Source organism: Phyllostomus discolor, chromosome 11 (genome assembly GCF_004126475.2).
Source record: "Phyllostomus discolor isolate MPI-MPIP mPhyDis1 chromosome 11, mPhyDis1.pri.v3, whole genome shotgun sequence".
In the NCBI taxonomy this organism is placed as follows: domain Eukaryota; kingdom Metazoa; phylum Chordata; class Mammalia; order Chiroptera; family Phyllostomidae; genus Phyllostomus; species Phyllostomus discolor.
The window spans coordinates 46,206,583-46,350,761 of NC_040913.2; the positions used below are offsets into that span (position 1 = coordinate 46,206,583).

General features: G+C 38.0%; 2 protein-coding genes across 3 annotated transcripts; one reads left to right on the plus strand and one right to left on the minus strand.

Moving 5' to 3' along the window:
* Window positions 1-6,864: 6,864 nt before the first annotated feature.
* On the minus strand, window positions 6,865-58,833 carry NUFIP1 (nuclear FMR1 interacting protein 1). Its single transcript, XM_028527038.2, has 10 exons — window positions 58,394-58,833; window positions 56,309-56,391; window positions 55,120-55,218; window positions 54,140-54,202; window positions 53,430-53,506; window positions 45,724-45,816; window positions 33,804-33,997; window positions 23,165-23,281; window positions 9,166-9,398; window positions 6,865-7,637 (listed from the first exon to the last, which is right to left on the minus strand). Exons 1-10 carry the CDS (start codon window positions 58,803-58,805, stop codon window positions 7,521-7,523), a joined length of 1,488 nt encoding a protein of 495 aa, XP_028382839.1. The 5' UTR covers window positions 58,806-58,833; the 3' UTR covers window positions 6,865-7,520.
* An 88-nt stretch (window positions 58,834-58,921) lies between these two features.
* On the plus strand, window positions 58,922-98,871 carry GPALPP1 (GPALPP motifs containing 1). 2 transcript variants are annotated; one of them, XM_028526520.2, is made up of 9 exons: window positions 58,922-59,109; window positions 61,305-61,437; window positions 62,212-62,310; window positions 65,134-65,242; window positions 81,795-81,926; window positions 82,463-82,627; window positions 85,861-85,959; window positions 95,578-95,796; window positions 96,435-98,871. In XM_028526520.2, exons 1-8 carry the CDS (start codon window positions 59,022-59,024, stop codon window positions 95,794-95,796), a joined length of 1,044 nt encoding a protein of 347 aa, XP_028382321.1. In that variant the 5' UTR covers window positions 58,922-59,021; the 3' UTR covers window positions 96,435-98,871. The 2 variants fall into 2 exon arrangements, with proteins under 2 accessions (XP_028382321.1, XP_035867234.1); XM_036011341.1 differs by having other exon boundaries at window positions 81,792-81,926; window positions 96,435-98,434.
* Window positions 98,872-144,179: the final 45,308 nt, after the last annotated feature.

Sequence of the window (144,179 nt, forward strand, 5' to 3'; positions counted from 1 at the left end):
GTTCCCATCAGACTGTCAGCTGATTTCTCAAAAGAGACCTTACAGGCAAGGGGCTGGAGAGAAGTATTCCAAGTCACAAAAGGCAAGGACCTACATCCCAGATTGCTCTATCCAGCAAAGCTACCATTTAGCATGGAAGGGCAGATAAAGTGCTTCTCAGATAAGGGCAAGTTCAAGGAGTTCATCATCACCAAGCCCTTACTTATTTTATGAAATGTTAAAGGGATTTATCTAAGAAAAAGAAGATAAAAAACATGTATAGTAAAATGACAGCAAGCTCACAAGTATTAACCACCACACCTAAAACAAAAACAAACTAAGCAAACAACTAGAACAGGAACAGAACCACAGAAATGGAGATCACATGGAGGGGTAGCAACAGGGGAGTGGGAGGCGGAGAGAGTGGGGAAAAGGTACAGAGAGTAAGTACCATAGATGGTAGGTAGGAAATAAACAGGGGGAGGGTAAGAATAGTATGGGAAGTGTAGAAGCTAAAGAACTTATATGACACATGGACATGAACTAAAGCAGGGGGAATGTGGGTGGGAGAGGGTGTGCAGGGTGGAGGGGAATGAGGGGGGTAATGGGACTACTGTAATAGCATAATCAATAAAAGATATTTTAAAAATTCATATGAACATTTTTAGATACTGTAAATATATGCACTTAGAAAATCTGGAAATACATGCCAAACTGTTAACAGTGGGTCTTTGGAGAATATGGTGAGAAAGGAAGAGAACAAAACAAACCTCATGTTTTTATTTTACATACTACTGGATTATTTGAAATTTTTACAATAAGCATACATTACTTTTGTCACTAAAAATAAAAAACTAAAAACAAGGTAATTAGGAGATGCAGTGACTAAATGCAATGTGGTATCCTGGATTTCATGAATCATCAAAAATGACATTTGTAAAAAAAACAGGTGAAATCCAAATAAAGCCTATAGTTTAGATTTACAAATTAAATAAAAACATACAAATAATCAGAAAAATATATAGACACAAAACTGCAAATCCTTAGCCCTGGAAATGGTGACATCACTCTAGTAACCAGAAATGAAGACTTCCAGAAACTGGAATGTGGAAACTTCACAGAACCTTAGAAAGATCTTGAAGTGATGACACAGTTTTTACTAGGTGTGCAGACTTCTTTAAGCCTCCTGGATGCAGAAGATTGATAGAAGACATCTGTCATTCTCATTATGAGAAGACCCAGAAGGTGTTCCAAGCAGCCACAACTGGTGTCTCAGAGTATGTGCTGCACTGCAGGGCACGAACTGTGGTAACAACTACAATGAACAGAACTTTAATTTGGGGTCTTCTGTGTACATGCTGAATATGTCTTCTTTATTACACCATGCATTCAACTTACTTTCTCCTAGTTTTGAGGAAGAAATAATCATTTGTTTCCAATGCCACTCCTAAGAAGCTTCCAGTTGGCCATGCCAATAGGAGCCTGTTCTGGAGCAACTCTGCCCTCTGAAGCTTCTGTTTCCACCACAGTTGAAATGGCTCAACCCCTCCATGCAACCATTCAATCAACTTTAGTCTGGACAAATAGTTACTGGACAAAGGACATGAATAAAGCAACTTCCAAATGCTAGCTCAGAATGTGGGCTGTGAAGGTTAAAAACCATCACTAGAGAAACTGCTGGGCCCTGCTCCATCAACAGGGCTCTCTCCCCTCCCCTGAGAATGCTCTAAACACCTAGCAGCAGCAGCAGTGAGCTCCACAGCACTTATCAGCACCATCTTCACATTTAAATTAAAATACATTGTCCATTTCATAATTCAAATGTCTATTTTTAAAAAGTTTTATTTATATATTTATTTTTAAAAAGAGAGTGAGGGAGAAAGACAGAAAGAAAAAGATACATCAATGTGCAAGGGAAACACCGACTGGCTGCCTCCTCTGGACCCCCAACCCTGGGGACCTGGCCCACAACCCAGGCATGTGCCCTTGATTGAACCGCAACATTTTGATTTGCAGGATGACATCCAGCCAACTGCGTCACACCAATCAAGGCTTAAATGTTTACTTTTAATGGGAAAAATTATAACTATAGTAAATAAAATAAATAGGTTGATCTTTTAAAGATATCCAAAATGTAATTTTGCAATATGGTAATTTTGATACACAAAACAAGGCACAGATGGAATACGCAGAATGATCTTATTATTACGTTATCTTAAAAAGTTGTAGAAACTGTGTCTTATTGGATATTTGATTGTTTTAAAAAAAAGAGTCCTTACCTTCTAGAGATAAGTAATGGAACATATAGGGATAAAACAATGACTGGATATTTGCTTCAAAATAACCTCAGGTGGGTGGGGGAGGGTGAAGAGCAATGGGTAATATATGAAAACAAGACTGGCCACAAATTGATAAATTATTGAAGCTGTATGATGCTCAGAATTATTACATTACACTAGGGAGTGTTATTTCATTACCCTCTAAACTTTGGCATATGTTTGAAATTTTCCAAAATAAAATGCTTTTTAAAAAGTCAGAAAAAAAATTAAAGAATCTTACTTTAAAAACTAAGGAATGTTATGAGTCCAGACTACTTCTGACCTCTGCTCCAAATTCCTTGAAATGCTATATTTTAAAAGAACTGAAGAATTACAACATTGAAGGAATACAAAATTAAGGGTGATATTACGATATCAGGGGTTCTGACAAACTCCTCTTAAGTTCCTCAAAGTGGTCCTCAAAATGTGGTCCCTCAGACATACTGCATGAATATTACCTGGAAACTCAGTAGAAAGGCAAATTCTCAGGCCACATCCGAACCTCCTTTGGAGGTAGGGTCATGCGATCTTACAAGAAACAATAGAGGAATTCCATTGTGTAAATGTACCATAGTTTTTTGATCCACTCATTTACTGATGGGCATCTAGGTTGCTTCCAACACTTGGCTATTGTAAATTGTGTTGCTCTGAACATTGGGGTGCATAGGTTCTATGCAGCAGAAAGAAAGAAGGAGCTCCTACCCTTTGTAACAGGATGGATGCAACTGGAAAGCATTATGCTAAGCGAAATAAGCCAGGCGGTGAAAGACAAATACCATATGATCTCCCCTTTAATAGGAACCTAAACAACAAAACAAAGAAGCAAAATATAACGAAAGACAATAAAATAGAGAACAGACTGACAGTGTTCAGAGAGGAGATAAGAGGGAATTTCAGGGTAATTTCAGGGGAAAAGGGGAAGGGTTTACAGGAACAAGTATAAAGGACACATGGACAAAAACTAGGGGCGAGTGGAAATGGGAGGGAGGAAGGGAGGGTTTGGTGGGTGGGTTGGGATGGGAGTAAAAGATAGAAAACTGTACTGCAACAATTAAAAAAAAAAAGAAAGAAAAGAAAAGAAATATTCCTATGAAGCCCAGAAGCCAGATTTCTGGGCTGACTCTGCCCAGTAAAGGATCAAAATTGTGCCCAACTGTCCACCAACAGTAGAATCAATAAATAAATAGAAGTATATTTGAAAATAGAGTATTATACAGCAATGAGTGAATTAAAACTATGCAACAAGAACGAACCTCACAAATATAAAAGTATACATCATATGTTTCTGTTTATATAAGTTTCAAATACAGACAAATAATGTATGGTGTTAGAAGTAAGGTGGTATTTATGGGGGAGTAATGTCAAGGAGGTTTCAGGATTCTACTATTTTGTTTCTTGTTCTGGGCACTATTCTTTTTCTTCAAGCTATAGACTTACAATTTGTATATTTTTATTATGCATGCTAAATTCAATAGAATAAAATAAATATGCCTCAAAAAAAAAAAGAAAAGAAACAATAGAGGAAAGCCTTAGCTCAAACCAGCCCCAGAGACAACAATCAGAGAGGTAAAACCAATTGCAGGGATACTCCAAGCTCAGAGTCAGCAGCCATGGAAAGCTGGAGGCCTCCCAGTTGCGATAGTCAGTCCTAACCTTGCTCACTCCCAAAACCATGTGGTTGGTGGGAGTAGGAGACAGTTCTACCCAGGGATGAAGGGCTCCACCCTCAGAATGCATCACTTTGGCAAAGAGGATGGAGTGAGGATGGGACAAGCACCTAGCTCTTCCGCCCACTGCCCATCTGTGTATTATAAAAGATTTGTGTGAACAAGCTTTCTTTTCTCAAAGTAAATGTCTTTTGGAGGAAGCAAGGCTCATGCAAATGTGGGAAAATCCACATCAACTACCAATACATCAATCAAGTGAATTTCTTTCACATGTAAGAGTGATCTTTTATGAGCAACAAATAACACTACAGGTATTTAGTAAATTGAACAAACAGAAGACTCACAATCAATGGGAAAAAAACAAGTAATTCAAGGACTAGAAAAGAATGTGAAAATTCTGATCAGTATCCTCAGAAATGCATAATAAATCAGAACAAGACAGCAATCTCGACTATTTAAAAGCAAATTACTAACCTTAAAAGCGAAATAACATCATTATGGACACACCTGAGAGGGATTAATGATCTGGAAGACAAAGAAATCTTTCAGAACAGAGAAAAAAGATCAAGACAAAAGATAAAAAATAAAGTGAACTGTCAGAGGATCAAGTCAGGAGGTCCCATATTCACTTGATAAAGTGTCAGAAAAACAAAGTAGATAAAATGGTAAGAAAATAATTTTAAAAATCATTTTAAAACGGCCCTTAATCCAAGAATGGTAGATTCTTCATAGTAAAAAACTATGGGGTCAGTAGAACAAATGACAAATGTCCCACATACCCAGCCACATACTGATGAAATTTTAGGACTCCAAGCACAAAAAAGTCCTAAAAGTTTTTCATAAGAAAAAAAAAAAGGTTTTTTACCAATAAACAAAGAGAATCAGATTAGTGTCTGACTTTTAATCAGAAATACTCGATGCTAGCAAACAATCATGTTACAATTCAAAATCTGAGGGGAAATTATTTTGAACCTAAGACCCTAAACTAAAAAAAAATTTTTAAAGGAGTAAACATTTACTTGAAGATATGCTGCAGTAAACCAAAAAACTAACTGTGGGATGAAAGAAAAAGAGGTGAGAAGGAAATGGTAACTGTACCCACAACGTTAAAACACACAAATCAAGATAATAGCGAACAATCTGAAACAAATTCCACAAGAGTACCCAAGCAGAAGAAGAGGCCCAGGTGGGAAAGTGAAAGGATGTTAAGGCTGATGATTTAACTGGGAGACTAAACAGAGAAAAAGGATGACCACTATAGGATAAGCAGTAAGTTTAACCAGTTCCAAAGCACTAAGGAAAAAAAAGAAATAAAAACACCAATCATACCAATAAAATGCTAGCTAAAAACAAGCACAATATGGAGAAAATACAAAACAAGATCGCAGAAATAGTCCAAACAACTGAACAATTTCAATGAATATGAATGGATTAAATTCCCCAGACTCTAAAATTGAACTCCCTGAGCTGTTTTCACTACATTAATATGGGAAAATAAAAGTCAATGTAGAATGTATTGAGGACAAAAAAGAACATTTCAGTTATAAAACACACAAGTCACCAACAGTTACATATGCTTCCATATCTCAGAAATCAACTTACTAAATGGACACTTAGATAAGAATGTGGAAGGTTTGAATAATTAAGATAAGTTCAAAAAACTTTGTAGTGAAGAATACGTGACTACAAAAAACTCACAGAATATTTACAAATATTGAGTATATATTCCATACAGTAAATACCACACAAGTTATATTCTATCTGCTTGGAAATTTTAAACCCATTTAAGTAAATTATGAGTTAAATATAAAGGCAACTGAATCTGAAATTATCTACTAGAAATAAATAACAACTATTACCCCAGCTAAAGACTGTCAGACAGCCAAACCAGTCCTTCATTTATTAGAAAACAAAAATGCTGAAAATAGAATTTTGCACAATGCATCCTACAGTGATAACTGTCAGTATCTCTGGAGATACAGTGGTCCCTTAAAGTGGTCTAGGAGTCTGAATCCATTTATGAAGATGAGGCCTCTGCAATTTGCATGCTAGCCAGTGATAAATTGCAGACTACTACTGGTAAGTCGTATTTTAGAATATCAATTTATAATACTGGTTACTTCATCCTGATGACATGAATTGAGCTAGGAATCACATCTTTGAATAATATAGAGTTAAACTTAATTTCTGAGGTCAGGCAAGGCCTTATTAATTTTTATATCTTTATAATCTATGCACAATGGTAGCACATGAGTAAGCACTCAACAGCATTATAGGAAATGAATTAATACACCAAATGTAAATACATCATTTTCCAGAATATGAGTCTCACTGAAGAAACAGAGTGAAACACAATAAAAAGGCCTATATGTGGTTACAAGGTTGGGAAACGCTGACCTAAACATGAATTTTCACCTCAGGTCTATAATGCAGTGCTGCACAACAGGTGTTCCAAGGTTCAGAATAGGTAGGATCTTACAGACGTAGAAAAGCAACAAGAGGGCTGAGAGCTGTGATCAGCTTTCTTGTCTCCCTTCTTGCAGACAAGATATCCATGGACTCTGATAATCACAATGTCAGATAAAATTAACTTTTCAACTACAAACACAGGCTAATTTTTAAAAACCTAGCCCCTTTTAGCTGTATGTCAAAAGGGTGGGGCTCCACCTCTAGCAAGCACAGGTGACTAGAACATAAAATTAAAGTCTCTGTATTATAAAAGACAAAAAAGGTCTCAGTAGCTTTTATTTAAAACATTTAAAAAGGATTCAATTATTATCATCATAAGATGAATTTTAACTAAGCCTAGAACTAAGGTAACTATTTCACAAACTGTTTCTGCTATGAGAAATCAGCTGAACCTCATCAAGTACTGTATTTCATGTACTTTTTCACAAGGAAATAAAAAAAGTCCAATTCTGAACCATACCAAAAACAAGCATTTTAATTGTATCTAAGCACACACAGAGGCTGTATCACTATTAGTATTTCAAATGTTCAATATCTGAGCTACTAAGGCAATAGCAATAGGTGAATTTCAAAATGTTCTTCAAAACAAAGAAAACATACATTTCAATACCTTCTAATTATATTCATTTAAACTGGTTTACTTTTAAAATATTTCCTGAAGAATGATTCTTCCTTTCCTGCATTAAAAACAAAATAACTGTATTTCTCTCTAATCTATAGCTTTGCTCAGCTGAATTAAACATTTTTAAAGCTTTTTTCTTTACTACTAAACCAATATCTTCAATTCGTAACTGGTTCAAGAGCCAATTTCCTTACATGACAGCAATACATACAAACGCATACAAACAAAAAGAAGAATTCTGCCAGTAAATATTATGTTCAATCCCAATAATACAGATACATTCTTAAAAATCAGTTATGTATTTATTTGCATAGATTCAAAAGAAAGGCTTGAAAAATCCAACATAATATCGTATGAAGCTTACAATTTAATTACTAATCCAGTTTAAAAATAAGTTTTCCTCCACTAACTCAAGGATGGCACTATTTTACATGCTTCAGTTATGAGTGCTGAAACATTACACACCTACACCTCTTCAGTTTTTGTAGAATTATCATTAAGTCCAAAAAAGTCTTTTTTGATGATGTACCGAACACACTGCAAAATCACATTTCTTTCATGTCGAATGTCTGGAGCTAAAAGCTAAAAAACAATAAATACAAAGATTAGGTAGTAAATAAAACATATCCAATAAATACAATCTAAAATATTATGTATGCCTTCCTCATATGAAAACACAGAACAATAAAGATATAAATATATTTACTAATTATTTTGCTAAAAATATGCAAGAGTATTTCCTTTTAATTTAACACTTGGAGTCCTCTCTAGGAGTACTTAACAAGGGACAAGAAAAATAGGATGAAAAGTCTGCCATCCTTTAATCTAAAAATCATGTCAAAGAGGACCCTACCAAACCCAAATCTATAAACAGTATAGAAACTGATAAGTAGATACAATAATGATAGTACTGAAACTAGCAGTTAAAAATCTCAATATTCCTGGACTTTTATAACTTCCTATTGTTGTGCTTGTTGTAATAAAAAAAAAAAGGCTAAAAATCCCTAGTACTTAGAATAAGTATATAACCAAGGAGTCACATGTGCAATACTTTTTTAAAAAAAGATCTTTATTTTTTAGAGAGAGGGGAAGGGAGGGAGAGAGGGAAACATCGATTGGTTGCCTCTCACACGCCCCACAACCAGGAACCTGGCCCACAGCCCAGGCATATGCCCTGACTAGGAGTCCAACTGGAGACCTTTTGGTTTGTGAGACCATGCCCAACTGAGCCACACCAGTTAGGCCATCATTTGTCATTTGTCAAAAAGATAAACTGACCTCAGTTTATTTTCTATGTTATTAATGTGGTCTGGAAACATCATATAAGAACTTTCAATGGAAAGATGATTTAATTTGCCCTTATATAAGGTACATATTTTTAAAATGCAATGTATTTTATAAAGCATTGAAATTTACAAAGCAGAAAAGCACATTTCAGATCAATTTTAATCAGAAGCAACTGTGTCTACATGTAACTCCCATGCAGTGTAGCCATAAACACTTTAGTTACAGCACAATCACGTACCTGACAAGGCAAAACCAGACTTTTCATAGAACATCAGTAGTTTTACAACCCCACTAAAAAATCTGGAATGTTTTTATTTCTATCACTGGTAGACATGAAAACCTTGGATTTTTGAATAGCTTCATGTCCATTACTTAGAATCAAAAGATGCATTGCTTCCTTTTTATAATTTAAAGATAACAAATTTTTTTAGCATGCCACACTGAGAATAAAGCCAATAATGCACAAAACAAACACACAAAAACCCTTTTCTCCTTTGAGTCTGCCAATTGTATTTTGCTGTGCTTTCAATGAAAACTTTAGGTGTCGTTATACCTAAATACATACTTTGTAACAAATCTGTTAAACCAAGATTCTTTTAAGTGGTTTTGAAAATTGTAATTCTGTATTTACTGAACATAAACTAGAGGCCAAATGCAGCCTCAGAATTAAGAGACACAGATGACTTTTCAAAGACCTTTTTGTCTGTTGTTACCTTAAAATACACACACACACACACACACACACACACACAAGCTCAGTGGCTCTATCTCCACGATGTGAAAAGAACACAAATTATTAGAATGTAAAGAAAAAATCATTTACCATTTCCAGGAGATATGGATGATGTGTTCTTGGTTCAAATAATGGATGATAGTTGTGATAATCTTTTTTCCTGTTAGGATTTGTCTTTTTGAAACTTTTCTTTTGACTCTTATATTTGGCTTCTGAGAAATTTCCAAAAGTTGCTTTAACATCTTGACTTCTTCTTTTAGGAGAATCACTGTGCAGAATCTGGTCTTCCGCCAGAACATCTGCTTCAGTTTTAATGGGAGCTTCTACATATGTATAAGAAACACAAAAATTGAAAACAAAAAAACCGGTTACCCTTCTAAAAAAATAACAACAACAAAAAACAACCCCATAATAATTTCCCCCAGCCATAATACTGGCTTCTTATTAATGAAAACTAGGCATTTACAATGTATTACAGTATTTTTTAAAACTGTGAATTATTATGCCAAGTCTTGAAGAGATTACCACAAAGAGCTACAGAAAGTGAGTGATCCCTATGAAGGATATAATACCAGAGGGAAACTTGGATCTACACAAATGAAGAATGAAGAGTGTCAGAAACAGTCAATATGTGCAGACACACAAAAGACATTTTTTCTTGCTTATAATTTTTTAAACAGGTATAACTCATAAATCAGTATTTGCATTGCCCTAAAAAAACGGATTCAATCCAAAGGCAGTAAAAGGAAAATAGGACAAAAACAAATGAGACAAAAAGAAACAAACTATTACCAATAATATATATAAATAGTTTAAACACCCTAGTTGAGATCAGATTTGGGGGAAAAGAGTAACAAGTACATGATGTCTACAAAAAATAAATAAATAAAAAGAAAACCAACCTTCAAATGATAGGTAGTCCTTGCTTTACACAATTTGAACTGAGATTAAATCGTAGTTACCAAGGAAGAGTGCAAAGCAAAGACTGCCCATATCAAGTCACAGGTTAAAAGTAAAGGATGAAGAAGATACTAAGCATACACCAATCATAAGAAAATTGGATGGCTATATCAGTGTCAATGGCTATAACAAAGAAGAGTTCAGAACAGGGACTATTACCAGGGATAAAGGGGGACAGTTCATAATGATACAGAAATCAATTTCTCAAGAATATAGAACAGTAACAGCTAATAACAGAGTATCAATATACATGCAGCACCTCAGCCTGTGTGGCTCAGTTGGTTGGAGCATCTTTCCAGAAACAGAATGGTCATGCAGCTCGATTCCCAGTCAGGTCACATGCTGAATTAGCCCCTAGTCAAGGTGCTTAGGGGAGGGAACAGATGGCTGTTCCTCTCACTTATCTCTCCCTCTCTCTTCCCCAATTCCCTTGCTGGAATCAATGGATATATCCTTGAATGAGGATTAAAAAATATATACATATGCAACAAAATCTCACAAAACTGAAGGAGAAGTCTATTATTAAGGTTGGAAACTTGAATACTGTACTCTCAGTGATTGAAAAACAATTAGAAAATGAACAGGAATAGCCCTGGCTGGCGTAGCTCAGTGGATTGAGCTCGGGCTGCAAACCAAAGTGTCGCAGGTTCGATTCCCAGTCAGGGTACATGCCAGGGTTGCAGGCCATGACCCCCCGCAACCGCACATTGATGTTTCTCTCTCTCTTTATTTCCCTCCCTTCCCTCTCTAAAAATAATAAATAAAATCTTAAAAAAAAAAAAAAAGGAAAATGAACAGGAATATAGAAGACCTGAGTGCAACTAACAACTCAAACTAACAAAGGATGTTTGCATCATCAAATTCACGCGAACATTCACCTTGTATTGGGCTATAAAACAAGTCTCAATTAAACAGAAAAAACTGAAAGCATATAGAGGATGTTCTCTGAACATAACAGAGTTAAAATAAAATCATTAACAGAAACCTACCTAGAAAACCTCCAAATATATGGAAACTAAACAGCATACTTCTAAATAGCTCACAAATTAAAGAACAAATCACAAGAGAAATTAGAAAGATATTTTGAAATAATGATAAAACCATAATGTGTCAAATTTATGCAATACAGCTAAAGCAATGCATGAAAGCAAATTTATAGCTAAGTATTCATATTAGAAATGAAGAAAAATCTAAACTCAATGATATAAGCTTCCACTATAATGAGGTAGACAGTGAGAAGGTAAGAAATAACAAAGACTGAAAATCAATGAATTAGAAATACACAATAGAGAAAAATCAACAAAGCCAGAAGTTATTTCCTTCAAAAGATTAATTAAATTAATAGATACTTAGCAAGACTGATCAAGATTAAAAACATACCAATTAATAATGATGAATCAAAGAAGGAACATCACTATTTATCCTACAGATGCTGTAAGAAAATATTATAAATAACTTTATGCCAATAAAATAGACAACTTAGATAAAACAAAAAAAATTCTTTTGAAAGACACCATTCACAAAAAATGACTCAAGGCCTGGCTGGTGTTGCTCAGTGGATTGAGTGCCAGCCTGTGAATCAGAAGATTGTCAGTTTGATTCCCAGTCTGGGGCACATGCCTGGGTTGTGGGCCACATCCTCAGTAGGGGGCACACGAGAGGCAACCACACGTTGATGTTTCTCTCCCTCTCTTTCTCCCTCCCGTCCCCTCTCCAAAATAAATGAAATCTTTAAAAATAATGACTCAAGAAAAAATAGAAAATCTGAAGAGAGTTCCAGCCAAGATGGAGGCGTACAGAGAAATGCTTCACTTCCTCTTACAACCAAAAGAAGTATAACAACCAATCTAAAAGCAAAAAACAATCAAAACTGCCAGAAAACTGAACTGCATGGAAGTCTGACAACCAAAGAGGTAAAGAAGAAACATCCATCCAGACCAGTAGGAGGGGCAGAGCAAGGCAGAGAGGATGCATGCATGGGAAGGCGATGGACCAGGTGGTAGAGGTAGGGGCTGTTGGACCAGGTGGTCCCACATTTGCATGTGGATAAGCTGTGATGAACAACCAGAGAGCGAGACAGACCAGGAAACCCAGGCTTTCAGAGCAGGAAAATAAAGACTGAAAACCTCTGGCTGTAAAATGCTGTGGTGGCTGTGAGGGTTGCAAAGGTGGAAGAAACTCCCAGCCTCACAGGAGAGTCTGTTGGAAAAGCCCACAAGATCCTACAATGTACATAAACCCACCCACCTGGGAATCAGCACCTGAAAGGGCACAATCCACCTGTGGGAAATGTGAGAAGTGAGGCAATTGATGGAAAGTAAGGTGAGAGCCAAACAAGTGGCACTGTTTCCTCTCTCACCCCTCCCCCACATACAGCACCACAATGGAGCAAAGAGAGCTGCCCTGCTATGGTAAATACCCAAGTTTCCACCCATTACAACATAATAGGTGTGCTGAGACAAAGAAATATGGCCCAAATGAAAGGACAGATCAAAACTCCAGAAAAAGAACTAAGCAATGAGGAGACAGACAACCTATCAGATGCAGAATACAAACTGATAATCAGGATGCTCACAGAAATGGTTGAGTTCAGTCACAAAATAGAGGAAAAAGTGAAAGTTGTACAAAGTGAAGTAAAGAAAAATATACAGGGAAGCAACACCGAAGAGAAGGAAACTGGGACCCAAATCAACAGTTTGGACCAGAAGGAAGAAATAAACATTCAACCAGAACACAATGAAGAAACAAGAAATCAAAAATATGAGGAAAGGCTTAGGAACCTGTGGGACTACTTCAAAGGTTCCAACATTCAATTCATTGGGGTGCCAGAAGGAGGAGAAGAAGAGCAAGAAATTGAACACTTATCTGAAAAAATAATGAAGGAGAACTTCCCCAATCTGGCAAAGGAAATAGATCTTCAGGGAGTCCAGGAAGCTCAGAGAGTCCCACAGAAGTTGGACCCAAGGAGGAACACACTAAGGCACATCATAATTACATTACCCAAAGTTAAAGATAAGGAGAAAATCTTAAAAGCAGCCAGAGAAAAGGAGAGTTACCTACAAAGGAGTTCCCCCAAGACTGTTAGCTGATTTCTCAAAAGAAATCTTGCAGACAAGAAGGGGCTGGAAAGAAGTATTCAGTAATGAAAGGCAAGGACCTACATCCAAGATTACTCTATCCAGCAAAGCTATCATTTACATGGAAGGGCAGAAAAGTGCTTCCCAGATAAGGTCAAGCTCATGGAGCTCATCATCACCAAGCCCTTATTATATGAAATGCTAAAGGAACTTACCGAAGAAAAAGAAGATGAAGAAAAATATAAACAGTAAAATGACAACAAACTCACAACTATCAACAACTGAACCTAAAGAAGAAAAACAAAAACAAACTAAGCAAACAACCAGGACAAAACAGAACCATAGAAATGGAGATCACATGGAGTGTTATCAGTGGGAAGGAGGGGAGGGATAATGGAGGAAAATGTACACGGAATAAGCAGCACAAATGTAGGTACAAAGTAGACAGAGGGAGGTTAAGAATAGTATGGAAAATGGAGGAGCCAAAGAACTTATATGTATGATCCATGGACATGAACTAGGTGGGAAGGGGAATGATGGTGGAGGGTGGGGTGCAGGGCAGAGAGGAATAAGAGGGAGAACAAATGGGACAACTGGAATAGCATAATCAATAAAATACATTTAAAAAAGAAAATGCTACTCATTGATATTTGCTTTGCTTTGCTTTGTGCAGGGTGGGACCAAAGGAGGTTTACAGTTGTATGGAAAACAATACAGTAAGTAATGAAGTAGTAATACCAGAATAAACTGTTTGCATACTCACAATTGTAAACCTACCTTTGCCCACCCCTATGTATCTTAATGTTTGTGACAGCCCCAAAGCCAGGCATAGTCTCTTCTTTTACTTCTTTCTTGAGGGACCCTTTCCTTGTTTAAAACTCTTTCCAGAAAATCACTACTGATGTTTAAGATCCACTATACACTTTTGTGTTAATCCCTAAATTGAGATAGATCTTAACTGTAAAGATACAATTGTTAACATCTGTGAGAGTTAGACTGCTCCTCTCCATTTAGAATATAACTAAATAGCAGCCTTCTAAATGCTGTTTAATGTTTCAGAGAAGGCCCACTTTATTTCCTTCATTTATTTATTCCAAAGTCCCTATGTGTCAATACCCTATTCCATAGCCCAGAATTAATATTGAAAGCTACAAATTTTCTAGTGACCTACAGCCATACTTATATCTTACAAAGTAGATTTTAAGACAACAAAGATAACAAGAGACAAAGAATGACATTCTATAATGATAAAGAGACACTTCATCAAGAAGACATTAGCACTTCTCAGTAAATATGCACCTAATCAGGGGGTATCAAAGTATATAAAGCAACTACTAACAGAACTAAAGGAAGAAAAGACAAGAACACAACGACAGTTGGGGACCTAAATACTTAATTGACAGCTGTAGGCAGATCCTCCAAACTGAAAATCAATAAAGAAATATCAGTCTTAAACCCTGACTGGTGTGGCTCACTTGATTGGGCATCACCCTGCAAGGCAAAAAGATCACCAGTTCAATTCCTGGTCAGGGCACATGCCTGGGTTATAGGTTTGGTCCCCAGTAGGGTATGTATGAGAGATGGCTAGCAATGTTTTTCTCCCTCTCTTTCTCCCTCCCTTCCCCCTTCTCTATAAATAAATAAATAAAATCTTAAAAAAGAAATGTATCAGCCTTAAATGAAATAGTAGACCAAATGGACCTAACTGACACTTAGGAGCCTTTCATCCCTAAACATCAGCTTATACATTCTTTCCAGGGTATACAGAACATTCTCAAGGCTAGACCATATATGCTGGGTCACAAAAAAAGGCTCAACAAATTCAAGCATATTCTCTGACCACAGTGCTTTGAAATTAGAAATCAACTCCAAAAAGAAAGTAAAGAAATTCACAAATATGTGGAGATGAGACAATATACTAATAAAAAAAACTGGATCAAAGAAAAAATAAAAGGTGATGTCAAAAGATCTATAGAGATGAATGAGAATGATGATACAATGTATCAAAACTTCTGGGATGCAGCAAAAGCAGTAATAAGAGGGAAGTTTATTATCACTGTAGGTCTATATCAAGAAGCAATAGAAATCCTAGATAAGCAACCTAACATTACATTTTTTAAAAAAGGTTTATTTATTTTTTAGAGAGAGGGAAGGGAGGAAGGAAGGAAGAGAGGGAGAGAAACATCAATGTGAAAGAGAAACACTGATTAGTTGCCTCCTACACATACCCCGACTGGGGGCTGAACCTGCAACACAGGCATGTGCCCTGACCAGGAATTGAACTGGTGACCCATTGGTTTACAGAAGGGCATTCAACCAACTAAGCCACATGAATCAGGGTTAACATTACATCTTAAAGAACTAGAAACAGAAGAATAAAAGCAATCCAAAGTTAGCAGAAGAAATAATAAAAATTAGAACAGCCCTGACTGGTGTGGCTCAGTGGGATGGGCATCATTTCGAAAACCAAAATGTTGCCTATTTGGTTTCAAGTCAGGGCACATGCCTGGGTTGCAGGCCAGGTCCCCAGCTGGGGGTGTGCGAGAAATAACCAGTTGATATTTCTCTCCTACACTGATGTTTCTCTCCTCTTTCTCCCTTCCTTCCCCTCTCTCTAAATATAAATAAATAAAATCTTTAAAAACAATTAGAATAGAACAGAATGAAATAGAGAACAAAAAGACTACACAAAAAAAATACAACAAAGAGCTGGTTCTTTCAGAAGATTAATAAAACTAAGCCCTGGCAGGCGTAGCTCAGTGGATTGAGCACGGGCTGCGAACCAAAGTGTTGCAGGTTCAATTCCCAGCCAGAGTACACGCCTGGGTTGCAACCTACAACCCCCAGCAACCACACATTGATGTTTCTCTCTCTCTATCTCCCTCCCTTCTCTCTCTAAAAATAAATAAATACAATCTTCCGGGGGAAAAAAAAGAAGATTAATAAAACTGACAAACCCCTGGAGAGACTGACTAAAAAAAAAGAGAGAAGACTACATAAACAAAGCCAGAAACGAAAGCACCACAGACATTGCAGATTGATACAAAGTATCATACTAGAACTCTATGAAAGACTATATGCCACAAAATTCAATAACCTAGAAGAAATGGGTAAGTTCCTGAAAATATATAACCTTCCCAGACTGAATCATGAAGAACTGGAAAATCTAAATAGATCAACAGTGAGGACACTGAAACAGCCATCTTTTGGAAGGACATTGAAACCTCCCCCAAAATAAAATTCCAGGACTAGATGGTTTCACTAGTGAATTCTACCAAACGTTTAAAGAAGATGTAATACCTATTCTTCTTAAACCCTTCCAAAAAATTAAAGAAGTAGTAATACCTTCTAAAACATTTCATAAGGCCAGCAACCCTGATATCAAAATCTGGCACGGATAACACACACACACACACACACACACGCAACACCTCTACAGACTGATAGTTCTGATAAATACAAAAATCTGAAACAAAATACTAGCAAATCAAGTACAACAGTAATGAAAAAAAATAATACATCACAATCAAGTGGAGTTCATTCCAGGGGCACAAGGGTGGTCCAAAATAAGCAAATCAATCAATATAATACACCACATTAACAAAACAAAGGGAAGACTAAAGGTCAAGATAGTAGCAGAGGTAAACACAGTTTGCCTCCTGACACAACCACATCAAAACTGCAACTCAACTACAGAAAAATCATCACTCAGAGCCATCAGAAATTGAGTTGAATAGAAGACCAACAACTACAGAACTAAAGAAACCACATCCATCCACAATGGTAGGAGATGCAGAGATGTGGAGACCTGGAATGAGCTGGTCTCACACCCACGTGTGGTGAATAAAAACTTGGTAGGGATATCTTAGGAGTGAGGGGTCTCAACCCAACAGGCCCCTTAGCTCGGGGATCTAGTACCAAGAAGATAAACCCCCATAACTTCTGGCTATAAAAACCAGCAGGGTCTGAGGTGGTGAAGGAACCACTGTATTCCCAAGTGGCTCCTCATAAAGGCCCTGCACCCAGACTTAGATTCACTCCCTCTGAGATCCAGCACCGGGGTAGCAGTTTGAAAGGTACCAGTGGCATAAAAGGAGGAGCTGAAGTGTTTGGCATCAGGGCAAGAGCTGGGGAACAGCCTTCTCCCAGACAGAAAGGCAGGCAGAGGCCACTGTTCTTTTTCTGAGCCCTCCCTCACAGAGCCACAGAGCCACAGAGCTGACAGAAGGGGACATATCTGAGACTCCATCAACCTGGCTCACACAATTTGCTTTATCCTGGTGAATCCCTAAGGTTCTGCACCACCCAACTTACAGCCCACCCAAGCTGTTAAAAGGGGTCTTTTCATATGAATGGGTAGTCTCAGCTCAGGCTTCACGTCTTCCTAAATTTTCTCAAGCAAAAGCCAGCCTCAGTGAGGTCCCAGCCCCATGGGCTGGCACCAGCAGCCCCCAGCTTTGAACCAGTCTGGCTTCACATGGGAACCTCCAAGCCCAGCACAGGTAGCAGCCATCTACAGACTGCTTTGTAGCTCATGCTGGATGGCCCTGGGCAGAATACAAGTGGTGGTTGACCCTGGCCTATACCACCTGGGAAACCCCAGAGCCTGTGCACCCAGTCAACAGGTACAGACCACACTGGAACATGACTACCCTGCCCCTGCAGAGCTGATCCTCCACAGATGGCAGAGGTTAGTGATCAGTAGTCACAGCCAGTCCTCAAAGCTGACTGGCCTGGTTAAATCCCTCCCACTGACTTGCCAAGAGCAATCAAGGCTCACCTACAAGAGGAGGGTGTACTCAGCCCACACAGAGGGCACAACTTAAGTTCCCAGCTTGGGTGATAGGGGAGGCTGTTTCACTGTATCCTACACTACAGGACAGCTACTACATAGGCCACACTACCAAGACATGGAGTCAAAGCAGCTCTACCTAATACATAGAAACAAACACAGGGAGGCTGCCAAAATAAGAAGACAAAGAAACATGGCCCAAATGAAAGAACAGATCAAAACTCCAGAAAAAGAACTAAACAAAAAGGAGATGAGCAATCCATCGGATGAAGAATTCAAAACACTGGTTATAAGGATGCTCAAGGAACTTAGTGAGTACCTCAACAACATAAAAAAGACTCAGGCAGAAATAAAGGGTATGCTAATAGAAATAAAGAACAATTTACAGGGAATCAACAGTAGAATGGATGAAGCTTAGAATCAAAGCAATGATATGGAACATAAAGAAACAAAAAACAACCAACAGAAAAACAAGAAAAAAGAATCCAGAATTATGAGGATAGTGTAAGAAGCCTCTGGGACAATTTTAAGCATTCCAACATTTGCATCATAGGGGTGCCAGAAGGAAAAGAGAAAGAACAAGGAACTGGAAATCTATTTGAAAAAATTATGAAAGAAAACGTCCCTAAATTGGTGAAGGAAATAGACATGCAAGTCCAGGAAGCACAGAAAGTCCCAAACAAGATGGATGCAAAGAGGCCTACTCCAAGACACAACATAATTAAAATGCCAAAGGTTAAAGATAAGAGAGAACTTTAAAGGCAGCAAGGGAAAAGCAGTTAATTACCTACAGGTGAGTTCTTCTAAGATTGGCATCTGATTTCTCCAAAAGAAACTTTGCAAGCTAGAGGGGATTGGCAAGACATACTCAAAATCATAATAACCAGGGACCTACAGCCAATATGATTCTATCCAGCAAAGTTATCATTTAGGATCAAAGGGCAGGTAAAGAGCCTCCCAGACAAGAAAATACTAAAGGAGTTCAGAATCACCAAACCATTATTGTATGAAATATTAAAGGGACTTATTTGAGAAAAAGAAGATCGAAACTATGAACAATAAAATGGCAACAAACATATACCTATCAACAACTGAATCTAAAAATAAACTAAGCAAACAAGAACTGAGACAGAATTGTGGATATTGAGATTGTTTTGATGGCGGCCAGATGGGAGGCGGTTGGGGAGAATGAAGAGGTGAGCAGATTAAGAACAAATAGGTAGTTTACCTAATAGCCATGGGGATGTAAAGTACAGTATAGGAAATGGAGTAGCCAAAGAACCTACAAACACATGACCCATGGACATGAACAATGGTGTGGGTTGCCTGAGGGAATGTCAGGTGCTTAATGGAGGGTGGCAAAAGGGGGAAAAATTGGCACAATTTTAATAGTATAATCAATAAAATATAATTAAAAAAGGAAAAAACAAAGGATAAAAATCGTATCTTATCAATAGATGCAGAAAAAGCAGTTGATATGATACAACATCCACGGATGATTAAAACACTCAATGAAACGGATATAGAAGGAATGTACCTCAACATAATAAGGGCCATATATGACAAACCCTCAACCAATATCATACTCAATACTGAAAAACTGAAAGCTTTTCCTCTAAGACCAGGATACTCACTTTCACCTCTCTTATTCAACATAGTACCAGAAGTATTAGCCAGAGCAATAAGGCGAAAGAAAGATATAAAAGGCATCCAAATTGGGAATGAAGAAAGAAAAATATCACTTTTTTGCAGATGACACGATTCTGTATATAGAAAATCCTAAAGACTCCACCAAAAAACTATTAGGAACAATAAATACAGTAAAGTTAAAGGTACAAAACCAATGTACAAAACCCACTGCTTTTCTGTTTACTAACAATAAAATTTCAGAAAAAGAAGCTAAAAGAAAAAACAATTCCAATTGCAACCAAAAGAATAAAACACCTAGGAACAAACTTAGCAAAGGATATTAAGGACTGCTATACTGAAAACTTCAAAGCATTATTAAAAGAGATGGAAAAAGACACAATGAAAAGGAAATATATTCTGTGTTCATGAAATGGAAAAATCAACATAGTTAAAATGGCCATATTACCTGAAGCAATATACAGATTTAATGCAATCCCCTCCAAATCACCAATGTCACTTTTTAAATAAATAAGAACAAAAAATCAGATTTCTATGGAACCACAAAAAGCCCCAAATAGCCGAAGCAATCCAGATTAAGAAGAAATGAAGCCAATATAATCTGAATTCACTACCTCATTTCAAGTTATAGTACCGAGCTACGATAATCAAAACAGCATGGTATGAGGGGGAAAAGAGAAGAGGTACACACACAGATACAATGCAACAGAATGGAGCCCAGAAATAAACCACATGTATATGGACAAATAATTTTTGACACAGGAGCCAAAGGCACACAATGGAAAAAGAACGCCTTTATGATAGATAATGCTGGGAAAATTGAAAAGCCACATGCAAAATAATGAAACTAGATTATAGTTTGTCCTCATGTACAAAAATTAATTCAAAATGGATCAAAGACCTAAATATAAGCTCTAAAGCAATAAATTACATAGGAAACATAGGTACTAAACTTATGGACTCGGGTTGCAGAGAAAATTTTATGAGTTTGACCCCAAAGGCAAGGGAAGTAAAGGCAAAAATGAATGAATGGGACTATAACAAACCAAAAAGCTTCTGCACAGCAAAAGAAACTGACAGCAAAACACAAAAGCAAACAATTTAATGGGAGATGTTTTTTGCAAACAAAAACTCCAACAAGGGATTAATAACCAAAATATACAGAGAATTTATACAACTCGACACCAAACAAACAATCCAGTTAAAAAACAGGCAGAGGACCTGAACAGACACTTCTTCCAAGAAGACATACAAATGGCCAACACATACATGAAAAGATGCTCAACTTCACTAGCTATTAGGGAAATGCAGATTAAAACTACAATGAGATACCACCTCACAACTGTTAGTATAACTATTATCAAAAGAAATGGAGACAACCAGTGTCCTTCAATAGAGGTTTGGATAAAGAAAATGTGGTACATATATACAGTGGAATACTACTCAGCCATAAGAAAAGATGAAATACTGCCAATTGTGACCACATGGATGGACCTTGAGAATATTATGCTAAACGAAGTAAGTCAGACAAAACTAAGAACCATCTGATTTCACTGATGGGGGATATAAAACTGAAACGCAAAGACAAACAACAGTATGGTGGTTACCAGAGGGAAGGGGATGGGGTGGTAAAGGGGGTCAAATATATAGTAATGGAAGATGATTTAACTTTGGGTGGTGGACACCCAATGCAATATACAGATCATGTATCATAGAAATGTACGCTTGAAATCCATATGATATTATTAACCAATGTCACGCCAATAAATTTAATTTGAGCAAGAAAAAGCTATGCATTCCTGTGCAGGAAGACGTCAAATGCCACACAGAGAAAGGATATAATGGAAGGCAACATATTATAGCTGGCTTCTTCAGACTTTTAAAGTCGAACTAGGTTTTATATCAGCTCAGCCACATACTTGCTTTGCACATTTATTCTTTTTTAAAAATTTATTTATTTTAAAAATTTTACTTATTTTTAGACAGAGGGGAAAGGAGGGAGAAAGAGAGAGGGAAACATCAATGTGTGGTTGCCTCTTGCACACCCCCTACTGGGGACCTGGCCTGCAACCTAGGCATGTGCCCTGGGCCTTGGTTCTCAGGCCCATGTTAAATCCACTGAGCCACATCAGCCAGGGCACACACTTATTCTAAGCTTAAGGTTCTATGAAATGAAGGGGTGGAACCTCAAAGATCTCTTGCAGTTTCTTTTCTTCCTTCTAATTAAAAAATGGTGGCAGCCTAAAATGAAAATATGAGTATAAAAGTATTAAATGTTTATCTTAAGAGAAAGAGAAGAAAGCATTCACATAGCTTGTTTTTACTGGATTCAGTAATTTGGTAAAAGCTTTCTTTGCTATCACCTGTCATAAATACAAGTGATAAGCATGAAATGTAATATGTGTTTAAAGAATAACTCCATCTTCATATCAGTGTACTGGAAATAAGAGTAAAGAAAAAAATACTGTTTTACTTAAAAAAAAAAAAAAAAGAAAAAAAAAGGCGGCAACCATCTGATAAAGCCAAAGTAGTTTATATTTCAAAATTCAAGTAGCTTTTAACTAGCTACCATAGTAAGCCAGCACCCATTTTAAAAAGAAATAGAAAAATCCTGTTAACATCTCCCAACTATACAAACATTGATTATCTCTAGCCTAGCCAACATTAAAAATGCTGCCATCTTTATCCAATTACATTAAAATCTTCCCTTCATTCTACATATTCACTGTTAGACCCTATATTGTTAGACCCTATATTCTTATCTTCAGTAGAGCTCCTATTGTGATTATTCATCTTGTCCTGAGATACATATACATGCATTCTCTCATAGTTGGTAAACCCTAAATAAAATTACCATGCAGAGTCCAGTTTCCAGAACAGCAGGACACAGGCTTATTCACTAAGCACATGCTGGATTATTAATATGAACATTGGGTTAAGAACTGCAGCACTACAACAGATCAATGGCCTACTCACAGCTCTTCTAAAGTGGCCCTACAAGCGATGCTAGTGATTAAGCTGGCTCACCATCCTCTTTAAGGGTAAGGCATGTCTCCTGAACATTGCTGTTGTCTACTGAAAGGATTCCATTTCTTCCAACCTTTAAAACATACATACTGATGCAACTGCCAAGTATAAGGTTGCTATGTTCCCCAAAGAGATAATTTATGTAAATCTTCTCTATGAATAGCAATGCCCTACATATATTGAAGAAAGTCCATCATTCTCTCTCTCACAAAGGATCTCTTTTCACCTACCAAAGGTGCTAAACTTGGAGAGTACGGAGAAGAAATTACCTTTCTCTGCTGTATCTTTTAGAATTTTCTTCAATTCCATTAGTCAATAGTCTCTCTTCCTAGTCTTTCACTGTATTATGTTTGCCCTTTACTCCCAGAATAGCAATACATTTTCCCATTTCTTTCTTTTATCCCATGTTAACTTTACTTCTGAATCAAATGAAATAGGAATTTCAATATCAAATAAAGAATGTACATGACACATCTTTCCTCAAATACACAGACATGAATGGATGCTACTGATGCACAACATCTATCACAGGCAAAAGTAACAAAACAAAACAAACTCACATGCAACAACTGATGCTGTGACTTACCTTCTGGCTCACTCTCTGACCCTGAGAGACTGCCATAACTGTTCATTAGTGAGCACAGGGCTGGTGTCACTTCCTTGGGTATAACAGTACTTTGTGGTTTCTCCTCTTTATCAGACTCTGAAATAGAAAGGAAATTAACTAAGAGTAAAACAGTATACCAAAAACATCTACCACCATAAAAAGAAAGTTGACAGACCCTCACTCCCTAGTGTGTTAGTGGAAACAAAGTAATTTCTGATCATATCCTAAATCTTCTCAAAGAACAAAACACAGCACACATGAAAAATTTCCTTTTGGTTGAAAACTTCTTTGGGCCCCGGCTGGCGTAGCTCGGTGGATTGAGCGCGGGCTGCGAGCCAAAGTGTCGCGGGTTCGATTCCCAGCCAGGGTACATGCTTGGGTTGCAGGCCATAACCCCCAGCAACCGCACATTGATGTTTCTCTCCCTCTCTCTCTCTCTCTCTCTCTCTCTCTCTCTCCCTCCCTCCCTTCCCTCTCTAAAAAAAAAGTGAATAAAAAAAAATCTAAAAAAAAAAAAAAAAAAAAAAAAAAGAAATCTTCATGGTCAGAGAAGCTTTCTGCTCCAAAGAGAAGACACAGGGGGAAATGGAAGCTATACACAGCTCTATTACTCACCATACTTCAAAGGGTATGAAATCTGGGCCTTCTTTAGATTAATTTAATTATACAATCTTTACTTTGTAAAAGTAAACTTTTACTAAACTAAACTTTTACTTTACTAAAATTTTATTATTGTTCAAGTATAATTTTCTATCTCTTACTCCCATCCTGGCCCACCCACACAATCTTTACTACTAATTTATTTATCTTATTTATGTTATTAATTAATTTTATTAAGGTACCAGAAAGGCCAGAATTTATTTAACTTTACCGGGTTAGGATAATTGAGTCTGAAAATTAGATTTAGGAATAAAATATAAAAATAGTCACTTTTGTTGTTTTTAAGACTGGCTTTAAGGACAGAAATAATATTTATGCCATTCTATAGATAAAGTCTTAATCAGAGTTTTGCTGAAATTAGTCAGCTGAAAGTTGTTTATTATTTGAAACTTCTAAGAACTTAAGTAAACAAGACAAGCATGAGAATCGAGCAAGTCCTCAAGAGCCTGCCAAAGATAAAGTGTTTGATCACAGCCCAACAAGCATTTGTTTTTGGCAGCTCTAAAAATGTATTAATTCTATTCAAAACAACCAATAAAAATAAAGCATGACGGAAGAAATGAAGACAATAGTAACCTGATTATGTAATGAACTAACTCAAGCCACAACCAATGTGAAATGTTTCAAGACAGTATTTAATGTTTGCCAGTTAAGTTTAGGGGGAACCAAAACATGCCAATATGAAATGGGAGTGCACTTTTCTGTGAATAACTGCCACCTTCCAGTGGTTGAAGTTAAACCCTCCTTCTTCCACCCATCCACACTGCCAGCACATCATCCAAAAACTGCTCCTTGTCAATTTTAAGCTAACTTATCCCCTATTCTCCTGGATTAATAAAGGGAAAGGAAAATATGTAGCGTAGATAGATAGATAGATAGATAATTAGTATAGACACATATTAGTGGAATAAACAGAAATCCACATCGGTATTAGTATGGAGACTCTTCATCCCCTTTTTGAATAACAATAGGCCAAGCCCTATTCCCATCTAAGACCCAAAGAGAGATACCAAAAAGTACAAGCATGAGTACATTTCATCCTTATGAGGTATCAATCTCAGTATTAATTATAGGTGATGAAACCAAATTCAGAGAATCTGAGTAACCGTCCCTTCAGGTTACAAAACTATACAACGGTTGAGTCAAATTTAAATCCTACCTGTCTAACTGCAAATCCCAATTCGTAACTTGTGAGCTAGATCTCCTATATCTGTTCTCTTTCTTACAATGAAGCCATCCTATCAAAATGTCTCTTTGGTCGATAATAATGCTATTAAATGTCTTCTTCCAGCTATAGTTCCATTTCTCTGTTCCCTTTTACAGCATAATTCCAAACAACTATTTGATATAATCACCAGGAAATCATTTGGGCCTGAAATTTCCTTAGCTGTGTGTTCCATTGGAGCATCTGCTCCAATCTGTCTTTCAGTCCTGCCATACCAGTGAAGCTTTTCCTGCCAAGTTAAGCCGTTTCTTCTGTGCTGCCAAGTCTAGAGGTCATTTCTTGGTTCTCATCTTATTTCACTCAAAGACAACATTCAACAGTAATCATGTGTTACTTTTAAAAACATATTCTTCATGTGGCTTCCAGACCCCCATCACTTGGCTCTCCTTTCCCAAACTCCCTACTGAATTCTCCTCATTGACCAACTTCCAATTTTTTCAAATGTCCTTGGTTTCAATCGTCAGTGAGTCTTCCACTTCCTCTTATGATTTCATTTTATCTAAAATCTTAAATACTATCTACATGCTGGTGAATCATAAATTTATATCTCCAGCCTTAAGTTTCCACCTAAATTCCAGAATAATCTAAGTGCCTGTTCCATATCACTACCTAGAGATCACACAGGTCTCAAAAGTTAACAGGTCCAAAAACAAGCATTTGACTTTTACTCCAAACATGACTTCCAGAAGTCTCTACCTCAATAACAACTCTTCTCAGTGTATCAAAATCTAGCAATCATCCTTGACTCTTCTCTGTCTCTCGTATACTATATCCAAAGTATCAACAAATGTCAGCTCTATTTTGAAAGTATCTCCAGAATCACACTGTTCTCATTACTTCCACTATTATAACCCCAGTCCAAGTCAACATTTCTTGCCTGGACAACTGTAACAGCCTCCTAAAAGGTATCCCTCTCATGACCCTGCCCACTGCTCCCTACAATCTATTCTCTACCTAAACACATAAACGAGATCACATCACCTTTCTGCTCAACATCAGAGTAAAGTCTCAAGTCATTTCCTGGCCTACAACACCCTACTTGATCTGGTCTTTCACTTGTCTCCACTAAAATACTACCACTTTCTTTCCTGCTCACTCCACTTCAATCTGACTGTTCCTGAGCACATGAAGCATGCTCTCACCACGGGGCGTTTGCACTTGTTCCTTTCTCTGCTTGAAAGCTATCCCCGAAGGTATCAGCTCTTAACTTTATTCAGATTTCTTAGTATCACCTTATCAGAAATGCCTTCATTAACTTTATAAAATAGCACACTCCTTTCTTTAACCATCATTCTCTATCCTTTCACTTAGCTTTACTCATCTTCATGTCACTTATACCAACCCATATATTTACTACATCCACCCCCAGGCAAGACCATAAGCTACAGAAGAGGAGGACTTTGGCTTTGTTCAGTATTATATCCTTAGAGCCTAGAAAAGTGCTCAACAAATACCGAAGAACAAACTGTTGTATGAATAAAGGCAAGTTCAAAAAGAGTAACTTGTACAGGTGACAGAGCTAGGAAGAGGTAGGGCTACAGTGGAACCCTAGTTCTCTCTGGATTCAAAGCTCATTCTTTTTTCTTTTTTCATTTTATGAACATGATTCCATTTTTATTTAACAAAATAAAATACATGTTAATAAGAAAAATATTTCTGGAAGGATATACAACAAAATGTGAGCAGTGGCTACTTCTGTAAGTTAAGAAAGTAAGTTGTTTTTTATTTTATGCTTTTCCATTTTTCCTCATTTTCTACATTTCAATCAGGAAATAATAGAAAAAGAAAAATAAAGAAACAAATCCTGGAGGAAAATGTTATCTCACAATTCAGTTCAAAAAGTGGAGGACAAGGCTTTAATAGACCTATATAACTCCTCCCCTTCCCTCTTTTTTAATATTTTGAAACAATATCAAACTTGCACGTTACAAAAATAGTAGAGAATTTTCACACACCCTTCACTTATTTTTCCCTAATGTTAATATCTTACACAACCACAGTACATTTACCATAGCTAACAAATTACACTGGTATAATACTATTACTTAAATTACCGACTGTACTGTAATTTCACTAGTTTTTCCATTAATGTCCTTTTTCTATTCCAGAATCCAATCCTCCATATCACATTGTATTCTGTCCTCACAACTCCTTATCTGTGTCTTCACCAATCTATGACAATTTCCCAGTATGTCCTTGCTTTCATGGACTTGACAGTTTAAAGACTACTGAGCAGTTTTTGTAGAATATCCCTCAGTGTGGGTCTGTCTGGTGTTTTCTGATGATAATGCTAAGAGTATAGATTTTAGGTAGTACCCTCTCATCATGTCATATCAGGGGGTCCGTGATACCAACTTGGCATTACTGGTGATATTAACCTTGACCACTTGGTGGTCTGTCTGGTTTCCGTACTGTCAAGTTATTATTTTTCTCTTTATTATTCTATTTCTTGAAATGAGTCACTAAGACCAGCCAACATTCAAGGGGATGGGAATTAAGACTACCTCTTAGAGTAAGAAATATTAATGAATTTTGCAGATATGCTAAAACCACCACAGTATACCCTATTTTACTTTAAAGTGTTGCCACCAATTTTACCGTTCATCAATGGTTCTTGCCTGAAACAATTATTACTGTGGTATTCTAATGGTGACTTCCCGTTTTTCCCTAACCTCTTAACAATTATTAATTGAAATTCTTCTATAAAAAGATTTGCCCCTCATCCCCCATATTTATTTATATTAGTATGGACTTAGGAATATTTATTTTATTCTTTGGGTTATAATCTATTATTTTTTATTTTATGGCTCAAATTGCTCCAACTTTAGCCATTGGGAGCCTAGTCCAGTTGGTCCCTATATCCTTCTGACATGCCCATCTCCTGCTGATTTGAGCACTTTTTTACTTTCTGGAACTATATTAGATCTTCTAGGCTCACTTTGTATTCTCCCTGCCCCAAACCAGTCATTTCTCCAAAAGGTTCCAGTCTCTTTAATCGCAGAATGGTAAAACCACAATCTGGGTGCTTGGTGCAGTCATTATTAGGAGTGTCACAAAGCTCACTATACTTGACTGCTTCCCCAAGGATGAGAGTTAGGAGTTCACACAAAGGAACCACCACATGTAACAGCACTTTGAAAAGTGCTGCCCTTTTGACTTGATCAAAATGTCCTCCACAGTGACTTTTCATTTCAAAAGAAAACGTCTTTGCAAAGCTCCACAGATCTACCTTGCAGTTCTAATACAGACATTTTTAGCAGCTGTCCCAGAAAGACTGTGCTGAAGGCACTGTGCTGGCTGACTGAATCATACTCAACACACTTCACTCACTTTTTAATAAAAACAGCCAAAACATTTCTCTAAACTAGGAATATCAGTATAAAAACAGAAGCAATGAAAATGATAAAATCAAATCCTACAATGATTATAAAACAGCAGCTCAAATAATTTATCTGTTAAAACACCAGTGACACCTTTTTTATGGTAAATCTCACCTCTTTCATATATATCATGTTCCCACCAATCTAAAAAATATCACAATAATCTAAAACTTATCATTAAACCACAGGTGGCAAACACAAGGCCCAAGGGCTGAATCCAACCCTCCACCTTGTTTTATCCAGCCCGGCACCTTGTTTCCACCCAGTGGTAGTGCTGAGCTCTCACTTAACTGTTAAGGAGTAGTTACATTTATACAGTCCTAAAGTTACATTCAGCCCTTTGAAGGCAATCACCAGGCTCATGTGACCCCTCATGAAAATGAGTCTGACACCCCTGCACTAGACAATGAGTTTCCTGAAGGCAGCAGGAGAAATTCTCTGAATTACAGTGCTGGGCAAGCAAAATGTAGGACCTCAGTAAATCCCTACTGAAATAAAACTGGGGGAAAAAGTGCCTCTCGAATGTTTTACCCAACTCTAAAACTGATTGTAAAAGCTTCGCCTCTAGCTTCTTTCTACAACTTATGTCTTAACTTGTTTCTTCTCTCCCCCCTCCTACTACTTCCTGTTGCCCTTAAGGAACAAACACAGTTACATGCTCTAGCCTCAAGAACATTTACAGATTAAGACTCCTAAGAAAATGCTATCTATTGAAAAAACTCACCCTTAAAAAATGGGAGCTTTGTTTTATGGTTTCCAACTCTCAAAAACAGATATTTAACAATGGGCATTCATGACAGCTGATATGCTAGGTTAACTTTTCTTACTTTAACATCTACTTTTTTTTAAAATATATTTTATTATTTATGCTATTACAGTTGTCCCATTTCCCCCCTTCTCTCCCCTCCACCCTGTACCCCCTCCCACCCACATTTCCCTTTAGTTCATGTCCATGTGTCATACTTATGAGTTCTTTAGTTTCTACATTTCCCGTACTATTCTTGCCCTCTCCCTGTTTTCAACCTACATTCTATGCTACTTATTCTCTATACCTTTTCCCCCTCTCTCCTCCTCCCACCCCCCTGCTGCTAACCCTCCATGTGATCTCCATTTCTGTGGTTCTGTTCCTGTTCTAACTGTTTACTTAGTTTCTATTAGTTTTGCTTTAGGTGTGGTTGTTAATATTTGTGAGTTTGCTGTCCTTTTACTATACATGTCTTTTCTTTATCTTCTTTTCTAAGCCCTTTAGCATTTCATAAAATAAGGGCTTGGTGATGATGAACTCCTTTAACTTGACCTTATCTGAGAAGCACTTTATCTGCCCTTCCATTCTAAATGAGAACTTTGCTGGATAAAGCAATCTGGGATGTAGGTCCTTGTCTTTCATGACTTGGAATATTTCTTTCCAGCCCCTTCTTGCCTGTAAGGTCTCTTTGGAGAAATCAGCTGACAGTCTGATGGGAACTCCTTTGTAGGTGACTGTCCCCTTACCTCTTGCTGCTTCTAGGATTCTCTCCTTCGTTTTTACCTTGGCTAATGTAATTATGATGTGCCTTGGTGTGTTTCTTCTTGGGTCCAACTTCTTTGGGGCTCTCTGAGCTTCTTGGATTTCTTGGAAGACTGTTCCCTTTGCCAGATTGGGGAAGTTCTCCTTTATTATTTGTTCAAATACGTGCTCAATCTGTTGCTTTTCCCCTTCCGATTCTGGTACCCCTATAATTCGGATATTGGAACGTTTAAAGGTGTCTTGGATGCTCTTAATCTTTTCCTCAATTTTTTGAATTCTTATTTCATCATGCTTTCCTGCTTGGTTGATTCTATCTTCCTTCTGGTCCACTGTATTGTTTTGAGACTCATATTCCTTCCTTTCACTATTGGCTCTCCTCCGCATGTCTTCCTGCATCTGTTTTATGGTAATCTGCATTCTTTCATCTAAATTTCATCCAAAATCAACCAGTTCCGTGAGCTTTCTGATCACCAGTGTTTTGAACTGCGCATCTGATAGATTGGCTAATTCTTGGTCGCTCAAAAGGATGAGTCCTGGGGGACTGATCTGCTCTGTTGAAAACATATTTTTTTTTCCCGTCTCTCCTTTTTTTTTCTGGTCTGGTTGCTCTTGTTACGGTGGGGGGCGAAGCCTTAGGTGCTCACCGGGGCTGGGCACCCCAGTCGCTAGATTGTGACGTTATATGTGGGGGCGGGGCGGGAGCGGGAGTGGGGTGGGAGAAAACAATGGCAGTAGTTCCGTTCCCCTGGACTCAGACCCTTGTCTGGGCTTCTGGGCCGCGAGTTCTGCCCTGGTCCACAATCGCTATCCCTCTGGGTCTGCCAGCCGCAGCTTGCGTACTCAGGGATCACCGATGCGTTCTTGCACCCCAGATGGCTGTTGCGCCGATTTCACGCCAAACCTTCCCCCGACCTGCGCTTGCCGCCGACCCGAGCCAGCCCCGCCCGCCTGGCTCGTCTTCTCCTACCAGACCGGATGAACGCGTCTACTTCAACTTCTTGGCTGCCCGACTTCCATTCAGATAAATCCTCTGCCGGATCTGGGTGTTATTCTGATAGTAAATTATTGTTGTAAATTATTGTTTTTCTAATCTTGGTTGTACGAGGAGGTACGGTACGTCCACCTATTCCTCCATCTTGCCGGAAGTCATACACAGGATTAACATCTACTTTTTAAACAACAGAAGCCCATTTAGCCTATGTGTCAGTATGCAGACGGATGTCTGTCCTAGTGTTCTATGATAATACCTGTATTATAATGAATAACTAACAAACTGGATCTTTTTCATTTTATTGATGAGACACTTTAGTCTGTGATGCTCAAGGACACATTACTTACCAGTTTCTTTCTAGCTCAGTTAAAATTTATTAAAACCATGGGCCAGGAAAGCCATTAAACATAGTGGATCATATTTAAAGAACAGCAACAAAATAAATGTGGTTCTAACAAATGAAATACCAAAAAGATTAAAAGGAAATCTAGTGCAAATAGGCCACACTCAAAATTGACCAGCTGGTAGACTACAAATGACATGCTCTTCCTTTGAAACAATGTCAACCTACATTTGACGTGTCTTCACAATTAGTGAGAGTTAACATACTACCAAGGGTCACAAAAAGGAGGGCTCAGGTAAAAATTTTTCTAAGCACGATGAAGTTAATAAAGATTGAGAACCACTGTCTTATTGAAAATGTGAATGCTAATGTCTGGATTAAGATTCTGAGCCAAAAAGGGCAAAATATGTAAGAAATTGGGAGATCTCCATGTTGAAAGCAAGCTTAGTGCTAAAGAGTGTTAACTGCCACGTGAGAGCAGGAACAGGACTGTATCACCAAGCTGCCCTGAGCCCTGCAACCTGAATAACAAGCACACCCCGAGATCTGAATGGCTCTGGCCCAAGGTAAATGGAGCTGCCTCCAAACAAGTGTAAGGCTGATATGCTGGACAGTGGAGATGCTAAGGATACTAAGTATTTAGGGCATGTGAAAAAAATGATAGATGTGGTTTTCTGTAGCTCTACCTGAAATGAAAAGTTGAGGAACCAACAGTCTAAACATTGATTTGAAAAATGTAAAAATCTAGAAGAAATCTGAGGTAAAGATGACATGAATTTAAATGGAATCTTTCCCACAAAATGAGAATAAAAGGTATTTACTTCTGTTGTCCATAACTGAAGTGTCTCTTAAAGATCTAGCTACAGACTTAAAAGCAAGACATATAATAATCTTTTCATTGGTATTTTACCATATTAACACATACTGAAATACTTCTTTAAAAATGAGAACACAGAATTACCCACCTACTAAAGCTAACAAAACAAAAAAAGAATACTCAATGTTATAGAGTTCTTCAAATGTTCATTTAGAGAAATGTATAAAGTGAGTAATTACATAATTTTCAAATTAGTAATTTAATGATTATAATGGTAGTCTTTATATTTGTGTTTCAAGTATTTTAATGACATGCAAGTTTATTTTGAGGTACAATTGGCATTTTATCATCAAGGTTACACATTATAAATGTGAAAAAGTGTAGGCTGTAACATTTTTTGAAGGGGGGAAAAGAAAAACAAAAAAACAAAAAACAAAAAAAAACCCCAGTGCCCAATGAGTAAACTCAGCAATGCCCAAAATGTCATCAGCCTTTTTCCCTGCTATCAGCAAGAGTAAGAAGATGCCTTTTCTAAACTCTCTCCCATACCTCAACTATCCTAGGCTCATGCAATATATTTTTTTAGACAAATTCAGACTTCACATTTAGAGGAGGTGTGGTGGTATACTAGTGGAGTCAGACTCTTAAGTTCAAACTAGGCTTTGCCACATTATAACTGACAGTGTGACTAAGGTAAATCCCTTACCCTGTGTTCTTCAATTCTAAAATGGAAGTAGCAGCAGTTCATATGTAAAAGGTTTGTTATGAGGAAACAAATTAACATATACATAAAGCTTTTAGACTACAGTAAACACCTTACTTAATAAGAAGTAGTTGGTGTTAAATGCAATCTTATTTCTGGTCAAACATTCTCTTATGCCAAGGTTGTTTTCCAATCAAGTTTAGTCAGTGCATTACTTATCTCCTTGTTTCTTGCCAGCTATAAATTCAATAATTTTTCATGTGAAGCCACTATCTTCCAGGCTGAACAAAGCTGGCTAACAAACCTACAATATAAGCTCAGTCCACTCACTAATACTACTCCTTTGCAAAATAGAACACACATGCCATTTAGATAAAGTGCCTCAGTGCTACTGGAAGAAAAGGTGGTGGAAATATTTACATATACATTTTCATTTTTCAGAAGGGGAAATTGGGCCTCAGAAGCTGAATATCTTCAAGATAGTAGCATTTTGGTCCTCTCAATTTTTTAACTTATAAGCAAGAGTAAACTTGCCCCATAGGTTCTAAAGGAAATTCAATAAACACATAAATATATTATATGCCCTGAGGAAGAACAATATTACTCAAATACAATGAATTAATACTGTTTACCCAAAGAGACTGTGTTCATGCTCACTAGCATAAATAATACCAGCTTCCATTGGGATTACTAGTTTACAGGCAAGACAAAATTCACATAACTGGGCAAATTTGAATCTACAGCATCAATACACTCCCAAGATTAAATCATACTATGGAAATTATCCAACATATATTATCTTTCTTCCACATTCTGCCTACCCCATACACCCACCCACAAGGTTCAGAAAAGATGTGCTGAAATAAGGTTTTTGACAAGGGATTCCTATAAAAAACCCCAAAATTCTGTATTTTTACATATTTGCCATTAAATTCTCCACAAAATGACCTCATTGTCTATACTTATAAACACAGTTTCCCTGCTTAACTTACCAGAATCAGTATTTACCAAAACACTCAGAGGGTCTGCATTAAAATCAGGAGGACCTTCAGGCTTTGAGTCATGCAAGTGGTGGCCTGATCGAATGGCTTCTCTCTGTCCAGGTTGGTCATTTTTCCATTTGTGATGTCTGCCAGGACTTCTGATTTTTGCCATCTGTGAATGTCTGGACATTCCCCTCATCTTACTGGAGAAAATAAAGCAATTCTTAATATAAAAGATAATGACATTTCTTTCTTTCTTTCTTTTTTTTAAATCCAGGTCCTTGAACAGAGAAAGTGCCCCACAGATGTGAATTATATTTATTTCTCCTATGATTTTTTAATATATTTTATTGATTATGCTATTACAGTTATCCCATCCCCCCCTTTATTCCCCTCCACCCTGCACACCCCTTCCCACCCACATTTCCCCTTCGGTTTAAGTCCATGGGTCATACATATAAGTTTTTTGGCTTCTACATTTCCTTTACTACTCTTAACCTCCCCCTATCTATTTTCTACCTACCATCTATGCAACTTATTCTCTGTACCTTTCCCCCTCTTTCCCCTTTCCACGCCCCCACTGATAACCCTCAATGTGATCTCCATTTCTGTGATTTTGTTCCTATTCTAGTTGTTTGCTTAGTTTGTTTTTGTTTTTGGTTCAGTTGTTAATAACTGTGAGTTTGCTGTCATTTTACTGTTCATACTTTCTATCTTCTTTTTCTTTGATAAATCCCTTAAACATTTCATATAATAAGGGCTTGGTGATGATGAACTCCTTTAACTTGACCTTATCTGAAAAGCACTTTATCTGCCCTTCCATTCAAAATGAAACCTTTGCTGAATAGTCATCTTGGATGTAAATCCTTGCCTTTCATGACTTGGAATACTTCTTTCCAGCCCCTTCTTGCCTGCAAGGTCTCTTTTGAGAAATCACCTAACAGTCTCATGGAAACTCCTTTGTAGGTAACTGTCTCCTTTTCTCTTGCTTCTTTTAAGATTCTCTCCTTATCTGTAATCTCAGGTAATATAATTACCATGTGCCTTGGTGTGTGCTTCCTTTGGTCCAACTGCTTTGGGACTCTCTGAGCTTCCTGGACTTCCTGGAAGTCTATTTCCTTTGCCAGATTAGGAAAGTCCTCCTTCATTATTTGTTCAAATAAGTTTTCCATTTCTTTCTCTTCCTCTTCTCCTTCTGGCACCCCTATGATTCGGACACTGGAACATTTAAAGTTGTCCTGGAGGTTCCTCTCCTCATTTTTTTGAATTCTTATTTCTTCATTCTGTTCTGGTTCAATCTTTCCTTCTTCCTTCTAGTCCACACTGTTGACTTGAGTCCTGGTTTCCTTCCTGTCACTGTTGGTTCCCTGTACATTTTCCTTTATTTCACTTAACATAGCCTTCATTTTTTCATCTAATCTGTGACCATATTCAACCAATTCCGTGAGCATCCTGATTACTAGTGTTTTGAACTGTGAATTTGATAGGTTGGCTATCTCTTGGTCACTTAGTTGTATTTTTTCTGGTAGTCTGATCTGTTTTTTCATTTGGGCCATTCTTCTTTTTTTTTTTTTTGGTTTCAGCACACCTGTTATGTAGTGAGTGGCAGGGCCTTAGCAGGGTGATCCACATCGCTGAATTGTGATGCTGTATGTGGGGGAGGGGTCCAAGAGGGAACAATGCTGCTTGTTCCACTCTCTGCCGGTTTTCAGTCACTTCTCCACTACATACAAGCAAATTGTGCTCTTCTGCTGCCGATGCCCAGATGGGTGGGTTTGTGTACATTTTAGGATCCTGTGGGTCTCTCCAACGAACTCCTCTGTGAGGCTGGGAGTTTTTCCCACTGCCTCCTCAACCCCCACCACTGTTTTCAATCAGAGGTTTGAGGCTTTACTTCCCCACGCTGGAACTCTGGGTTGTGTATTTTGTCTCGCTCCCCAGTTGTTCTTCCCGGTTTATCTGCATGAGAATGTGGGACCACCCAGTCTGCAAGCCACTGCCTTGCTGGGTCTGCCAGCCGCTGTCTTGCCTCAAGTCCTCTCCACCTGGCTGCCCATCTCCACCCCTCCTATCCGCCTGGATGAATATTTCTTCTTTAACTCCTTGGTTGTCAGACTTCCATACAGTTTGATTTTTGTCAGTTCTGGTTGTTTTTGTTTTTAAATTTGTTGTGGTCCTTCTTTTGGTTGTGCAAGGAGGCACAGTGTGTCTATCTATGCCTCCATCTTGGCCAGAAGTGACATTTCTAAAAATATTGAAAAAGTCTCTCAAATCTAAAGAAATACAGCTGTCAATCACTTGTAGCCAGTTCATTAAAAAAAGACCAGAATAAAATAAATTCAATGGTTTCCAAAGATAGAGAACTCTATGGAATAACTTTATAAGAATAACACATCACAATGGGCTTATTTTATCAATTCCAAGATGACCACTTCCTCCCATATTTTGACACTTCTGAAATTGGGCTATGTTATACAATCAACAGCAGGTGAATTTAACCGGCCACTTACTTTCATTCCTGCTGTACATGACATAAAAGGGTTTCTCAGGCTTTGTAAAGTATGTTAACTTTTGTCTATTCACTTTAAGGAGCCTTCAAGTTTCTGAAGCATTTACAAATATGCTGCCTTGTTTGATCTTCATGACAGCTCTTTGAAATTGATAAGATAGGTACTATTCTCTTTATAAGAGGATGAACTTACAGAATTCTGCCTGAGCAGAATTTCACGGCTACCTCAAATCAAGTGCCCTCTTAACCACACTACAGTTACACCCCTTAGAAGGAAAACAAATACTTATATGAACATATTCTAATGTAAACTCTGTGTAGGAAAAAAAAGCCATTTTAAAAAAAGTTTTAGCCCTGGCCAGTGGGGCTCAGTTGGTTGAGAGTCATACTGCAAATTGAAACGTTGTGGGTTTGATTCCTGATCAGGGCACACGCCTGGGTTGCAGGTCCAGTACTAGTCAGGGTGTGTGCAAAAGGCTACTGATTGATGTTTCTCTCTCACATCAGTATTTCTCTCCCTCTCTTTCGCCCTCCCTTCCCCTTTCTAAAATCAATAAGCATGTCCTGGGGTGAGGATTAAAACAAAAACAAACAAACAAACAAACAAACAAACAAACAAAAGGACTTCTGGCCAAGATGGAGGCATAGGTAGATATACTTTGCCTCCTCGCACAAGTAGGACAGCAACAAATTTAATAACAAAAAATAATTAGAACTGCCAGAAAATCCAACTTTATGGAAGTCCAACAACCAAAGAATTAAAGAAGAAACATTCATCCAGACTGGTAGGAGGGGTGGAGACAGGCAGCCGGGGTGGAAAGATGCACTCGAAGTGGAGAGATTAAGAATAATTATATCTATCGATTCCCAGCCAGGGTACATTCCTGGGTTGCAGGCCATAACCCCCAGCAACCACACATTGATGTCTGTCTGTCTGTCTCTCCCTCTCACCCCCTCCCTTGCCTCTCTAAAAATAAATAAATAAAACCTTTAAAAAAAAAAAAGAATAATTATATCTAAAAAGCTAGTACAGAGAAAAATATAGTATTAAAAATTATTCACTTAATCCAAAAGAAGGCAAGAAAGGAAACAAAGAATAGGACAAATTTAAAAAACAAATAGAACAATGGTAGACCAGAACCCGACTATATTAGTAATTACATTAAATATAAATAAACTAAACCCTAGTTAAAAAATAAAGACTTTTCCATCTGGATTACCAGTATAAAAAAATAAGACCAAATTGTATATTCTCTATAAAGAAATAATACTTCAAAAATTTAAAAGGAAAAGGTTAAAAACACTATCCTTTCCCTACTGCACCACACTGCACCTTTGCCACAGTCAGGTGACTGTTCATCGGTAGATCTGATATCGTGACATTAGCCAATACTACAGTATCTTCTTCACTCTAATTTCCTTAGCTATTTTAGAACCTCTGCATTTTCAGATAAACTTTAAAGTCTATCAGTACTACCCTCCTCCAACATCCCCCCTACCCCTGCCCCAATCCAACTTGCTAAGATTCTGATTATGAGCAATTTGAGAATGGATATAATCATAATGAGTCTTCCAGTGCATGAATATTATATATTCCTCCATTTATTTAGGCCTTTTGTTTTTCTAAGCAATGTTTTAAAGTGTTGAGTATAGAGGTCTTGCATATCTTTTGTTAGATATATCCTAGGTATATATTTTGATGCTACTGTAGATAGTGTCTTTTAAAATTTAATTTTCTAATTTATGTTGCTAATACACGGAAGTACAATTGATTTTTAAAATATTGATGTTATATGTATTCTGGCACTCTTACTAAAGTCACTTATTAACTCTAATGGGAGATTTGTTTGGATTTTTACACATACAATCATGTCAACTCTAAAAACTGACAGTTTTACTTCTTTCTTTGCAAATTTGTATGTTTTTTTTTTTTACTTTATTACACTGCCTTGAACCTCTAATATAATGTTGAATATAAGTGGTAATAGTGGATACCCTTGTCTTGTTTCCAAACTCTTGGGAGAAATGATCAATATTTAAGTATATGAAAAGCATATTAAGAAATGATTCACTATTAAGTATAATCTGGCTATAGGTTGATTTTAGACCTCCTTTATTAGACTAAGGAAATTACCTGTTTTTCCTAGTTTGTTGAGAGTTCTTTTTTATGAATGGAGGTTAGATTATATCAAAAAAATTTTCTTATTTATTAAGTTTATCATATTATTTTACTCCCTCAAGCTGTTAATGTGGTAAATAACATTTGATTTTCAAACACCAAACCTAGCCTTAATCCTGAAATATCCCACTTAGGATCGGCAATAATGCAGATCCTTTTTTTCAAGCCATATTGATTTGCTCAGGAATTTGGTGCCCCTGCTTAAGAGACATTTACTTGTGATTTTCCCTTATCGTAATGTCAGGTTCTGGTACGAGATTATACTGGCCTTGATGGGGCACTCAAGAGTTGGAAATTTTTAGTTTAAGGTAATAGTTAACAAGCCTAGTAATTAATGCATGTAAAAGCTATTATTTTGGGAACTGCAGGTATGGCCCACCCTGACTCCAAGGGACCACAAGTGATTGACCTTTGTGCTCCGGAAAAGACCATAAGCAATCAAGGTGGTATCCAAGCCATTGTGTTCCAGGGAGAGACAGTCTGGCACACAGGACACAGATAAAGAAAATGACTGGTCAGCTGATATAAGGATTTTAGGGAATTTGCCCAACTGTACCTTTTATCTGATTAACCTCTTTCCTGAATTATAAATTCTTTACCTATACTTTTTCCCCTTGAATTCCAGACCCTTTACCTGTACCCTTGCCCACTTATAAAAAGGCTGGCTTGAAAGGAAATGTAAGATGGTCTGTTAGGGTACATACTCACTGTCTTTTCAGATCACCAGCTATCTGAATAAAGTGCCCAAATAGATTGAATCTCTGTCTCTGCTTATTGGGTCTGGTAGGTGATAGGCAGCATGAACACTGGATTTCCTCGTTTCAATATCTTAAAACAAGCTGCATAGTGTTCCCTCATTTCCTATTTGCTGGGAGAGTTTCGTAAGATTAGTATTTATTCTATAAATGTTTTAAAGAATTAAACAGTAAAGCTAATGGTACCTACATAGGCACCCCAGCCATCAGCCACACTGGAATAGCCATCAGCTAACCAACCCCCAGCTGCAACTGAGCTCTGTCAAGTAACCCAGCTATCCCCAGAGGTCTGAGCAATTGACCACTATATTATTTTTTTAAAAAGGACACCCATTAAGAGAGTAATATAGCACGTCACAAACTATGAAACTATATCTGCAATACATATACTCTACTCAAAAATGGATTGTATCTAAGTAAATAACTCCTATAAATCAAGAAAAGCAATCCAATTTAGAATCAAAATAGATTCTAGGATTTAGGGTCAAGATGTCAGCAAAGGTAAAAATAAACACTGTTCACCTCCTCACACGACCACATCAAAATTACAACTATAATACAGAACAACCAACAATGAGTACCCTCACAAATTGAGTTGAATGGAAGCCTGACAACTACGGATTAAAGAAACAGATAGAGAGAGCTGATCAGATCACTGGGAGGGGTTGTAAAAGGAGGCAATGGAAAACAGTCTGAGAAGCTGAATGCCTCCAGAGCACACAGAATTATGGGCTAGAAGATGTGAAATAAAAGAGGGCTAGCTCTCTGGCTCTCTTAGGCTCTCTTCTTCCTTGAGGCTGCCTGGATGATCACACTGCAGCTGCCTGCATTTACCTACAGACAGTATTTTGGATGAGAAGGAACTCTGGAACAGCCTAGGAACCAGGTGGGCCTGGCAGAGGGTGGCAGGTTTATTCTTTGGGTGTTCTAGAGGGAACAGACTCTGAGGCAGAAGCCGGCCATTCTTCTAAAATTGTGCACCTTTTGTATATTATGTTGTTTTAGTTTATAAACTAACTCTATAAAAATAAGATAACAAGGAGAATGACAGGGAACCCAGGTGTTAGAGTTTAGTTTTAATTGATATGTTTAATCGATTAAAGCTCTGATTTGATAGGCTTAAGTGACTGCTTTTGAATAATGACTCCCTTCCTTTATCACCAAACCTTTGCCTCTGAAATTCTGCCTAGAGCACAGGTGGCAAGCACAAGGCCCAAGGGCCAAATCCAGCCAGGCACCTTGTTCTACCCGGTGGCAGAGCTGAGCTCTGGCTTAACTGTTAAGGAGTAGTTACATTTATAGAGTCCTATGTTGGGGTCCGCCCTGCCTGGTCTCAGGAAGCTGTAACTCCCCGTGGCTAAGGCTGAGTAAGAGACCTCCGGACCAGGAGACACTAAGGAGACAAAACTTATTTCCCTAGCATGAACGCTCCTGTTCTAATGCCTGGCTCCCTTTGCAGGATCAGCAGGCAGTCAATGATGGGTAACAATTCTCTAAGAAAGAGAATGAACCTAAGACAGACTTGGTCATGTGGGAGTACCCTAATGGAAGAGACTCAGGCTGTGGAAATGAAGAGGTGATCAACATCAATCCCTGCCCCCTTGGCTTTGTCAAAGCCTGAGTCCTTGAGAAATCCAAGTCTCCCGGCTGCCTTTGTCTCCTCTGCCCAACTCAGGCCTGAGGAAATAACAGGGGCAGTGCAGCCTAGACCAGAGTCGGCAGACCCCCGGGGTAATCAAGCTTGAGACATAAAATATGAAAGACCCTGTGAGATCTGCTTGCTGGAGGATGTTCTTTAATTAAAATATGAAGGCATAGGCAGGAAAAGAAACTAGCCTTTTAGGTCCTATAGTCTTTTTAAGTGATAAAACCCCAAAATCTCAGCCCAGAATCCCAGCGGGAAAGCTACCTACTTGTTTTATTTTCCCTACCAGACTGTAATCCACAACCTGTATCTGTATTCTTAATAAAAGCCTACTCGGGCGGGAAAACGGGGCACTCTCCACTAGAGAGAGCGGCCATTTCGTCCTTATTTCTCCACAGGACTAGGGTGTCCGTGTGTATGTTTTCTCTTATTTCGATGAGCATCTGCAGCGTTCGAGGTCACTGAAGGCCAGTGGCCACCTCAGTCCTAAAATTATATTTGGGCCTTTGAAGGCAATCGTTAGGCTGATGGGGCCCCTGGTGAACATGAGTTTGATACCCCTGCCTTAGAGGGTGGATGTGGGCAGCAGGATCCCAACTGCTGTTCAGTAACAAAACCACATCCATCCTAATTTGTAGGAGGGGTGGAGACATGGATCAAGCTGGTCCCACTTCCACGTGTGGCATACAAAAATTCAGAAGGGGTATCTCAGGAGCGAAGGAGTCCCAAACCTACACGAGACCTGTCAGTACAGGGTTCAGTGCCAGGAAGATAAGTCCTCATAACTTCTGCCTGTCTGGACTGAAAGAATAGTTTTCTTGGTGGAAGAAAACTATTGGAGTCCCAAGCAGTTCCTCTTAAAAAACCCACACAAGGACTTACTCAGACTCACTACTTCTGAGCTCCAGCACCAGTGGCATACAGGGAAGAACTGAAGTGTCTGGCATCAAGGCAAGGGCTGGGGGCAGCTTTCTCCCACACAGAAAGGCGGGCAGAGACCACTGTCCTTTTTCTGAACCCTCCCCTCAAAGAGCAAGCAGGTGAGTGCCACATCTGAGACTCTATCAACCTGTCTAACACTGTTTACTCCACCCTGGAAATTCCCCGAGGCTCCATCCCACCCAATTTATAGGTCCACCCAAGCTGTTAATCTACCTTTTCATGTGAATGGCTGGTCTTGGCTCATGCTTCACAACTCCCTAAATCCTCTCAAACAGACAACAGCCAACCTCAGTAAGCTCCCAGTCCCTGCACCTCTTGCTAAATGGCCCCAGTCCAGCACTAACAGCAGCCAGCGTAGATTCACAGCTTGGCTTCACATGGGAACCTTCAAGCCCAGCAAAAGTGACAGCCATCTCAGATTGCTTTATAGCCCAGGCAGGGTAGTTCTAGGCAAAACACAAGTCAGGGCTGACCTTGGCCTGCACCACCCAGGAAACTACAGAGCCTGTGCACCCAGTAGAGAGCTACAGACACATCAGAACACATCCACCCTGCCCCTGCACAGCTGATCCTCCACAGAGGGCTGAGGTATGTGGTCAGTGGTCACAGTTAGTCCTTGCAGATGATTAGCCTGGGTAAATCCCTCCCAAAGACCTGTCAACAGCAATCAAGGCTCAACTACAAGATGAGGTTGTACTCAGCACACATGAAGGGCATACCTCAAGGACCTAGCCTGGGTGATAGGGGAGGTCGTGCTACTGGAACCTACAGGACACCTACTACATTAGGCCACACTACCAAGACACAGTCAAAGCAGCTCTACCTAATACACAGAAACAAACACAGGGAGGCTGTCAAAATGAGGCAATAAGGAAACATGGCCCAAATGAAAGAACACATCAAAACTCCAGAAAAAGAACTAAATGAAATGGAGATAAACAATCTATCAGATGCAGAGTTCAAAACTATAAGGATGCTCAAGGAACTTAGTAAGGACCTCAACAGTATAAAAAACATCCAGTCAAAAATGAAGGATATACTAATGGAAATAAAGAACAATTTACAGGGAACCAACAGTAGAGTAGATGAAGCCAAGAATCCAATCAATGATTTGGAACTTAAGAAAGAACAAAACAACCAATCAGAACAACAACAACAAAAAAGAATCTAAAAAAAAAAACACCAAAAAACAAAGATAGTGTAAGCAGCCTCTGAAATAACTTCAAGCATTCCAACATTCATCTCATAGGGGTGCCAGAAGAAGAAAAGAGAGGGTTTTGATGGTTGCCAGAGGTGAGGTGGTTTTAGGAAAATGGTTGAAGAGGTGAGGGGATTAATAAGCACAAATAGGTAGTTACAGAACAGCCAAGGGGATGTAAAGTACAGTACTGGAAATGGAGTAGCCAAAAAACTTACACACGTGACTCATGGATGTGAACAATAGTGTGGGGATTGCCTCAGGGAATGAAAGATGCTGGGTGGAGCAGTGCAAAGCGTAACAATTGGGGCAACTATAATAGCATAATAAAATATAATTTTAAAAAATTGGCCAAAGACTTTAACTAGTATATCACAAAAGCATATGAAAATGGCCAATAAGCAACCATATAAGATGTCTGACATCATTAGTTATAAGGAAATAGTAATACAAAAGGAAAAGGTATAATAATACCAAGCACTGACCTGGACACAGAATGATTAGATGCAGAGTCAGTAGGTACGTAAATTGATACAATCACTGAACAACAATAAAATAATTAAAAAAAAAAAACAGATATGACCATTTTGGAAAACTGTTTGGCCTTATCTATTAAAGCTAAATACATGGATGTTCTACATATGTATGTGCATGTGTGTGTAATGAAAATGAGTACTTATATGTAAAAACATGTACTAGAATGTTCATAGCAGCTTTATTCAAAACAGCCCAAACTGGAAAACAGCCCAAATGTCCAACAGTGAGAAGATATATATTCTCACAGTTGAGTTTTATACAGCTGTAAGAATGAACAACTTATAGCTACATGCAATATAAATGAATCTCACAAAATAATTTTGAGCCATCGAAAATCACACACCAAAGAATACATAATGTATGATTCCACTTAGATAACATTCCAAGAACAGGTAAAACAAATCTATGATGACAGAAATCAGGTATGAGATTACCTTCGAGGGAAGGCACTGAACTAGGGATGGTGTAAGAGAACTTTGTGAGGTAAACACTTGCTGTACAGTCATGCACTGCATAATGCTATTTTAGTTGATGACAGACTGCATATATGACATGCATCCCATGAGATTAGAGCTGAGAAATGCTAACTCATAGCACAATTCATTACTCACGTTTGTGGTAATGTTGGTGTTAACAAACCTACTATGCTGCCAGTGACATGAAATTACATACACATAGTTATATATAATACATAATATTTGATAATGGTAAAAAACAATGATACTGGTTTATGTGTTTACTATAATATACTTTGTATTATTATTTTTAGAACATACTACTTTCAAAAAAAGTTTGCTGTAAAACAGTATGCTATGTTACACTAATAGCCATCTCACACATTGTGTTTACTGCATCTCGATGGTATCGTTTTCTCATGTGCTTGATTTAATCTCATGTTCTTTTATAAATTATAAAGTATACAGGGGTGTACAGTAATGTCCTAGGCTTTCATTCCCTCATCACTCACTCATGGACTTACACAGAGCAACTTCCAGTCTAGCAAGGTCTGTTCACAGTAAGTACCCTATATAGGGGTATCTCTTTTTTTTATCTTTGTTACTGTTACCTTTCTAATGTTTACAGGTAAAGTACTTATCATTGTGTTAACTGCCTACAGTATTCAGTACAGTGACATGCTGTACAGGTTTGCAGCCTAGGAGCAATAAGCTACACCATACAGCCTAGGTATGTAGTAGGCTATATCATCCTACTTTGCATAAGTATACTGTATAATGTTTGTACAATGATAAAATTGCCTAACACACTTCTTGGAGTATCACTCATAGGTAGCACATGACTGTATAAATAATCTGTGTGGAGTTTGCATGGGTGTGTAGGTGTATGTATGTGCATAAATGCATCAAGTACTTTCAAGCTTTGTATATTTTACTTAGATTAAAATGTATTTCAAGAAAAATATAAACTGAAAAAAACTCTATGGAGGTGAGTGATAGTGAAAACAGGGTATCTCATATATTGCTAGTGGAAGAGTAAACTAGAACTGCTTCTATGATAGATATTTGTCAGTTAGTTATCAATAAGACAAATTATATTTTGACTCAGCAAATCCACTTCTAAGCATCCATTCTCAGACATTCCTGCACATGTGTAAAATGTATGTATGGGGCAATACTGGCAATTTTTTATTAGTAAAAGTTTGGTAAGAATTTAAATGTCTGTCAAAAGTAAAAAAAAAAAAAAAAAAAAAAAAAAGGATGTCCCATGGGTTATCCTTAAGCTTCCAACATATCCTTAGAGAATGAGGAGACCTGTTACGTATTAATAAGAAACAACATCTAAGTATGTTATATGGCTAAAAACCAAGGTGTAGAATAGTATCAAAAAAAGAAGAAAAAAGATTATTATCTACATGCTGTATATATGCAGAATATTTCTGGAAGGATGAAATGGATTGTCTTTGGGAAGGAGAACAATTCAGCTGGGAGACAAAGAAAAGACTTACTAATTATAAATCTTTTTGAAAACAATACAAATATAGGGCATTAATTATTTTTAAATGTTTAAGTAAAAGAGTTACAAAAGCAAAGATTTTAGAATTGGAAGTACAGAGACTTTAGGATTTTGGTATATGCTCTCTTTATTATTTATAAGTATACTTGTTTAAACTAAGTATTGAAAATGTAAGCAATTTTAAGGAACTTACCCATACTGTGTTGTTGTTAATACTGCACCTCTCTTTTCCTTTTCAAGTTTTAACTTTTTCTTCCTTTCAATATTGGTCAGCGTTGGGTAGTTTCTACAAAACAAAGTCAAAAAAATTTTAAAAGGGCTTTTAGAATACAACTTTAATTACACAATCAAGCAACTGCTGCATTTAGCAGCTTCTGTTTAATGACAAATACCATAAATCATAATTTACATAACCCTTCATATAAAATTTATATGAATCTTTAATCCCTTCTAGAATCTTTTTTTTTTTTTTAAAGATTTTATTCATCCATTTTTAGGGAGGGAAGGGGGGGTAGAGAGAGAGAGAGAGAGAGAGAGAGAGAGAGAGACATCAATGTGCGGTTGCTGGGGGTTATGGCCTGCAACTCAGGAATGTACCCTGGCTGGGAATCGAACATGGGACACTTTAGTTCCCAGCCCGCGCTCAATCCACTGAGCTACGCCAGCCAGGCCTTCTAGAATCTTTTTAAGGGGAAAAAATAAGACCAGAAAAATGCTACTCAAAGTGTAGACCAGCTGCAAGTCCACAAACTTTGCTACCAGTGTGTCAGTAGGTAAGGAGCTTTACACTAGAATTTAATGGAATATATCATACCATGTGCTTAAACTGATCTAATTAATCTATTTGGTATATACATACCTGTAAATACTGTAAGAAAAATGTAAATCTATGCAATTACTTATGCAAATACATAGTGGTACATCCAAAGTTATCAAGATGAGGAACAGACTGTTTACAAAAAAGATAGTCTACCAGAAAGGATAAGAAAAGTACACAAACAGCTTAAACGAAGGGCAAAATATAGTCAATTAGCCCAAAGAATATAAAAACTGGAGGGTGGGGGGAAAGATCGTATCAAGCTGGAGAAATCCAGAAAAAAAGGAACACGTAAAAAATTGGTCTTAATTGGTGTTAATAGACATAAATCAGAAAGAAAAGCTTTTGAGTGTTCTAAGTAGCACAAACAGTGCAGACAAACCAAGGCCTCAGAAAGTGCGACAGATCCAAAGAATGACAAGTGGTTCATTCTGTATGACACATAGTTATAGGCAATCAGACTACAAAGGGAGGCTAAGACCAAAATGTGCCTTGGGTAGAAGGCCAGAAAATTTGTATCTAATTCAATGGAGATGGGGAGCCTCTACAATTTATGAACAAGGAGACATACATACAAGGCAGTGATTAAGATTAAATCCAAAGGCAGTATGCAAAATAAAATGCTCTGAAAGAGCTTTCTTTGCTCCTTGGCAGAGTTGAGTAGACATGCAGAAACCAAACTCTAGTGGTGAGGGGAAGAGATCTCAGAAGTATGAACAGCACAGAAGGAGGGGAAAACAGACAGATCTATACCACTCAGCTGGGCTGCTCATCAGAGTAAATATCAAGAAACACCAACAAATCTCGTTCTGCCATTGCTTCTAGGGCATTGTTTCTACCTCCATCTTTTTTTTTTTTAACACCTGCATCACTGATTTGAATAGTACAGACAATATGAAGCTTATTGGTTGGTCACGCTGGAAGATAAGAATGGAAATGATATTAACTGGTGAAGTAATCAGAAAAAAGGCAATAAATTTCAGTAAGCATAGTGCAAAGCAATTTTTTCAGCCAAGAAAAATAAAGTCCATGAATAAAACATGATGAATACACAAACTATAAGTAAACATAAGAGGAAAAGATCAAGGTCATAAAGAGATAAAAATCTGACAGCCAGCCCTGGCCAGCATGCCTCGGTTAGGTGTTGTCCAACAAAGAAAAGGTCACCAGGTCAATTCCCAGTCAGGGCACGTGCCTAGGTTGAGGGTTCAGTCCCTGGGTGGGGAGCGTACAAGAGCCAACCAATCAATGTTTCTTTCTCACATCAATGTTCCTCTCTCTCTCTCTCATTTTTCCTCCTTTCCCCTCTCTCTGAAAAAATATTTTTTAAAAACGTGAGGGTCAGTACTATAAGACTATTGGAAAGCAAACATAATCTAAGGTTATGTGAAATGGACTCTGGCACATGTTCAAGTGTGAAGTCTCCTCTCATGATACTCAAAAGTGGTCAGAAATTCTCAGGGCACTGTGTCCAGTTTCATAATACTAAATTGAAAAGAAGGGTTGAAGAAAAATAAAACTTGGAAGGGATTCAGAAGAGACTCAAAGATGATTAGCAGGATGAAAAACAAAACCCCTGAAGAAAGACGAAAAGAACTGGAACTATCACAGCCTTTAAAAGAGGAAGGGATGTGACAATAAATGACCTCACAGAGGGGATGGCAGCCAGCTGTTCTCAATCAGAAGACAGGCTATGCAAAAGCAGAAATGATGAGGAAAAAAGGTGATGATGTTCCCAGGCCCCAGTGTCTAGGCATGTAACTCACAGCTACTCAACAACCTTCACATCTCTGAAATTCACTTATTCATATACTTAGGTCTCTTCAACATTTTTTTCCTGATTACTGCAGACCCTTAACATGTTAGGCAATGTTCTAAACAGTAAGATTTGGTACTCTAGTGTACCATGTACACAAGATGCTACTTATTGAGATGCTACTTAAGTGCTTCTCAATAATAAAGAACATAAATGTATGTTATAGCAAGTGAATTGTAGGTGAAACATAAAAAGAATTCCTTATGTAAGACATCAAGAACATTGTGGAAACTCCTTTGGTGGAAGCCTTTCAAAACAGCTTTCTCTTTCTGGAAGATTAAAGTATCACTTTCCTACAGGTAAAGGATCTTTCAATAACCCTTTAAAAGCCACAAAATTCTATTTTTCAATGCTTAAATTAATAAAATCTTGGCCCCAAAATTATACCATACTTCTTTACACAAAACCTAGAGACTAAAAACTAAGGAAAACAAGGGAATCAGAAGGCAAATGATCCCCAAACAGGGATACCAGATACACACACAACAGTCAGAAAGCCCCTCCTGCAGCGTATTACTGAGATACAAGAACAAAGAAAACCCTGGAGCTTTGATAAAGGTCACAGGTCAGGTTCCTAAAGTACAATTGAAATAACCAATTCAAAGACTATTGAAAAAAATCACAAATTGTCTTACATTGCACAATTTCATACAGATAACTTAGCCTGGTAGCTCCTGTTAGACAATGGATATTATGAAGTTATAAAGACTAGGATAAGTGATATTTTCACAGTTGGTTTCTCTATTTTTATCTTCTAAAATCACTTTGCTTCCTGTATTTCCATCTTTCCCCAATACTCCAAGAGGAACTGACCCTGAAACTCTAAGCCCTTTTTCTTTCTCTCTTTTTCCTATTTCATCTTACCTCCTTACCTTCTCCTTGCTTAAGCACTAGAGTCAATAAATAAGCAAAACTGTGCCAGCCATGATCTTACCACATACTCTTTTGGTTACATTATACTCTCTAACTCTTTCCTTATCTCCAAATCACCACCCACTTAGTGACTTCTCTCCTAATTAAGTTCTCTACAGAAACAATCCCTCTTTACTGTCACTGGACCACAACTACTTCAATACAAGCCCTACCACTGTATTTTATTTCAAAGTATTTCTGAACTTCAAAAAGATATAGCATTCTTTAGGAGCAAGCCCCTTTGTTGGAATTCTGAAAGACCTGGGAACACAATTTCAAAGGATCTCCTCAGAGCCACAGCAACTACTGAAGTAAATATCACAAAACTACTCCACCTAGTGGACTGCCATCTGCTGTAAAACATGTCTCTGTTCCTAAATGAGAGGTTTTGGAAACAAACCTCTGATCACTCGTTTTCCCCAATCATATCAACATTTCTACCTCATAAATCAAGAATTAAGAATTGCTTTTTTGGGGGGTGGATTTTTTCCCCACAGTATTAGTGGAAAGCCTTAAAGTTTTAAATTAAATACAATGGGCACCTCTGAGTTTGGCTAATCTGAAAAAAAAATAAAGATGAAGGAATAAAGGCAGATATACTTTCTTTAAAGGGGCAATACACCAAGCAAATCTTTAGCATTTTCTTTCAGCTCTAAAATTCTTACACCATGAGAAATCTTTTTCAAGATTTTTCTAACATAGCATTTGCAAGGTCTTTATCTTTCCTGCATGTCAAAAAATATAGTGGCTTCCTCAGAAAGAACATAGTTCTTGCAAGAAAGATAAAATTCAAGACATAAGGATTATTCTGCCATGTTGATGTGAAATTTGCTTTTTTAGGAGTTCAAATAATACTTTTTAAAATATTTTATTTTAAAGAGAGGGTAAGGGAGGGAGAAAGAAAGGGAGAGAAACAGCAGTGTGCAGTTGCCTCTTGCACACCTCCAACTGGGGATCTGGCCTGCAACCCAGGCATGTACCCTGACTGGGAATCGAACCTGTGACCTTTCAGTTTGCAGGCCAGTTCTCAATCCACTGAGCCATAGCAGAGAGAACTAAAATAATATATATATATTTTTTTTAATTGAGGGTAACAGCCCTAGCCAGGTAGATTAGTGGGTTGGAGCATCATCCCATAAACCAAAAGGTCTACGGTTCAGTTCCTGGTCAGGGCCCATGCCTAGATTACTGGTTTGATCTCCAGTAGGGTCATGTACGAGAGGCAAATGATAGATGTTTCTCTCCTCTCTCTCTCCCTCTCTACCTCTCTAAAATCAATAAGCATGTCCTCAGGGTAAGGCTTAAAAAAAAATTCAGGGTAACAGAAATTTAGAAAGTATTTTCATGATAGGTTTTTAAAAACACTGTTAATAGAGAGAATGTTAGTGTATTTTTGAGGTAGCTATCAAAAGTGCCAAAAGAAATGTTTCTCATACTTTTTATTAATAAAGTATACTTATAGAAATAATGTACAAATATGTTAGAGCAAGAACTGGAAAAACAAGATATGGAAGAACTTTGGATGAAGTCAGCAAGCACCAGAAGATAATTCCAGTACACTATGCCAACAAGGTAATATCATAGGTACAAATAAACTTCATTCAAAATTGTCAGTCTTAACCAATTTCCTCATTCTCTTTAAGCATTTCATAATTTCACAAACTGGTAACCTCATTTATTCAGTCCACAGATTCTGCCCAGTCTTCTTCCAAGTTAATCAACACACTGTCATAGTCATACCTTTAGCCTACATTCTAGAAACTACAAGACTCTCTTTCCCCTCTGACCCCACCTATGTCACACAAAAAGAATCACCAGTAGGCATACTAAACACTTGCTTGCCTATCCTTCATTCAGAATAATGCTGCTTCCAAGTATCACTTGGAGTTTTAAACTTTCCCACCAAGCTCTGAGGTAAATGCTACTACCTGTTTTCCCTTTTCCTTACCAATTTTGTCTGGGGATATTCTATCAACTCTGCTGTCACTAAAGGTGGCCTAGCAACCTACTTCAATGAGCACTACATGGAAGTCTCCTGGAAAACAAAGCTATTGTTTTCCCAATGAAAAGGGGCAATTTTGGCTATGTGTGCCTTATGCCTTTTTCTCTTCTTCCTGCCTAGAACGTAGGCTTAATTTTTGGATATGCAGGAATCTTCTGCTGGACACGAAAATGAAACCACGGACCAAGGAAAAATGAGAGAGAGACAGAGACAGCCTGTGCCTAATGGTGATAATGAGCAAGAAGAGTAGCTCTGGACTTTTTCTACTTTGGAAAAATAACCCTCTTTATGATAAGCCACAGTATAGTAAGGTTGCTATTCCATTTACTGGAGCACAATCTTAATGGATGCAAGCACCACTGCATCCTAGTCATGTCCAACTAGGCATTTCTTGATTTTAAAACTCGTCTCCTAAAAGCTGTGGCAGTTTCTTATTAAACATATGCTTATCGTTTGACCAACCAATACCACTCCTAGGTATTTACCCAAGTCAAATAAAAACCCATGCTGTAGTCTAAACAAAAACCTGTAAACTGATGTTTATGATAGCTTTATTTGTAATCATCAAACACTGGAAACATCCCAAATGTCCCTCAACTGGGAAATGGATGAACACACTGTGGCATAGTCATATATGAGACACCCACATGGGACAGAAAAAGAGCAATAGAAAGGAATGAACTACTACTGCATGCAACAACAGAAATGAATCTCAAATCCACTGTGCTAAGTGAAAAAGTCAGACTCAAAAGCTATAGACTGTATGATTTCGTTCATATGATTTTCTGCAAAAGTACAAATATAACAACAGAAAACAGATCAGTGGCAGCCAGGGACTGAGGTTGGGGGAGACGCTGACCACAAAGGGCATGAGGGGATTTTGGGGCATGATACTATGCTATTCTATATCTTCAATGTGGTGATTACACAACTATATACATTTGTTAGAACTATGCATTAAAAGGGATGAATTCCACTGATGTGTATCTTAAAATAAGTGGAGAGGATGGGGCAGGCACTACATCTCTTATGAGAAGCTCTTCAAAACAAACTGATGGCCTGCCTTCCAAAGACTGCAAATACCCCTTGACTAGACATTATTATCCTTACATGATTAAAGGTAATGCTTCAGTTGTTTATGGTCTCATGGCCACATTACATATATTTATCCTACTCAGAGAAAGAGTATTAAAAGCAAGAGTCTATTCCTATCTGCTTTTGGTGATCTTGGCCATATATAGTAAAATCTTTTCCTTTTCAAACACTGAATGTTTACCTCTAATTTTCAAGCTAAACTATTGACAAGAAGTTATTCAAAGATATCATAATGTACATTAACATAAATGTGAAGGTTGCTGAAATTTCTCACTAACATTAGAAAATCAAACCAGTCTTCTACCAGGGACTTTATATAAACACATGCTACCTAAGTTTGCTTGCATCTATAAGTTTCTTAAGTTTCTCTAGCTAGTCAATTTTTTCCCATTAAAGCACCAATTGGTTGTACAACACCACAAGGGGGCATAGTTCACATTCCTATGGGGAAAGCTACTTTAGAAAGTGTTGCATTCGAATACAGTCTATGTGGTCTGTCTCGGTGCTTGTCCAATGTAGTCAGAATTTAATGTTCAAAACCACAGCAATTTAATTAGTATTAGTTATATTACTAATCTACAACCATAATTGTTAATCAGAAAAACATGTTTCTGCCCCATTTCTTTAAAAAAAAAAAAAAAAACAGTTTAGTTTAAAACATGAATTAAAAATGAGTCTCAGCAGGATTTCTCCAACCACTTACCTGTATGTACCAAAACAGAATTACACACATAATAAAAATATTTCCAAGGTCTATTTATATATATCAACATTTATAAGATCCCTTATATCTATGGCTCCATGGGATATAAAGAGCCATATAAAAGATGGTTCTTACATTTGTAAAACCTATAGTTTTTTTAAATAGTTACATATGCAAGAGAGGGAGGTGGGATTGGCTAGGGTGGCGGGGGGAATGTTAGGGGGAAATGCAGACAACTGTAATTGAACAATAAAGTAATTTTTTTTAAAAAGTTACATATGCAAAGTTCATCAATAAGATTATAATAAGGGTTAAAGAGGCAGAGCAGATACCAGATACTGTATTCAAAGAAGGGCAAGATAGTCCTGAAGGCAGATGAAACTATCCCCAGGGTGGTAGGATTTCAGCTGGGCTAAAGCAGTGAGCAGAATTTCAAAGACACAGAAGGTATGATTTTCTAGAAGCAGCAGCTTGAGTAATGTCATTATTTTGACGTACTCAGCCTTGCCACAGTAAAAGACAGTTACTTCACTGGTTCTAGATCCTTTACTTACTTTCTCCTTTCTTCTCTCCATCTCGCAATCTCCTCTGGAGTGTCTAATTTGATCTTCTTCATACCTGGAGCATGCATCTAGGAGAAAAAAGCCTGCTGAACATCAGGAAGCATATTTATGCTTTTGGCTAAATCTCAAGCATTATCGGGGATAATGGAGACTCTATAGCCAAAAGTTTAAAACTGAGTAAACAGGTTTTCCCATCCTATGATTTTTTCCTTTGAAGAATAAAGAATAATTTCCTATATATTTAAATTAGACCTATTGATAAGAGAAAAGGGAGTAATATAATTTTGGTTACAAAGTAAATATATCACCCACTTTTCAACTGACATTAAATACCCAAACTGATGGCCTAACAACCAAAATTGAGGGAGGTAGCTAAAGAAATAATGAATATACAAATGAATTTGAAGCAGCATGGTATAGAAAAACAACCATAGAATTTCGAATAAAAGAAATTTCAAATGCAAGAATCAGTTCTGAGGCCCTGGGCAAATCACTATTTTATCTGTTCAACAGGGCCAATATCTACCTACTTTACACAGTGGTTTGTGAGGATAAAATTGAATAATAGATATTAAGAATGCCATTCGAAGTACAAAGCACTGCATGAATGTTATTGTTAGGCTATGTAAGTGAAGAGCTGTTGAAGATGACAGATCAATGAAAGAAAAAGTGTGTATGGGAAAAAACCCACAGGAACTTACATTTTTCCAATGGAATTGGACAATCTTCTCATGTGCACTAAAAGAGCAATCAACTTCAGGACACTGTAAGAGTTAACAAAAAAAGACTATTCAATGTTTTTCCATATTAAGTACACCCTATTACTACAGATACAGACATATTGTAGTCATATCACAGTTACCCCATCTATGTGGTGTTATCACTGCATAGTTATGCCAATAGTAAAACAAAAGTCACTCCAAACAGAGTTGAATTTTTTTAAAAATGGCATTTTCAAAGTATATAGTACAGTAATACACATTATTTACTTTCAGTGTTTTAAAATGATCTTTATTCCGAAAAGTGAGGGGCATTTCTATAAATATAAGCTGAAAGAAAACCTTTTTCAAACTAAGAACTTTCTTTTATAACTTTATTTCTCAAATATTCTGGTTAAAATTATTTTTAATTGATTTTTAGAGAGAGAAGAAGGTAGAGAGATGGAAATACTAATTCATTGTTCCATTTATTCATGCTTTCATTGGTTGATTCCTGCAGTGCCCTCACTGGGGATTAAACCTGCAACTCTGGTATAATAGGATGATGCTCCAACCAACTGAGCAACCAGGCCAGGGCTGGTTAAAAAAATTTTTCAGTACTTAATAAGGTCCAGACCACCCTTAGAAAGTGATGGGCCATGGCAAATTACATGATGTAGTTATATACTCAAGGGGAGCCTTATAGAGAAAAGAGCTTACAAAGATGCACAGAGCAAATGGAGGGGGAACCGGCCCTGTTATGAAGCAGAGGAGGCCCACATACACTAACAGCTGTGAGACCATCCTTCTTTGCTGCCATCTTACCTCTTCCTGAAGCAGTGGCTCCCCACCCTCAAACTGTAAATTCCAGGGTCCCAACTTATCAGGTCATCAAACATAACTTTTAAGGAGAAGCAGCTCAGAATTTCTACCAAATATATCCATTTTCCTATATAAATCACAGGATAACCAAAAAAACCTACTTTTGTATGTTCAGACATATGTTTATCATACTTTTCTTGATTTTTAAAACCACGATCACAGGTATCACAAAAACAGTGAAAAACCGGTTCTTTTCTTTTCTGCAAATAAAAATAAAGAGGTGTTAGGCTTTTGGTGAAAAATCTTTAATCAATAATAAAAACATAAGTATCCTTCTAGCAATACATACTTTGATTTTTCACATAACCCTTATATGTGGGGGAAACTCCTTAAGACATTACTAATGAAGAGATAATTCTCTCTTCTTTTTTCTTTTATTTTAAGCAAATATATTAGGAAAAGCTAGGCACAACAAAAATTTTTAAATCTGAGTAGAGCTAACATAAACAGTGAATAGCTTGCAAAGTGGTGATCTAAATAAAGAAGATGTATCAAGACAATCTAAAAATAAACATTCAGGGTAAAAACAGCATTCCATCTTTCAAAAAATCTGTATGTGTGTATATATGTAAATATAAATATATAAAAAACTACAGAAGGGGATAAAGAATTATTTAGATAAACATCAGTTATTTTTTTACTCCCAATGTTATATTATGCTTAGACATGATAAACTCCATAGAAAATATTTAATGTTGAGATATTAATAAATATAGTACAGTTTCGCAATATTTTGTTAATATTAGGTACATATTTTCATGCCAAAATAAAGAAACTTACTCAATTTATTCTCAACTAATGACATTATTTACATACTTTAAAAGGTAAAAGACCAGATTGTAAACTACATCAGATAAAATAAGCTCATTTTAAGATTTCACTTCTGAATATAATCAAGAGTTGTTCCTCCTTAAAAAAATACAAAGGACCTTTATTTATCCCCTCTCCCAATCTTCTAGTAATATATATATATAATTTATATGTTATTTTTCACTTCATTGAGGTTTAAAACCATCTTCATTTATCTGTAATTATAATTTTAAGTAATACTTACTCCTGATACTATATTGAAATGAATTTTTTCTTTTTTCTATGATTTCATTTATTTCTCAAAAAGATTCCATTGAAATTTTCACTTACAGCTAAGATTCCCTAAAGATCCTATTATAGTCAGGCTCCACTGTGTCACTAATGGATGCAAAACACTGAGAGAGTTATTATAGGAGCATAATATAGGAAAGAATAACATTGGGACCAAAGTGCTACATTCAAGAACATCTTCGAAAATACCTTTTTTTTATGTTTTCTACAGGGAGGGAAGTTGAAGTCAGTAAGCTTTGCATCATATTTTTGTGGAAAATAAGAATGATTAACTGAAAAACAAAAAGAGATCCATAAATGTTTACAACTAAACAACTGTGTAAATTTTTATTTGCTATAGCATGTCACAAATACTTGAGTAAAAACTGCTTGAACAAGTATAAAAGATTAAGAGTAGTCTACCAAATAAATATTTTTCAAATTAATACATAGTGGTGAGATTAAATGTCCATAGATACTTTAGGCATCTAAGCAATGAACAAGCTAATCTGATAAAATTTCCTGTAGTTGTTTCAAATATTAGACATTTATCAATAAACAGTAAAACTCTTAATACAACTCTTTCAACATCAATTTTATTATGTTGGAAACAACCAGGAAAACAACCTTGTAAAACACATTTTCTCTCAAATCCTTTTCCTTTTTTATTGCCATGATCCAACTCTGAAACCCTGATCTACTGTGAAGCCCTCCCAACTGTTTTACAGTTTCTAAAGTCCTCTCTTCCAACAGACCCTGTACCCTGACACCACAAAAACAATCCTCCAACTGTCACAGCCCTGCTCAAAATCTGCAGATGGCTTCCTAGAGTGCTTCAATGAGATCCCAGCTTATTTTTTCACTTTCCCCATACCTTCCACATTCTCTGCTTCAGTCACAGTAGAATACGGCAATCTTCACAATTCATCTTGTAGTGATACCTCTTTGCCTGTGCCTAAAAAATATCTCTTCCTAAACAATTCCCAGGACACTAATCCAAAAGCTGTTCCCAACTCTTCAAAACTCTGAAGGCACTTTTTACATGCCTCCATTACCAGTCACACTGTATTGTTATTTACATTTATGAACCCATCTCACCTGACTTAGTACTGCCTCAGGAATGTTCATATCCTCAGCATTTGGCTTAATTGACTTAATTGGCTTAATTGGCAAACATTGACTTAGATTCAATTTAATCTAAACTGAATCTTACGCAAGACACTGGTGAACAATCTCATGACTTTAAGTACAATCTACATGCTGATAACACCCAGCCACAAATCTCCCATGAAGTACAACATAGCCAACAGCCCATTCAACATTTCTATTGATTGAGTTTGACACACATATATCAAACTCAACTCCTGGTCTTTTTTCCAAATCTGTTCCATCCACATCCTTCCATTTGTTTGGCAAAACACTTTAAATTAATCTCATCTCCTCTTTACCTCACACCCTGTATCTGATCCTTCAGGAAGTTGTTTGGACCCTACCCTACCTTCAAAATATATCTAGAAACCAACTACTTCTCATCACCTCCTGAGCTCCACCCTGTTCCAACTCCCCACTGTATCTCACCTAGAAAACTGCAGTAACTTCCCTTTCATTCACTTCCCATTGGTAGCCACATTAATCCTTTAAAAACATACATCAAATCATGTCACTCCCCTACAGTATAAAAACCAAAGTCCCATCAAAGTACAAGGCCCTCAACAACGGTCTGCCCTCTTCCCCAATTTTCTACAATTCTACTCGAGGCTCAGTCCTCTTTAGCCATGCTGGCTTCCATTCTGACCTATAGCTCCTGCCTCAAAGCTTTGGCGGTTGCCATTTCTTCTGCCTGTATCTTTATTACCCTACACGTATCCCCAGACCTGATTCCTCACCTTCCTGAAGTTTTGGGCCAAATGTTACCTTCCTTATAACTCACACTGACATTTAAAAGTGCACTACATATCACTATTCTTTACTTTATCTCCCTCCATACCACTCATTGTCTTCTATTACAGTTTCATTCTGTCCTCTTGCATTAGATGTTAAGCTCCATAAAGATAAGAATTTTCGTATGTTTTGTTCACTACGATGTTCCCAGTCCTGACACATAGTTGGATTCAATAAATAACTGCTAAATTGGATGAAAGGGAGAAACACATTCTTCTCAATTTGTGAGACATTAATGACCAGACTCCAAGAGTGCAGCGCAAAATCCTCAGTGGAGAGGAAAAAAAGAAAAACTGGAGAGGAAAGGGGAAAAGAGTAAATGGGGGCGTGGTAGGGAGAAGAGTAACAGCCTACCCGGAGTGTCGTGGGCTTTCTGATGCCACGGGAAACTACCAAGAGACTGTCTCCAGGGCCATGATGTCGAAGCCTGGAAATTCCAGGAATGCTGGCCGTTGACCTGAGGCTGCGAATCGAGGCGGGACTGGGTGTCGAAGAGGGACTGAGCTCCGGGAAGGATCTGGGTGTTGAAGCCAGGAGGCGTCTCGTTGACCGCCGGGGTCTCCACCGAGGGCTGCACCTCCGAGCAAGACTGTGACCCTCCTGCGGGAGGCGACCACGAAGGGGGTGGAGGCGGCGGCAACATGGCCCAGAGCATCCAATTGGGTGGCAAAGGGGCTGTGTCGCTCAGAGGCCCCAGCGTAGGGATCAGCTCGGGAGCTGAAAACCACCCTGCGGGAGCTATAAATCCACCAGCCGACTCACCCATGCTGCCGGCCAGGTCCAGAACCCGGCGCTCGACTGGGGAGCCTGCCTTACTCGTCACTTCCGTTACCGCGAATTCCCAAGGATCAGCCAACCACAGGCTGAAATGTCATTGGTCAGCGCCGGAAAAACTTCCAGCCTTTGCGACGGGTCGCGGGCTGTTTTGGGGTTAGGTTTTTGTGGACACACTTGCAGGCGTTACCAATATCCGCCACTGCGCATGGCGAGGGATCTGATCGGGCCGGCTCTGCCGCCGGGCTTCAAGGCCCTTGGAACAGCAGAGGACAAGGAGCGGGACCCCAGCCCGGGTAAGCCGCGGTGCGTCCCCTGCCCGCCATGCCCTCCTGCCTCTTCCCTGTCCCGGCCTTGCTCTCTGAATAGAAGTTTAAGGCTTGGAAGGCTGGGAAGTGGGGTGTGGCCGCGGGCAACCCAAACTAACTTTCCTTCCCAGGCCTTAGCAGCAGGGGAGGAGGCCATGGAGACCTCCGAAACGAGTTTTGGCTTGATAATTATTACAATAAAGATGTGTTCCCATTTAGCATTAAATGGGCTGGACGCTGTGCTCAACTGTCTATACACACTCAGTCATTTAATTCTCCTAGCAACTGTGTAAGGTAGAGTTAATTCTTGCTGTCTAGGAAAGAACGTCCAAACCTATAGACAAGTTTTAGGAGAGTTTATTTGAGCTAAATATTTCTGAACGTGCCCTGAAGCAAGATCTCAATGGATTGAGAAAATGTTCTGGAGAATGGCAGGTTTGCAGTTCCTTTTATGTATTTATAATCAAAGGTGAAAACGTAAGGAGGGTACCTGAAATCAACTGGTGGTAGATTAAGGGTGGGAGATGGGAAGCAAAGTGGGGAAATCTCTAGAACTGAATAAAAAGCAAAGTGAAGAAACGCATATTTATTTTATATCGCTGAGTTGTTAACAGTATTGTTAATTAACATTTACAGTACAAAAACATAGTATTGGAGGAAACAGATAACAATGAGGGGTTCTGTAGTCTCCAGTGGTCCTGTGCTCTGGTGCCTGCAATTCTTTGAGAGGTCTAGAAAGTTACTCTAACATTTCAAAGGTATGTTATCCTAGATGCCTAAGAATGATGGACAGGGCTCACTTAAGGTAAACATTGACCTTTGCTAGGCCCTTAACTACTCACCGTTAGGAAATTATGATCAGACCTGTGTGGTTACTTTTGGTCACTGAGCATTTCACTGTTAGTATATAGCTCCTTTTTTGTTCATATTTCCTTGTTACAACTGGGGACACGGAGGCCCAGGCTATTGCCCAGATCACACAGCTAGTTAAATGGGAAAGCCCTCTGTAGAATGAAGCTGGTGCTCTGTACCTTTTGATATACAGTGCCTGGCTCTTGGAGAAGATGCTTTGCTCTCTAGCCTGACCTGCCTCCCTAGCTTTTAGTTCTGTCATTGCATCTGACACACACAGCCCAGAGCTCAAACCAATTAGAATTTCTGGCAGTTCCTTAGAGAAGCTTCTTCTGGCTTCACTCTGTACTTCCTAACATACCTGACAGACCGCTACCCTATCCCTGAGGACCCAGCTTAAATATCACCTCAGTGAAGCCTTTCCCAAACTCTCTCAAACATTGTCATACCTTCCTCTTTACCCATAGGGTTTTTTTCCTACTTAATTACATCATGTATTTAATACAGTATTTTTGAATAATTTGTTGGCTTGCCTGTCTCCACCATTGCACTATGGTCTTCATAAATTCTTCTCAGACTCCTCCATGCATTATCTATCGCCTTTAATGTTTGTTCTAATTTGTAGGCTGGGACTGACACCAGAGTTGGAAAAGAATAAAGCTAAAAGAGTAACTCTCCCATTTCTTAGTCTAACATTAGTTCTTTGATTACCTGGAGACTATGTTTCCACCTAGAGCAGCGGTTTTCAGCCTTTTCCATCTCATGGCACACATAAACTAATTACTAAAATTCTTCAGCACACCAGAAAATATATTTTTTGCCGGTCTAACAAAAAAAGATTTAATTTTGATTCATTCACACTGGATGGTTATTGTTGTGTTGGCTGTTGTCATTCTTTAAAAATATGAGAGTCTAAGGGAAAAGAGGTCAGTGCCCCTAACTAGTCAGAAATTGCATATTTTAAAAATTCTTGAGGCAAACCAGCTCAAAATCACTGACCTAGAGGTTTCCTTCCAGATCTCCTTTGTTACAACCGTTAAAAAGTCAGGCTTTTACTTTAGCAAGGAAAGTTCCATTCCACCATGGTTGAATGAGTTTGGGTATTAAACTTTTTGTGATTCTCATAGTTATATTGTATAAGACATGATTTCTGCCTTCCTGGAGTTGGAAAGACGGAACCACTATACACAAAATAGGAGTAAATGAGATTAAAGTCCATAATAAATGATAGCCAGTCAGTGCTGTGAATTCAAAAAAGAAAGTATAAAATGTCAACTAGGAGTTTGTTGTAGCGGTTGTGGCCAGTTTTGACATACACGAGAAATCTTTAGTTGCAGGACCAGCTCTACCTCCTAATTATAAAAGCAGTAGTTCAGAATCATCAGACAGTGATGAGGACAGTAGTTCTTTGTATGAAGGAGGGAATCGAGAATCTGAAGAAGATGACACCGGTCCACCTGCAAGGTCAGTCACTTCCTTAATCCAGGCTTCAAACCTAGTATACACGGGCTGGAACAGATCTCTAGAAAGGGGGATATCACATCTGCATTTATGCAACTCAGGAAGAAATCTTTCCATGTGACATTTCCTTATGAACTATACTTATTACAAAGTAATTTATTCTAGTAGAACATAGATGTGGAAATAGCTAGAGTTTTGATAAATTCTTATAAAATTTTTCCTTAAGGTTTTATTGAAGTGACTAAATATTCTAAATAAACCATAGAATATATTTTTTAAAATTACATATGCACTGTTTGTTTTAAGTTAAATTTCCTTCTAATCTAGCCTTACTCATACAAGCCCATGTTAATAAGATGTCAAATTTTTGTTTACTATTGAGTAGCAGGGGGGTTTTTATGCATTTTAAAGATTATGAGATAGAAATAGCAACATAAAATCCTTCCTTAAATGAGATTAAAAGCCAAAGTCATAAACTTCTTGGCTCAAAAACATCTGGCAAGCAGTTTACTATTTGAAACTTCATTGGGTGGAGTCTTGACCATCACAAAAAATGTAGAAAATTGATATATTACTGCTCTAAAAAAAGTAACCAATCTCTATTTTAGGTGAAAAATAAATTCCAGGAAAAGATTAGTGAGAGACTTATTGTGGTATTTTTTTTCTCTTAACCAGTAAGGTTAATTTATTGTTTCAGTGTTTATACAATTCGTTGAAGTAAAAAATTGAAATTTCTATGGAAAATATGTGTATAAAGTTATACTACTGTGTTTCCAGAAAACGGGAGAGAAATCAAGGTGACGATGATGATGATGAAGGATTTTTTGGACCAGCCCTTCCTCCTGGATTTAAAAAGCAGGATGATTCTCCTCCGAGGTATAATGTGTAATATTTCAGGCCAGTCTTTTCTAAATATTTCAACTTAGAAAGAATCTATTAATTCATCCAAAAGTTGTCTGAAATTGGTTTTTTACCTATATAAACTTATGTTTATATGACATTGGAATTCATATAATAACAATAATTATTTAAATAAACTTTTAAATAATCACTTCACTTTAAGAAAAATAATTATAGCCTTGGCTGATGTAGCTCAGTGGATTGAGTGTGGACCTGTAACCAAAGGGTGGAGGGTTCAATTCCCAGCTAGGGCACCGGCCTGGGTTGCTGGCCAAGTCCCCAGTAGGGGGCACAGGAGAGGTAAGTACACATTAATGTTTCTCTCCCTCTTTTTCTCCTTCCCTTCTTTTTTCTCTAAAAATAAATAGATACAAATCTTTAAAAAATTAATTTAAAAAAATAATTATAATAAAAAATAATTATATATGTTTATGATACTTTCATAGTTTATAAAACTTCCATGTCTCCTATTTGATACTCACAAAAGTGTTCTATGGTAGGCTGGGTGCAACATTATCCTTTTCCCTTTTTGTAAACAGATAAGGTTGCACACATGGTAAGTGGTAGACCTGAGACCTCGAATCCTGGTATTTGACTTTTAATTCAGACTTTTTAGTTTCATATTTATACATATATGCCACGTGTGTGTATGGTGCCTGGCACAGAGTAAGCATATACTAAATATTGATTCCTATTTTCTTGGACTTGTAAAATTTTTAAATGCTGAATATGAAATTGCACATCAAATTGTTTATAATTCATAACATTATATACCAATATGTAAGAAAAAGTAAAAAGAAAAAAGACTGTTATACATTTTATATTCAGTTTATCATCACATTTGTCGGTTCCAAATTTATGGAGGTAACAAGGATAGACAATCTACTCTGTGTTTTTGCATGGCCCCTAAGCTAAGAATGATCTTTGAAGAGTCATTAGAAAATCAAAAATACCTATGCAACAAGACCCAAATGTAGCCCTCAATGCCTAAAGTTTCCCCTCTGCGCCTTTGTAAAAAATTTGCTGAGGATATAATATTTCTTTCAAGAAAATAAATTATTAAATGTATAACAGTTTCTTTTTTGAGAATTATATATTGGAAATAATGAAATATATGTGAAATAAATAGGTGGTTGCATATAATGTAGGGAGAAACCTTTTATACAGCCATAACATGTCATGATTATATTCCTTTACTATATTTTAAAATGTCATGTACCAGTACTTTTATCTTCACTAATACCCTGAGGCCAGAGAATTGAGCTGTAATTTTTTTCTTTTTTTTTTTTTTTTAAGATTTTATTCATTTACTTCCAGAGACAGAAGAAGGGAGGGAGAAAAAGAGGGAGAGAAATATCAATGCGTGGTTGCCTCTGTCATGCCCCCTCCTGGGGACCTAGCCTGCAACCCAGGCATGTACCCTGACTGGGAATCAAACCAGCGACTCTTTGGTTCACAGGCCTGTACTCAATTCACTGAGCTACACCAGGCAGGGCTTGAGCTATAATTTCATTTGTAGATCTGCTAAAAACTGTACTCAGAAAAAAACCCATGTAGTACTTTCTTCTATCTTATGATAGCTAATTTGATTTTTTCTGACAGTGCCAAACTTCCCTGTCTTTTATTTACAAAATTGTTTTTGTTCAAAGAAGTTTTATGAATCAAGACAACAGGTTATGAAATGGCTAGGATCAGAACTCAGACTTGATTTTAAGAACTGTTTTCCTCTGCCAGGAAGCCTGTCTATAAGGCTGTAATGAATACAGTGCAATCTGGGAAATTTAGCTTAGGACTTCAATACCATCTTGGTTAGTAATACTGGCACAGTGACATCTCTGGGAAAAACACTGGTATGAAAGAAAGAATAAAGAAACTTAAAAGTATGAAAGAGTGTTGAAAATACTTTTTTCCCTTATTTTTTCTCTATACAAAATAAGGCTTTCTTGTTTTAAGATCCAGAATTTAGGCACTCTCCCTTCTGGACTGATGACAGTTCCCTCAGAATGTGAATAGGGAAGCTTGAAAGAAAATGAACTCTTCATCAAGTAGACTAGAATTCAAACTCCAGCTCTTCCACTTACTAGTTTGTGTTATCCTTGAGCATGATTTTGCTCACCTAGAAAATCGAGTGACCTAACACCAGGCAGGATTATTTTATGGAAACAGAAAGATGGAGTAGTTGAAGTGCACAGCACCTTTTCCTTTTTCTCAAATTAACTGTTTTCATTCTTGTACACCTCCACATCATTTTTGGATTATCAGTGAGGACAAAGCTTAGATTTTCATACCTTATTGGCACATGTAACCATACATTGCTGACATCTGTCATATGTATGTGCTGTAGGTGTCCTTCAAATTCACTTTATACTTAAGTAGTTCTGACTATAATTATAATGCCCCTAAGGTAGCAGTGGACAATGAATATCAAAACTGAAAACTAAGGCACAAAATAGAAAAACATCTTTACAGGCGTTAGTCCATAATAACAACTTATTTTTTAATTACCATTTTTACTTAACATAGTTCTTGTAGGAAGTAAATATGCACCATTGACATAAAGGTTGAGAATTACTAGATTAGTATGTAATCATTAGCTAACAAAAAGAAAGTAAAAATCCAAAAATTAGATTTTTCATATTAAGTGGGAAAATATTAGGCTATAGAATAAAAATAATATGTTAAATAAAATACTTATCTCCAACATTTTGTACTATCTGGCTTTTATTATTATTGTGAATTTTATTCTGAAAACTGTTTTTTAAAATCAGGGAAAATGAAAAGGTACATTTTATTTTTCAGGCCTCTAATAGGTCCTGCATTACCACCTGGTTTTATTAAATCTACACAGAAAAGTGGCAAAGGCAGAGATGATCCACGACCACAAGTATCATCATGTCTCAACTCTGAGGTTTGGAAAAAAAAATTTTTTAAGATTTTATTTATTTATTTTTATGGAGGGAAGGGAGGGAGAGAGAGGGAGAGGGAGAGGGAGGGAGGGAGGGAGGGAGGGAGAGAGGGGGAGAGAGAGAGAGCTTCCTTATCTTTCTTACCTTTGAAAGGAAGCTTCAAAGTGCTAGACAATAGAACATGATGAAAAGTTTAAGGAATCAATATGATTTGACCCAGAACAGAGAAATCTGAGGAATTTTAAAATAATGATCTTTACCTTGAAATTAACTCTCTCCTACCTAGCTCTGGTACATGTATATAACAAAGGCACTGGTGGATAAATAATTTTATGAAAAGATAGATAAAATGATTTTGGAGTCAAGTGTGAAGATTGCTTTCTTGTTAGAAGCCAGGTCTTCAACAATAGCTAGGATTTGTGCAGTACTTTATAATTTGTAATGCATTTTACTCAAACACAGATATTTTTATCTTCTTCATTGCCTTATGAAATAGATATTACATTTTACAGATGCTAAAAACCAGAAACATTGGGTAACATACTCAAGATTGCAGAGTTTGTACTTATGAAGCCCCAGCTCTGAAGCCTTTAAATCACCTGTTTATTTTGTTGTTCTGCATGGAATTCAGCAGTTACACTGAGGTTGTTATTAAAGGAAATATAATGCAGTGGTTAAGATCAGAAACTTCAGAATCATTTATTTATTCTTTCAGCAATATTATAGAGCTCCTATAGTGTGTCAGGCACATAGTCACAGAATGAATCTATCAACAAATTCTTTTATTCCTACCTTCAAAAGATATCCAGAATCTAGCCTCTTCTATTACCACCCTGGTCCAAGTCAACATAACATTTCACCTGTTTTATTGGCTTTCATGTTTTGGCCCTTGTTCCTCTGTTACCTCTTCTCAGTGCAGCCGCTAGACTGGCCTGGGTGAAACAAAGTCAGATCATGTCACAGATAAATTGCTCCTCCTACCTGTGTAAAGCCAAAGTCCTTACAGGGCCCTCTACAATCTGGCCTCCATTAATACAGTGGGCAGGCTTCTACCCCTGAGCCTTTATACCTGCTGAGTCTCTCCAAAATGGTCTTCCCTGGATACCTCTGTGTCTTGCCTCCAGGACCTTCCATTTTTTGCTGGAATATCACCTCAAAGAGGTCTTTTTTAATATACCAATTTCATTTTAAGTATATTTCATTGATTATGCTATTACAGTTGTCCCACTTTTTCTTCTCTCCTTTATTCTCCTCCTCCCTGTATACCCCTCCATCCATCATTCTCCTCACCTTAGGTGATGTCCATGGGTTGTATATGTAAGTTCTTTTGGCTTCTCCATTTCTCATACTATTCTTAACCTCCCCTGTCTATTTTGTACCTACCAATTATGCTCCTTATTCCCTGTATCTTTTCCCCCACCCTGCTGATAACCCTCCATGTGATCTCCTATTTCTGTGATTCTGTCCCTATTCTAGTTGTTTGCTTAGTTTGTGTTTGTTTTCAGATTCAGTTTTTGATAGTTGTAAGCTTGTCATTTTACTCATCAGTTTTCATCTTCTTTTTCTTAGATAAGTCCCTTTAAAATTTCCTGTAATAAGGGCTTGGTGATGATGAACTCCTTGAACTTGACCTTATCTGGGAAGCACTTTATCTGCCCTTCCATTCTAAATGAAAGCTTTGCTGGATAGAGTAATCTTAGATGTAGATCCTTGCCTTTCATGATTTGGAATACTTCTTTCCAGCCCCTTCTTGCCTGTAAGATTTCTTTAGAGAAATCAGCTGATAGTCTTATGGGAACTTCTTTGTAGGTAATTGTCTCCTTTTCTCTTGCTGTTTTTAAGATTCTCTCCTTACCATTTTCTTCTCTTCAGTTAAGCCAGTGGAAGCCCCAGTTACCATTTTAATTAAATGACCTTCTATACTCACCATGATCATTCTGAAAATCCTTAGAATTAGTTCCTCAAATTAAAGCAGCTTTTCACATACAAACAAACAAAAAGATTCTTTCATCATCTTTAATCTTGAGTGATTTCATTATCATGTGTCTTGGTGTGTTCCTCCTTGGGTCCAACTTCTTTGGGACTCTCTGAGCTTCCTGGACTTCCTGGAAGTCTATTTCCTTTGTCCGGTGAGAGAAGTTTTCCTTCCCTATTTTTTCAAATAAGTTTTCAATTTCTTGCTCTTTCTGTACTCCTTCTGGCAATCCTATGATTCAGATGTCAGAATATTAAAGTTGTCTCGGAGATTCCTAAGCCTCTCCTCATTGTTTTGAATTCTTGTTTCTCCATTCTGTTCTGGTTGAATGTTTATTTCTTCCTTCTGCTACAAATTGTTGTCTGAGTCCCAATTTCTTTCCCATCACTGTTGCTTCCCTGTGATGCGGACACTGGCCCGCATTGTCCGTGGTGTTATGGATGAGATACGAGACAAATTCATATGGACTACCAAGTCCTGTAGAGGAACAGGGACAGCACAGCTACTCTCTCATGAGGAGAGCAACCTGACCCTTGCCTTCACAGACTTTTATTGGCTTTCTAATAGCATACATCAAAGAGGGCTTTCATTCATTATACTTAAGTTTGCTTTAGGTAATTACTTTTTACAGATAGCAATGGAAGGGATGTTACTGATTACTTCTTATAGATTAACAATGAAACAATGTTGCAAATGCAAGGGAATGATAAGAGTAATAGGTCTGGTTACATTTCAGTCCTTGAGAGAATTAGACTTCAGGAAGTTACTTTAAAGATCTGCAGTAAGCATTTGCTGCCTGAACTCAGGGTGAAGGAGTTTTAGCAAGAGCAAGTCACAAAGCAGCCTAGTTATAATGCAGGCCTGATTACCCACAGGAGAACCGATCCATGGTTTGGCTCCTGCGTGCCACAACATGCTTATTGGGTTTTTCAGTAGGGCTGAGCTACAATTGCCATTGCTAGGCAGATCGGTTCCCTACATTCCGGTATGTTTTTCTTTATTTCGCTTTGCATAGCCTTCACTTTTCTTCTGTTTTGCATCTACTCAACCATTTCTGTGAGCATCCCAATTAGCAGTGTTTTGAACTCTACACTTGATAGGTTAGCTATCAGCTCATCACTTAGTAATTTTTCTGGAGTTTTGATTTGTTTTCTTCATTTGGGCCATATTTCTTTGTCTTAGCCCACCTGTTATGTTGTAAGGGGTAGAGTCTTAGGTATTTATCAGGATGGCACAACCCATTTACTGCATTGTGGCACTGTATATGGGGGAGGGGTCAGAGAGAGAACAATGCCACTTGCTTGGCACTTGCTCTGCTTTCAGTCACTTACCCGACTACCCATAAGCATATTGGGCCCTTTCTGGTGCTGGTTCGCGGGGGGGGGGGGGGGGTGTATGTTCTAGGACCCCATGGGTCTCTCCAACAAACTTTCCTGTGAGACTGGGAGTTTCTCTAGAACCCACCCGCTCAGGTCTTTACAGCCAGAGGTTTTGAGTCTGTAGTTTCCTTACTAGAACCCTGGGTTGCGCGGTCTGTCTCATTCCCGAGTTGTTCCTCCCAGCTCCTCCACATGCAAATGTGGGACCGCCCAGTCTGCTAGCTGCCACCTGGCCCTGCCTTGTCAGCTGCCTTTCTGCACATCCTCTCCACCCTGGCTCTCCAACTCCACCCTCCTACCAGTCTGGATGAATGTTTCTTCTTTGACTCCTTGATTGTCAGACTTCCATACATTCAATTTTCTGTCAGTTCTGATTACTTTTTGTTTTTTTTTTTTTTAATTTGTTGTTGTCCTTCTTTTGGTTGTGCAAGGAAGGAAAACATATCTACCTACCCCTCCATCTTGGCTGGAAGTCCTCAAAGATGTCATTTCTGGCCAACCAATTTGAAATTGCTGACTTAATCTTCCCTTTACTCCTGTCCCCTTCTCTCCTTTAATTTTCTCCATAGCATTTATCACTACAGGAGATACCATTTATTAACCTCTCCCTATGAGAACGTGAGTCCATGGAGGACAGAGGTTTTGTCTTATCTGCAGCAGCCATTCAAAGTATTTGCTGAATGAGTAAGCGAGGCCCAGTCCCTGCCCTCATTGCACTTACAGTGTAGTGGGCAATATATACAGTAAACAAATAACATCTAATATGAATGATTAAAAAGGTGAGACAAAATATAATGGAACCATGACAGGGAAATCTAATAAGAAGAAAGGAAAAAAAGTCTTAAGTGAATATTAATGAATTGGAGCTAGCCCAGCAAAAAGGAAAGATTGTTCTAGAAAGTACAGATAGCTTATTTGAAGGCAAAAAAAGTAAGGAGAGGGAGAAAGTTAGGGTTTAAAAAAATCTAGGATGGTTAGGGTGGAGAGAATGAGAAAAAAGGGTAAGAGAAAGGGAGAGAAGTAGGCAAGAGCCACACAAGCTTTGAATCCTGGTGGAGCTTAGTTTCATTACTAGTAGCATGCAGGTGGTTATTTTACAAAGTTGTTTTAAGGATAATTTAGAACAGTAGGTATTCAATTTATAATAGCTCTGTTGTTAATATTACAATTAGTGTTATGATTACCACCTCCACTGTTGATGTCATAGGAGTAACTTTGAAGAATTGATGCTGCGTATAAGGAATCCTTTCTAACAAGGTTGTTAAATACAGGAATAAATGACCAGAGGTAGGACTTCCAGCCATATAAGATAGCCACAAAATTAATACACAGTTAAGCTTAAAAGAAAGAAAGGGAAATCCATTGGTGTTAATAATATTGAGAGACTTCAAAGTCAGAGCAGTAAACACAGGTTACACAGCACAGGGCCACAGTGGTTTCAGAGGTACCAGCCATAAGCCCTGGGGTATTGGGCATGTGAACAGGAGCTGTAGGTTCAGGCTCACTCAGGCAGAAGAGAATTGAGCCCACTGAATAAAGCCTACAGCCTCAAAGCACTGCTCTATCTGCAACAAGGGTACTAGAGAAATATAACCCTCTGTCCTTAGGAAAGTTTTCTTCAATCTAGGGCCTTTTCAGGCTGTGCTGCTTTCAAATGATTCACACACACACAAAGCTGGGGGTGTCTATCCAACTCTCTGCCTCAGAGAAAGAGGGGCAAAGGGTGGGGAAAGAAAGATAAATGTAAAATGTTAGCAACTGATGAAATGGGGTGAGGATACATGGGTGTTTTACTTGTCTTAGCACTGCATTCTTTCAAAATAAAAACTTTAAAAGATGTAGCATAATTCAAATTTATTTACATCTAGAACTTTGTCCTAACTCACCTGACAGCAACAAATGGGTAGTTTATATAATTCCCTAGGTAGTATCTATTACACATTATGTAGCTTTTTTTAGCAAGAGGGGAAGGATGAAGGTAGTGTAGAGGTTACATCATAGCCTACCTGTTAAAGGGACTCTTGGTTCTGAATTCTTTGCTTTGTAATTTTTCTTTCAACCTTTTTCAAAAGACACTTCTTTTTCTGTTGTCATTTTTTTTTCAAAGAGAGGCTTCTCTTAGTCTCTTATTCACAACGTATACCCCCAAATTAAGACATACATAATAACGCTAATGGTTAATATTTGTTGAGTGAGTGCTTGCCACAAACCAGACACTGCAAAGCAAATATAAACTCATACTTGCCTGACTTAATTATATTTGCATGACTGCATAAACTTAATTCAAACAATAGTCCTGGGGGAATAGTGTGTCAACTAGAATACTTTTAGCTGCAAATAACAGAAAATCTAACTCAAAATGGAGTTTTATCTTAACCTACAGAATTAGCAAATGGGTTATTTATATAATTTCCTGATTGGTATATAATCTATTAAGGAAAATGTGTTTCATATATTATAAGAGATCTAGGGGTAAGGGGTCATCCCAGGGTTTGTTAATTCAGTGGCTCAATGAGATCACTGTTTTTTTCCTATCTTCTCCATCATCCACAGTTTGTTAGACTGACTGACTCCTTCATTATATCAACAAGCCTGCCAAAGTTCTAAGAGTCACATGCAGGTGGTAATGTTCAGACATGGAACAGAAATGGTCCCTTCCAAGGTTTCCTGTAGACCTAACCTCATGTTTCTTTGGCCAAACGGTCAAGAGAAATGAGACCAAAGTGTTTGGTCTAGAATTATTAACATTTTTCCTTAAGGAGTTAGAGAAGGTCCCAGGTTCCTGAGAAGAACATGGCTCCAAAAAGGATGATCAAATTTAGTATTCTCTTAGCAACAGAGTAGTTATTGATTGCAGCTGTTATAATCCCCATCTGAAAGACAAAAACGAGGCCCAGAAAGGTTAAATAACAAGCCTGAGGTTGCAGGGCTAATACAGTAGTAAATTGAGGCCATGAACTCAGTCTAACTCTGCAGCCCAAACTATAAACCAATAGGGTACAGAATTTCTATTTTATTTCTAAATAAAATAACTTACATTTTTTGTGGGGTTTTTTTTTAATTAACTCATCCAGGACACCAAAATGATTTAATACCTAGATTGGATGTGGGTTTATGATTCTGGCTTCCCATTTTCAGTTTAGTGTGTTAAACATGATTTTCTGTTTGTTCCTCCATCCATTTAGTTTATGGCTTCCAACATCCTAAGTGGTTATTTCTAAAAATTTCAGGCATTATCCTACCAAAACATGCTGAAATTTACCTTTATGAAACCACATTTTGTTAGGTGGAATTAAAAATACTATTAGCTTGTCCCATCATCTTAAACTTCAATACTATATCAATGTCATATCTTTTATAGTTTTACTTTAATATATAATCTTTATTATATTTTTTCCATTACCATTTAATCCTTTTATACCCTTTCCCCACAGCAGTCACCCCACTATTGTCCATTTCCATCAGTCCTTTTTCCTTTCTGTTTAATCCTTCCACGCCCTAACCTCCCCAGGCCACCCCCCACTAGCTGTCATCTGTTCTCCATCTATGAGTCTGTTTTGCTTGTTAGTTCAGTTTGTTCATTAGATTCCACATATGAGTAAATTATATGGTATTTGTCTTTCTCTGATTGACTTATTTCACTTAGCATAATGTTCTCCAGGTCTATCCATACTGTTACAAAGGGTAAAAATTTTTCCGATTTATGGCCAACTGGAATTACATTGTGTAAATGTCCCATAGTTGTTTTACCCACCCATCTACTGATGGACACTTGAACTGCTTCCATATCTTGGTGATTGTAAATAATGCTGCAACGAACATAGAGGTGCTTATGTGCTTTCGAATTAGCATCTTGGGTTCCTTCAGATAGATTTCCAGAATTGGGATTGCTGGATCAAAAGACCGGTCCATTTTTAACTTTTTGAAGTATCCCCATACTGCTTTTCACAGTAGCTGCACCAGTCGGCATTCCCACCAACAGTGCAAAGGCATTCCCCCTTTCCCACATCCTCACCAGCACTTGGATATTGATTTATTGATGATAGTCATTGTAACAGGTGTGAGATGGTATCCCATTGTGGTTTTTATTATCATTTCTCTGATGATAGTGACATTGAGCACCTTTTCATATGTCTGTTGGCCATCAGTATGTCCTCTTTGGAAAAGTGTCTATTGAGGTCCTTTGCCCATTTTTTTAATTGACTGGGTTTTTTTGGTGTTGAGTTTTGTAAGTACTTTATGAATTTTGGATATTAACCCCTTATCAGATGTATCAATCAATAATTATGTTTTCCTATTCTGTGAGTTCTCTTTTTTTTTTTTTGGTTGATGATTTCCTTTGCTGTGCAGTGTCTCATACTTTAAAAGTTCATTATATCTTTTATATCTGCTCATTTGTGTCACCAATATTATATTTATAGGGTGGTTGTAATCTGTTTGAAATAAATGTCATCAACATCACAGAGCTTACCCTTACAGAGATAAGCTATAAACACTTAAAGTTAAATCATCATCAGTTAAAATAAATAAAATAATAAAGAAGTTCTATGATATAAAAAACTGGCCTTGATCTTAGAATATTTGAGTCATAGATACTAGTTTTATAACATTGGAAAGATGTTTACCTTTTGAAATGTTAGCCTAGGTTTCCTCAAAAAAGAAAATAAATAATTATGCCGTTTTGCAGTTATGAGGATCAAATTAGGTGTGGTATACACACTCCATAGTTACTAAGAGAGAGTATATGATTAAATTTTTTAATATGTTTTATTGATTACACTGTTATAGCTGTCCTATTTCCTTCTACCCTTTATTACCCTCTGCCCTGTATCCCCTCTGCCACCATTATTCCCCCACCTTAGTTCATGTCTATGGGTCATACATATGAGTTCTTTGGCTTCTCTATTTTCCAAACTATTCTTATCCTCTCCCTCTATTTTGTACCTACCATTTATGCTTCTTATTACCTGTACCTTTTCCCCATTCTCCTCCTTCCACTCCCTGCTGATAACCCTACATGTGTTCTCTATTTCTGTGAATCTGTTTCTGTTCTAGTTGATCGCTTAGTTCGTTTTTGTCTCTGTTTTTTTAGATTTGGTTGTTGATACTTGTGAGTTTATGGTTATTTTACTTTTCATAGTTTTCACCTTCTTCTTTTTATTAGATAACTCCCTTTAACATTTCATGTAATAAGGCGTGGTGATGATGAACTCCATGAACTTGACCTTATCTGGGAAGCACTTTCTCTGCCCTTCCATTCTAAATGGTAGCTTTGCTAGGTAGAGTAGTCTTGAATGTAGGCCCTTGCCTTTCATGACTGTGAATACTTTCCAGCCCCTTCTTGCCTGTAAGGTTTCTTTAGAGAAATCAGCTGATTGTCTTGTGGGAACTCCTTTGTAGATAACTGCCTCTTTTTCTCTTGCTGTTTTTAAGATTCTCTCCTTATCTTTAATCTTGACTAATGTAATTATGATGTTCCTTGGTGTGTTCCTCCTTGGATCCAAATTCTTTGGGACTCTGAGCTTCCCGAACTCCTTGGAAGTGTATTTCCTTTGCTGGATTAGGGAAGTTCTCCTTCATTTTGTTTTCAAATAAGTTTTCAATTTCTTGCTCTTTTCTTCTCTTTCTGGTACCTGTATGATTCCAATGTTGGAACGTTTAAAGTTGTCCTGGAGGTTCCTGAGCCTCTCCTCATTGTTTTGAATTCTTGTTTCTTCATTCTGTTCTGGTGGAATGCTTATTTCTTCCTTCTGCTCCAAATCATTGCTTTGAGTCCTGGTTTCCTTCCCTTCACTGTTGGTTCCCTCTATATTTTTCTTCATTTCACTTTTCATAGCCTTCACCTTTTCCTCTATTTTACGACCATACTCAAGCATTTCTGTGAGCATCCTGATTACCAGTGTTTTGAACTCTGAATCTGATAGTTGTATTTCTTCATTGCTTATTTGTATTTTTTTAACATTTACTTTATATTTTTTATTGTAGTTCAAGTACAGTTGTCTCCATTTTCCCCTTACCACTCCCCCTAACCCCAGCCATCCCCACTTCCCACCCAAGATTCTACCCCACTTTGGTTTTCTCTGTGTGTCCTTTATACATGTTCCTGAAAACCCTTTCCCCTTTTGCCCCCATTGTACACTCCCATCTCCCCTGTGGTTACTGTCAGTTCTTAATTTCAATGTCTCTGGTTGTATTTTGCTTGCTTGCTTGTTTTGTTGATTAGGTCCACTTAGAGGTGAGATCATATGGTATTTGTCTCTCACTGCCTGGCTTATTTCACTTAGCATAATGCTATCCCGTTCCATCCATACTGTTGCAAAGTATAGGAGCTCCTTTTTTCTTTCTGCTGCGTAGTATTCCATTGTGTAAATATACCGTAGTTTCTTGATTCATTCATTTACTGATGGGCATCCTCTCCAACACTTGTTTCTTGATTCATTTATGATGGCCAATTCTGACCAGTGTGATGTGGTATCTCATAGTGGTTTTCATTTGCATCTCTCTGATGGCTAGTGATGCTGGGCATCTTTCAATATGTCTTTGGGCCCTCTGTATGTCCTCCTCAGAGAAGTGTCAGTTCAAGTCTTCTGCCCATTTTTTAATTAGGTTTTTTGTCTTCCTGGAGTGGAGCCATGTCAGTTCTTTATATGTTTTGGAGATCAAACCCTTGTCTGAGGTATCATTGGCAACTATGTTTTCCCATTTAGTTGGTTCCTTTTTCATTTTGTTGCTGTTTTCTTTGGCCATGCAGAAGCTTTTTAATTTAATGAAGTCCCATTTGTTTATTCTTTCCTTTATGTCCCTAGCTCTAGGGGACATCTTGGTGAAAATACTGCTGCATGGAATATCTGAGATTTTCCTGCCAATGTTTTCCTCTAGGACTTTTATGGTGTCATGACTTATATTTAAGTCTTTTATCCACCTTGAATTTATTTTTGTGTATGGTGTAAATTGGTGATCAAGTTTCATTTTTTTGCATGTAGCTGTCCAGATCTCTCAACACCATTTTTCAAAGATGCTATTTTTATTCCATTTTATGCTTCTTCCTCCTTTGTCGAATATTAGTTGACCATAGAGACTTGGGTTTATTTCTGGGCTCTCTGTTCTGTTCCATTGGTCCATGTGTCTGTTCTTATGCCAGTACCAGGCTGTTTTGATTACAGTGGCAGTGTAATACAGTTGGATATCAGGTATTGTGATCACTCCTACTCTGCTCTTCTTTCTCAGAATTGCTGTGGCTATTCAGGGTCATTTATGTTTCCATATAAATTTTTGAAATGTTTGTTCAGTATCTGTGAAATACGCCATTGGTACTTTAATAGGTATTACATTGAATGTATCAATTGCTTCGGGTAGTATGGCCATTTTGATGATGTTAATTCTTCTAGTCCATGAACATGGTACATAGTTCCATTTGTTTGTGCCTTCCTTAATTTCTTTCTTCAGTGTTGTGCAGTTTTCTGAGTACAGGTCTTTTACTGCCTTTGTTAGGTTTATTCCTGGGTACTTTATTTTTCTTGTTGCTATATCAAATGGGATTTTTTTTCCCTGATTTCTGTTTTTGATATTTCATTGTTGGTATACAAAAATGCCTTTGATTTCTGGATATTGACTTTGCATCCCCTGGTTTTGCCAAATTCACTTATTAGGTCGAGTAGTTCTTTGGTGGAGTCTCTAGGATTTTCTGTGTACACTATCATGTCATCTGCACACAATGACAGTTTTGTTTCCTCCTTTCCAATTTGGATGTCTTTTATTTCTTTTTCTTGTCTGAGTGCTGTGGCTAGGACTTCCAACACTATGTTGAATAAAAATGATGAAAGTGGACACCCTTGTCTTGTTTCTGATCTTAGTGGGAAAGCTTTTAGGTTTTGCCCGTTGAGAATGATGTTGGCTGTAGGTCTCTCATATGTGTCCTTTATTATCTTGAGGAATGCTCCCTCTGTTCCCACTTTGCTGAGTGTTTTTATCATAAATGGATGTTGTACCTTATCAAATGCTTTTTCCATATCTATTGATATGATCATGTGATTTTTGTTTTTGCTTTTGTTTATGTGATGTATTATGTTTATTGATTTGTGAATATTGTAACATCCTTGCATCCTTAAGATGAACTCCACTTCATCATGGTATATAATCTTTTTAATGTATTGCTGGATGAGATTTGCCAATATTTTGTTGAGGATTTCAGCGTCTGTTCATTAGCAATATTGGCCTGTAGTTTTCTTTCTTCATTGTATCTTGATCTGGTTTTAGGATTAGGATGATGCTGTCTCCATGAAAAGTGTTTGGGAGTCTTCCCTCTTCTTGGATTTTTTGGAATAGTCTGTTAAAGATAGGGACTAGCTCTTCCTTAAATGTTTTGTAAAATTCCCCTGTGAAACCATCCTGTCCAGGGCTTTTGTGTGCTGGGAGTTTTTTTATTACTGCTTTGATTTCAACAGCTATTATTTATTGGTCTGTTGAAGCATTCTGCTTCTTTATTCAGTTTTGGATTTTACCTATGTTTTCAATTTTCTTGGCATACAGTTCTTTATAGTAATTTCTTACAACCCATTGTATTTCTGTGGTCTCTGTTGTAATCTCTCCTCTTTCATTTCCGATTGTGTTTATCAGGGTCCTCTCTCTTTTTTTCTTGATGAGTCTGTTTAAAGGCTTGTCAATTTTATCTGTCTTTTCAAAGAACCAGTCCTGGATTTTCTGATCCTTTGGATTTTTGTTTTAGTCTCTATGTCATTTAATTCTGTTCTGATCTTGGTTATTTCCTTCCTTCTACTTGCTATGGGCTGTCTTGTTGTTGTTCCTACAGTGCTTGTAGGCATAGGGTTAGGTGGTTTGTTTGAAATGTTTCTGTCTTGTTTAGGTAGGCCTGTATCGCTATGAACTTCCCTTTCAGACTTCCTTCACTGTGTCCCAAAGTTTTGGATTGTTGTGAGTTCATTTTCACTTATTTCTAGAAAATTTTTGATTTCTTCCTTGATCTCATTTTTAACCTATTCATTGTTTAATAACCTGCTATTCAATGTCCATGAGTTTGAGTGTTTTTGAGCTTTTTCCTTGAGGTTGGTTTCCATTTTCAGGCCCCTGTAGTCACAGAAGATGCTTGATATGATTTCAGTTTTCTTGAATTTGTTGAGGCTTGTTTTGTGTCCTATCATGTGGTCTATCTTTGAAAATGTTCCATGTGCATTTGAAAAAAATGTGTATTTTTGCTTCTTTGTGATGAACGATTTTATATATATATATATATATATATATATATATATATATAAGTTATGTCCATTTGATCTAGGACATTCAATGCCACAATATCTTTGTTGATATTTTGTTTGGAAGATTTATCCCTTTTTTTTTTAAGATTTTATTTATTTATTTTTAAGGAGAAGGGAGAGAGAGAGGAAGAGAAATATCAGTGTGTGGTTGCCTCTCACATGACCCCCTCTGGGTACCTGGCCCACAACCCAGGCATGTGCCCTGACCAGGAATCAAACCAGCGACCCCTTGCTTCGCAGGCCATCACTCAGTTACTGAACCACACCAGCCATGGCAAATGTATCCCATTTTTGGCAGTGGAGTGTTAAAATCCCCTACTATAATTGTGTTGCTGTCAGTATCTTTCTTGAAGTCCTCCAAGATTTTCTTTACATATTTGGGTGCTCCTTTGTTGAATGCATATTTGTTTATTATGTTTATTTCTTCTGGATGGATCATTCCCTTGAGTATAATGAAGTGTCCTTCTGGGTCTCTTTTTATGGCCCTTGTTTAAAAGTCTATTTTGTCTGTTATCAATATTGCTACCTTGACTTTTTTTTCCTGTCCATTTACTTGGAATATTTTTTCCAACCCTTCACTTTCAGTCTGTGTAGGTTTTTTGTTCTCAGGTGGGTGTTTTGTAGGCAACATATGTGTGGGTCATGATTTCTTAACTATTCAACTATTCTATGTCTTTTGATTGGAGCATTTAACCTGTTTACATTTAAGGTAGATACTTACATTTATTATTGGTAGATAGTTATTCATTGCCATTTTACTTCCTTTGTACCAGTGTTCCTCTTTCTCTTCCTTTTCTTGAAGCAGTCCCTTCAGTGGCTCTTGCAGAACTGGTTTGATGGAGATGTATTCTTTTAGACTTCTTTTGTCCGGGAAACTGCTTATTTTGCCATCCATTTTAATTGAGAGGCTTGCTGGATAGCGTAGTCTTGGTTGCAGGCCTTTGCTTTTCATTACTTGGAATATTTCTTGCCATTCCCTTCTGGCTCAGAGCGTTTCCAGCGTTTCCACTGAGATGTCAGCTGCTAACCTTATCGGGGCTCCCTTGTATGTTACTTCCTGTTTCTCCCTTGCTGCCTTTAAGATTCTCTCTTTGTCTTGTTATTTTCCCATTTTAATAATGATGTATCTTAGAGGGGGCCTCTGGGTTTCTCTTGGTTGGGACCTTCTGTGCTTCCTGAATTTGTGTGACTTTTTCTCATCAAATTGGGGAAGTTTTCTATCACTACTTTTCAAAGTTTTTCTATCCCTTGCTCATCTTCATCTTCTTCTGGTATCCATATTACATGGATATTATTACATTTTGTGTTGTCCTGCAGTTCCCTTAACCCCTCTTCATTCTTTCTGAGCCTCTTTTCCTTTTCTTGCTCTTTCTGGGTGTTTTTTTTTTCTATTTTGTCCTCCAGCTTGCTGATTCAGTCTTTTGCTTCATCTAGCCTGCTTTTGATTCCTTCTGCTGTGTTCTTCGGTTCAGAAATTGTATTCTTTGTTTCCTCTTGGCTCTTGTTGATAGTTTCATGCTATTCTTCGTTTCCTCTTGGTTCTTGTTGATAGTTTCTATTTCCTTTTTCATGCTGATAAAGTTTGTAGTGAGTTCATCGTAGTTTCCCTGTAGTTTTGGGTAATTCTCAGTGAGTTCACTGAGCTTCCTTATAACCATTGCTTTGAACTCAGTATCTGAGAGTTGGCTTGCCTGTATTTCATTTAGCATTCTTTCTGAGGATTCCCCTTTCCTTTCATTTGGGGCTTCTTTGTCTTCCCATTGTTTGTGAGACTCTTCTTGTTTGCCTCTTGTTTTTAAATTGATCTGTTCTGACTCCCTAAGTTTGAGGTGTGAACTTCTATGGTAGGAGACGTGTGAGATTCAGTGGTGCACTCTCCTTGATCTCCTGAACTTGCTGCTCTAGGGATGCCATTTATGTTGGCTCTCCAGATGTATTTGTGTTTTGATTGTTATTGGGTCTTTCTTTGGTGGGTCCTTCCCTCCAGCTGGTTGACTGAGGGTCACTCCACTCACCACATCTTATATGCTGTTGTGCAGGTGCTGCCAGAAGAAAACCCCAAAGCCCCGGTAACAAACCCACATCCTCAAAAACATCTCACCCTGGCAATGTCATTTTTAACAGCAAATGAACCAGTATTAATTAGGGTGTAAGGAGATTAAGATTATTATTAGCAAGGAGAAAGACTATAGTATAAATTGTAGTGACTTAATATGTACAGACTTGCTGTACAAGAAGTAAATGTTGAAAAGCTACGCAGGAAAGAAAACATCAGTAATCATGGAGAAGACCACAGTGGATTTCGCCTTGATAGCCTTTAGTATTTACCACTGTTTTTTTCTTTTCGGATCCACCTCTGGTGATGTCAGATGCTGACCCCTTCCGGACTTGGGCAGCATCCTCTCAGTTTCCCTGCTTGGTAGTAAGGGACAGAGCCTTAGGTATTTGCCAGGGCGGGACAATTCACATCACTGTGTTGTGATGCTGTAGGTGGGGGAGGCGCCCGAGAGGAAACAATGCCACTTGCTCAGTTCTCCGAGGGTTTGAGTCACTTCTCCACTAACCACAAGCAAGTTGGGCCCTTCAGGTGGATGGTTTTGTGTACCTTTTAGGACCCTTTCGGTCTCTCCAACAAACTCTCCTGTGAGTCTTGGAGTTTCTCCTGCAGCCTCAACCCCCACCGTTTTTTTCAGTCAGAGGTTTTGAGGGTTTATTTGTCCACACTGGAACCCTGGTTTGTGTGGTCTGTCTCAATCCCCAGTTGTTCCTCCCAGTTTATCTGTGGGTCTACCAGCCACCACCTTGCTGCAAATCTTCACCCCAGCCGGCTGCTGGTCTCCATCCCTCCTACCTGTCTGGATGAGTGTTTCTTTAACTCCTTGGTTGTCAGACTTCCATACATATCTATCTTCTGGCAGTTCTGGTTATTTTTGTTTTTAAATTTGTTGTCCTTCTTTTGGTTATGTGAGGAGGCAAAGTATCTATGTATGCCTCCATCCTGGCCAGAAGTTAATAGTATGTGATTGAGAGTAAGGCCCAGGACAATATGTAATTATCTAATCACTTGTACCTGTGGCAGTCACTATAATTGTTTACAAAAGAAAGCACAACTAGAAAGTTACCTTCAAGTGATTAGTGGGAAAATTATAAACAATACAAATGAACTCCTAGTCATGGTAGTTTGAAAAAAATAAGAAGCCACTGCCTTTCAGAGCTGGAGAACAAGCATGTTTTATTGTTCATCTTAATACATTGTATGTTTTAGGACTAGGACTGCTTGAAACCCTATTGTATATAGCAAGCATCTAACCCAGAGTCTTACATGAAAACCCTTTATTAAAATAATTTGCTGAGAATTAAAAAAATGAATAACTATAGTACTGTAGCTATGAAACAGTATTGGGGTAAGTACTTTGGGAACCAAATTAACTCATTCAGGTTAGCATTTGGAAATGCACAGCATCTCTATTTCAGTGGGGGATACTGCATCACGAACACTGATACAGCTTCCAGTAGTGTCTCAGTCGTGTGCCTCTTATCCCAAAGAGTGTTTTCTGTACCAGGAATGCAAATGGTTTCCTCTCCGACCTGTCAATAATAGTTACCTAGAATATCATTTTGAGAAGAATTATGAGGCCACATTGTTGTCCATGAGGAAAAAAGCTGAAATAATTTAATGAGGTCTGCTGTGGATCTCCATGGGAGGAGAGTTTGGACAATCCACATTCCATGGGTTTGTCCCCCCTGTACTGTGCACTTCAGGAAGGCACGGAAAGTGCCCTTATTGCTTAGTGCTTAGCCAGCAACAAATTAGTTTTTGTTATATTGTCTCTTGGTAATCAGATTCCTTTAAACTTGAAATAATTTAGTTATTTTCTATAATCCATAGCTGTGCTCTTGGTTTGAAGGTAATGTCTTATTTCAAAAGGAAACAGATAGCAGTGAAGATGAAGACATTGTTGGACCAATGCCTGCAAAAGGACCCGTTAACTATAGTGTAACGACAGAGTTTGAAAAAAGGGCCCAGAGAATGAAAGAAAAACTGACCAAAGGAGATGACGTAAGTTTTTAATATACACTACTCTGAGAAATAAACTAACTAAATTAAAAATCTAAATTTTAAAAATAGATATTAAATAATACATATACAAGAGTGGAGCAATGTGAAACATGCCTTATTCTTGTATCATTATTTATTAATTATTGTATTTTTCCCCTTACAAACAACTGTAAACATACTTTTGCCTCACCCTGTATATGTATGTATATATATGTGTGTGTGAAGGAAACTTAGTGGCTAGGTAACCCAGAAGCTATAAAAGGAAAAGACTGACAAATTTGCCTATTTAAACATTTTTGTATGGCAACTATAAAGAAGTCAAAAGAACAATAAATTAGATGAAAATATTTATAATGTATATGATGAAAACATTAATTCTATTAAATCCTTTGTCTTAAAGTCTGCTATTTAACTTGAAAGCTTCAATTGAAAAACATAGTCACTTATACAGCATTTTACACACGCACACATATGCTCTTTCCAGGTTACTGGGGTTTGGGTTTGTTTTTTTTTTTAACTTTTTGTTTCTCTTAAAGGTTTCAGCTAAACCAGTTACAAGGGAGTTATGGATGACTGAGCTTCCTCCAGAATTTAAAGACTTTGGTCTTGGGCCCAGAACTTTTAAGAGAAGAACAGATGACAAATCTGGAGATCGATCAGTCTGGACAGATACTCCAGCTGACAGGGAAAGGAAGGCTAAGGTGAAAGTGTTTGTTCATGTATTTCTGTCCATGTTGGCTCTATTTGGAAAAGACATAAGGCAAAATATTTAAGGGTACTACTTTTTAAATTATGATTCCAAAAGGAAAAATACAGATTTCCCCTTGAAGAAAAGTGACACCAGTTGCTTACTATTTCCCAATAAACTATATCATTTAAATCTCTAGAAAACCCTGAAGCATGGGTTTATCGATCTCATTTTACAGGGGAAACTAACCCCTGTGAGGTCAATTTTTCTGGTGTTGCAATGCTGGTAGGTAATGAATAATAATTCTGTTGTATACCTTTCTAACTCGAAGCTCTTGGAATTAGGAATTTCAAAACTGGTCCTCATACAACATCATACTATCTCCATGACAAGGTATGTTTTAAAATATCTTGAAAGAAAACAAAGCCACAGATTAACCTAGATTCTTAAATGATGCATAATGACTCATGCTACTATCAAGATAGGCAAAAGTACTTTCACTAATAGTACTAAATATGGTATGATCTCACATATGGAATCTAAAAAAAGGACAAAATTTTTTTAAAAATCTGAGCCTGAGGTACAGGGGTGGACAAATAGGTGAAGGGGGTCAGAAGGTACCAATTTCCAGTTATAAAATGAGTCAGTTCTGGGGATATAATGTACAGCGTGATGGCTATAGTTAATAATACAGTACTGCATTTTTTAAAGTAGCTAGGAGACTGGATCTTGAAAATTCTCGTTGCAAGGGGAAAAAAATTGTAACTGTTTAGCAATGGATATTAACTAAATTTATTGTGGCAGTCATTTTGTAATATATACAAATGTCAAATCATTACATTATACACCTGAAACTAATATGTTAGTTATACATCAATAAAAAATAAACACTTTCATTAATGCAGTAAGTAATTTACAAAATATATGCCCCCAAAAGTATGCATAAAATACATTATTATTTTTAAATTTTCTTTTCTTGAATTTTTCTGTTTATTTCAAAACACTCTGTTGTACCTTAGCAGTTGAACCACTGTCCCCAGCACTACTACTTAAATTTACTCTATCCAAAGATTTTAATTCCCTTAGGGCATCCCATTCAGATTTTAAATACTCTGCTAATTGGAGCCTTAAGATTTATAGCTTTATCAGTTCTGACTTAAACAGTTGCACAATTCTTTCTCTCGCTTGGTTTATCTTATTCATTAGTACCTAGAATTCTGTAACTATAAATTGTATTATGGGCTTTCTATTGATTGCCAGTATAGAATGAAGAAAAAGCTCCTTAAGGGGCATTTATTTTAGTGGAGAATTGCTTGTGATGAAACAGTGTTACTGTTAAAATGAGGATAGTATGTTGAAATCTCCTCATTTTTAGCATCCTAACCTGCACATGTGGTGATGCTGTAAGTTCTCTATTGCCCTGAAGATTAAAAGAATCTGGAATTGTAATAGAAAGGTGAGGTGAACCAACACATGGGGGCAGAATAAGCAACAAAAGATGTGTAAACATGAGCCACACCTTTGAATGACAAGTGTCAAAAGGCCTAATCTTCCTTAACTGGTCACTTATACAAATAATATACTATTGGCATTTTTGTAATTTAGTCTTTAAGATTGTCTCCAAAAATACAATTAATTCCCTTGCTCACAGGGACTTTTTATTTGTGCCTACATTTATTTATGCATTTTTCTGTCCTTCTGTATGCAGGGAGTCTTCTTCAGAGAAAGATATCACAGAAAAGTAAAACAAATAGAAACTAGGCAGTACAATTTGAACTAAGTGATTTTAGGCCCTATGGCTGAATTCTTTATATCTGGTCATTCTTTTCAGAGCTTAATGTAATGTTCAGTGTTTACAAAGGACTCATGAAGGAATTACTACTATCCCCTTAAATTTTATGTGGTATAGCATTACATCAGATAATACATACTTATATGTATTTGTGGTACCAAATAATATATATTATCACACAGAGCTATTCATTTTCTGGTATTTTTGATCCTGTGTAAAAGTTGATGACTGATTTTTTATTTTTGTAACAGATCATTGTTGTTTCCTTTTTTAAAAAAAATGTTTAATAGGTTCATCTAACCTTTTTATATTTGATTGTGCAGCATACATCTCCCATATCACTCATGTTCTCACATTCACTTAGGCAACATTACCTAAAAGAAGTAAAATTGTTCTTTAGAAAGAAATAGCAGTGTGATGTATAAAATAATTGAATAAGATATGTTATATTCTCACCTCCCAGTCTTGACTGGATCAATTAACTCTTCAATAGTCAGGTTTTTATCTCCATCTACCATAACATCATTTTTCTCTGAATATTTACAATTAGAAGCATCTGTTTTCTGGGAAATGTTTTATGAAAAATAAGAATTAAATTATTCCTATGTTTTTAATGTAGTTTATTAAATACAATGTCATTTTAGTACATTATAAAGATAAAAATTATGTAAGATTCTCATTGGTTTTCTTAAGCAAATAGCAGCAGTATAAAAATACGTTTGAGAACAATGGTTTTCAGTTGTTTTTTATGTTTATTTTCTTCATTTCTGGTTGGGAGTATATTCTCCAGAATTTTTTTTCTAACTAGAATTTGTTGGAAATGTACGTACATACATATGTACGTACTTCAGGTAAATTTGTGTGTGTTCTATGGCAAATGTTTTTTATCTTAATTTCAAATTCCAGTTGTTCATTGTTGGTATATTTTGTATATTGGCCTTGTGTCCTGCAGCTTTGTTGCACCTGCTTACTATTCCAAGAGTGTTTTTGTTGATTCGTTGAGGTTTTCTACATAGAAAGTTTGTCATCTATGCATATAGTTTTATGTTTTCCTGTCTGTACACCTTTTATTTTTTCTTAATTTGTTTCCTCAAAAAGTAACTTACCAAGTTTTGAAAATATAATGCAAGATTTCTTTTTAAGCCTTATTTTATCTTTAACATTTTATTATAGTTTGTCAAACTGATTCCTGAGATAAAAAAAATGGTGATTCTTCTATTTCATTGGATAGAGTTGTGTAGGTTATTTTTTGTTGTTGTTGTTTCCAGGAAAATCTTAGATTACCAACAGACCTCTGATCAGGTATATTAACATATGTGGTGGGAAGAGGTTCAACAAGCCTGGCTTATTAGTTTAGTCTCTAATTACTCAATCTGAGTAAAAATTACAGTTTTCCTTTTTATTGTCCCTTAATTATATGGTTCAGTAATGTGTTATCTGTGCTTGTTCCTTAGGAGACACAAGAAGCAAGGAAGTCACTCAGTAAGAAGGATGAAGAACATATATTGTCAGGAAGGGAAAAGAGATTGGCTGAGCAGGTGTCCTCATACAATGTAAGTCATGGAATAAAATACATGACCTTTTATGTTTTTCTGTCTTTTAATGCTCCTCATTTTTTTCCTTTTCTTGTTTCTCTTTTATATGTCTTCTCTTTATCTGTCTTTTTCTATATATCTGTTCTGAAAAATATTGAACTCTGTTATGTATGTATTTATATAAAATCCTTTTGTGTAGCGTTTTTTAACTGATCTCATATAATAGTCTTAGTTCATTTTTTATGTAAGTTACATATCAGAAATTTAACTTTTAGCGATCAATAGCATGTGATCCGAAAGTAAGAACCCTACTAACTCCTAGAGAACCTAAGTACATACATTTTTTTAATTATAGGCAGATTTGGAATATTTGATGTAAAGATTTAAGTATGGGAGAAAAATGTTTTTAAAACATTTTTAATGTTTTAATATGGTTCAATCTAAATTTATAAAGTGAGCAGTCAGTATACATTTGGCATAGCATTATTTTGTTATATTCTCTTAGTTGAAAAAAAAATAAATGAATAAAAACTGTCCTGGCAGGCTAGCTCAGTTGGTTAGAGCATCACCTGGATATGCCAAGGCTGAGGTTTGATCCCTGGTCATGACACATACAGGAATCAACCAATAAATAGAACAACAAATTGATGTTTCTCTCTCTGTCCTTTCCTCTCTTTCTAAAATCCATTTTTAAAAATTTTGTTTTAATTTTTTAAATATTCCATTTTTTAAAAATGGTGTTTCAGTTCAAAGAATAAATGTGAATCACTGAGCCCATTGGCCCCTGAAAGGTGTTGTGTTCAGGAAAATTACCTTCTGTTCCCAAAATATTAATTAATAAAAAGTTCTATAAATGTGAAAAGTATAATGAGAATGATTTCTTGGACATGCAGACCAATATCACAAACAGTGAAGCTGAAAACTGACAAGCTCAAAAGTCACATCTCAACAAAATTAAAAGTGTCACTATCACTTAAGCCATATTCTCTGACTACAAGGAATTTAAGTTAAAATTCAGATAACTTAAAAGTCTGTACAACAAGAAGTCAGAAAAATTTAAACTTTGTATCAAAGAAGACGTGATAATGGATGTTAGAAAATACCTAAACCTGAGTGATACAGAAATATAACATATTAAGATATGTGAGATGCAATATAAAGTAGTACTTAGATGCAAAGTTTATAGCCATAATGAGTTATGTTAGAGAAAAAGAATAGCTGAAAATTCACAAGCTGTGCTTTTTCCAAAAGAACACTTTTATAAAACTAAACCTATACCCACCCTATGACTGTGCAGCTCCATCCCTGGGCATTTATATAAAACATGAAATGAAAATATGTCCACAGGAAGACTTGAACATGCTTTATTCATAATAGCCTCAAGAAAAGACTTATATAAGAATATTCATGGATGCTTTATGAACAGCTCAGGTGCCCAACAAAGAGAAAGAAAAACCAAACTGTATACAATGAAATACTACTGGGCAATAAAAAGGAACAGGTTACAAATAAATGTGATAACGTGAATAAATCTTGAAGTCATTATGCTAAGTGGAAAAGGTCTTATACAAAAATTCCTATACAAGTCCACACCCTGTGATTACATTTGTAGGAAACTCTACAATAAGCAAAATGAATCTATGGTAGAAGAACATCACAGTAGTGGTTATTGGAGTGGGAATATGAGAATTGAGCATATATAATTATATTACATTACAATTGAGCAGGAAGGGGCACACAGAGCTTTCTAGGGTGATGGAATTTTCCGAGTCTTGATAATAATTTGACTTCTAAAACTTAGTAAATGTAATATTAAGATTTGTGCATTTTATTGTATATAAATTTACCTGAAAGAAAAACTTGCAAACAAATACTAAACTCTGGCTAATGAAATGAGTGATGAAGTACTTAGGGGAACACGTAATGACGTACGCAATTGACTTTAAAATGCATTTAAAAATTAGGATTTTAATCTCGTACTGAAATTTTGGTTACTTGTAAGATACATTTTTCAAAATATTAATATAGTCTTAAGACTCAATCACCATATAATTCTCAGTTTTGATAAATTGAGCACTATTCTTTTTGAAAAATTTATTTAGAGAGAAGATGGAAGGGAGAAAGATAGGGAGAGAAACATTGGTGTGTAAGAAACATTGATTAAGTTGCCTCTTGTACATGCCCCAACCTGGTCTGGACCCACAACTCAGGCACTAGCCCTGGCCAGGAATCTAACTGGTGACTTTTTGCTTTGTTGGACATTGCTTAACCAGCTGAGCCACACCGGTCAGGGCCAAGCACTATTTAAAATATTAACATGAAGCTCTGACCAGTATGGCCCAGTGAGTTGAGCATCATTCTGCAAACTGAAAGTTCTCTCCTTGGGTTCCAAGTCAGGGCACATGCCTAGGTTGTGGCCCAGTACAAGAGGCAATCAATCAATGTTTCTCATACAACACTGTTTCTCTCACTCACTTTCTCCCTCCCTTCCTCTCTTTAAAATTAAATAAATAAAATCTTTAGAAGTAAATAAAATACTACCATGAAGACAAAATAACCAAACTGGAATCTTAGCTTGAATTTTCAAAAGTTGCTATGAAACTATCCCATTAACATAAATTGCTCTGGCTTTTTATAATTTCTTGTAAAATAAATTTCAGTATGAGATTATATAAATAATAAATAAATAATATTTTTATTTTGTTAGATGAATAAATTGGGTAAATCATCAAATTGGCATTTTGCAAATTGATTTCTACATGAATTGGCCTTCAATGTGAGTTTTAGCGAATTGACTACTTCTAGATGTTTTTGTTGTTGTTTTTTATAGTTCTGGCACTAGTGTGGTCATTTGTGTCACAGCATGCAAAGTATGCTAAACCAGAGAGTGCACCTGAAACAACTGATACAGCAAGACCTTGAATTGTTTGAATGGATTATAATAGTCCAGTGGTTTGGTGTATATCCCTTCTTTTTTTCTCCTCACCCAAGGACATACTTACAGATTTTAGAGAGAGAAGTAGAGAAACATCAATGTGAGAGAGAAACATCAATTGGTTGCCTCTCATACAAGAGACCAAATCCATAACCTTTTGGTTTTGGGACGATGCTCCAACCAACTGAGCCACACTGGCCTGGGCTTCTCCTGTCTTTATTCATGTTTAATTTATTAAATTTACTAATAACAGATGCTCTTTGACTTAACAGTGGGGTTACATCCTAATAAAACCATCATAAATTGAAAATATCATTAAGTCAAAAATACATTTCAAACATCTAACATACCAAACATCACAGCTTAGTCTAGCCTACCTTAAGTGTGTTCAGAACACTTATATGTGCTTACAGTTGGGCAGAATCATCTAACATGGAGCCTGTTTTATAATATAGTATTGAATATCTCACATAATTATGCATATCACTTGTAAAGTCAAAAAATCATAAATTGAAACATTTTATGTCAGGACCTATCTGTACAGGGGATCAGTAAATTGAAACCTGCCATCTTTATTTCTCCATTTTTGTTTACTTTTTGTTACATTTTGTACAGTTTTGCTCATCCTTTTTCTCAGTAGGGGCTCTAGATAAAGTAGGGCCTCTACAATTTCATTTTTTCTCACATCTCCTCCAAACTTTGTTGTCTATTTTCTTCAGCTTTTAAATATCTTCAGGCCTTCCCCTTCCAACTTTTTTTTTTAAGATTTTATTTTTATTTATTTTTAGAGAGGGAAGGGAGGGGGAGAGAGAGAGAGAGAGAGAGAGAAACATCAATGTGCGGTTGCTGGGGACTTGGCCTGCAACCCAGGCATGTGCCCTGACTGGGATTCGAACCTGCGACACTACCTTCAAACTTTTGATAGACTCTCTAGACACCTTCATCACTGTAGTTGCATTAGTGAATTATTTTCTAATAATGGGAAGAGAGGAAAATGTGGAGAAATGGTATGAAAAGATCAAGTTTTTATAGTATTGTTTTTTGCACTTATATATTCATATATAATTATATTACATTATAATTCCCCATCCTAAAATTAACCCTATTCCACATCTCTTTTGTGATGTCATTCCAGTTCTTTCTATTAATACCAAACTACCAGAAAGAGTAATCTACGCAGGGGATTCCACAACTGATGGGTACCCTGTATAAGAACCTGGGTGATTTTTAAAAGCACAGGTTGCTGAGACCCACAGTTGATTATTATCATTCACTAAATATATGGTGGGGCTCGGGAATCTTCTCTTCAACCAGTCAGCAGTGGAGACCAGTGACCTTCAAGTGTTTCTGCTTTGGTATCTCCTAAAAGAAACCTTTTACTTGACATCTTAAATTTTATATTATAAGTTTCAATAGTTATCAAAGATAATTTATAGCATTCATATGACTCTATTAAATGTTTTAAATGGAATCTAAATACCAACACAATTCAGGATATATCAATATTTGTGAAAAATATATAAAATACAAAATATATAAAATAAACAAGTACTTCCTTAACGGTTGGAAATTTTATTTCATCCTTTTTTCTCTTTGAGTTCATAATTTTATTTCTGCCCTGCCACATAATTCTGTCCTAATGGAATTTACTATTATACTTGAAAGTTTTTCGTCATTATATTTGATAAGTTGTATTTTACTGCAACAAAAATATGCACATAAATTGAAATTGAAAGTTTTTTAAAAAATTTCTGTGTCTTAAAATGTTTATGCTTTTTAAAAATTTCTGGATTAAATTATAATTTCAGTTGATCAAAACAATGTAAACAGGCCCTGGTAGTTAGGTTGGTTAGAACGTCCTCCTGATATGCCATGGTTGTGGGTTTGATCCCTAGTCGGGGCACATAAAAGAATCTACCAAGTAATGCATAAATAGGTGGAACAGCAAATTGATATTTTTCTCTCTCTCTGTCTTCCTCCCTCTCTCTCCTTTCTTTTCTCCCTAAAATCAAAAAAATAAAATTAAAAATAAAAAAACAATGGAAACATGGCAAATTTTGGTAAATAATTATTAATTGTAAAAAAGTAAAATGTACATTTCACTTAATCTCCTTTTTTAAAGTATATTTTATTGAGTATGCTATTACAGTTGTCCCATTTTTTCCTCCTCTTTATTCCCTTCCATCTTGCACCCTACCCAACAGCATTCCCCTCTTAATTCATGACTACAGGTCATACTTAAACATTCGTGGCCTTCTCCATATCCCATACTATTCTTAACCTGCCCCTGTCTATTCTGTACCTACCATTTATGTTTCTCATTCCCTGTACTTTTCCCCCATTGTCCTCTCTCACCCTCCACACTGATAACCCTCCATCTGATCTCCATTTCTGTGATTCTGTTCCTGTTCTTGTTGTTTGCTTAGTGTGTTTTCATTTTTGTTTTGTTCTTTTAGGTTTGGTTGTTGATAGCTGTGATCAAGCTGTTGATAGGTTAGGTTGTCATTTTACTCTTCATAGTTTTGATCTTCTTCTTTTTCTTAGATAAGTCCCTTTAACATTTCATATAATAAGGGCTTGGTGATGATGAACTCCTGTAACTTGACCTTATCTGAGAAGCACTTTCTCTGCTCTTCCATTCTAAATGATAGCTTTCCTGGATAGATAATCTTGGATGTAGGTCCTTGCCTTTCATGACTTGGAATACTTCTTTCCAGCCCCTTCTCACCTGTATAGTTTCTTTTGAGAAATCAGCTGATAGTTTTATGAGCACTCCTTTGTGGTAATTGTCTCCTTTCCTCTTGCTGCTTTTAAGATTCTCTCCTTACCTTTAATCATGGGTAATGTAATTATAATGTTCCTTGGTGTGTTCTTCTTTGGGTCCAACTTCTTTGGGATTCTCTGGGCTTTCTGGAAGTGTATTTCCTTTGCCAGATTGGGGAAGTTCTCTTTCATTATTTTTTTCAAGTGAGTTTTCAATTTCTTGCTCTTCCTCTTCTCCTTCTGGCATCCCTGTGATTCTGATATTGGAACGTTAAATGTTGTCCTGGAGGTTCCTAAGCCTCTCCTCATATTTTTATTTGAATTCTTGTTTCTTCACTTTGTTCTGATTAAATGTTTATTTCTTCCTTCTGCTCCAAATCCTTGATTTGAGTCCTGGTTTCCTTCCCTTCATTGTTGTTTCCCTGTATATTATTCTTTATTTCATGTTGCATAGCCTTCACTTTTTTCTGTATTTTGCAGCCATATTCAATTATGTCTGTGAGCATCCTGGTTACCAGTGTTTTCAACTCTGCATCTGATAGTTTGGCTATCTCATCATCACTTAGTTCTGTTTTGGAGTTTTGATCTGTTCTTTCGTTTGGTCCATATTTCTTCATCTCAGCGCATCTATTACACGGTAAGAGGTGGAGCCTTAGGTATTCACAAGGGTGGGACAACCCACTTTGCTAGGTTGTAGTGCTATCTGTAGGAGGAGTTCAGAGAGGGAACAGTGCCACTTGCTCAGCTCTTGGCTGGCTTTCAGTCACTTCCTCTGCTACCCATAAGCAAATTGGTGCTGATTTCATGTGGATGGTTTTATGTATGTTCTAGGACCCTGTGGGTCTCTCCAGTGAACTCTCCTGTGAGGCTGGGAGTTTCTCCTGCAGCCTTAACCCCCAAGGATTTTCACAGCTGGAGGTTTTGTGGCTTTATTTTCCCATGCTGGAATCCTGGTTTGTGTGGTCTGTCTCAATCCTCAGTTGTTCCTCCCAGTTTATCTGCACACAAATGTGGTACTGCCAACTGCTGTCTTGCCCTCGTGGTCCTCTAGCCATAGCTTTGCCATGTGTCCTCTCTGCCCCAGCTGCCCATCTCCATTGTTGCTACCAGTCTGAATGAATGTTTCTTCTTTAACTCCTTGGTTGTTTGTTTTTAAATTTGTTGTTGTCTTTCGTTTGATTGAGCAAGGAGGCAAAGTTTATCTACCTACACCTCCATTTTGGTTAGAAGTCCTCATTTAATCTCTTAATGACTTTTTTTCTACTTAGTTCCTGATCTTTGGATGAATGTTACTTAATGCTAGAATAAGACAGGTTTCAGAATCAAATGTGTTCTATTGTTTGTTTTTGTAGGTAAGTGAGTTTTATATTTAAGAGTTAAGATACCATTTTTACATAAAGATGTAGGGCACCCTGGCCTGGTGTGTTGGTAGATTGAGCACTGGCCTGTGAACTAAAAAGTCTTAGGTTCAATTCCTGGTCAGGGCATATGCCTGGGTTGCCAGCCAAGTCCCTGGTTGAGGGCATGCAAGAGGTGACTGATCAATGTTTCTCTTGCATATTGAAATTTCTGTCCCTCCCTTTCTCTCTGCCCCCCCCATAGATAAATAAATAAATAAATAAAATTTTTGTAGAAATAAAGAAGTGAATGAGATGGAAAACAGTTAATTACAACATCATTCAGTTCTTTAAACAATTTCTGAGTTATTTACTTAAACCTTGTAGCAACTTGTTAAATATTAATGATCTCTCTCTTGATTGTCAGCTATACACTTCAGTCTTTTTCACTTTGATCCTATTAGTTTATTATCTCTTTCTCTCTTTCCAAACCTGGGTAATGGGAATAATAACTCTTAATTTACAGAGATATGGTGAGGATTAAAATACAGTAAATTCTCAGTGAATCTTGCTAACATTTATTGGGAGATTCTTATGTGCCCAACATTGTTAAAACCTTTGTATTCATTAGATTATTTAGCTCCTCACTCACTCAAAATATTTTAAAATTATTATTATCATTTCATACGTCAGAAATTGAGGGCTTAAATTACTTGTCTAAGTCACCAGAGTTGAAAACAGCAGGACCATCATTGAAACCCAGATTTTCCTGAGTTCGGAACTTAAGTTATTAGCTACTTCTCCATGCTGTATATATTGATAACCTATTTTTCCTTAGCATGATTTGAATTTGACCTAGTTTTTTATTAAAACAAAGAACTAGAAAGTACTTGAGTTGCAAATCAATTTTTTTCTAAAAACTTTATCAGGATTTACTTATGAAATGACTTATGGAGGATTGGGAAAATGGAAACAATGCTAACTTAAATATTTACTTATACTACATCATTTGTACTTTCCACTAAAACCTTATAGTTTCAGATTGTGCTCATTCATTTATAGGGAATGACTACCACATAACCTGACAAAGTCAGTTCTGGTTGTCAAATCAGCCAAGGCAGACTTAACTTTCTGTCAGAAAATCTGACTCCATTTTTCCATTCAAATAGATGTGTTAATCATCATTCCTGTAACTATTCTGTATTCTAAAGTAGGTAAACCATGAATTTATTTGTCTTCTACGTGAAATAGGATGCTTCCACCTTCAACATTTCTTACAAATGCCTTGTTACTTTGCTTTCACTGAGCTGTCTTCAGATGAATCTTTGCTGTCAAATATATTTTTTAACAGGGCAGGGCCTGGAAGAGGTTATATTAAGCAAAAATCACCCTTTCTTCCATTGCCCCAATCTTCAGTATACCTGAACTCAGAACATTCCAACAACAGCAGAAACACCCATTTTAAAAATACCTTATACTTTTAGGAGAAATATGTTTTAAACGGAAAAGACACTAAGTCCTTCCTTGATGAGAGGATGTTCACTTATACTAGTATTTCAGGGTTTTTTGTTTGATGCCCTGGAGACTTGGTCTCCCAGGTGGTGTTCTGTAAGAAGACACTGAAAGACCTCACCTTTGTTAAATGGGAAGAGGCTGTAACAAAACAGGAGCCATTCTCATAAGATGCATTATTGGGCAAGTCTATTTTAAGTGAGACTACATGAAGAAGTTGAGAATCATGAGTGGATAACCTTAAAATTATCCATGCCTTCATACACCATGGCATCCAGCCTGTGTAACCCAGGGATACAAATATCCCAGTTTGAAGGCTGCTAGTCAGTGCTACCTGTATCTTGTCCTGCATCACACTCCCTGCTGCTTTCATCCAGGGACATTCTGTCTTTTACTTCAATACTGAAAGATTCATAATGAATCTCTTAAGTTATGAAACCAGTTGCCTTTGCTCGCGTTCATCTTACTATATAGATGTTAAAATGTAAACACTTCCCCCAACTAAAAGGAAGAAAATGAGAAAGGTAAGAAAAAGAACACAAAACTGAACAGAACAAAAGTTCTCTTCTGTAGGGAACATGCCAGCATGTCCTGCAGAGGCCTTGAACTGTGTCACCTCCGTGCTGTTATTTTTCTGGTTTCCCCTTGTTTTTACTTCAGCCTGGCAGTGCCATTCCCTTCCTGGTCACTTGTGTAAGCTTCACGGACCACAATGTCCATAAAGCTTTAACCAGGCTGGCAAGTGAGAATGTAATTGCTCTTTCTTTTTCCCCCAGGTTCTTGGTTTGGACTCTAATTTTGGTACATCATACAGTGCTTTTCGTTATGATTATTTAAACATTTGTCTCCTCTCTGTCTTGCTCTTTTCCTGTGTGTGGCATGCAATTACTTGATGCTTTCTTTGAGTTGAATTAGCCTCTGCTACATATTTTCTTCATAGATGCTGTCTTGGAATTTGAAAAACCTGTTGGGGTTTATAAATAGCCCTCCTTAATGTTCACCATTACTACTTAACTGTTTTGTTTCACTATCGTATTCTGTCAATAATCCACACAAACTAAGGTTTTTATTTTCTCCTGCTTTCCCCAGGAATCAAAAAGATCAGAATCTCTTATGGACATTCATCAAAAAAAAATAAAGAATAAATCTGCTGAAGATAAAACTAAGCCCCAAGAAAGAATACCATTTGACCGTGATAAGGATCTTAAGGTTAATCGGTTTGATGAAGCTCAGAAAAAAGCCCTAATTAAAAAATCTAGAGAACTAAATACCAAATTTTCACATGGCAAAGGCAGTATGTTTTTATAAGTAAGTATATTTCAGTGAGGTATATTTTTATACTGATAAATTTGAACTTCTCTAAAAATAAATTTTGTCTATAAATAGTTAAGAGCAAAACATATTTCTTTTTATAATAAAGTAGATTATAAACCTGTACATCTTTTTTATAAGAAAACTGATTTTTGAAAATTCAGCCTTCATGGGCTTAAAAATGTGGTTTATAGAAAAGGAGCCTTGTTCTCATAATAAGCTAACAGGACATTGCTATTAAAAATGCTAAAATAAAAGTTTAGTTTATGAGAAATGGAAAGTGTGGTTTAAAGATTGGGTAAATATTCATGGTTTATTAAAGGATGAAAAAAGGTTTGCTAGTAGTCTTTTTATGTTAAATAAAATCACAATTAGAAAAAGTTCACTCCTTTTAAAGGTTCTCAATAAGATTAGGTTCAAAACCATTACATCATTCATTTATAGCCAGAACTGGCAAGGGTTCATAATAGTGATGAAGGAATTACATAAAAACTAATGCTCCTTCTTAAAATTTTTTAAGATTTTTTTTCAATTATACAAAACCTACCTCAATATTAAAATGTGGCTTTAAGGGAAAACACAGTTAAAATTAGAAATATTTTCCAACTTACTGAATTTTTTTATTCTTACTTCAGGGGGACTTCTCTGCACAATGAAGAAAAGTTGAAGAACACTCTTATCTGTTGGTCCACTGTTATTACTTTTTTTAAGCTACTTACTATTAGAGAATACTTTAGTCTTAAAAACCATACGAACTCATCTTGTTCTCTGCATCCTTAAAATCATGTGGAAGCATAACATAATATCAGTGTTTCTTATGTAGAACAGAATTTTATGTGTTTGGCTTCCAAGAAAGCATGGGCTTTTCTTCAAATAATTATTCTGAGGATTCCCCCCACCATGCCCTAATTTTTGTGATGTGTCCCAAGTATCCTCTTAGATCTGGTCAGGACTATCTGAAGCCTGGACCTCCTCGTTGGATATTATTAACCTACCTAGAGCGAGTGCGTCCAGTACTTAAAGTAAATCCAAGGATTTGAAATTGTTTGGCTATTTCCTTTCAACTGCAAGGAGTGAATACATATTTACATGAAAAAAGTACATATGGAGAATTTGACTGTTTCATTAACAGTTTGTTTATTTAGGGCTTTTTATTTGTGGTTTGTGTTTTCTGGTGTGTTTAAGTCAGAAAGGAATCTCTGTTATTTCATGTTCTAAGGAAAAAGTGTTTGATTTTTTTTCAACTTTAATAAGTATTTATAGGGGAAGCGATCTGAGGAACAAGACACATCAGTGCCCACAAGCAGTGTGGAGTCTAAGACACAGCTCTGTGACCTCACCCAAAGCTTTCTAAGTCTTTAAATTCTGCTTTGAGATGATCTTACTTTATCCATTTATATTTAACAGATTTTAGCTAATTTATTGGGGACAGATCTTTTATATCAGTCATGAATAACCTTTTTTGAAAAAAATGAAACTCGGTAATCATAACCACACTAATGGAACATTATAAGTTTGTAATGCTATAAGTACTGCCTCTTTAGATGTTAAATAGAAAATTCTAAATGGTTAAAGCCTAAATTCAAATTCTGTAAAGTTATATTTTCTTACAGGTTAATCTTAGCCCTTCTACTAGTTCTGTGTTCTAGTTTTGATAAAGCACAAGGTTTTAATGGGAAAAGATTCTGATTCCTAGTTATTTAGGCTCTATGAAAAATTGAGTAAACTGTTCAGAGAATAGTAAAAATTATTCTTCTTTTAATCATAGCAGTATAGTGATATTTTCCATAACATCTATGTAAATAGTAGCCTACTCAAGGAGTGTTGTTATTAAAAAGATGAATTATTCTCCTAAGTAAATTCATGTAAAGGCTTCTTGTTAGAGTTGAACAGAGCTACCTTTTGACCAAAGGTGTCATTTTTAGTGGGCAGTATTGTATAAACACAAAACTTTGTTGCAAGAGCATCCATCTATTGCTTCCATTTAATTTTGTTAAAATTTTTTCCTCAATAAAAGGAAGAAATGTTTTCTATTTCCTCATCCCTCTATAGATTCCTAACATATATTTTTGGGAAGTTTGGTATTTTTAAAGTAAAAATGTCATCTGTGGATACTTATTTTTGCTTTGTTTTTACTCTAAAGGGATAGGGGTATTTCTATATTACGTACTTAACTATTTCTTCACTCATACATGGAGTGTCCATGACCTTCGCAAAAGTGGGAAAAGCCTGTTCTTTCCATGAGCTACATACAACCTTATTGCCACCTTGGATCTAATGTTCTTTCATGCCACCCTGAGTATAGTTTTAATAAAATGTAAGAACAGACCAGAGTGCCTTTGCCCCCATGGAGAGTCTAAACCCAATATGACAACAATGGCAATAAAAGAGCAGAGTAACTGTTGCATAGAATGGAAAGGTATTCATTTCATCTCATCCTCTCTTCCAGGCTGCAAAAGCCCTCATTAAATCAAGTCGCCTATCAATCAGGTAGAAAATTGAGATTGCTGACATTTTCTAATAAGAACTTTTTAATATACTTCACCTTAGCCAAATTTTATAGAACTTCTGCAATTTAAAAATGAAAAATAAGACCTGGCCATGTGTCTGGGTTAATTGGAGCACTATCCCACAGCAAAAGGTTGCAGGTTTGATCCCCCAGTGGGCATGCACAGGAGGCAACCAACTGCTGGATGTTCATTCTCACTCTCAATCTCCCTCCCCCTGCCCCCACACCCCCTTCTCTCTCTAAAATCAGTAAACACATCCTTGGGCAAGAATTTAAGAAAAAAAAATGAAGACAAAGAGCAACACTAAGTTTAAAAAGTAAAGCAGCTACTTTACATTCTTTACTGTTAAAGGTAACAGACATTTAAGTTTATTGTGCCTGCTGTTATATATTTTGTTCTCTAAATTGTCATCTGAAATAAATGTAGAGGCTTCAAAGAGTAACCATATTACTGGTAAATAAATGGGGGAGTTGGTGGCTAAATCCATAAGAATGGCTTATCAGATAAATCAAATCCTTTTTATATTGGGCAAAATGTTGTAAATTAAGCCCTACTCAAAAAACAAAAAAGCACATCTTCCTGAGTAAATTTTTAATCTTATACTCAGTGAGAATATAAAATGATGCACACTTTTTATATTAATTATGTACCACAATGTAACAAGTTGCCACAAAGCTTAGGAACTCAAAGCAACAAACATCTGTCATTTCACAGTTTTTGTAGGACAGGGATCCAGGAACTGATTACCTTACCACTCCGGAAGGACCATGTGTATCTGGGGATGGTCTTTGCAGGCTCAAGCAGGGAGGGAGAACCAACTTAATCTTGCTTGGACATAGGAACCACTTGACATTTAATCACTTGAACATTTAATGGTTCTTTGAATTAATAGTTTGTTTCATAAGTGAGATTGAGATTTACATGGTACTGAGGCTTATTTGCTTCAGATAAAGTGTTATTATATAAATTATTGATCCAAAAACATACTTTTTGTTTCTTATACACAGTGCATAATGTATAATTACTCAGATATGTAGGGTCATGGGAGATAGTTTTTAAGACTCTTTACAGTAGCCTTTATCACTTCTCTTTTCAGTTTTTTCATGATAATGCTAGGGGGTAGAATTCTCTATTGAATTAGATGCCTAAGGAAAAATTAACATGGAGAAAAGTGGTTAGAGATTGTACCTATGTAACATCAAAGCCAAGTCTTCTGTTTCAGAATATTAACTTATTTTCTTTGATTTATGATGCCATCATATCATTGAAGTCTGCAGTTACAAAAGGTTGTGCATTTCCTATTGTAAGAGAGGTATGTGTTGTATTTTGCAGCTGAAAAAATTAACTGTGACTATAGTATATAAAAAACTAAACAGCTGTACACTGTCCTTTTCAATCTTTTCATTTTGAACTTTAAAATTAAACAACTTTTTAGAAAAGAAGAATCCCTGAGGTGAAAAATTTGTATGTACAAGTAAAATTTCATCTATATGTAAGTTGTGGTCTTTTATTTTTGTTTCGTTTGTCTTAATATTATTAGCTCATCTGAGACAGGCAATATTGGTAAAGAGAATATCCTGTAAAGATTCTTCTGTCCAACCAGATCACTGTGGGCTATTGTGAAATCTTTCACCTCAACTTACTTGTCAGGTTTTCATTATCCCAATATAACTGTGTAACTGTTTATTTAAAAATGGAAGACAGACAAATGCTATTAAGAGCACCAAGGCACAAAAGGGGCTATACTGAGTTCTTACCAAGATTTCCATGGTTCTGGTTCTGGCCAAGATGGAGGCGTAGGTAAAGACCCTTCACTTCCTTGCACAACCAAAAGGATAATAACAACCAATCTAAAATCAATAAACAACCAGAAGTGCCAGAAGATCAAACTGCATAGAACTCCCAACAACAAAGGAATTAAACAGTCAACCAGACCAGTAAGATGGGTGGACAGAGAGACCCGCGGCTAGGCAGTGGACCACGCAGGTGGGGCTAGCTTAACAGGAAACTAAGACTCAGAGCTGACTGTGGACTACAGTGGGGGCTGCCACTGTGGGAGAAACTTCCAGTCTCACACAAGGGTTTGTTGGAAAGTGAGCTAGAGCTGAGCAGGCGAGCTGCATTGTTCCCTCTCTGGCCCATTCCTTACAGACAGCACTGCAGCACAGCAAGGAGGGTTGCCCTGCCCCCTTACAACTTAACAGGTGCGCCAAGACAAAGAAATATGGCCCAAATGAAAGAACAGCAAAAATCCAGAAAGAGAGCTAAGCAATGAGGCAATAACCAGCCTATTTGATGGAGGGGTCAAAGCCCTGGTAATCAAAATGCTCACAGAACTGATTGAGCTTGGTTGCAAAATGAAAGATACCCAAAGTGAAATCAAAATATTCAGGAAACCAACAGTGATAGGAAGGAAACAGACTCAAATCAATGATTTCTAACAAAAGGAAGAAATAATCATCCAACTGGAACAGAATGAAGAAACAGAATTCAAAAAAAATGAGATGTGGAGGACGGTGAAGGCTGGCATCAAAGCTAAGGTTGAGTGCTTGGCAAGGCCACACTTGACTGCTTGCATTTGCAAGGCAGGTCAAGCCAGCAGCAACCTGCAGGGGTTAAGAAGGAGATGGTTAACCACAAGCTTCAGCTGAATGCAACTGTAACTTTTGTAGAAGAAATATTCATCATTTAGATAACCTGGAAATGGAGCAATTATACTTACAGTTTTTCCCCAAGTCTGCAAAACGTCCTTGAGCTTTATTTAACCCTTATAAAATAAATGTGGAGATCCTGTTCAGAGTCAGGACCTCCTCCATCAGAGGAGAGACAATGCTTTTTCTTAAACTGTCTGACACTGTTGAGACTGTGTCTTAATCTCCTGTCACCACCCCCAGGGACCTCCTCCCTGTGCTGGTCATGGCAAAGAGAAGCTTAGGAACCTCTGGGACAACTTGAAACATTCCAATATCCAAATTATATGGGTGCCAGAAGGAGAACAAGAGCAAGAAACTGAAAACTTACTTGAACAAATAATGAAGGAAAACTTCCCCAATCTGGCAAAGGAAATAGGCTTCCAGAAAACCCAGAGAGTCCCAAAGAAATTGGACCCAAAGAACACACCAAGGAACATCATAATTACATTACCCAAGATTAAAGATAAGGAGAGAATCTTAAAAGCAAGAGAAAAGGAGACAATTACCTACAAAAGAGTTCCCATCAGATGGTCAGCTGATTTCTCAAAAGAGACCTTACAGGCAAAAAGGGACTGGAAAGAAGTATTCCAAGTCATGAAAGGCAAGGACCTACATCCAAGATTACTCTAACCAGCAAAGTTTTCCTTTAGAATGGAAGTGCAGATAAAATGCTTCCCAGATAAGGTGAAGTTAAAGGAGTTCATCATCACCAAGTTCTTGTTATGCAAAATGTTAAAGGGACTCAGATATCTAAGAAAAAGAAGATCAAAACTATGAACAATAACATGACAACAAATTCAACTATTAACAACTGAACCTAAAAAGCAAACACAAACTAAGGGGAGGAATAGTGGGGGAAAGGCACAGGGAATAAGAAGCATAATTGGTAGGCATAAAATAGATGGGGAGAGGTCAAAAATGGTATAGGAAACAGAATCCAAAGAACTTACATGTACAACCCATGGACATGAACTAAAAGGGAAGATACTGGAGGATTGGGGGGTTCAGGGCAGAGGGGGATAAAGGGAGGGAGAAATTTGGAAAACTGTAATAGCATAATCAATAAAATATACTTTAAAAAATTGTCCATGGTTCTGCATGTTATGCAACAATTGATAGGATTTTACTCAATTGGTTTTATTTTTCTCCCTGTCCCCACACCCATACTTCCCAAATTCTTTCAGAAAGCACATATTTTTCTATAATTTGGGGGGTGAGAGTTAACCCTATTTTAAATCCTATTTTTTTATTGCATAGGGTCAGAACTAGAAACTGAACCACTAGGGAGACTACTGATGAAGTGACAAAAAGGGATACTTTGCAATACGAAAGCTATGAATTAAATGACAGGAATCTGAACTTTTGGATCAAAGAAAGAGAATCCTTGAGTGTTTAGATCATTTCCCTATAATAAGTATTTCTTGAGGAAATAATGTGTTTGGTGGTTCATTCAGCAAACATTTAGTAAATGGCCAGGTGTGTGCTAGTTTCTAAGAACACAGTGGTGATGAACTGCTGGTCAAGATGTCAGTGTAAGCAGACATAGCTCGGCTCTTCACACAACCACATCAAAATTACAACTAAAATATAGAACAACCAGTGCTCAGGAACATCGAGGTGAATGGAAGTCTGACAACTATGAAATCAAGTTGAATGGGAGTCTGACAATTACAGAATTAAGGAAACTAACAGGGTGCAGCCAAGAGGGGGGCCCCAAATAGGGATTTGTAATGGGGTCCAGAACTCAGGATGTCCGGGAAATATTAGAAAAATACATATATAGGATGTCCTCACCCCCACAAGTTGGAGCTGGGGGATGGGACACATGGAGCAGGGCCATTGAGAACCATTTTGTATAGCAACAGCTTTGCAGCTAACCTCTGCCATGGTCATTTAACATATCTATGACCTTTAACTGGGTTCACAGATATGTTAAATAGCTGCGGCCCCGCTTTGAGCCAGAGGGATGGAACTGACTTCCACCCAAAATGTAACTGGGAGGCAACTCCCCTTGGTTACAGCGCCTGCGTGAGATCTTGGAGATGATAGCTCCACACCATGGGGCCATACCCACCTGGACTTACTATGGCAGCCCAGTAAACCTGGAAGAATACGGGAATGCTGGCACATATAACTGATTGTGGGTGGGGTTGGAAATGGGGCTGCAGAGGAAGACTGACGCTGAGATTTAAATCCAGGTGCAGCAGCCATGCCTAGGGGAGACCACGTGGCTTAGGAAGCAGGAGTGACTGCCTGGAAGAAAAGGGGTGAAAAGACTTGCTTGTGGGCCATGAAAAAGGTACCACATGGTTTTGTATTAACTGGAGATCGTAGCAGCAACACAGCTGATAGTTCTGGGAACCTGAATCATGGACTTCTTCTTTTCCTGAGATACGGTACCCCAGACTGGGCAGAGGGAGAAGAAAGGACTGTGTGCATCTGTGGGTATTTTAAAGGACTTCAGTATTTTAATGAAGACATTAAGGCATTACTCTTAAGTCTGTATAACTTTTAAATAATTCCTTTTCACCAATCTCTGGCATTGAGAGATGTCTCTCCCTGGCAGCGGGCAAGATGAACCTGGTAGGTGGGGAGGACCCCTGGAGAAAAAGGGGGGAGGGGGGTTCCTTCAGTAATAGTACATCGTTCACCACCACCCCCGGGTCTGTTCTGTAACAAAACCATATCCATCCAGGATGGTAGGAGAGGTGCAAATTCAGAATGGACTGGTCCAACACCCATGTGGATAAAACTTTAGGAGGGATATCTTGGGAGCGAGTTTTTCCAGACCCACAACCGAACCCCCAACCCAGGATTCTAGTACCCTGTGATAAATCCCCACAACTGCTGGCTGCAAAAACCAAAGGGAATTGAGTTGGTTGAAGAAACTGCTGGAGCCCCAAGCAATTCTTAAAGAACCCACACACAGACTCACATACTCAGGCACTCCCTGTGAGTTCCAGCACCAGGGTAGCGACTTGAAAGGCACCAGTGGTAGACGGATAAACTGAGGTGTCTGAAATCAAGGCAAGCAGAGGCCATTGTCCCTTTGCTAAACTTTCCCCCCACAGAGCCAGTAAACTGGTGTCATATCCAAGACTCCATCAACCTGGCTAACTCTGACCTGCCTTGGAGATCCCCAGAGGCTCTGCCCCACCCAACTTATGGGCCCACCTAAGTTGCTTTTCCATAAGAATGGCTGGTCTTGGCTCTTAAATCCTATTAAAGCAACAGCTGGCTTCAGTGAGCCCCAGCAGCAGCCAGATTAGATTCACCACTTCGCATCACTTGGGAATCTCCAAGTCCAACATAAGTAGCAACTATCGCAGATTGCTTTACAGCTCAGGGAGGGTGCCCTGGGAAAAAAGACTGCTGAGGGCTGACCTTGGCCTACACCACCCAGAAAACCCCAGGGCCACTGCACCTAGTGGACAGCTACAGACCACATCAGAACATTATCACCCTGCTCCTCAAAGCTGATCCTCCACAGAGGGCAGAGGTATGTGGTCAGTGGTCACAGCCAGTCCTTGCAGCTGACCAACCTGGGTAAATCCCTCCCGTTGATCTGCCAACAGCAACCAAGTCTCATAACAAAAGGGTGTACTCAGCCCATGTGAAGGGCATACCTCGAGTACCCAGCTTGGGTGATAGGAGAGGCTGTGCCACTGTACCCTACAGGATACTACATAGGCTACACAACCAAGACACAGAGTCATAGCAGCTCTACCTAATACACAGAAACAAACATGGGGTGGCTGCCAAAGTGAGGAGACAAAGAAACATGGCCCAAATGAAAACATCAAAACTCCAGAAAAAGAGCTAACCAAAATGGAGATAAGCAATCTATTAGATGCAGAGTTCAAAACACTATAAGGATGCTCATGGAACTTAGGACTCCAGCAACATAAAGATCCAGTCAGAAACAAAGGATACACTAATTGAAATAAAGAACAATTTACAGGGAAACAACAGTACAGTAGATAAAGCTTAGAATCAAATCAATGATTTGGAACATAAGAAAGCAAAAAACCATGCAGAACAACAAGGACCCCCCCCCAAAAAAAAACACAAAAAAAACGAGGGTAGTATAAGCAGACTCTGAAACAACTTCAAGAGGTCCAATATTTGCCTCACAGGGGTGCCAGAAGGAGAAGAGAAAGAGCAAGAAATTGGAAATCTATCTGAAAAACTAGTGAAAGAAAACTTCCCTAATTTGGTGAAGGAAGTAGACATGCAAGTCCAGGAAGCACAGAGTCCCAAAGAACATGGTTGCAAAGAACCCCACTCTTAAGACACATAATTAAAATGCCAAAGGTTAAAGATAAAGAGAGACTCTTCAAAGCAGCCAGAGAAAAGAAGTTAGTTACCAGATGGTTGTTAGATGGGAAGAGGGAAGTGGAGAATGGGTGAAGAGGTGAGGGGATTAAGAAGTACACATAGGAGTTACAGAATAACCATGAGGATGGTTATACTGTATTTCCTAATACAGTATAGGAAATGGAGTAGCAAAAGAACTTATACACCATGGCCCATGGACATGAACAATGGTGGGGGGATTGCCTGAAGGAGTAGGGAGCACTGGATGGAAGGGGACAAAGGAAAAATTAGGACAAGTGTAATAACAATCAATAAAATACAATTTTAAAAAAGCCGTGAGCCAGACACTTTTAGCTCTCCTCAAGGGAGATTCTGGGCCAGTCACTACAGAGTATGCACTGGTAAGTAATGCACATTCCCTGCCTCATGATTTTATATGTATTCTAATGAGAGAGCAGAAGAGGATCTCAGTAAAAACAATGAAGTAAGTGCACAACATAATGATAATAGCTAATACTGCTATATGGTATACAGGAAAGTTATTAAGAGAGTAAATCCTAAGAGAAAATTTTTTCTTTTCCTCTTTTTATTGTGCCTATATGAGATAGATGGAGGTCAGAGGTTTGAGTCCTGAGGTTTGAGTCCAGCTGGTCAAAGAATACCTTTGCCACAAACCACCTGGAACCATGGGAAGGACATTGAGTTTTGCAACACAGCTCCACAGGGCATGAGGCCATATTGCTTGTTGCCTGGGTAACCAAGCACAGGTCTTTCCAACACTTCACCCTGTGTGGATTTGATACTGAGCCAGGGGAGTCCTCCCCGACCCCTGGCCTAAATAGCAGCTGGGGGAGGTTCATGAAAGCACATGAGCACATGAAAATCTAGCAAGATAATTGGATGGAGGAAAAAGCCCTCCTACCCTCTTCCAGTACCAGATTGGGGGTAGGACTGTGGGAAGACAGGTATATGCATCATAGTAGTCAAAATGGTGTTAGGCAGAGGTGCTGGACCAAAGCAGCCTGTCAGTCTAGCCTAGAGAAAGAAGGGGTTGGATGGAAGGTGGGTCCACCCGAAAAGCACATGAAAGTTCAGAAGTTGATTGGTTATTTTGGGAAAGCACCTAGTTAGTACCCCACAACTGCTAGCTGCAAAACTAATAGTACCAAGGGAACAAAAAAAATGCTCTCTTGCTTTTGGCTTGCTGCTGCTCGGGACCTCCACTTGCACAGTGCACTGGGCCTGTCCTCTCCATGGGCCATGTGGCCTTAGCAGCCATGTGGCCCACGGCCTCCAGGTGGGAGTCTCTCTCTCTCCCTCTCTCCCTCTCTCTCTCTCTCTCTCTCTCTCTCTCTCTCTCTCTCTCTCTCTCTCTCTCACTGATCTGGTGAAGAATTCACTGGTGTGTTCAAACACATTTTCAGGAGCATGTGGGCTTGCAGACTTAGCAGCTGCATGGCCTATGGCCTCCAGGAGGCGCCTGAAATTGACAGCAGCTAGGAACTAGCTAAGTTACCTGACCACTTAGCAGCCGCCTGCAGGCTCCAAAGGACAGTAGTTTAAAGTGGAGCAGGAACTCTGGGCACTGTCTTTTGTTTTGGTCTTGCTGAGGACCGTTGGACTTTGGGTTTTGCAGAGAAGAGAGCTTTGAGATGGGGTCTGTCATTCTCCCAGATCATGCAGCATCTGAATAAAACCACTTCCTTTCTCAGCAATCTCTGCCTCTTGTGTTTGGCTTTTGTGGTGGCAGGCAAACAACCCACCTTTTTTGTTTGGTAACAAGAAGATGGCTGTTAGCTGAACCCATCAGGGCAAACATTTCACAATTTATGTAAACCAACTATCATGTCCTATGCCTTAAGCTTATACAGTGATGTATGTCAATTATTTCACAATTAAACCAGAAAAAAATCAAGTAATTGCAAATCATGGTAAATGTTATAAAGATAAATGAGTAGTAAAGAGTCTAACAGGTATTGAGGAAGGGAATTCTATTTAAGTAAGTTAATAAGGAAAGTCTCTCTGAAGAGACATCTTTTAAACTAAAACCTAAATGAAAAAGGAGCTTGCTAGCTGTGTGAAAAATGACTTACCACTTAGGCAAAGGCCCTGAAGCATTAGTTCTGTGTTTGAAAAACCACACCCATGTGGGTTGTATATAGTGAGAAATGTGCTCAGTGTTGGTCCTTGCTGCAGACACTAGGAAGGCCCTGTTATATGAAGGCATTTGATGTAGTACAATAAGGTGAAAGAAGACTTCCAGAGGAGAGTACTTATCAGCCAAGTCATAAACATCACTTAAGGGTTGATCATATTGGTTATACTACCAAAGGTCTACTCTACTGGCCTTCCTGACTTCCCCAAACATGTCCCAATTCATGCTCTGGGACCTTTCTCTGAAAACCTGTCTGTAACCCCACTTACAACAGTCATCAGTTATCAGAATATTAGCACATTTAACTTCTGTCTATATCACCAAACTGCAATTTATTTAGGTAGAGCTGTTTTGTTTTGTTTTTTCAGAATTTGTTATAAATTTTGCTTCAGTTCCTCTTTGCAGGCCTAATTATTGAGGACTACATACATTCTAAGAGCTAAATAGCACCAGATGAATTTAACTGATATCAGTTAATCTTTAGTATTCTGGGACATGGCAACCCTTTTTATTTACATGCTGAAGAATACAGTACATATGTCCCTTACCTTGAATCACTTAATCAGAATCACCTAGGGAAAATGTTTAAATGCGGATTCCCAAGTCCACCTCTTTTGAATGGGAATCTTTGTGGTTAGAGTCAGGAAATCTCCATTTTTAATTATTTTCCTTAGTCTTTCTTTGTCAAATCAAGTTTGAGAATCATTGTACTTACTATATATTTTTTTTTATTTTAATTGTTGTTCAAGTACAGTTTTCTGCATTTTACTCCTACCCCAAGCCCTGCCCACCTCCCTCCCATTTCCACCCCCCACCCCAGCCTTGTTTTTGCCCATGTGTCCCTTTATACTTGTTCTTGCAAACCCTTCCCCTTTTTCCTTGAAATTCCCTCCCCTCTCTCCTCTGGTCACTGTCAGCCTGTTCTCTATTTCAGTGTCTTTGGTTATATTTTGCTTGTTTATTTGTTTTGTTGATTAGGTTCCTGTTGTAAATGGATAAAAAAAACTATGGTACATTTACACAATGGAATTCTATGCAGCAGAAAGAAAGAAAGAGCTCCTACCCTTTGTGACAGCATGGATGGAACTGGAAAGTATTATGCTAAGCAAAATAAGCTAGGCGGTGAAAGACAAATACCATATATATGTGTTTTTTTTTTTTTAATCATCACTCAAGGACATTTCTTCATTACTTTTAGAGAGGAAGAAAAGGAGAGAGGGAAAGAGAGAAACATCTGGACTAGGGATCGTACCCAGGGATCATATGCACCTGGACCAGGGATCAATACTGCAATTTAGGTGTAGGCTCTGACTGGAAATCAAACCCATAATGCTTTGGTTACTGGACGACATTCCAACCAACTAAGCCACACCAGCTAGGGCTTACCATGTATGTTTTTATAAACAGTCACTTCTCCCTTGTTACATATATGTTCTACTTCCATTGGTTAAATATTCCTTTTTCCTGTGTTAAATATTCTTGATATGCAATAATTTTCTGTTGCATAGCTACAATGATCAATCCAATATGCTTGGATTATGAAACATAAATTATCATTTCTATTGAGTGAATTGATTTCATTCTTTAAACACTTTTGCCAGGCAGCTATTACAGGGCTCAAGATTCTACTGTCAAAGGTAATTCAGTTTCATGATACTTTGCCTTTTCTAAGGCACCTTTTAAAATAGAAGAGTCCCTAAGAGGATTAGTTAGGTTACAGGATCCTTGTCCCTGGCTGACTGGGGCCCCAGGAGATCAATGTACTCTTAAATCCTGGAAGTGCAGAGCATTGAAAGGGTGAGGCTTTCACCCTTTCTCAATGCCCACAATGAGATACTAAAGATGAACTCCAAGAGTGGTTCCTGCCTCATGACTATTTTCCTTGGAGGCATTAATCAGTTAATGTTACTGAAGTACTTTGAGGTCTGAGATACCTATGCTTTGGCAACTAAGGTATTATTTCAAAAACTAGTGAGTTGACTTTTAGATCTCAGTTTCTGTATTTACTAATAAAGATAATAATAGATTTAAAATGTCAAAAAGCAAAGGTACATGATTGTCTTAAGACTGAAAATTTTCAAGGACCTATACCAGAATAGTGAATATTTTAAATCACCTTGCCACTGTCCAGCCCTTTATAGAACTTCCATTTGGTTTCTTTAGGATGAGGTAACTGCCAGACAGGCCATTTGATAAGGTATTTAGTCCTAAAAGTTTCTCTTTATACAGTCAATGCTCTGAGATACAAATGAAATTGCTGTTTTTGTCACTAAACACAAAAGAAGAAATGGAGTTGCCTATGCATATAACTGTTTTTTAAAGATTTTATTATTTATTTTTAGAGAAGGAAGGGAGGGAGAAAGAAAGAGAGAGAAACATCAATGTGCGGTTGCTGGGGGCCATGGCCTGCAACCCAAGCATGTGCCCTGACTGGGAATTGAACCTGCGATGCTTTGGTTCGCAGCCCGAGCTCAATCCACTGAGCTATGCCAGCCAGGGCCTATGTATATAACTTTTGATGTTTTTTTATCATTTGAGGTAATGGCTGAAAGCAACAAATTTGCTCAGCTCAACTAGGAATGCATAATACTATACTTTATTCACACTATACACTTAAAGAAAGCAATTAATTAACCTAAGGTTGCTACTTTTTAACAACAGGCACAGGCATAATTAATTTGATATTGGCCAGAAAATAAATCTAAAAATTGTGACCATTCTTCAGTCTTCATTTTAACTATATATTGTATGGTTTTTTAAATAGGTCTTTTTTTTCCAAATGGCCTTTTAGGCCAGTTAATAAAATGGCTGTTAATATGACCATTAATAAAATGGTCATATTTGAAAACCAAGATTTTTGGAGAAGGAAGATGGCGGCTTTGATCTAGGCAGCGTTTTTCTCAGTTTCTGTGAAGAGGAGGGAAACTCACAGATCGGTGGAGAGACAGAGCAAGTGGACTGGGTTACCGAATCACTTTTGAAAGCAGGACATCGGGGATTATTGCGATCACTGGAAAACCAGATGGTAGGGAGACTGCTGTGGGACAAAAGGGATCCGGGCATCAGTGCGGGGTCTGGGGGTGTGCAGACCCCAGGCCTGCCCGGTGCTCCAGGGTCTGCCTCAGGGCTCCCGGGAGAGGGGAGTCGCTGCTCCCTCCACCGAATACGGAGGTTGAGCAACTCCAGGGGAGAACGTGTTGCTTGAAGGAACAGACTGGCCAGTTGGTCTGGGAAAAAATCACCCAGGGACTATGAACACCCCACCCAGAGACCTGGGAGAAGTGAGGGCCCCCAGCCAACACAACTGCCCCTGGTTGGGAAAGGCGCCAACACCGCTGGCCCGGTTGGGGTGTGGATCGGTGGAAAACAAAGAGCTGGGAAGGACTCCGCTAGCGCCCCATCGGGGAGCCTGTCTCACGCTCACTGTGAACTTGGAAGAGTTGCGGCGTGGCGCTTAGGGCGATCCTAGAGCCCGAATCTCAAAAGTTGGGTGGAGGGGCGCACACTTTTACGATTCCCAGGGAGGGAGCAGTGAATCCCAAAATGTCGTGGGTGCCTTCTGAGATCATAGAGCTGGAACCCTGCTGGAACCCTGCAGGACCCCGGAGTCCGGAAGAACGCGGCAGTGAGCTCTAGAAAGCAAGTATGCTTGGGAGCGCCCAGGGTACCTGACAGTCTTGCTGAGATCTGAATGGGAAGAGAGAGAAGCATTTCAAAGGTCCCTCAGCCAACTGAAGTCAGCAAGATCAGAAAAACTGGTCTGGCCAGTTAAAAAACAACAAGAGGTTATTCTTATTTTGTTTCGTTTTGTTTGGTTTTGTTTTGTTTTTGTGGCTGTTATTGGTCGATTGATTTTATCTTGTGTTTTATGTGACATTTTATTTTTCAATTCTTATTATTTTTATACCTCGCAATCCCTTATGTTTCTCTTCCATTCATCCTAATATTATTCTTTCCACTCCAAATTTATCTCTCCTGCACTACATCTTCTGCTTTTCTTTCCTTTTTTTTTTAATCTTGCAAGTTACTGTAAATTTGTATTATCTTTTTCTCACTTTTCTGACATTTTTTATTTTAGTAGTATTTTGGTATTCTTTTTCTTTCTGTAAAATCTTCTTTTCTTGGCTGGTTATACTGTCATTTGATAAGTTCCCCCTGGTATCTCAGTCACAAGGTATTGATAAGTTACTGTCCTTCATATGTGTTCCATTAATACACCTCTCAAGGTTCTATACTCTTTATTCTTGTTATCATCAATTCTGCCACAAGACTGTCACTTTACTATTACTGTTAATAAGACCTAGTTCATACAATTGTAAATACTACTCAATACCCCTACCTGATCTCAGCCCACCTTGCAATTTTCTGAACTATACTATTGTGGGGGTTGTCTCTATTCTTTTACACACTACTCCTATATACTAATCTTTAATCCAACCCTACATTAGAATCTGACCTCCCACAGCCTCACAGCTTTCTAGATACAACTAACAATCCTCTTGTCCCCAATAAGAGTCTTACCCTCTTTCTACCCTTTCTAAAACATGGATAGTGGAGTGGAGGATCATGGTTAACACTATAAGGAGCCAAAGGATAACCCATCTCTTCTCTACTGGCTGCTAATGTAAATCTCATAGTAGATTGCATTGCTGTCTTAAACCATTTTGCCTTACTCCTCCAACTGATCACAAAAAAGAGTAGGGCGAAGCTGTCAACATCAGGATACATGAAGGAGACTGCACCACTGAATCTCACAAATATTCTACCACAGAAGTTCACACCATAATTACAGGGAATCAGAACAGATCAATTTAAGAAACAAGAAGAAAAAAGAAGAAACCCACGAACAATGAGAAAACAAAGAAACAACCCCCAATTGAAGGGAAACGAGGAAGCCTCAGGAAAAATGCTAAATGAAATAGAGGCAACTCAACTACCAGATAGTTCAAAACAATGATTACCAGGAAGTTCAATGAAATCACATTGAGCTATCATAAATTAGAGGGAAACTACATCAACCTCACTGCAAACTATGTAAACATGAAAAAGGAAATAGAAACTCTCAACAAAGGTCAAGAGGAAATGAAGAATACAATTTCTGAAGTGAAGAACACAGTAGAAGGGATGAAAAGCAGGATCGATGAAGCAGAAGATCGGATTAGCGAGCTGGAGGACAAAGTAGAAAACAACATCCAGAAAGAGCAAGAAAAGGAAAAGAGGCTCAGAAAGAATGAAGAGGGATTAAGAGAAATGCAAGACAATATGAAACGTAAAAATATCCGTATAATAGGGATACCAGAAGGAGAAGAAGAAGAGCAAGGGATCGAAACCTAGTTGAAAAAATAATGAAGGAGAACTTCCCTAATTTGATGAGAGAAAAAGTCACACAAATCCAGGAAACACAGAGAGTCCCAATCAAGAGGAACCCAAAGAGGCCCACCTCAAGACACATCATAATTAAAATGGCAAAATTTCAAGACAAAGAGAGAATCTTAAAGGCAGCAAGGGAGAAAAAGGAAGTAACATACAAGGGAGCCCCAGTAAGGCTAACAGCTGACCTCTCAATGGAAACACTTCAAGCCAGAAGAGAATGGCAAGAAATACTCCAGGTAATGAGAACCAGAGGTCTGCAACCAAGGCTACTATATCCAGCAAGGCTCTCGATCAAGATAGAAGGCCAAATAAGAAGCTTCCCAGACAAAAATTCTAAAAGAATACACCTTGACCAAACCAGCTCTGCAAGAGATTCTAAAAGGACCGCTTTAAGGAAGGGAGGGAAAAGAGAGAGAGAGAGAGAGAGAGAGGAACACACGTACATAAAAGACAATGAATAAGTACCTATCAATAATAACCTTAAACATCAATGGATTAAATGCGCCAATCAAAAGACATAGAATAGCTGAATGGATAAGAAAAAATGACCCACATATCTGCTGTCTACAAGAGACCCACCTCAGGATAAAAGACCTACACAGGCTGAAAGTGAAGGGCTGGAAACAAATCTTCCAAGCAAATGGACAGGAAAAAAAAGCCAGGGTAGCAATACTCATATCAGACAAAATAGACTTCCAAAAAAGGTCCATAAAGAGAGACCCAGAAGGTCACTTCATAATACTCAAGGGAAGAATCCATCAAGGAGACATAAATATTGTGAATATCTATGCACCCAACATAGGAGCACCCAAATACATAAAGAAAATCTTAGAGGACTTCAAGAACAATATGGACAGCAACACAATTAAATTGGGAGATTTTAACACCCCACTATCAAAAATGGACAGATCTTCTAAACAAAATATCAACAAAGATATTGTGGCATTGAACAACAGCCTTAATGAAATGGACTTCACTGATGTATACAAAGCCCTCCATCCAAAAGAAGCTAAATATACATTCTTTTCAAATGTACATGGAACATTCTCAAAGACAGACCACATGATAGGACACAAAACAAGCCTCAAGAATTTCAAGAAAATTGAAATCATACCAAGAATTTTGTCAGACCACAAAGGACTGAAGCTAGAAACCAACCCCAAGGAAAAAAACGCAAAACACTCAAAATCATGGAGATTAAATAGCATGCTATTAAACAAGGAATGGGTCAAGAATGATATTAGGGAAGAAATCAAAAGGTTTCTGAAAACAAATGAAAATGAACTCACAACAACCCAGAGGTTGTGGGACACAGCCAAGGCAGTCCTGAGAGGGAAGTTCATAGTGATACAGGCCCACCTAAAAAGGTTAGAAACATTCCAAACAAACAACCTAACCCTACAGCTACAAGAACGCGAGGAACAACAACAAAGGCAGCCCAGAGCAAGCAGAAGGAAGGAAATAACCAAGATCACAGCAGAATTAAATGACATAGAGACTAAAAGCACAATTCTAAGGATCAATGAATCCAAGAGCTGGTTCTTTGAAAACATAAACAAAATCAACAGGCCTTTAAGCAGACTCATCAAGAAAAAAAGAGAGAAGACCCAAATAAACACAATCAGAAACGAAAGAGGAGAGATTACAACAGATACCACAGAAATACAAAGGACTGTAAGAAATTACTACAAAGAACTGTATGCCAAGAAATTTGAAAACCTAGGTGAAATGGACAACTTTCTAGAAAAACATAATCTTCCAAAACTCAATGAAAAAGAAGCAGAAAGCCTGAACAGACCAATAACAACAAAAGAAATTGAAGCAGTAATCAAAAAACTCCCAACACACAAAAGCCCTGGACCAGATGGTTTCACAGGAGAATTCTACAAAGCATTTAAGGAAGAGCTAACCCCTATCCTTCACAGACTATTCCAAAAAACCCAAAAAGATGGGAGTCTCCCAAACTCTTTTTTATGAGGCCAACATCCTAATTCCAAAACCACATAAAGACACAACAAAGAAAGAAAACTTCAGGCCAATATCACTGATGGACATTGACGCTAAAATCCTCAACAAAATACTGGCAAACCGCATCCAACAATACATTAAAAAGATCATACACCATGACCAAGTGGGATTCATTCCAGGGATGCAAGGATGGTTCAATATTCGCAAGTCAGTAAATGTAATACATCACATAAACAAAAGCAAAGACAAAAACCACATGATCATATCAATAGATGCAGAAAAAGCATTTGATAAGGTACAGCACCCATTCGTGATAAAAACACTCAGCAAAGTGGGAATAGAGGGAGCATTCCTCAACATAATAAAGGCCATATATGAGAGACCTACAGCCAACATCATACTCAATGGGCAAAAATTAAAATCTTTTCCACTAAGATCAGGAACAAGACAAGGATGTCCACTTTCACCACTTCTATTCAATATAGTACTGGAAGTTTTAGCCACAGCGATCAGACAAGAAAAAGAAATAAAAGGCATCCAAATCAGAAAGGAGGAAACAAAACTGTCACTGTTTGCAGATGACATGATAGTATACATAGAAAATCCTATAGACTCTACCAAAAAACTGCTTAACCTAATAAATGAATTTGGCAAAACAGCGAGATACAAAGTCAATATCCAGAAATCAAAGGCATTTCTGTACACCAACAATGAAACAGCAGAAGCAGAGATCAAGGAAAAAATCCCATTTGAAATAGCAAAAAGAAAAATAAAATATCTAGGAATAAACCTAACCAAAGAGGTAAAAGACCTGTATTCAGAAAACTATATAACACTGAAGAAAGAAATCAAGGAAGACACAAACAAATGGAAACATATACTTTGTTCATGGATTGGAAGAATTAATATCATCAAAATGTCCATACTACCCAAAGCAATTTACACATTCAATGCAATTCCCATTAAAGTACCAATGGCATATTTCACAGACATAGAACAAACACTTCAAAAATTTATATGGAATTATAAACGACTCCGAATAGCTGCTGCAATTTTGAGAAAGAAGAGTAAAGTAGGATGGATCACAATACCCGACACTAAACTATACTACAAGGCCACTGTAATCAAAACAGCCTGGTACTGGCATAAAAACAGGCACATAGACCAATGGAGCAGAACAGAGAGCCCAGAAATAAGCCCAAGTCTCTATGGTCAATTAATATTTGACAAAGGAGGCAGCAACATAAAATGGAGTAAAAATAGCCTCTTCAACAAATGGTGTTGGGAGAACTGGACAGCCACGTGCAAAAAAATGAAACTTGAGCACCAACTTACACCATATACAAAAATAAATTCAAGGTGGATAAAAGACTTAAATATAAAACGTGACACCATTAAAGTTCTAGAGGAGAACATAGGTAGGAAAATCTCAGATATTTCACCCAGAAACTTTTTTACTGACTTGTCCCCTAGAGCAAGGGACATAAAGGAAAGAATAAATAAATGGGACCTCATCAAAATTAAAAGCTTCTGCACAGCTAAAGAAAACAGTATCAAAATTAAAAGAGAACCAACTGTATGGGAAAACCTATTTGCCAATGACACCTCAGACAAGGGTTTAATCTCCAAAATATATAAAGAACTTACAAGACTGTACTCTAAGAAGACAAGGAATCCAATTAAAAAGTGGGCAAAGGACTTGAACAGACAGTTCTCCAAGGAGGACATACAGAAAATCCAAAGACACATGAAACAATGTTCAATATTGCTAGCTATCAGAGAGATGCAAATTAAAACCACAATGAGATACCACTTCACACCAGACAGAATGGCCATCATAAACAAAGCAACAAACAACAAGTGTTGGAGAGGCTGTGGAGAAAAGGGATCCCCAGTGCACTGTTGGTGGGACTGCAGACTGGTACAACCACTATGGAAAGCAGTATGGAACTTCCTCAGAAAACTGAAAATGGATCTGCCTTTTGACCCTGCAATTCCACTGCTGGGACTCTATCCTAAGAATACTAAAACACCAGTTCAAAAGAACCTACGCAATGTTCATAGCAGCACAATTTACAATAGCAAGGTGCTGGAAGCAACCAAGATGCCCATCAGTGAATGAATGGATCATAAAACTAGGGTACATTTACACAATGGAATTCTATGCAGCAGAAAGAAAGGAGCTCCTACCCTTTGCAACAGCGTGCATGGAGCTGGAAAACATTATGCTAAGCGAAACAAGCCAGGCAGTGAAAGACAAATACCGTATGATCTCACCTTTAACAGGATCCTAAACAACAAAATAAAGAAACAAGCAAAATATAACCAAAGACACTGAAATAGAGGCCAGGCTGACAGTGCCCACAGAAGAGAGCAGAGGGAATTTCAGAGGACAGTGGGAAGGGTTCACGGGAACAAACTTAAAGGACACATGGTCATAAACTAAGGGGAGGGTGGTAATGGGAGGGAAGTGGGGAGGGGTGGGAGGGGGGCTGGACTGGGAGTAAAAAGGATAAAACTGTAATTGAACAATGATTAAAAGAAAATTAAAAAAAAAGAAAACCAAGATTTTTAGATTTAAAAATGTATACCAGTCAAATCAGTTTATCAGTAAAGACAAGATTAGAATTCACCTGTCAATTTATAAGATGTTAGTTGAGTCATTATACTGTGATGCCTCTAAGAAAATAACATGATCCCTGGCCAGGTGGCTTAGTTGGTTGGAGCAACATCCCATTCACCAGGGTGATAAGAGTTTGATCCCTGGTCAGGGCACATTCCTGGGTTGTGGGTTCAGATCCTGATTCAGGCACATGAGAGGGGCAGCTGATCAATGCTTCTCTCTGATTGAAGCTTCTCTCCCTCTCTCTTGCCCTTTCTCTCTCTCCCTCCCTCTCCTTCTAGAATCAATAAACATATCCTTGGGTGAGGATTTAAAAAAAAGGAATTATAAAAACAAATGAAAACATGGATTCAGAGATTTCTTTTTACCAACTAATCATAAAGAGCTTTTTAAAAAATCATATATTCCTTACAATGAGAGCATATCAAAACCCAGAAGGACTGCATCTTTAGTTCGGCATTTACCAGACCTGAGTAAAACCTAAGTTTTGAGGAATAAGGCACAATAGTTGGACCAATTTAGTCAACAAAAACCTCTAAGTCATTGTTTTTCAAGCTTTGGTGTTCACCAGAATCCCCTATGAGCTTATTAAATATATAGTAGTCCTGGCCTTATTATCAGAGATTTTCATTCTATCTTAGGTGTAAGTTGGACCCAGGTATCTATCTATTCTTGTCAAATTCCCCAGGTAATTCTAATGTACTCCAAAGTGTGACAGCCAAACTTGGTTTGGTTTAAACATGGCACATTAAGATTTTTAGAATAAAAAAAGTCAGATTATTATCATGTCAGGTTGTGGCCACTGAGCCTCTTGATTTAAAAGACAGATGGCAAAGTCATTTCTCAGCCACCCCTTGCTACTAGAACACAAGTACATGGCCTGGAATCTGCCAATCAGATTCACCCACATGGGATTGAACTCCAAAGGAAAAAAGTGAAGAAACAGACATTCTGAGAATCCTCTGCTGGGTGCAGTAGTGGAGGTGATCAGATCTTTAACAGCAGCAGAGGTAGCACTTCTGGTGCCCAGTCCTAAACACCACTGGTGTGAACCACCACATTGGAGACCCCTGATGGGGCATGGAGTGAGTGATGGTGACATTAGTGCTTTACTAAAGGAGCGTCACAGTGTAGGGGGACAGATCCCTGATTATACAGCTTCTGGGTCTGCTTAAACTAGCCATATGTATTATTTTGTTTGCAACTAAGAGCCCTGACTAGCAAGTATAAACTTTGAAATGGCAGCCTGGAATCAAATCTTGGCCCTGCTACCAGCTGTAGCAACTTGAGGAAGTTTCTAACCTGTTTCAGGCATAATCTGTCTTAAAATGGGGGCAATAATACCCGATAGAGTGTTATGAGGTTTACATGAGATGACACATTTACACAATTAGCATAAAATGCATCAATAAATGATGGTTGTCATTATTGTGGAACCCTGGATAATAGCACCACTCAGACAACTTCTGTAGACAGACAAATTCATTTTTTATGACCTCAGAAAATTCCTGACCCAGCAATTCCACTTCTGGGTATATATCTGAAGAAACCCAAAATACTAATTTGAAAAGATATATGCACCCTTACATTCATTGCCATGTTATTTACCAAGTGTTGATTAATAGATAAGTGGATAAAGAAGCTGTGGTACATGCATACAATGGAATATTACTTGGCCATGAAACAGAATGAAATCTTACCATTTGTAACAGCATGGGTGGACCTAGAGGGTATTATGCTAAGTGAAATACGTCAGACAGAAAAACACAAATACCATATGATTTCACTTATATGTTGAATCCAAAGAACAAAGCAATCAAACAAAACAGAAACAGGCTCATAGATGCAGAAAATAAACAGATGATTGCCAGGTGGGAGAGAGTTGACGGGCTGAGTAAAAAAAGGTGAAGGGATTAAGAAGTACAAATTGGTAGTCACAAAATAGTCATGGGGATGTAAAGTACAGCATAGATGACATAGTCAATAATATTATAACTATGTATGGTACCAGATGGGTACTTGAATTATTGAGAGGATCACTTTATAAATTGTATAATTGTCTAACCATTATGCTGTACACCTAAAACTGATATAAAGTAATATGGAATGTAATTGAAAAATAAATAAATATGTTTAAGTAAAAAAAAATGTCTATACTTATCAGCACCTTTGGAAGCAAGTGATAGAAACCTAATTCAAACATATTTAAGCAAAAAAAAAAAAAAAAAGATAATTTATTCACTCATGTAATGAAAGGTCCACAAGGTAGCCTGGGCTTTAGGTACAACTGGCTCTGGATGCCCAAAATATGTCATTAGCATTGTCTCTGTCCGTCAGTCTGCTTTTCTTTGTTTGGACCTAACCATTAAGTGGGCTTTCCAAATAGTGACAAATGTGGATAACAGCACCTCCAAAGTGACATCTTACCAGCTTAGCAACCCAATAAAAATAGAACTGCCCACTTGTTCACCCCTGAATCAATCATATAGTCAAAAGACGTAATGTTCAATAGTGCAGGCTGGCTGTTATCTCCACTAATGGAGTTCAGAGCGGGTTAAACCTTATCTAGACCACATAGATTAAGAATTTGGGAGGGTAGTTCCCTAAAAGAAAGTGAAAGTAAAATTGCTATAATTGGAAACAAGGTAGGACATACTACAAAGGCAAAAACATCTGATGCTTGCTATAGCCCCCATCTTATTTTTTATTCCCACTGATTTTTTAATAAGAATAACAAAATGGGATATCACCCACCTACCTGTCAGTTCACCCCAGGTTTACTAATGTTAGTGTCTGGGCATTGCATTCCTCTTTTCCTTATGTGTCCTCTGGTTCAGTTCTCATGACTATGAATCTTTGTGTGGAAGGGTGTAGGGAAGGAGCATGCACACACTGATGTGCTTCAGAGATGACTTAGCTAGGGCAGGTTCTGCCCAATAAGACGGTATCACTTGTCCCCTACTTACTTGCTTCCATCAAATCCACTGACATCAAGAGGTGTGTTTAGCACAAAGTAGTAGAATAAACATAAGTTTATTCACCACAGTCTGCTTCAATTTATAAATCACAATACAATCAAAATGATATATTTAGCTTTTCCATTTATAAACAAGACAAGAAAATAGAAGAAAGGGAAATGAAAAACTATGAGGAATTGCTAGCTTCAACCCAGTCAATAGCCTGACACTGCCAACTAATCATGTATCTTGAACAGAAGGTATTCAATGTCTGAGGAAAACTTTGAGAGAGATTAGCCAAAGTTGGAGCTGAAAACCCCCAAATCACAAAACTAAGTGGAAGCAGGAAGGAGAATGGAAGACTCAGTTTCATCTCCTGAGCACCTGGAGATCTGAGTCAGAGGAGTGACCCTTAAAAGACATGTCCATCTGTGATCTCAGCATGTGACCTTACTTGGAATGAGAATCTTTTCAGGTATAATTAAATTAAGAATTTCAAGATGAGATCATCCTCAATTTAGGGTGGTCCTTACATCCAGTGATTGGTATCCTTATAAGAGAAAGGAAAAGGCAATTTGAGACACAAAAATGCACCCAGAAGAAGGTCATGCGAAGTTGGGGGCAGAGACTGGAGTTCTGTAACCACAAGTCAGAAAACTCTACAGCCACCAGCAGCTGGAATAAACAAGAAAGAATTCTCCCCTAGCACCTTCAGAGGCAGTGTGGCCCTGTTGACAGCTTGGTTTCAGACTTTCCTCCAGAACTGTGAGAAATAAATTTCTGTTGTTTTAAGCTACCAAGTTTGTGGGTTTTTTGTTTGTTGCTTTGTTTGCTTTTTGCAGCAGGCTTAGGAAACTAATATATAACAAGACAGAAACCAAATTCTCCTTCATATCTTCAAGCCCAAGATAGGGCCTGGTGTTAGTAACTTCTACTTAACCATCACCATTAAGGGCATGACTGGGCTGCTAGATTTGTCAGGTGCTGTCTAGGTTTCTAGTCTCTATGCCATAATGCTTATAGTTCTCTAAGGAAAACAAAGTGCTGTTACCAAAAGAGATAATATATTCTGATCAGACAAAAATTTGAAAACAAAAAAACAACAATCAGTGAAAAGCCTGGCATGGAGCAGGTAAAAATGTATTTTTTAGCAACAGTTATTTAATAAATAGTTGTTTATGATTAGCAATCAAATGTCACCATAGTGCTGCTGGCCTTCTGTACATGACAATTAGATAATTTGTAAGTGTATCATTCTAAGGAGCATAGAAGGTGGGGGTTGAGGGGTTCCCTTACATAGGTAGCTACTGCTAAATGAGCTTTGTTTATGCTGCCTTGCAAAGCAACTGAGTTCCAGTGTGGACAATAATGCCATTAATTTTTGCATTAGTAATACAAATTATACTTTGTGAGTATGAGCTTTAAGTTCTCAACTGTAATGCAGAAAAGCTTTGGGAGTCATTTAAATCAACTTAGTATGTATCTATAGCTTTTTTAAAAGCTAGCAAAGTATTTGGTAATATAAGAGAAAAGAAATACAAGAAAGAAATTTGTGCTAGATTTGGAGAAACCTATGATGTGTCTACCTAGTAAACTGTTTGCTATTTTAGTTTCTATACCTCAAGGAAAGGCATTATAGAGACAAGGGAGGTCTAGAGAAGAACTAAACTGATTAGCTCTTGTCTACAAATACTTATCTGGCTCCATCACATATGACACACTGGGTTAGGGCTACAAAAATAACAAAGTCATAGTCCTCAATTTCACAGTCTAATGGAAGAGACAGACACACAAAAACAGTGATAACGAAGTAGTGCAGCAGGCATGGGACAGAGATAGCACAGGACAGAGATCATAGAGGAGTCACCAGGCACCGCCAAAGGGTAAATGAGAACAAATCAGAGGTGGAAGGCAACAAGGAGGTGGTAGGGTTGCTGTTCTCTGTATGTTTAGGAGCGAGACAGACCAGTTTGAAAGGAAGGAGTGGTGGAAGGGAGAGATGGGGTAGCTAAGAGAAAATGATCTAGCAAAAGCATGGAGTTAAAAGACGATGTTTACGAGTTGGCCTTGAATAAACAGAGAAAAGTTCTCTGTAGAGAAATACAGAAAATGAAATGAGGGTGGTTATGGGTGTAGATAAATTTTTAGGTAAGGTTCAAAAAGTTAAAGGAGAGTATACCTGGCAGACTTATTTTGCTAAGGTAGAGATTTTTTTAACCTTTTGGGTGTTGAGAATCTGATGAAAACTATGGATGTTTCACCTCTCAAAAACATTTCTATGAAATTTCAGTTTTCCAAGTCCTAAATCCCAACCATAAACTCCAGGAAGAGAGTCTGCATTCCACTTAAGTGAAACAGGTCATTTGCTGAGAAGAAGGGGTCAGAAGCCAGAAGCTTTGGAGTAAACACTGAAGAGCAAGCAAGAGGGACCTGAATAGAGACATGCAGAAGCAAGGTGAGTTGTCATGTTGATTTAAGTTGGGGTATTAAGAGAATTGGAATGCCCACGAGGGAACACAAATGATTAACCCAAATTCCATACTGAGTAGAAAAGAGACCAAGAGGAGACTGGCAAACTGGGAGGGAGGGCTACCTGAGCAGAAGGGAAGCCACCTCACATTATGCAAAGATAAGTGCTTGAAAAATTGAAAAACCCTGGCTAGAGGTGGGCACAGCAATTAGCTCCTTGAATCTGTTATAAATTATCTTAACCTATTTTCCCTTCATGGCCTCAATCTGGTCTCCTTTGCACTTTTTTACTACTTGTTTTTCTCCTTCCATGTACAATCATGCTCAAGTCTTTCCTATACCTAAAAACAAAACAACAATAACAACAAACTTTCCTTCAAGGACAAGGTCAGAAATAGAACTAAAGCTCATCTGTTATAGAAGGTTCTAAAACAGACACAAATACACGGAAGGCATTTCAAATCAGTGTGTGGGGTGGGGAGGGGAAGAGAATAGACTGCTCAATAAATGATGTTGAGACTCCTGGGTAGACAAAGGGAGGTAAATAGGTTGGACCTCTGTCTCAAACTGTAGAGCAAAATAAATTCCAGATAGGTTTGATTTTTTAAAGGTAAAAACAGTGAAACCATAAAAATGCAGAAGAATTTGCTTTCATTATCTCAGAATATGCAAGAACTGCCTAAGGACAACATAATATCCAAAAGCCCTAAAATTAAGCAATTCTGCATAAAAAGTGCAGTCAATAGACAAATGAATTTGCAACTGACATCACATACAAAAGGCTACTTTTCTTAGCATTTGAATAGCTGATAAAAGTCAGTAAGAAAATTCAGGTCCTGGCCAGGTAGTTCAATTGGTTAGAGCTTCTTCTTGATACACCAAGATTGTGGGTTTGATCCCCAGTCTGGGGACATACAAGAATCAACCACTGAATGCATAGATAAGTAGAACAACAAATTAATGTTTCTCTCTCTCTGAATCAATAAATAGAAATAAAAATAAAAATAATACCCTGACTGACTTATCTCAGTGGGTTGGGCATCATCTCACAGACCAAAAAGTCTCCTGTTTGATTCCCTGTCAGGACATATGCCTGAATTGTAGGCAAGGTCTCCAGTTGGGGTGTGCAAGAAGCAATCAATTGATGTTTCTCTCTCTCTTTTGCTCCCTCCCTTCCCCTCTCTCTAAAAATAAATAGAATATTTTAAAAATAAACACTACTTTAAAAAAAAAAGAAAAAGAAAATTCAACAACAAAAAAAACAACAAAAAATAATCGGCAAGAAAAAATAAGCCAAGTTTATAAACACACAATTCACAGAAACAAAATGGTTTTTAAATATCTGAAAAGAAACTCAACCTTACTGCGGAAAAAGAAATGCAAACTAAAACTATAATGTGAAGTTATTTTTCACCTAATAGATGAGCAGAAGTTAAAAAGTGTTTAGACACCCTCTGTTGGCAAGGGTGGTGGGAAATTCATTCTATTGTACATTGTTGGTAAGAACATAAATTGGTGTGCTGTTTTGAAGGGAAATTTGCCAATATTCATAAAAATTACATGCAACAGAACTATAATTCAATTGCTAGAGATTTATCCTACAAATATACTTGCACAAATACAAAATGACATGTCATTTTTAAAATTGAGCATTATTTGTAATAGTACTGGTAGAGTTCTGGCCAAAATGGAGACATAGGTAGAAATGCTTCGCTTCATCATGCAAACAAAAGAAGGATAACAACCAATTTAAAAACAATAAACAACCAGAACTGCCAGAATAGCAAGCTGCATGGAATTCCAACATCCAAGGAGTTAAAAAAACATTCATCCAGATCAGTAGAAGGGGCAAAGATAGGTAGCCAGATGGGCAGAGAGGACTCACAGAAAGGAGGCAGATCAAGAGGGCAAGGCCAGGGCTAGCTAACTGGGAAACTAAAGGTTCAAAACCTCTATGTGGAAATTATTGTGGTAGGAGAAATTCCCAGTCTCACAGGAGAGTATGTTGAAAACTGGGGCTTGAGCAGAGTGAGCAAGTGACATTGTTTCCTCTCTGATCCCTCCCTGACAGACAGCCCTACAATGCAGCAAAGAGGGTTGCCCCGCCCTAATGAATGCCTATACCTTGCCCCTTACAACATAACAGGTGCACCGAGACAAAGAAATATGACCCAAATGAAAGGACAGATAAAAAAAACTCCAGAAAAAGAACCAACTATGAGGTCATAGTTAACCTAACCTTTCAGAGGCAGAGTTCAAAACACTGGTAATCAGGATGCTCACAGAGCTGACTGAATACAGATGCAAAATGAAGGAAGAAATGAAGGCTACACAAAGTGAAATAAAGCAAAATGTGCAGAGAACCAACAGTGAAGGGAAGGAAACCAGGACTCAACTCAACAATTTGGAACAAAAGGAAGAAATAAATATCCATCCACAACAGAATGAAGAGACAAGAATTCAAAACAAATAAACAAACAAAAAAAACAAGGAGAAGCTTAGGAACCTCTGGGGCAACTTTAAGCACTGTAACATCCCAATCATTGGGCTGCCAGAAGAAGAGGAAGAGCAAGAAGTTGAAAACTTATTTGAAAAAATAATGAAGGAAAACTTCCCCAACCTGGTGAAGGAAATAGGCTTGCAGGAAGTCCAGGAAGCTCAGAAAGTCCCAAAGAAGTTGGACCCAAGGAGGACCACACCAAGGCACATCATAATTACATTAGGCAAGGTAAAAATGAAGGAGAGAATCCTAGAAGCAGCAAGAGAAAAGGAGACAGTTACCTACAAAGGAGTGCCCATAAGACTGTCAGCTGATTTCTCAAAAGAAACTGTACAGGCAAGAAGGGGCTAGAAAGAAGTATTCCAAGTCATGAAAGGCAAGGACCTACATCTGAGATTGCTCTACCCTGCAAAGCTATCATTTAGAATGGAAGGGCAGAGAAAGTGCTTCCCAGTTAAGGTCAAGTTCAAGGAGTTCATCATCACCAAGCCCTTATTATAGGAAATGTTAAAGGGACTTATGTAAGAAAAAGAAGAAGATCAAAACTATGAACAGCAACATGACAACAAACTCACAACTATCAACAACAGAACCTAAAAAAAACCCAAAACAAACACAAACTAAGCAAACAACTAGAAAAGGAACAGAATCACAGAAGTGGAGATCACATGGAGGGCTATCAGTGGGGAGAGATAGGGGGAGAATGGGGGAAAAGGTACAGGGAATAAGAAGCATAATCTGGTAGGCACAAAATAGACAGGGGAAGTTAAGAATTGTGTAGGAAATGGAGAAGCCAAAGAATTTATATGTACAACCCATGGACATGAACTAAGGTAGGGAAGGGGAAAACGCTAGTGGGAGGGGTGGTGCAGGGCAAAGGGGGAGAAGGAGAGGCAAAAAATGGGATAACTGTAATTGCATAATCAATAAAATATACTTAAAAATAAAAACAAGAATAAATAAATAAAATAGTTTTTAAAAGTGAAGGACTGGTTAAGTTCATTGTTGCCTACATTCTATGGAATACAACACTACTGTCCAAAAAAATTAGTTGGTTCTATATATCCTGGTATGAATATGTATGTGAAATATGTATTTCCAAAGTATAGTAAATTAAAATACTGAAGTGCAGAATGGTGTGTTACAAAAAATACATAATTATAATAATCACAATAATAATAATAAGGAAGGAAGGGAAGGAGGTAGGAGAAATGGAAACAGAATGTGTGATGTGTGTTTGTGTTACTTAGATTATCTTTGTAAGCAAAACCAAGAAACCCATGAAAGTGATTGCTTCTGGCCTCTAGGGAGTAAAACTAAATAACTGGGGTAATAAAATGAGAGAGAAAAACCTGTTGGTTCCTTTTAAATTTCATGATTTTTAAAATAGAATTTTAAAAACTCTTTTCTCTTTAGTGGATGAGCCCTGTATTCTCATAAACCTTTCATAATGTTAAAAAAACACTTGCTTCAATTTGTCATTCCTAATCAGTCCACTAAAAAGTATTGTCATTGAAGTTTTCAGTGACCTTTTTAAAGCTAAATAGACTTTTCCACTTTTCCTGCAATGTTTTTGGCAAGATTTCTCCCTTCTTGAAACTCTCACTCCCGTGACCCTACTCTCCATCTTTGTCCTCCACTGATTATGCTTGGTCTAAGTCCCTTTATAATATTAATTACTACTCTTGTTAGCAAGGGGCAAAAACCCAATTCAAGCTAGGGGACTTGATGGAGAAACCCCTGGTCATTTCAGAGGGTAAAAGGAAGAAGTTAACACAGAGCTCAGGATAAGCCAGGATGCCTCTGGGCTTCAGGAACCACTGGAATCAGTGTTTGGAGCCCTCAGGACTTTTTCTGTTCTAAATCTGCTCCCTTCCAAGTTTGTGTGTCATCAGTCTCAGCCCCTGCAGATTGATCTTCTCCATGTGATAGAGGACATGGCCATTAACAACTTTGAACTTGACATCTTACAACTTCAGGCACACCAAGAAGATACTCTTTTTTTCCTGTTTCAGCATGAAAATCCCCAGGGAGGACAATATGGTCCTCCTTTGGCTCTACTTTTGGGCCCTGGTCACTGGTGCCTTCTGTCCATGCTGGTGCTCCATACTCTATGACTTCTAGGACCCAAAGCCCTCAGATGAAGTAGAGGTTGCCTGGGAGCATGCTGCAGAAACTTGGTAGCTGGCAGAGTAGAATCTCTTGCAGCCCCTCTTCTGCTACAAGTTTCCCAATTCTACCCTCCCAGAGGGCTTTGAGCTATATCCTCAGTGACCCCCTGTGCATCAGGAACACTTCAGAAACTGACCTCATGGGTGCTCCAAAATGAAGTGTCAAAGGCCTTGTATAGCTGCCACATATGGAGAGATGGATGCATTCTCCTGGGGTTCACCAAGACAAATGCCCATCTAGTCAGATAGAGGGCTTCCTGTGTTAAAGGGTGGGAAGGAAAGGAGCAGAAGGCTGCCCTCCTGGGAGCAGGTTGTTTGAGTTTCTTTTGAGCAGAGTGAGTCTTGATAGCTGGATCTGGACATTTGGAGCTCAGTCTGGGCCTTCTAAGGGTCTATGCTGGGAGTGAAAGGTAACTTAGCTATTTACCTCATCTCTGGGTACAGGACATATTAAGTACATTCCTTTCTGTCCCCAGAGCAGAGTATATAAATGCTACAGCTGTGTGTTGAAATTTTAAAATGTTTTATCTCCTAAAAAATTAATTCCTTGGGGTGGCTTATACAACTTCCCCAGCCAATGGGTCCCTCCCTCTGCCTACCTGTTAACTCTTTTTTTTAAGGGAGAGAAACATCAATGTGTGGTTTCCTCTTGTGTGACCCCTACTGGGGACCTGGCCCACAGCCCAAGCATGTGGCCTGTCCAGGAATTGATCCAGTGACCCTTTGCTTCATAGACAGCACTCAATCCACTGAGCCACATCAGCCAGGGCTCTACCTGTTAACTCTGTACTGTTAGAAACTGTTCACTTGTTTTGTCCTCTCCACATACCCAGAGTGTGAACTCTGTGAAGGAAGCAACTTATCTTTTTTATTAATGTTATTTCTAGGGCCTAGATGAAATATAATACTCAGTAAAATGTGGAAGGAAGGGAGAGAAGGATGGATATATGAATACAGTAATACAGAGAGAAAGAATACTTTTGCTTCCTAATACTAGTTGTAGAAACTTGTTTGGTCTCTAAAGGGTGAGGTAAAGCTGAAAGTGTTAGAGACACCACAAGGAGGCACTAGAATTCTACATGGATTCCCTCAACCAAGAAAAGCCAGTTCCCTGGAAGTATGTTTACCAGGGCTGGTGCTTTAGAACAGATATCTGGTTGAGGAGAAAGAGGCCAAAAGAGATGATTTGTAACAGACTACAGAGGGAATTAATGCAAGGAGTCTACAGCGCTGCTATGGTAGATATATATGATCACTTCAAATGGACTCTAACGCAGGAAAATCCCCCTGCCACATCTGAACATTCCACTCCTGCCCCTGGGAGCCATATCCAAACAATAACATATTGTTTCCTCACCCCGTTTTTCCTTCCCCTCTACTTAAGCAAAATACTCAGACTCACAATATAGGGATTTCATTCCACTGTCACAATATTTCCTCATCGAATTCTCTTTCTCATTCAATAATTGATAGAACTGTCATTAGAAATATTAGATAGAAATATTATTACTATTTCCCCTGTTCTTCCAAAGATGTCAATGAAACTTTCATCCCAGGCCTTCAAACCCTAGATATCTGTGTAGGCTGGGGAGAAAAACAATTCTTCAAAATTTCAAATATATATTTATATCTAATTCCTGTGAGGGACTGGGAGATGTAACCATGGAAACCAGAGCATGCCTGTAACCATGGAGACCCATTTAATCCAGCTATGCCATTTCCATCTAGAAGCTGGCAGGGCTATGGCTGTCAGAAGGACAGGTGACATGAGTAGGTGATTTCAATTGTTTAGGTGAGTGTCTTACAGACATTTAGGTAGTTTCTGGGTATTGCCTATACTTTAGAATGTTAGAGTGAAAACCTTTTGCTAGGACATCCTGTTTAAATTTATTTCTTAATAATCCCTCAAATCTTTCTTCCTCGCTGTCTGACCGCATCTCCACAGCTGTCACTTAGTTATGTGGCAAACACACATTAATCACCTTGTGTGGCAGGTGGTTGGCTGGATCCCAGCAGATATGTTTCAAATAATATACATTATCTGTCTCATTAGTCATGAGACTAATGCTTAGTCATGTCCCTGAATAAAGTGTCCATTTATCAAAAGGACATTTTTCCAGAATACATCAGAATTTGGCCTTGTGCTTCCAGTTGTGAACTAGCCTTTTTTTTTTTTTTTTTTTTCCATTTGGAAGGAAATTTTCACTAGCCAATGTCATAGAAGTGTTTCCCAAAGACAGATCATTCTGCTTATCCCATTTCTTTGGTATTTCCCTGAGCATGCTACAACCCAATCAGCAGCCCTACAACAAAAAGACTGATGATGGTTTGGTTTGTGAGCTGCTTTGTGTTGTGTTTCATATAGCAGTGGAGTTAAAAGGCACAGTGCTGCAGTCAAAGTCACTCTGTCTGACACTTGCCCATGTGTGAGCCCAGGCAAATTATGGGACCTGTCTAAATTCAACTTCCTCATTAAGAAAAAGGAAATCAAATGTAGGTTATTCAGTGGTAATGTCCCATGTCTCTGAAGATGTGCAGTGCTTCAAAATTTTATCCTCTGGTCACCAGTATTACTCAGCAATCTTTCATGTTCTTAGTACCTTCTCCTTTTTTACTCAACAGCTGGTTCACATGTTTACAACTTCAACCATGCTTCTGATGCCTTCTGGCTCAACAGGTAATAACACTGGATATGGTGGTAATAACAACAGTTGTTACATGGTGCTTATTATACACCAAGCACCATTCCAAGCCCTTCACATATGTTTAAGTTTATTTTATTGATTATGCAATTACAGTTATCCCATTTTTTGCCTCTCCTTCTCCCCCTTTGCCCTGCACCACCCCTCCCACTAGCATTTTCCCCTTCCCTACCTTAGTTCATGTCCATGGGTTGTACATATAAGTTCTTTGGCTTCTTAACTTCCCCTGTCTATTTTGTGCCTACCAGATTATGCTTCTTATTCCCTGTACCTTTTCCCCCATTCTCCCCCTATCTCTCCCCACTGATAGCCCTCCATGTGATCTCCACTTCTGTGATTCTGTTCCTTTTCTAGTTGTTTGCTTAGTTTGTGTTTGTTTTGGGTTTTTTTTAGGTTCTGTTGTTGATAGTTGTGAGTTTGTTGTCATGTTGCTGTTCATAGTTTTGATCTTCTTCTTTTTCTTACATAAGTCCCTTTAACATTTCCTATAATAAGGGCTTGGTGATGATGAACTCCTTGAACTTGACCTTAACTGGGAAGCACTTTCTCTGCCCTTCCATTCTAAATGATAGCTTTGCAGGGTAGAGCAATCTCAGATGTAGGTCCTTGCCTTTCATGACTTGGAATACTTCTTTCTAGCCCCTTCTTGCCTGTACAGTTTCTTTTGAGAAATCAGCTGACAGTCTTATGGGCACTCCTTTGTAGGTAACTGTCTCCTTTTCTCTTGCTGCTTCTAGGATTCTCTCCTTCATTTTTACCTTGCCTAATGTAATTATGATGTGCCTTGGTGTGGTCCTCCTTGGGTCCAACTTCTTTGGGACTTTCTGAGCTTCCTGGACTTCCTGCAAGCCTATTTCCTTCACCAGGTTGGGGAAGTTTTCCTTCATTATTTTTTCAAATAAGTTTTCAACTTCTTGCTCTTCCTCTTCTTCTGGCAGCCCAATGATTGGGATGTTACAGTGCTTAAAGTTGCCCCAGAGGTTCCTAAGCTTCTCCTTGTTTTTTTTTGTTTGTTTATTTGTTTTGAATTCTTGTCTCTTCATTCTGTTGTGGATGGATATTTATTTCTTCCTTTTGTTCCAAATTGTTGAGTTGAGTCCTGGTTTCCTTCCCTTCACTGTTGGTTCTCTGCACATTTTGCTTTATTTCACTTTGTGTAGCCTTCATTTCTTCCTTCATTTTGCATCTGTATTCAGTCAGCTCTGTGAGCATCCTGATTACCAGTGTTTTGAACTCTGCCTCTGAAAGGTTAGGTTAACTATGACCTCATAGTTGGTTCTTTTTCTGGAGTTTTTTTTATCTGTTCTTTCATTTGGGTCATATTTCTTTGTCTCGGTGCACCTGTTACATTGTAAGGGGCAGAGTCTTACATATTCACTAGGGCAGGGCAACCTGTGTCTGTGTGTTGTGGCACTGTCTCTGGGAGAGGGGTCAGAGAAAGAACATTGCTACTTACTCAGCTCTTGCTCCACTTTCAATCGCTTTCTCTGCTACCCACAAGCAAATGGACCCTTCTGATGCTGAGTCACAGGTGGTTGGGTTTGTGTACATACTAGGACACTGTGGGCTCTCCCATGAGGCTGGGAGTTTCTCCTACCACAACAACCCCCACAGATTTTTACAGCCAGAGGTTTTGAGGCTTTATATCCCTGTGCTGGAACCCTGTGTTGCATGGTTTGTCTTGCTCCCTAGTTGTTCCAGTTTATACACAAGCAAATGCGGGACCACTCAATCAGCCACCTGCCTCCTTTCCACAAGACCTCTCTGCCCCAGCTTCCTGTCCACCCCTCCCACCAGTCTGGATGAATATTTCTTCTTTAACTCCTTGGTTGTGAGATTTCTATACAGTTAAGTTTTCTGGCAGTTCTTGTTGTTTTTTGTTATGTTGGTTGTTTCCTTCTTTCAGTTGTGCAAGGAAGTGAAGCATATCTACGTATACCTCCATCTTGACCAGAAGTCCACTCTTCACATATTTTAACTCATTTAATTCTTAACAACAATCCATTCAGGATTACAGATAAGGAAACTGAAGCACATGATGTTTAGGTAAATTTCCCAATGTCATAAGCTAGTGAATGGTGGAAAGAGAGTGTGAACCTGAGGAGTGCCTCTGGAAGCTGCCTCCTCCACCACTGAATCAACATCCAATAAATGTTTCCTAGCTCACTGTAAATGTGCAGTCCATAGGCATGGATACCCTCACATGTCTGCTATGTAACCCCTTCCCTCACCACTGTTCACCACATCGCCCAATGGCCCTCTTCCATATTTCAGAGGGAAGGACCAGCCCTTCCTCTAACCCCCCAACTCTGCACCCCACCCCACTTCAAGTTCTTTGTTTCTTTAATTATCCCCTTTGTTCCTAATCCTCAATTTGTCTCTTTTTGGCAGCTTCCTATCACTATGTAAGTAGATCCAAGTTTGTCCTATCTTTTTGTTAGACTTTATTTATTTATTTTTAGAGAAGGGGCAGGGAGGGAGAAAGAGAAGGAGAGAAACATCAGTGTGTGGTTGCCTCTTGAACATCCCTACTGGGGACCTGGTCCACACCTGAGGCATGTGCCCTGACTGGGAACCGACCCAGCGACTCTGTGGTTCACAGGCTGGAGCTCAATTCACTGAGCCACACCAGCCAGGGCATATCTTTTTTTTCTTTTCTTTTCTTTTTTTTTTTTTTTTTTACTGTGACTTTGTCAGCCTCTCTCCTTTCACAGCCAAGTCCCTAAAAAGTTCTCTACCTCTGTCTTTAGGCTTCCTGACACACCACTTTACTGCAATTGCTCTCTCAGGGGGCTCTCAGAGCTGTTAAAGTAAATGCTCATGGTCCCACTCCTCTCTGCAGCACTTAATACTATTGATCACTCTCTCCTCTTTAAAGCTTTCACCTTGCCATCGCCTTCTGTTCTTCTACTCTCTGGTTTTTCCTCCTCCACCTCCTTTGCTGATTCCTCCTGTGTTGCCTATTCCTTGCATTCGAGTGACCTTGGACATCCTTAACCTGCATCTCCTCTCTGGGGACTGTCAGTGCCATGTCTGTATCTTTAGCCAGAAATTTCTTCTGAGCTTCAAAGCAGTAGATAAAAGTGACTATTAACTGCAGTCACAGAAAAACAAATACCATAGGATTTCACTTATATGTGGAATCTAAGGAATAAATGAGTAAACAAAACAGAAACAGACTCATAGATACAGAGAACACACTGATAGTTGCCAGAGGCAGGAGGAGGGAGAAGTGCTGGGAGACTGGATGAAAAAGGTGAAGGGATTAAGAAGTACAAATTGGTAGTTACAGTATAGTCACGGGGCTGTAAACTACAGTTAGTGAATACAGTCAATAATATTATAATAACTATGTATGGTGCCACATGGGTACTGGAAATATTGGGGGTACCACTTTGTAAAGTACATTATTATCTAACCACTATGTTGTACACCTGAAACTAATACAAAATAATATTGAATGTAAACTGTAATTGAAAAAAAATTTAAATGACTATTAACCTTCTTTACCTGGAGAGTCCTTGAGCTTTTCATCCTCAACATGTCACCACCATCCACCCAGGAGCCCAGGTCACCAAACCAGAAATCATCCACCAGTCCTTCCTGCTCACCCGTGTCATGTGTACATCTTAAATATCTCCTCTCTGTTCCTCAACTCATCCCTTCCACCACTGCCTTAGTCTAAGCTCTCATTCTTTCTCTTCTAAAAATATTAAAATCACCTGCTGACCAGTCTCTCTGTACCCTAAGCCTCAACCCCTGTCAACCATAATGATGCCAGCAAGGTCTTTCTAATATACACATCAATCCATTGCTCACAGTTCCCCAAAGATCCTCAGTGCCACCATAATTAAAACTAATTTCTTTGCATAGCAAGCAAGCTCTTCCTGTCCTGACTGCTGCCCAACTCTCCAGTCTCAGTGGTTTCCTCTCCACTTCCCCAACCACTACCTTTCCATCTCTGTGGCTACAGTACTGGCCTGGATGTAATGGCCTCAAGCATTGTGCTCACATTGCCTCACTCGGCACATTCCATCTCTTCTTTCTGAGACTGCTTCCCCAGCTTGTCCATCAAGCAAACTCCTCATCAGTATTCCCTACTTCCTCTTTGCCACCACCCATCCTGTCACAGACTGGCCTCCCTTGTGCTTTCTGCATACTCCCGTTCAACAATTATCTTATTGTTCTAGAATTGTGTGGTCCATCTCTCTTCCTAGACTTACTAGTTCCTTAAAGGCAAGTACTATTTATTTTTGCCTAGTATTTTTGTCCTGCTGGTATCCAGCAAAATATCTTCACAATAGAAGACATTTATTAAATATTAGATACTAATATTGTTGTCAAGGAAGAAGCAGAGAAATTCCCTTGGCAGCTAACACTTTCCATCATCATCACTCTCAACATCAGAAAGCACACATATATGGTAACAGAAAGCAACTAGACTTTGGGTGGTGAATGCACAATGGAGTATACAGATGTCATATTATAAAGTTGCACTTCTGAAATTTATATAATGTTATTGACCAATGCTACCTCAATAAATGTAATAAAAACAGAAAGAAAGGACACATGAAATGCTGTTGATGACCAAATAAAGAGAGTTGACCTTGTAGTAGTGTAGAGCTAGAAGGATGTGTTAATATGGATACCTATGAGGTATGGTAGTAGGAAGCTAGGAAAATTCCTTGGCAAGTGGAATGGAGAAACTGAGACAGATAGCTGAACAAACTGGCCAAGAAATTTACAGCCAGATACAGAAAGTCACTATGGTGGAAAGCCCTGGGTGCCTAGCAAGTGGCAAAACTAGTGCCAGACTTCAACGCCAGGGTGACTTTTCATATCACTGGCCATGTGGTTTAGATTCCACACGCCCTCCTCCCCCCCACTTGTCCTCCCTGGAGATAACATCTAGGCTTCAGTTATATTTCAGGCCTAACAAAGCAGCAACCAGGTGAGTGACACTAGGATCTCCTGCACTGGCTAATGACCAGTCAGTTGAAAAGGGCACCTGGAGAAATTATGAATATTCTGTTGAGATCCTACCCTGAGACTCCCCTAAAAATCCTCACCTGTGGAAAGCAGATAAAAAACCCTCAAGATAAAGGAAGCCAGGTAGGGGCCATCTCTGGAGCTCATCCATGTATTGTCTCAGGTGTGAAATTTTTGTTTTCTTTTTCCTAAACTCTCACTTTCCCTGACTTTAATAAATCCACTCTTAAAAATCGCCTGGATGCCTATTGTGAAATCTTTCGTGCATGAAGTGAAGAACCCATATACTACTAGCCAGCCCGAGGCAGACTTGGCCCAGCTCCTGTCCAATGTCACCAACATGTATGTCATAAACCCCTTGGCATACAGACATTACACCAGGTGAGGTATTGCAGGTCTCTTCAAACTCTGACATTCAGTGAATGAAGGCATTAAACCAAAACATCCTGTCAAATCAACCACCATGTGAGTGCTTATTATGTGCAAGCTATTTCAGTAAATGCTGTAATGAATGAATAAGAATGAATGCTTACCAGTATTTAGATCAAAGATGAATATAATTAAAGGCCATTTAGACATGAGATTGGGGTAATTAATGGGTAGTTAAATAGACAAAGGATTATACTCATTCAATTTGTTCAGCTAACCTGTGTTAGGGCCCAGCTTTTTGCCATGCACTGTGTCAGCAGGTGGGATACAACAATTGACACCATGTGCTCTGTGCCCTTGGTATGCTCATGGTTCATCAAGGCAGACAGACAATGCAACCATCAAACCCAAAGGCAGGCGGAAAGTGCTATGACTGATTCTACCTAAAGAGGGAACACAGAATGGAGCACAGGTCTCTAAATTTTCCAGTCATGGCATTTGGTCTAGCTCTTGAGGGACTAGTGAGTTTTTGTGTGTGGGTGGGGGAGGGCTCTGCGGGCAGAGCCCCCCATCTGCCACAGATGAAAATAAGTCTACCAAGACATGATCTGCTTGGGGAGGAAAGGTGGCCAATCTCTCGAAGGAGAAGGACCAAGAGCCTTTTCCTCAATGACTTTTATTGGGTTCCTTTACACAGGAATTCAGGTAAAGCTCATTACTCATTGCCAGGAAGTAAGGGTCAAATAACAAGGAACTCTGAGGGCCTATTTTGAGTCAGGGTCAAATAGCTAAAGAGCTGTAAAAACTTTAAGGAACAAACTTACTTCTTCCTTGGACCCTTATCATTCGACTGAGAGCATTCTAAACAAAGCAAGTTTCACAGGATTTTACATATTCTTTCTTAGGCCTGATCCCCCTGGGGAGCCCTCCCTTTCCAGCACAGGGCTGCACCACCCTCTGTCATTGTTTCAGGCTTAGGTGGAGCAAGGGAAGTAAGGCAGCCAAGAGATTAGGAGATTTTCTCTCAGACAATGAGGACTCAGGCTATGTCAAAGCCAAGGGGCGAGGTTCCATCACCCCCTTTTTGCTGTAGCCCCCAAAGTCCTTCCTTGAGGGCCTCCCATGTGATTGTGCCTGTCTTAGGTCATTCCCCCCCTTGGGGAATCTTACCCGTCATTGGCTAACTGACCAAGCATTGGGGGCCAGTTATGGATAAAGTAAAAGGAGCAGAAGCAGTGCTCCTGCCAGGGAGATAAGCTTTTTTCTCCTTAGTGGCTTATGGTCCAAGGTCATTCCCTCAGCCTTAGCCTTGGCAGAGTTTACAACTTCTGATACCAGGCAGGGCAGTTCCCAACATTTTTTTCAAGTGGAGAAGGGAGAATTCCACACTGAGGGAATAGAATGAACAGAAGCACACAGGCTTCAGGCTTTAAGGAATCTTGCAAACCATTGATTTTCTCTGGGACACATAACAGGAACAACTGAGCTATGTGCTTGAAACTCCAGAGGGTACTCGAGAGTCTGAGTGTGCATGGTTTGGGAAAGTAATGAGCAGTCCTGTGTGGCTGGAGCACACGATGTTGGATGGGAAGTGGGGAAATACAGCAGGGTTACAAATGCACACTAGCACCAGAGCAGCCTCTAAGCAGGTCTCCATCCTCCCCATCTCATCTATCTTCTGTCTCCTTTCAGGCACATTCCTGCACACATTGTCCTATCTCTCATTCTCCTTGTTCTCTCCACAGTTCCTTGAGCTTGAAGAGGCTTTATTTCATTTATCACTCATAGTTTTTAGGTGTAAGAAACAGAACTGACTGTGATGAAGTTAAGAAACAAAGGAATTCATAAGGAGGGCATTGGCTAGCTTCCAGGGTCCCTGAGAGGGCCTGAACAAACCAAGCCCCCACTGTATGCAGCCAGGAACAATGCCCACAGTAAGGTCTTAAAAACACTGGTGTTGCTATGGACACTGGACATCACAGCTTCCTCCACTGAAAATACTGGATGCCACCAAGATGGGTTCTGCCCTTCATCTGTCTTTCCAAATACCAGCTTTCTAGTCAAAGTCAAAGTAAGTGTATCTGACTGGTGTGGACCCTCATTTATATTCAAGGAAGGCTAGGGAAAACAAGTATCTGGTATTTCTGATTCTATAGCGACTACAGGCTCTGCTTAAATAGAGAAAATGGCTTCAGCATTTGGGTAACTAGCATGCTCTATATTCCCCTCATGTGTACCTTAGGGGTAGGGTTGCCAGGTTTAGCAAATAAAAATACAACCTGTCCAGTTAAATTTGAATTTCAGATAAACAGCAAATAATTTTGTAGTATAAATATGTCTAATACAATATTTTGAACATACTTATACTAAAAATGTTTATATGAAAATCAAATTTAACTGGGCATTCTGTGTTTTATCTGACAGCCTCCTTAAGAAGTACCTTTCTATATTACACTACACTTTTCCACCTTATACCAGGGCTTGCTTTCTGGATGCTAAAAATCCTACTGTGCAAAAATTTATGTTCAAGGCAATAGCCTAGCTGCCTAATCCTAGTTTTTAATGCCAAGAATTGGAAATTATCCACTCTTTCTCCCTACTTCCTTACATAACAGATTTTCATCTCTTCATCATATATATGTGCATATATTTGCCTAGAGCAAATTGAGGTGAAGGCAACTTTTTTGGGGAAAGCAAAGGAGAAAAGCACATTAAAATTTAAAAACCAATTACCCAGTTGAAATAAGAAAAAAATAGAATAAGCAGTACAAAAATGTTTCATAATTTTTTTTTATACTATGCTCTCTCAAATATTAGGACCTCAATTTTCTATGACTCACACATAACAGGGCTTTAATAGGAGGTGAAACTGTAAAGTAACAAAACTGATTTTCATGTGCAGTATATGAAAATGGATCTTTGTGGGTCAATAATTACTGTTGCACTCACCTTACACAAGGCAGAGTAGATCCATTACCCAACTGCCAATTTGTTCCTTTAATATAAAAAAGCAAATGATTTTCAAAGCCACTGCATTTCAATATGTTGTAGACAAAAATCATCAAACTATTTCTTAATTTTATTTAAATAAGCCAGACAGTGAAAGACAAATACCATATGATCTCACCTTTAACAGGAACCTAAACAACAAAACAAAGAAACAAGCAAAATATAACCAAAGACACTGAAATAGAGAACAGGCTGACAGTGTCCAGAGGGGAGAGTGGAGTGAATTTCAGGGGAATTTCAGGGGAAAAAAGGAAGGGTTTACAGGAACAAGTATAAAGGACACATGGACAAACACTAGGGGTGGGTAGAAATGGGAGGGAGGTGAGGAGGGCTGGGTGGATGAGCTAGGATGTGAGTAAAAGACAGAAAATTGTACTTGAACAACAATTAAAATAAAATTTTAAGAAAATAAAATAAATAAAATCATAAATGACACCAACAAGGCATACACTTTGCCAAATTCTTCTAAGACTACACACACAAAGACTTTACTCATTTACCCAGGTCTTACATGAAGAAGAATTAGACCTTCCCAACCACAGTCAGCTCTTTCTGGGCTGCCAGACAAACCACAATGGATATTTCCTAGGACAAAAAATAAATGGTGTCTTTCAGAGCTGGTACAAACATTAGAATATATTTCACTAGCCATAAGGATCAGGTCCTTGAAAGAGAACTAATTTATGTGTTTGCATAAATTAAACCCTTTTAAATTCCTCAAACATGCCTGTCTCTCCCATTTTGGGGCCTTTGTGTGTACTGTTTCCTCCTCCTGGAGGGCTTAACTCTAGTTAAGTCCTTTAGATCTCTGCTCAAAATCATTTCCTCGGGAAAAAGTCAGTTCCCTGACTCCCGAGACCAGATCAGGGCTCCTTTTCATGCTCACTCTGTGAGTTTTATCTCGGCTTATAGAAATATAGTTAAATTTCGGAGTGAATAAAAAAGCTACCCTCCAAAAGTTTTTTCCATATTTATTCCTTCTCATTTAATTTTCATATATGATTTTACTCCTGGGATCCTCTTGTAAGGCCCTTTTCTATTACTATAAATAAGTAATTTGGCTTTCCACATTCCAGGCAGCAGGAAAGCCAACCATGATCAAGAATTTTGATCTTAGAGGTCAATATTGCTTAAGGCTGTCTGATCCCTCTGCCATTAAAAAGAATGTTTTAGAGATGATGAAATCACAATTAAAGAGCAGCTCCCTGACTTGGGGAAGGATGTAATTAACTTTTTCTGTATATTTTTAAACAATTTTCCATACCATATATAATTTTACATAAATGCATAAGTACTTTTATTATTTTCATTCACGTTTTTGCTTTTTTTCCTTTCTACTTGGTTTCTGCCTTCCTTTCTTTTCCTTTTTTCTCCCCATCCAACACCAGACATTCCCATACACACAAGCCAGATTGTGGCAGGAAAAGAAACTGCTCTCTGTAACACTTGCAAGTTTTGTTGGGACAAAAGCTGAGTAAAAGTTATTTTTAGGTAAGGAGACGGCTAGCAGAAGTTGCTAAGTAACCATATCTCAAAGTCACTATGCCCCTGCTTCTGAATGCTTGCTTTCAGCAGCTGGTTCCCCTTCCTTTTCTGCCTGTGTAACTGGTATATAAAAAGGACCCCTAACCCAGCCTTTTTGGGCTCAGAATTTGGGATGATTCTCCTCTGAGTACCCCCGGTAATAAAGTTTGTGCTTCGTTATCTCCCTGAGTGTGGATGGATTTTCCACAACAAGATCACCAACCAAGTATGCATCCTGCCATATTTTAATCCATGCTCAAAAAATCATGTATAGAAGGTTTTCTGTCTTTTTTTTTTTTTGGCATTACAAAAGTGAGATCACATTATATACATTTTTCTAAATCTTTTTCTTTTCATTCAACAATACCTCATGGAAATCTCTCCAAGTCAATTGGTTTAGATTTGATTCAGTCTTTTTAATGGCTGAATAATAATTCATGGTACTGGTTTGTCATAAATTATTCAGCCATGGGCTTTCTTTCCAGCTTTTTGTCACAATAAATAATATTGCAATAGCATCCATGTATGTGTGCTTCTATGAATAGTGGTTTTATCTCCATGGGATAGATTCTCAGGTGTGAGCTTGCTGGATCAAAGGTGCAATAATATTCAATCTTAATAAATATTATCTTCAGTTGAAATTACTTACTTCCTTAAACCATCCCTTTTCCCCCTTTGCTCTCTATAATACTCTTTCCCATTTCCTTGCTACATCCTTTTCTCTCTTTTATTTTTTATAATTAAACTCTTGACATGTTCATCTCAGGTCTAATTTTTTTAAAGTATTTTTTATTGATTATGCTATTACAGTTTTCCCAATTTGTTTCCCCTCTATCCCTCCTCTGGCCCTGCCCCTGCCAACCCTCCAGCATTCCCCACTTAGTTTGTGTCCATAGGTTGTACATATAAATTCTTTGAGTCTTCTGTTTCTCATACCATTTTTATCTTTCCCCATCTGCCTCATGCCTACTAATCATGCTTCTTCTTCCCTGTACCTTTTCTCCCTGTATTTCCCTTCCCACTCCCCACTGGAATCCCTCCATGTAATGCCCATTTCTCTGATTCTGTTCTTGTTCTAGTTGCTTGCTTAGTTTTTGTTGTTCTTCTTTTCTTTGTAGGTAATTCTTTCCTTTCCTCTTGCTTCTTTTAGGATTCTCTCTTTATCTTTAATGTTAGGTAACTTAATGATGATGTGTCTTGGTGTGTTCCTCTTTGGGTCCAACTTTGGACTCTTTGAGCTTCCTGGACTTCCTGGAAGTCTATTTCCTTTGCCAGGTTGAGAAAGTTTTCCTTCATTATTTGTTCAAATAAGTTTTCAATTTCTTGCTGTTTTTCTTCTCCTTCTGGCACTCCTATAATTTGGATATTGGAAAGTTTCAGGTTGTCCCAGAGGCCTGTAAGAGTCCCTTAATTTTTTTGAATTCTTGTTTCTTCATTTTGTTCTGGATGGATGTTTATTTTTCTATTTTGTTCCAAATCATTGCTTTGAGTCCTGGTTTCCTTCTTGTCACTGTTGGTTCTCTGAACATTCTTCTTTATTTCACTTTGGGTAACCTTCATTTGTTTTTTCATTTTTCAACCAAGTTCAATCAGATCTGTAACCATTTTGATTATTTTTATTATGAGGGCTTTACATTCTCCGTCAGATAGGTTGGTGATCTCCTCCTAGCTTAGCTCTCTTTCTGAGGCTTTACTCTGTTCTTTCATTTGGGCCACATTTCTCTGTCTTGGCGCAGCTGATAGGTTGTTAAGGGGCCGGGCCTTAGGACTCACCTAGGCAGGGCAGTCCTTGCTGCACTGAGGCACTGCCTGTGGGAGAGGGGCCAGCGAGAAAACAGTGTGGCTCTCTCGTCTCTAGTGCCCTTTTTAATGGACTCTCATGTGAGATTGGGAGCTTCTCCTACTGCTGCAACCACTGTAAACCACAGCCACCTGTGAGTCCCCTTAAGTCAGCCCCTTACATGCAGCCTGAGGAGCTCTGCAGCCATCCCCACCCCCAAGGTCCGAGGCATCACAGCAGAGTTGGCCTGTGCCACCTTACTGGACTTGTTGTTCTGGTTGATTTTTTCTTTAATTCCTTTGTTGTTGGAGTTCCATGCAGTTTGATTTTCTTTTGGTTGTTTATTGATTTCACATTGGTTGTTATCCTTCTTTTGGTTGTGCAAGAAAGTGAAGGGTCTCTACCTACGCCTCCATCTTGGCAGGAACTCTCCTTGGGTCTAGTTTTATAGACTAAAATGTAAGTCGCTTGTGCTAATCTATGAAAATAAAATATTTTAAAATATAAAAGATCATCATTTTAAAAGGCTCAGGGAAAGAACCCTCTTCTTCTAGGGGACCAGGGGACCAGGTGATGAAGAATATGACTGTAAGTATGTTACATGAAATGAATTTTTTTCTCTTTCTATATTTAATTAAGATATGTGTTCACATGCCCTAGCCAGGTGGCTCAGTTGGTCAAAGCATTGTCATGAACCAAAAGGTGGTGGATATCATTCCCGATCAGGGCACATACCTAGGTTGTGGTTTCAATCCCAGTTGGGGCATGTACAGGAGGCAACCAATCAATGCTTCTCTCTCACATTAATTTCTCTCTCTCTCCCTCTCTCTCTCTCACCCTTTCCTCTCACTCTCTAAAATCAATAAACATATTAATTTTATGTGAGGATTAAAAAAAAAGATATGCATTCACAAACACCCAAGCACTATGGCAACTGAATATCAACAGCAGTATATTATGCAATCCCTTGCCAAAGTTTCCTAAGTTATTCACTATGTGGGACACTGATTTCCTGAGCATACTCTTCCCCTTGTAAGATTATTACTGGTAAGATTCTTTATTCACTTGATAAATATTAATGGAGTTACTGGTATGTGTTAGGCACTGTACTAGATGGTGGTAGGCATACAGCAGTAAATAAGATGAACAAGGTCTCACTCTCACAAAGCTTATCTTGTAGCCGAAGGGAAAAATATTAAACAACTAATTACACATGTATTTAAATATATTTTTTATTTTTTAATATATTTTATTGATTATGCTATTACAGTTGTCCCATTACCCCCCATTCATTCCCTTCCACCCTGCACACCCTCTCCCACCCACATTCCCCCCCTTTAGTTCATGTCCATGTGTCATAAGTTCTTTAGCTTCTACATTTCCCATACTATTCTTGCCCTCCCCCTGTCTATTTTCTACCTACTATCTATGCTACTTATTCTCTGTACCTTTTCCCCCTCTCTCCTCCTCCCACTCCCCTGTTGCTAACCCTCCATGTGATCTCCATTTCTGTGGTTCTGTTCCTGTTCTAGTTGTTTGCTTAGATCCTTTTTGTTTTTGTTTTAGGTGTAGTTGTTAATATTTGTGAGTTTGCTGTCATTTTACTGCACATGTTTTTTATCTTCCTTTTCTTAGATAAGTCTCTTTAACATTTCATAAAATAAGGGCTTGGTGATGGTGAACTCCTTTAACTTGACCTTATCTGAGAAGCACTTTATCTGCCCTTCCATTCTAAATGAAAGCTTTGCTGGGTAGAACAATCTGGGATGTAAGTCCTTGCCTTATGACTTGGAATACTTCTTTCCAGAGTCTTCTTGCCTGTAAGGTCTCTTTTGAGAAATCAGCTGACAGTCTGATGGGAACTACTTTGTTGGTCACTGTCTCCTTATCTCTTGCTGCTTCTAGGATTCTCTCCTTCATTTTTACCTTGACTAATGTAATTATGATGTGCCTTGGAGTGTTCCTTCTTGGGTCCAACGTCTTTGGGACTCTCTGAGCTTCCTGGACTTCCTGGAAGTCTATTTCCTTTGCCAGATTGGGGAAGTTCTCCTTTATTATTTGTTCAAATAACTTTTCCACTTGTTGCTCTTCCTCTTCTCCTTCTGGTACCCCTATAATTTGGACATTGGAATGTTTAAAGATGTCCTGGAGGTTCCCAAGCCTCTCCTTATTTTTTTTTTAATTCTTATTTCTTCATCCTTTCTGATTGTGTGTTTTTTTTTCCTTCTGGTCTACTCCATTGATGTGAGACCTAGCTTTTATTCCATCACT

Coding starts and splice junctions, on each gene's coding strand:
- NUFIP1 (XM_028527038.2), bottom strand. CDS start 58,805: ATGGGTGAGTCGGCTGGTGGATTTATAGCTCCCGCAGGGTGGTTTTCA. Junction 56,392..58,393: donor GAAAGCCCACGACACTCCGG/GTAGGCTGTTAC, acceptor TTTGTTTTTCAG/TTAATCATTCTTATTTTCCA. Junction 23,282..33,803: donor TTTGGTAAATACTGATTCTG/GTAAGTTAAGCA, acceptor TTTCTATTTCAG/AGTCTGATAAAGAGGAGAAA.
- GPALPP1 (XM_036011341.1), top strand. CDS start 59,022: ATGGCGAGGGATCTGATCGGGCCGGCTCTGCCGCCGGGCTTCAAGGCC. Junction 59,110..61,304: donor GGAGCGGGACCCCAGCCCGG/GTAAGCCGCGGT, acceptor AGAAATCTTTAG/TTGCAGGACCAGCTCTACCT. Junction 85,960..95,577: donor AGCAGGTGTCCTCATACAAT/GTAAGTCATGGA, acceptor TGCTTTCCCCAG/GAATCAAAAAGATCAGAATC.